Source organism: Mesoplodon densirostris, chromosome 4 (assembly GCF_025265405.1).
Source record: "Mesoplodon densirostris isolate mMesDen1 chromosome 4, mMesDen1 primary haplotype, whole genome shotgun sequence".
Classification (NCBI taxonomy): domain Eukaryota; kingdom Metazoa; phylum Chordata; class Mammalia; order Artiodactyla; family Ziphiidae; genus Mesoplodon; species Mesoplodon densirostris.
Window position 1 is genome coordinate 42,520,800 of NC_082664.1, and position 116,454 is coordinate 42,637,253.

Genomic DNA, 116,454 nt, shown 5'->3' on the forward strand with positions numbered 1-116,454 from the left:
TAATGCGGCTTGGTAGTCCAGTTAATACCTCCACTTTTGGATTCTCGGTGGTAAATTCGCAAGTGTCAAATTGCACGGTTCCTGTAGGTTTTACTTCGCTGTTGGTGACTGACTTTCTCTAAGAATTTTTCTGCGTGTAGTAGTACACACATCGAGAAAGGACATATTCAGAGATACTATTTATTTTAAAGGCATATCCTTTTAAGAAATGTGGGTGTCCGTGGACTCCAGAATATACAATGACTTATGGCACGACCATGTATAAACAATTACGAAGTTTCAGTCATGCAACGACGTTCAATTTATTTTATTATAGATAACTGTATACATTTATTTTAATATATATAACGACATTCATTTATTAAATACCTGCTAGGGCTCTGCCCAGTACCGGGATGAAGCTGTCTCTTCCCTCCCCACTTCTTGCTCCACCCACATTTTTCTGTAATAATGCTATGTCAAAAGGTTGTTTTTAGAAAACCCTTCCTTATTATTATTTTTTTTTAGCAAAGTATCCAAGATGAATGACAGCCTATTTGTCAGTTTGGACAGACTTTTGCTAGAATTTGGTAGGTATAAAATGGAAATAAAAAGTAGATAACTATTTGTATTATCATTGGACATTTTAACAATGAAATGAAGTCACAAAAGAGTAATTTATTTTAGTTTTCCAGTATGAGCAAGATATAAGTACTAAAGAAGATATGATTCAACGAATTAATAGTAAGTAGTTTTGCATGACAACGATGTTTTAATTTTTTTATGGAATATAAGATATGCTGTTGCCTTGTTTAGGGTAATTTATAGTTGGCAGTAGAACTTTTCCCCTGGTTCTCTCTAGTGACTAATAATGAGCTATTTACCCTATTTTTTCAATAATTTTCCGTATTCAGCATTTAATTATTTTGTGTTTAAGAATTTTGTTTTAAGTAGATATCACCCTTAATTAAATACAATTGAAAATGTTAATTTTCTCAAATAACAGGTTATTTTAAACATTTGAGTGAAAAATTTAAAATATTTTTAGAAATCATCAAAAGTCAGTGGCCAGGATTAATGGAAGCCACATTTTCAGAAATGCTATTTATGAAAATTAATATTATGAGCGGAATGACAAAGCAAATTACGTAAATATAGTATTTTAAGATCCTACATAAAAACTATCAAAAGAAACTACACTCATTAATTTCTTAATAGTTCTGAAAGGTATTATAGAATTTGGTTATCTTTTCTGCAGCAAAAAAGAATATTGGATATTAAGAATTTATTTTAATCTTTTTAAGAAATTACATTTTATTTTTAGCTTGTGTTTACTCACTATAACAAAGAAATAAGTGAGTTGAAGGTGCATTAAATAATGACATGGAATTGATGAATATAAATTCCACGTTTGTCAAAAACAAAACTCTTATGTTAGTATCATATGAGTAATGTTTACATGAACTCATAGCATCATAAGACGCCGTTGATCTTAGATATTACTTAATCCAGCCCTCTTACATTAAAGATATGGGACAGGGGACGTTTATTTCTCTTCAATCTAAAACACAAATTCTTAGCTTCTGGGTCTAGGAGCAAGCCTGACTCTGGTGCTGTGCTTTTTAGTATAGGGCCCTTCCCATCTCAAGCCTCACTTCCTCTCCATTCTCTGGTTCTCCTTTTCTAGGTCAGTTGCCATACCTTTTTTTCTACTGTATTTATTTTGAATTTATGATTTCCAGAATGCTTTGAAGATATTAAAGAAAACAAAGCGACCATTTGTAAGATACATGAAACTATAAATACAACAGATGAGGAAATCGGTCATTACTGTAAACATAGTAAGGAGATCAAAGACAACTGTAGTAAGTGAGTATTTTAAAGAAACTTTCACTAGTTGTCATTAGATTCTCTTATTCGAGGTTTTTGAGTTCATAGTTGAAGACACTGTTGCTTTAAAGTAGTATTTTATATTAGGAAAATGATGAATCAAGTCTTAAATTTCCCTGTTACATGCCACTGTAAAAGGGATCACAGAAGTTTCAAAAGAAAAATAGAAGAGCTGTAAGATCTCTCTAATTCAGATCCAGTTAGTCTAAATACAGTATGTTGAATAATCTAGGCTCAGTATAGAAAATTCCGATTAGATAAATAAATTTGAAATAATTTCCATCTTCGAATTTTCAGGATCTTATTTTTGTCCAAGGGAACCTAACCTAAAATTAGTAGCTTTTCAAAATAAAACTATTTAGTAAGTTAAGAATTCTTTCAATATAGCTTCAGGTTCCGGAGTCTAGTAGTTACATCTGTTATAAGACAAACATTTTGAAACAAAGACTTGTTAATGGAACTTAATTGTATGGACAGGTACTTACAAAAATAAAATGTTTAGTTTTCTGTATTTAATTTTATGTGGATCACTGTCTTTGTATTAAGTATTATATTAAGAATCATTTGTTTTAAAATATTTTGTTATTTAAAAATTTCATAAACTTTTTGGTTTTCCCTCATTATTTTTTATATTGGTTTTAAAATTTTATAAAAGCAACACATGCCTAGTATAAAAATTCAAAGACTATACAAATGTATGGAGTAAAAAGTTTTTCCCTGCCTGTAGTCCCCATCCCCACCCTGTCCTCTTCCTTACAGGTGATCACTTTTAACAGTGAGTACCCTTCCAGACCTTTTAAAATATATATTCAACATCACTATTACATATGCTTATATATACATCTACCTGTATATCTGTCTTTCCTTTTTTAAAAAATGCGATCATACCATACTTATTTTTCAACTTGTTTTTTAAATTTAACAATATGTAATGTAAATGGTACTATACATGTAATGATTATGTATGCATTTCTTTTTTTTAACAGCTCCATAGTATTTTTATAGTATTGAGGTATCCTAAGTTATTTAACCATTCTCCTATTAATAGACATTTAGGTTATTTCCAGTTATTTCCTATTATAAACAACATATACAGGTATCCTTCCATATTTCTAGACTAGTTGCTATAGAATGACCTCCTGGAAGTGAAATTGCCAGGTTGAAGAGTATGCATGTTTAAATATTTGATAAGTAATGCCAAACTGCTCTCCCCCCCCAAATTATACTAATTTATACTTTCACCAACAATATATGAGAGTTTCTATTCCTCACACCCTTGCTAACACTGAAATTATCAATGTTTAAATCTTTTGGCAATCTGATCAACGAAAAAACTACATATTGTTGAACTTTTTCTTTTAGTTTGATTTAGGTTTATGGTAGTTAAGTTTTACCAGTGGTTTCCCTCAAGTAGCTGCAAAGGGTGCTGGAAAAGTACTGGTAGTTTCCCCGCAGAACCTACTGTGTCCAAGATGTACTTTACTTTAAACAAGATTATTCTCTGCTGGGTTCTGAGGGCAGTTAGTAGGATCTGTTGATTTTAGGATCTGTTGATTTTAATGCATGAATACCTCTAGTTCATGATTTCAGCATGCTGGTTAAGAGGTTTAAATGTGAAATATGAATTCATGAAAGTATTAGAAGAAAATATAGGTGACTTTAATCTTTGAGAGAGGAAGGCCTTTCTAAGTATGTCATCAAAGGTAGAAACCACATAGGAAACAATGGATAAATATGGCACATGCAAATTAAAAAGAAAAACACCTCAAAATGATACAAAAAGCAAAAGGATAAGGTAGGAAAATGTCAAAGAAGGGTTAATTTTTAAAATATAAAGTGCTTGTAGAAATTAATAAGAAAGAGCCAAAGTCCCATTAGAAAAATAAGCAAAGAAGGTAAACAGGTAAATAACAAAATGAAGAAATGTATGTCTAATAAATGTGAACAAATGCTCAATCTTACTAATAATCAAAGACATCCAAATTAAAGCAATAATAAAATACTATATATTCTTTTGCCTTTAAGTTTTGCAGAAATTTAAAGGATAATACCCAATGTTGGCCAGGAAATAAGAAAATCACCTCTCTCATACACTGTAGGAATGTACACTGGTATATACCTTTTGGATGACATATAAGTATACTTTAAAGGCTTTAAAAATAAGCATGACTTTTGATTAAACTGTTCCATTTCTGATAATTTTTCATAAGGAGATAATTAGGCATTTTCTCAAAGATGTAATGTACAACAAGGTATTTATTTCAACTTTTTTATGGTAGGAAAACATTGCAAACAAGTCAAATATTCAACATTAGGTGATTGTATAGATGAATTTTGGTATATCCATATGAATGAACAGTAGGCAGCCCATTAGTTTATGATATAAGTGAATAGTGACATGGAAAGGTGTTAACAACATATTACAAATTGAACAAAACATTAAAACAACATTCATAGAATAAACTCAATTTAGTAATTGTGTATTTATGTATAATTTAAAAAGTCTAGAAATATGTACATCAAAATGGTTACAGTGAATATCTTTTCAGTGAACATGTATTTCTTATGGAATTTAAAAAATATTCAGAATGTATGTATATATAACCTTTGACCTTATAATTCCATTTTGGGGAATATTGCCTAAGGAAATGATTGTAAACTCAGACTAGTGTTTAAGTACAAGTTCTTAAGAGAAACTTAGACTAACCAAAATGGCCAGCAATATTGGAATGGTTAGATAAATTGTGTAATATGTTGTATTTATTAAAACCTTTACAATGAATTCTTAGTGAAAAAGAAAATGTATATATTGATAGTTTAAAAGTAAGTGATAAAGGATGATATGTTGTATATGTGAATATGATCTCAAAGATGTTAAACTGTATAATTATAGTAAAATCTGGAAATAATTTATTAAAAAATATCCATATTAGTAGTTATTATTCAGTGGTGAGAATATAGATGATAATTATTTTCTTATGTATACTTTTCTGTTCTTCCAAAATGGGTATACATACTTTTTGAATCTGAAAAAATAAAAAAGATTAGAAAAAAGAGCTAGAGGAAATATTTGAACAATACTTAGAACGTAAGCTGCCATGGTGTATACTTAATTTTAGATTTTTCACACTGGCAACATTTTTCGAGTCATGTAATAAAACAAATGTATAAGTTGAGTATTCATTTTATTCTTACTATCTGATTTTATAATTCATTATGGTCTAGTTTCTTTCTTTCAAGTTCAGGAGGGTATAAAACCTGACTTTCTAAATTTCAAAGGAGAAAAAAGCCTCTCTTTATCCCTTAAACTAGCTCTTTAAATGTTTACTCCCAAAGAATTTCTTAGCTAAAATCTTAGAAGTATGATGAGAAACAAAGCCTGATGTTGGAGTGTTGCAGAGTATATTCCAGAAATGCCATAGTAATACACAGTCCATCCATGTCACATTTATTTCCTCCCTAGTCATGGTTCCAAAACAGGCTTTATGTAAAAATTAATCAATATTGATATTTGAACATATGTATGATTGCATGAATGGTCATAGTGGTGGTGATCGGAGATGGGAATGTTTTCTTGATGTAAGCTTGTTTTTTCCAGGAAAGGAAAGATTTGTTTATCTTTATGGTTACATTCATTTTTATTGTTTCTTAAATTTGTTTATCATTCTGAGATGCTAATTACAGTATTTTTTTTCCATAGCTGGAGGCCAACATGTGATGTATTTCATAAACATGCAGACTATATGCAGGACCAGTTTACTATTTATCAAGAAACTGTTGAAAAAGACAAGTACAGTACATATATTAATTTAAGCTTATCAATTCTATAACTTAGTATTAATAAGATATTCTTTGCAAAAATATTAATTGAAAAATACACAAATGATTTTTGTTTATTTATTTATTTTTAAAGCAAATTCAGTGTTTTGGACTCTGGTTGTCACTGTTGGCCTACCTATTTGTTATAAAGCTCTATCCAACCTTTGATATGTTTAAATATGTCCTTAGATAGAAACTATTTATCAGTAGCAGTTATAAGGCAGAGTGCTTCAATTAATATTTTTTATGACTGAATTGCTATAGTCAAACATCTGGGGGAGTAGTTAGCTGTATAATTAGCTTATAAAAAATTTGGTGTATTGACTTTTGAAGGGTATTTTTATATTGAACTTGCTTTTCAGAGTGCTGAGTTAGTGGGGTGTTATATTCTGACAGAGAAATACTATTGGGTTGGCCAAAAATTAAGATGTTATGGAGAAATCCGAATGAACTTATTGGCCAAGCCAATAATATTTGTGTGGGCTTATTTTATTATGTGTTAAATCACCTGGTTTGGGGGAGTAAATGTAATTAATGAATATAATGAAACAAGGTGAGGAACTTTGAACACGTTATATAGCATTATAATTTTGCTTAATTTAAAAAATTGAAATGTTTTTATTTCTAACATAATTGGACAAGAGCAGTGTTGATTTAATTTTTAATTTTTATTTATTTATCTTACTACTTTCCCCCCAGCTTTATTGAGGTATAATTGACACATAGCAGTAAGTCTGAGGTGTAAAACGTGATTTAATACATGTGTGTATTGTGAAATGATTACCACAATAAGGTTAGGTAAGACATCTATCACTCTATTATATTTTTTGTAGTGAGAATATTTAAAATTTACTCTTTTAACAACTTTCAAGTATATAATATAGTATTATTATATTCACCATGCTTTATATTAGATCCTCAGAACTTATTCAGCTTTTAACTGGAAGCTTGTACTCTCTGACCAACATCTTTTCATTTCCTCTACCCGTCAGCCCCTGGAAACCACCATTATACTCTCTGCTTCTATGAATTCAGCTTTTAAAAAAGATTTTACATATAAGTGAGATCATAACAGTATTTGTCTTTGTCTGACTTATTCAGTTAGCATAACACTCTCAAGGTCCATCTGTGTTGTCACAAATGGCAGGATTTCCTTCTTTTTTAGTGGCTAAATAACATTCCATTTTTATATATATATCACATTCAAAAAATCTATTCATCTGTCAGTGGACACTTAGATTGTTTCCATGTCTTGGCCATTGTGAATAATGCTTCAGTGAACATGGTGCAGATATCTCTTTGGGATAGTGATTTTATTTCCTTTGAATATATAACTAGAAGTGGGATTACTGGATCATATGGCTTTTCTATTTTTAACTTTTTGAGGTGCCTCCATACTGTTTTCCATAGTGGCTGTATCAGTTTACATTCCCACCACCAGTATACAAGGGTTCCCTTTTCTCTACATCCTTGCCAACACCTATCTTTTGTCTTTCGGTAATAGCCATTCCACACATATGAGGTACTATCTCACTGTGGTTTTGATTTGCATTTCTCTGATAATTGGTGGTGTTGAGCATCTTTTCATGTACCTGTTGACTATTTGTCTTCTTTGGAAAAATGTCTGTCAGCCCTTTGCCCATTTTTAACTTGGATTATTAGTCTTTTTGCTATTCAGTTGTATGAGTTCCTTATGTATTTTGGATATTAACCCCTTATTGGATATATGGTTTGCAAACATCTTCTCCCATTCTATAGTCTGCCTCTTCATTTTGTTGACTGATTCTTTTGCTGTGCAGAAGCTTTTATAGTTTGATGTAGTCCCACTTGTTTATTTTTGCTTTTGTTCCTTGTGCTTTTGGTATCATATCCCCAAAAATCATTGCCAAAACCAACATCAAGGAGATTTTTTCCCTAGGAGTTTTATGATTTCAGGTCTTACATTTAATTTAACTCTTTAATCCATTTTGAGTTCATCTTTATGAGTGGTATAAGATAGGGGTCCAATTCCATTCTTTTGCATGTGGCTATCCAGTTTTCTCAGCACTGTTTATTGCAGACTATCCTTTCCCCATTGAGTATTCTTGGCTTCCTTTCCAAATATTGGTTGACTATATATGCATGGATTTATTTCTGGACTCTTGATTCTGTTCCATTGGTTTATCTGTCTGTTTTTATGCCAATACCATGCTGTTTTGATTACTATATCTTTGTAGCATAGTTTGAAATGAGGAAGTGTGATGCTTCCACCTTTGTTCTTTTTTGAGATTTCCAGAAATTGACTATTTGGGGTCTTTTGTGGTTCCATACAAATTTTGGGATTTTTTTTCTATTTCTGTGAAAAATGCTATTGTAATTTTGATGGGATTGCATTGAATTTATAGATGGCTTTGGGTAGTTTGGATATTATAACAGTATTAATTCTTATGATCTGTGAGCACAGAATATCTTTCCATATTTATGTCTTCTTCAGTTTTTTTTCATAGTGTCTTATAGTTTTCAGTGTACAAATCTTTCACCTTCTTGGTTAAATTTATTCCTAAGTTTTTAAATATGTTTGATGCTACTGTAAATGGGATTGTTTTCTTTATTTTTTTTTTCAGGTAGTTCATTGTTTGTGTATAGAAGTGCAACTGATTTTTGTATGTTGATTTTGTGTCCTGAAACTTTATTGAATTTGTTGATTAGTTCTAATAGGTTTTTGGTGGAGTCTTAGAATTTTCTATATATTGATATACGGATATACTGTTTACAAACAGACCATTTTACTTTTTCCTTTCCTATTTGGATGCCTTTTATTTCTTTTTCTTGCCTAATTGCTTTAGCTAGCTCTTCCAGTATTATATTGAATAAGAGTGGTGAGAATGGCACGTTTGTCTTGTTTCTGATTTTGGAGGAAAAGCTTTTAGCTATTTACCATTGAGTATGATATTAGTTATGGACTTGTCATATATAGCCTTTATTATGTTGAGGTATACCCAATTTATTGAAAGTTTTTATCATGAAAAGGTGTCAGATTTTGCCAAATACTTTTTCTACATCTACTGAGATCATATGATTTTTATCCTTCTTTCTATTAATGTGGTATTTCATGTTTAATTATTTGTGTATATTGAACCATCCTTGCATCCAAGGATAAATCCCACTTCGTATTCATGTATGATTCTTTTAAAGTGCTGTTGAATTTGTTTGCTAGTATTTTTTTTGAGAATGTTTTCATCCATATTCATCAGGAATATTGGCTTGTAGTTTTCTTTTCTTGTAGTGTTCTTATTTGGCTTTTTATCAGGGTAATGCTGGCCTCATAAAATGAATTGGAGAGTGTTTTCCCCTCTTCCATTTTTTGGGAAGAGTTTGAGAAGGATTGATGTTAATTCTTCTTTAAATGTTTGGTACAGTTTACCAGTGAAACCATCTGGTCCTGGGCTTTTCTTTGTTGGGAGGGTTTTGATTACTGCTTCTATCTCCTTACTAGGAATTGACCTGTTCAGATGTTTAATTTTTTCATAATTCAGTCTTGGTAGGTTGTATGTTTCTAGAAACTAATCCATTTCTTTTAGGTTATCTAATTTGTTGTCCTATAATTGTTAATACTAGCTTCTTTAAGAGCTTTTGTATTTCTTTGGTGTCAGGTATAGTATCTCCTCTTTCATTTATAACTTTGTTTGAGTCCTCTCTCTTTCCCTTGGTTAGTCTAGCTAAAGGTTTGTAAATTTTGTTTAGCTTTTTTTTTTTTTTTTTTTTTTTTTTGCGGTACGCAGGCCTCTCACCGCTGTGGCCTCTCCCATTGTGGAGCACAGGCTACGGACGCACAGGCCCAGCGGCCATGGCTCACGGGCCCAGCCGCTCCACGGCATGTGGGATCTTCCCGGACCGGGGCACGAACCTGTGTCCCCTGCACTGGCAGGCAGACTCTCAACCACTGCGCCACCAGGGAAGCCCCAATTTTGTTTATCTTTTCAAAAAAGCAACTTTTTGTTTCGTTGATGTTTTCCTGTTGTCTTTCATGTCTCTAGTCCATTTATTTCTGCTCTAACCTTTGTTATTTCCTTCTTTCTGCTATCTTTATGGTTAGATTGTTCTTCTTTTTCCTAATTCCTTGGGAAGTGACCTTCTTTGTCTCTTGTGACTGATTTTGACTGAAAGTCTTATCTTATCTGATATAAGTATAAGCACTTCTGATCTCCTTTGGTTACATTTATATGGAATATCTTTTTCTATCCCTTCACTTTCAGTTCATATGTTTCATTAAAGCTAAAGTGAGTTTCTTGCAGGCTGCGTATTATTGGGCCTTGTTTTTTTTAATCCACTCAGCCACTCTTTGTCTTTTGAATTTAGTCTATTTACATTTAAAGTAATTATTGATAGGTATGGACTTACTATTGCCATTTAATTAATCGTTTTCTGACTGTATTTTTAGTCCTTTTGTTCCTTTCTTCCTCTCTTGCTGTCTTCCTTTGTGATTTATTTTTTGTAGTGGTATGCTTTAATTCCTTTCTCTTTCTTTTTTGTGTATCTACTATAAATTTTTTCTCTGTGGTTACCATGATGCTTACATAAAACATCTTATAGATATAACAGACTTACTGATAACAAGTAACCTTCAATTGCTTACAAAAACTGCACTTTTACTTCTCCTCCCCCCACATTTAATGCTATCGATGTCATACTTAATATTGTGCATCCATTAACAAATTACTGTAGCTATAATTTTAATAATATTTTAAACTTTCATACTAGAAATTAAAGTGATTTGCATACTATCATTACAGTATTATGGTATTCTGAATTTGAGTATGTATTCACCTTTACCATTAAGTTTTATTCTTTTATATGTTTTCATGTTGTTACTTAGCATCCTTTTATTTCAGCTTGAAAAACTCCCCTTAATATTTTCTAAAAGGCAGTAGTAATGAACTCCCTTAGTGGTAATGAGCTCCCTTAGCCTTTGTCTTTCTGGGAATGTTCTTATTTTTCCTTCATTTCTAAAGGACAGTTTTGCTGGGTGTAGTATTTTTGGTTGGCAGTTTTTTCTTTCAGTACTTTGAATATGTGATCCCATTCTCTTCTGGCCTGGAAGGTTTGTGCAGAGAAATCTTCTGATGACATTACAGGGGTTCCCTTGTGATGAGTTATTTTTCTCTTGATGCTTTCAAAATTCTTTTTGTCTTTGCATTTTAACATTTTGATTATAATGTGTCTTGGAGTAATCTTCTTTGGGTTGATCTTGCTTGGGGTCTTTTGGGCTTCCCATACCCAGATGTCTATCTCTTTCCAAATAATTGGGAAATTTTCAGCTATTATTTCTTTTCTTTTTAAAAAATTTTTGTTGGGGTATAATCAGTTTACAATGTTGTGTTAGTTTCAGGTATACAGCAAAGTGAATCTGTTATACAAATACAGATATCCACTCTTTTTTAGATTCTTTTCCCATATAGGCCATTACAGAGTATTGAGTAGAGTTCCTTGTGCTGTACAGTAGGTCCTTATTAGTTATCTGTTTTTTAAAAAATAAATTTATTTATTTATATGTTTATCTTTGGCTGTGTTGGGCCTTCGTTGCTGCGCACAGGCTTTCTCTAGTTGCCGCAAGCAGGGGCTACTCTTCGTTGTGGTGTGCGGGCTTCTTATTGTGGTGGCTTCTCTTGTTGTGGAGCATAGACTCTAGGTGCGTGGGCTTCAGTAATTGTGGCACATGGGCTCAGTAGTTGTGGCTTGCGGGCTCTAGAGTGCACGCTCAGTAGTTGTGGTGCATGGGCTTAGTTGCTCTGTGGCATGTGGGATCTTCCCAGACCAGGGCTCGAACCCATGTCCCCATGCAGGTGGATTCTTAACCACTGTGCCCCCAGGGAAGCCCTAGTTATCTGTTTTATATATAGTAGTGTGTATGTGTCAATTCCAATCTTCCACTTTATCCCTCCTCCCCCAACCCCTGGTAACCATAAGTTTATTTTCTATATCTGTAACTCTATTTCTGTTTTGTAGATAAGTTCATTTGTAGCCTTTTTTAAGATTCCACATATAAGTGATATCATATGATATTTGTCTTTCTCTGTATGACTTACTTGACTCAGTATGAGAATCTCTAGGTCCATCCATGTTGCTGCAAATGGCATTATTTTGTTCTTTTTTATAACTGAGTAATCAGCTATTATTTCTTTAAATAAGCTTTCTGCCTCTTTCTCTCTTTCTTTTCTCCTTCTGGGACTTCTGTGATGCAAATATTTGTTCACTTTGCAGTGTTATGTAGATTTTCTTCACTCTTTTTCATTCTTTTTCTTTTTGTTCCTCTAAGTAGCTAATTTCAAATGAATAGTCTTTGGGTTTGCCGATTCTTTCTTTTATATGATCAAGTCTGTTATTGATGCTCTCTATTGAATATTTCAGTCCTGCTATTGTGTTCTTTAGCTCCACAGTTTCTGTTTGGTTCTATTTTATGGTTTCTATTTCTTTATTAAACTTCTCATTTTATACATGCATTGTTTTCCTGATTTCGTTTAGTCTGTGTTCTCTTGTATTTTATTGAGTTTCTTTAAGATGATTACTTTGAATTCTTTGCAAGGCAAACTGTAGATCTCCATTTCTTTGGGGTCAGTTACTGAAGATTTATTACTTTTCTTTTGATGGTGTCATGTTTGCCTAATTCTTTGTGATATGCTTAGTCTTGCATTGGTGTCTGTGCACTTGAACGAACAAACACTTCTTCCAGTCTTTACAGTCTGGTTTTGGGAGGTAAAGACCTTCTCTTGTTGGTTTCCTGGGCTGATGGGATTACCTATAGAACTGCAGTTGTGCTGGGTTGGAGCTGATTTTCAACCTGTCATTGAGTTTGTAGTGGGATCCATGGTTGGTGTGCTTCTTACCAGGGGCTCAGACAGGTATGGATCCTGTCTGGTCCCTGGGTGGGTGAGACTTCCTCCAGTACTTTGTTCAGTAGGATAGTACTGGGACAAAGGTCTGATTCAGGTTCCACAGTTGGGTCCTTAGTCAGCAGGCATATTACCAAGTGTGTAGGCAAGTTTGCCTCCCAGCAAGTCCCTGGCAGAGTTCTTACCTAGTCACTGAATGGATTCATGGGTGGTCAGGACTGGCCCTGGACTGTGGCTGAGAGGGGCTAGAACTGAGTCTCAGGGCTGTTTCAGATTCTACAAACAAAATTGAGGTCTACAGTCCTGGTTCTCAAGGCACAGATAGGCATGTCTCCAACCAGGTCCCTCTGTGGGCTGAACTGCTCCCTGATTGTGGCTAGAGGGGCTGGAGCCAAGTATAGGGCCCTTTCAAGATCCCCAGGGGAGCATATAGCAGTATCTCTTTGGGTCCCTGGGCCAGAAGTTCTGTTAGTGCTAGACTGCTTGATATCTAGAATCAAGTATGGGTCCTTTAATGATCTGTGGGGTACAGACAGGAGTGTCTCTTGCTTGAACCCTGGACCCTCAGTACTGTGGACAAACTGCTGTGAGAGGGCTGGAACCAACTATAGGGTGCTTTAGGATCTTTAGGGGCATAGACAGGAGTGTCTCCTGCTGGGTCTCTGTGCCAGCAGGATTCTTCAGTGACTGTGGCTGGGACAGGTTGGAATCCAGTTACAGGGCCCTTTCAGAATCTACAGTCTCACTGAGCTTGGCAGGTTTATCTCCTGGTTTTCCCAGACCATGGCCATGAAGGGCTGGAACTGGTTCACCTGCCACTTCTGAGACCACAGCCAGGACCAGGGTCTGTATGCCTATTGCCTGACACACAGGTGGGTGTGACTTCTCCCAGATCCCTTGGTTTATGGGACTGGTTACAGACTCAAAGCTAGATAGGCCTGTAGCTGAGTTCTCAGGGGTACAGAGATGTTTTCTGGGTCTGTATCCAGGACCACAGTCAGCAAGTTAAACCACCAAAATGTGAGTCCATCTTCTCAAAATGGCTCTCCTCAGTCTTGGACTGCACCAGGATTTCACAGTCTGCTACCTGGATTCCAAAGCTTCCACAAAGGCACTTTTGTCCATGGTTGGATGTCAAACTTTTATTGCTGAGGGGGGTGATATGCTCAAGGGACATTTTATTCTGCCATCTTGCCTATGTCACTCCTCTTCTAATATTCTAATTAAAAACATCCACACAAAATCTAGAATGCAATACATTTCATATTAAAAAATGGGTCTTAAGGTAGGGACTGAGATATAGATTTGGACTTCATTGGCATTTGAAATCATAAAAATAGATGAGATTGCCCAGGGAAAGTATATAGCAAAAAGAAGAGAAAGCTGGAGTACATGATCATCCAAGAAATAGGCAGAGGGTAGAATTAACAAAGGAGACTTACTTTGCCATTTATAGGCCCCACTTCAATTCAAAAAGAATTTGAAATGATTTATATAAATAATACCATAGTGTTAAAATAAAGTTAGACATACAAATTGAGGCTATAGGGAAGTAAGGGTAATATAGGAAGATGAAGCCTTTGATCTGGATAGAAATTCATACTATATGGTCTTACACATTTGTTAGATATAGGCAAAATTAGGCTTTGAAATTCCTAATAGTAGTCAAAGCATTGTGCAAGTGTGATCAGTTTGGAATTCAGAATATTAGTTTAAAAAACAGTTCAGTTGCTTAGGATAAGCAGAGGTTTTTTCCCTAGTACTCAGACTTGAGAGAAATTTGTTCCCTGGATTCTCATGAAGGGGAAATTGTGTGATATGGTAGTCAGTATCTTCAGTGGCCTCCCCCAAATAAAAACAATATGTATTACTGCTTCTTATAACATCTCTCAGTGCAAGCTATAGCTATAAAATATTATTTAAAATGATTCTATGAGGGGCTAAAGCAAACCAGTCCAATAAGTACCTCTCTGATAATGTTTGTTGTGGATGACTTCTCTTAGCTAGCCAGAGGTATGGAAGTGAAAACAACTATCTCTTTCTTTCTTAAACCAGCCACTTAGGTTGATTGACTTGATGACTCAATACTATGTATTTATAAGAGGAAAAGAGTCCATTTGTTGGTATCATGGGTAATGAAGGAAGTAGAGGCACCATCTACTTATTTCTCCTAATCTCCCATCCCTGTCCCAGACATTCACAAAGACTAGCATTGCTGGCAAGAGATGAGATAGTAATGGCTCTTCTTGAATCATGGCTTGGGCTAGCAAGGTTCTTGTATGGAATATATTAGAAGAGTTGCTGTGAATATGCAGTCTGAACAGGGTAGATGGGGTATGCTAATCTCATCTGAAACTGGTGTCCCAGACTCAGTTTTCTTATAGGTATTTCCCTCCTTTTGGACTATTTTCCCAAGAAGTGAAGGCTTAATTAGCAAATATGCATTTAGAAGAATAGGAAGAAACTTGTTTTGGGCTAAACTACTTTATCTTGTGTAGGGGGACAGAGTTTAGTAATATTAAGAAATTAAAACATTCTTAAGATTCAGACCTGCTGACCAGTAGAAGGCTGTTATCCTTACTTTTCTTCTTACTATACAAGCAGTTTATGAATACTTCTCTTCTCATCTGCTAAGGTGAGATAATCATTGAAGTATCTTTTAAGAAATTCCCCCATATAGTATGGCTTGATTTAGAAAATTTATAAAATTTTGAGGAATATAAGGACTATATATTTTTAGAAAATTTTCTATGAATGTTATTTTTTGAAAGTATGTATTTGTTAATAACTGGGTAAAAAAAGGATCCAAGAATATATTTTCTTTTTTTAAATTGAAGTATAGTTGACTTACAATATTTACAATATTGTGTTAGTTTCAGTGTACAGCAAAGTGATCAGTTATATATACATATATATAAATACATATATTTATATATACATATACACATTTTCTGATTGTTTTCCATTAAGGTTATTATAAGATATTGAATACAGTTCCCTGTGCTATACAGTAAAGCCTTGTTGTTTATCTGTTTTATATATGGTAGTGCGTATCTGTTAATCCCATACTTCTTATTTATTCCTCCCCCTCTTTGGTAACCATAAGTTTGCTTTCTATGTCTATGAGTCTGTTTCTGTTTTGTAAATAAGTTCATTTGTACTATCTTTTTTTTTTAGATTCCACATATAAGTGATATCATATGGTATTTGTCTTTCTCTGTCTGACTTATTTCACTTAGCATGATAATCTCTAGGTCCATCCCTATTGCCGCAAAAGGCATTATTTCATTTTTTTTATATCGGAGTAATATTCTATTCTATATATATATATATATATGCCACGTCTTCTTTATCCATTCATCTGTTGATGGACACTTAGGTTGCTTCTATATCTTGCCTATTGTAAACAGTGCTGTTATGATCATTGGGATGCATGTATCTTTTCAAATTAGAGTTTTCATCTTTTACAGATATACGCCCAGTAGTGGTAACTCTATTTTTAGTTTTTTAAGGAACCTCCATATTGTTTTCCATAGTGGCTGCACCAATTTACATTCCCACCAACAGTGTAGGAGGGTACCCTTTTCTCCACACCCTATCCAGCATTTATTATTTGTAGACTGTGAGGTGATACCTCATTGTAGTTTTGCTTTGCATTTCTCTAATAATTAGTAATGTTGAGCATCTTTTCATGTGTCTGTTGGCCATCTGTATGTCTTCTTTCGAGAAATGTCTATTTAGTCTTCTGCCTGTTTTTTTTTTTTTTTTTTTTTTTTTTTTTTTTTTGCGGTATGCGGGCCTCTCACTGTTGTGGCCTCCCCCGTTGCGGAGCACAGGCTCCGGACGCGCAGGCCCAGCGGCCATGGCTCACGGGCCCAGCCGCTCCGCGGCATATGGGATCCTCCCAGACCGGGGCACGAACCCGTATCCCCTGCATCGGCAGGCGGACTCTCAACCACTTGCGCCACCAGGGAGACCCTTCTGCCTGTTTTTTGATTGGGTTGTTTGTTTCTCTGATATTGAGTTGTATGAGCTCTTTGTATGTTTTGGAAATTAAGCCCCTGTCAGCTGCAGTCTTTGCAAATATTTTCTCCCAATCCGTAAGTTGTCTTTTTGTTTTGCTTATGGTTTCCTTTGCTGTGTGAAAGCTGTGAAGTTTGATTAGGTCCCATTTGTTTATTTTTGCTTTTATTTATTTTGCCTTGAGAGACTGACCCAAGAAAACGTTGGTACGATTTATGTCAGAGAATGTTTTGCCTATGTTCTCTTCTAGGAGTTTTATGGTGTCATGGTTTCTATTTAAGTCTTTAAACCATTTTGAATTTATTTTTATGTGTGGTATGAGGGAGTGTTCTGACTTCATTGATTTACATGAGTCTGTCCAGCTTTCCCAACACCACTTGCTGAAGAGACTGTCTTTTCTTTATTGTATATTCTTGCCTCCTTGGTCGAAGATTAATTGGCCATAGTGTGGGGGTTTATTTCTGGGTCCTCTATTCTGTTGCATCTCTATATGTCTGTTTTTGTGCCAGTACCACCCTGTTTTGATTACTGTAGCTTTGTAATATTGCCTGAAGTCTAGAAGGGTTATGCCCCCAGCTTTGTTCTTTTCCCTCAGGATTGCTTTGGCAATTCTGAGTCTTTTATGGTTCCATATAAATTTTAGAATTATTTGTTCTAGTTCTGTGAAAAATGTCATGGGTAATTTGATAGGGATTGCATTAAATCTGTAGATTCGTTTGGGTAGTATGGCTATTTTAGCTATATTCTTCCAACCCAAGACCATGGGATATCTTTTCATTTCTTTGACTCATCTTCAGTTTCCTTTATCAGTGTTTTATAGTTCTCAGCATATAAATCTTTCACCTCCTTGGTTAGGTTTATTCCTAGGTTTTTTTTTTTTTGATGCAATGTGATTTTAAACAGGATTGCTTTTTTACTTTCTCTTTCTGATACTTCATTGTTAGTGTAAAGAAGTGCAACAGATTTCTGTATATTAATCTTGTATCCTGATACCTTGCTGAATTCGTTTATCAGTTCTGGTAGTTTTTGTGTGGAGTCTTAAGGGTTTTCTGTAGAGTATCATGTTATCTGCATATAATGACAATTTTACCTCTTTCCTTCTAATTTGGATGCCTTTTATTTCTTTTTCTTGCCTGATTGCTGTGGCTAGGACTTCCAATAGTATGTTGAATAAAAGTGGTGAGAGTGGGCATCCTTGTCTTATTCCAGCACTTAGCGGGAAGGCTTTCAGCTTTCCACCATTTAGTATCATGTAAGCTGTGGGTTTGTCATAAATGGCTTTTATTATGTTATGTTCCCTTTATACCCACTTTGGTGAGAGTTTTTATCATGAATAGATGTTGAATTTTATCAAATGCTTTTTCTGCATCTATTGAGATGATCATGTGGTTTTTGTATTTTCTTTTGTTGTGGTGGTGTATCACATTGATTGATTTGTGTTTGTTGAACCATCCTTGTGACTCTGGGATGAATCCAATTTGATTATGGTGTATGGCCCTTTTTATGTGTTGTTGGACTTGGTTTGCTAATATTTTGTTGAGGATTTTTGCATCTACATTCATCAAAGATATTGGCCTGTAATTTTCTTTTTTGGTAGTGTCTTTTTCTGGTTTTGGTATCAGGGTGATGGTGACTTCATAGAATGACTTTGGGAGTGTTCTCTCCTCTTCAGTCTTTTGGAAGAGTTTGAGAAGGATAGATACAAGTTTTTCTTTGTATGTTTGGTAGAATCACCCAGTGAAGTCATCCAGTCCTGGACTTTTGTTTGCAGGGAGCCTTTTTTATTACAGATTCTATTTCACTTCTAGTGATCAGTCTGTTCAACTTATCTGTTTCTTCTTGATTCAGTTTGGGCAGGCTGTATGTTTCTAGCAACTTGTCCATTTCTTCTAGGTTGTCAAATTTGTTGGCATATAACTGTTCATAATATTTTCTTAGTAATTTTTTGTATTTCTATGGTATTGTTACTGAGTCCAAGCTCACTCTCCTTGCCACATGGCAGGCCAATAAATCGGGAGAAGAGGTGTCGAGGCAAGGAATAGTGACTTTATTTGGAGACCCAGCAGACCAAGAAGATGGCAGACTAGTGTCTTAGAAGAACCATCTTATTGGGGTCTGTATGCCAGTTTCTTCTATAGAACAGAGAGGGGGCAGAGGTGAGGAAATAAGTAAAAAGGCCATAAGTCTTGCAAATATCTCCTGGAATAGCCAGCCTTGGGAAGGGGATGTGTTAATTTATTCTTTCTTGCAGCCATTCACAGGTGGACAGGGTCAGGATGTTTCCCTGAACAAAGGCACTTTGGTTTAACATTCAGGCAGAGGGGCAGGTTCCCTGAAGCAGACCATTATGTATAGACAGTAACCTTTTAGTGAACAAAAGTAGCAAGGAAGCAAAGGTTAAAGTAAGAGAAACAGATCCAACATGTAGTCAGATTTGTTCTTCCCTGTAACAATATCGGTTGTTATTTCTCCTCTTCCATTTCTTATTTCAGTTATTGGTATCCTGTCTCTTTTCTTCCTGGTGAGCTTGGCTAGAGGCTTGTCAATTTCATTTATCCTTTCAACTATCTCTTGGTTTTATTGATTTTTTTTTCTATTTTTTAAATCTCCATTTATTTATTTCCTCTCTGGTCTTTATTATTTCCTTCCTTCTGCTGAACTTAGGTTTTGTTTGTTTTTCTAATTCTTTTAGGTGGTAGGTTAGGTTGTTTATTTAAGATTTTTCTTTTTTTGGAAGAAGGCCTGTATTGCTATGAACTTCTCTCTTAGAACTTTTTTTCTGCATCCCATAGATTTTGTATGGTTGTGTTTTCATTGTTGTTTGTTTCGAGGTATTTTTAAATTTCCTCTTTGATTTCATCACTGACCCATTGGTTTTTTAGTGGCATGTTGTTTAGTCTCCATGTAATCATTTTTTTTTCTCATTTCTCTTTCTGGTGGTTGATATCTAGTTTCATACCGTTGCACTCAGAAGAGTTGCTTGAAATAATTTCTGTCCTCTTAAATTTGTTGAGGCTTGTTTTGTGTCCTAGTATGTGGTTTATCCTAGGGAATGTTCCATGTGCTCTTGAAAAGAATGTGTATTCTGTTTTTTTTTGATGTAGTGTCCTGTAGATATCAATTAAGTCTAACTGTTCTATTGTGTCATTTAGGATTTCTGTTGCCTTATTGATCTTCTGTCTGGAAGATCTGTCCATTGATATCAGTAGGGTGTTAAACTCTCCTACTATTGTTGTATTCCCATCAATTTCTCCCTTTTTGTCTCTTGATATTTGTGTTATGTATTTTGGTCCTCCTATATTGGGTGCATATGTGTTAATGAGTGTGATATCCTCTTCTTGTATTGATCATCTTATTATATGTTGACCTTCATTGTCTTTCTTTGTGGCCTTCATTTTAAAGTCTATTTTGTCTGATGTGAGTATTGCTACCCCCACTTTCTTGTCATTTCCTTTTGCATGAAATATCTTTTTCCATCCCCTCACTTTCAATCTATATTTGTCTTTCACCCTGAAGTGGGCCTCTTGTAGGCAGCATATTGTGGATTCTTGTTTTATTATCTAACCTGCCACTCTATGTATTTGATTGGTGCATTTAGTCCATTTATATATAAAGTAATTATTGCTAATACGTATTTATTGCCCTTTTTTTTTTTTTTTTTTGGTGGTACGCGGGCCTCTCACTGTTGTGGCCTCTCCAGTTGTGGAGCACAGGCTCAGCGGCCATGGCTCACGGGCCCAGCCGCTCCACGGCATGTGGGATCTTCCTGGACCGGGGCACGAACCCATGTCCCCTGCATCGGCAGGCGGACTCTCAACCACTGCGCCACCAGGGAAGCCCTATTTATTGCCCTTTTAAACCTTGTTTTCCAGTTCATTTTGCACATCTTTGTTCCTTTCTCCCCTTTTTGTTTTTCCGTTTGTGGTTTGTATTATGCTTGAGTTCCTTTCTTTTTCGTTTTTGTGAATCTATTTTATGTTTTTGATTTGTGATTACCCTGGTTTTCAAGTATGTTATCTCATAACTGTATCTACTTCCTTTAGATTCATAGTCATATAAGCTCAAACACATTCTAAAAGATCTGCATTTTCTTACTCCCCTCCCCCACATTTTGTGATTTTGATGTCCTGTTTTACATCTTCATGTTTATCTTTTTGCTGTTCATTGTATTTATAATAGCTTTCACAGAATTTTTTTGATTGTTTTTTAATCCATGTACTGGCTTATTTAAGTGATATTCAATCCTTTTATTTATTTGCCTTTCCTGTTGTGAGTTTACCTTTTTTATTGAATCCTGCTTCTTTTCTATTTAGAGAAGATCTCTCAATATTTCTTTTAGGATAGATTTAGTATTGCTGTCTTCTTTTAGTTTTTGCTTGTCTGAGAAATTGTTTATCTCTCCTTCTATTCTAAATGACAGTCTGGCCAGGTAGAGTATCCTAGGTTGCAGGTTGTTGTTTTTCAGGACTTTAGATATATCTTGCCCCTCCTTTATGGCCTACAAAGTTTCTTTAGAGAAATTAGCTGGTAGCCTTATGGGGGTTCCCTTGTAACTTGACTCTTTGTTTTTTCTCTTGCTGCCTTTCGAATCCTCTCTTTATCTTTCACTTTTGCCATTTTAATTATGATATGTCTTGGATTTGGACTATTTGGGTTCATCTTGTTTGGGAACCTCTGTGCTTCCTGTACCTGGATTGCTGTTTCCTTCTTTAGGTTTGGGAAGTTTTCAGCCATAATTTCTTTGAAAGCATTTTTGATCCCCCTTTCTCTTCTTTTTTTCCTGGGATTCCTATTATGCGTAGATTGGCTTGCTTTTATTATTCCATAGATCTCGTATGTTGCTTTCTTTCTTTTTTTCATTTGTCTTTCTGTCTGCTGTTCTGCTTGGGTGATTTCAGTTATTCTGTCTTCCAGATCACTTCTTATTCTGCATTATTTAGTTTACTATTTATGCCTTTTGCTCAGTTTTCATTTTGGCAATTTAGTTGTCTAATTTCAATTGGCTTCTTTTTATAGTTTCTAATTCCTTGTTACAGTGATCTGCATTTCTATTGATAGTCTTTCTTAGTTCCTTCAGCATTTTTATTACCTCCGTTTTGAACTCAGGGTCTGGTAGATTGGAGAGGTCTCTTTCATTGTTCTTTCAGGGAATTTCTCTGGTTCTTTTAATTCAGAGTAGTTCCTCTGCTTTTTTCTTTTACTTATATTTCTCCAACTCTATGAATTTTGGAGAAACAGTTGTCTACTGTGGTCTTGAAGGTCTGTTTTTATGTGGGAGTGACCCTTGTGTAGACTGTGTGAGTGCAGTATTTTCGATGTGAGGGCTGTTTGTGGTATGGATGCTTGCCAAGACTCCCCAGGTTGTGCTGGCCCTTGTCCCCTTGATAAGGGATGTGTTTGGTGTTGTGGTGACCAGAGCCTGCACTGGATGTTGGGTGGGGCCTCCTCTTTGCTCTGGTGGTTGTCACAGCCCTGTCAGGGTCAGGGTCTGCTCCCCAGTTGTTGGAGTAGAAGCCCCCACATCCGGTTCTAAGCTGTGATGTGAGGTAGGTGGGACTGGGAGCACTCCCTCTGAGAAAGGAGCCACTGCATGTTCTTCCCCAGGAGCTGTCCACTGGGACATACAACTCTGTGATGCTGCCTGCTACTTGGGGTGCACACCCACAAAGAAATCTGTTGTTGGCGCTGCCCTCGAGGGGCCACATCCACTGCAGAAGTGCTCATAATGAGCTCAGAGGTCCTTTAGGCATGCATGTGTGCTCGCAAATCTGCCTGCACAAGAACCTGCTCAAGCCTCACCCCCATGCCAAAGGGGAAGTGCAGGTAATTGGCTCAGATTTCAGCCCTTCTGCAGGAGCAGTGGTTACATGGGAATTTTTCTTGTAGCTTTGGTTGTATGAGATCTTCTGCAAGCTTTCAGTAGGTATTCTGTGAGAATTGTTCCACTTGTAGATGTAGTTGTGATGTGTTTGTGTAGGAGGTAAGCTCCACGTCCCTCTACTCTGCCATCTTTTTCTCCTCCCAAGAATATGTTTTTTACAATGAACCTGGATTGAACATGTTCAGTGTTGTAGATGAGGACTGACAAACTTTTTTTTGTAAAGGGCCATATAGTAAATGTTCCAGGCTTTGTGGGAGTATACAGTCTTTGTCACAGCTACTCAAGTCTGATACTGTGGTACAAGAGCAACTTTAGGCAGTACGTAAGTGATTGACTGTGTTCTAATAAAATTTTATTTATGGACATTACAGTTTGATTTTCATATAATTTTAATATGCCATGAAACATTATTATTCTTTTGATTTTTTTAATCATTTAAAAATGTAAAAATTGTTCTTAGTTCATAGGCTGTACAAAAACGGTGGCAGATTAGATTTGGCCCATAGATCATAGTAACTGACCCCTATTATAGATCAAGCAAAGTTCAAATGAGAAGGAAGAGTTAATATCCTTTTGCAAGAATTGACCATCTCATTCAAGACTGGTTCCGAAATATATGACCATGCACCTCTACCTTAGTTGTACTTGAAGGAGTTCCTCCAAACAGTGCTGAAATTTTCTTATAAAATAGTTCTGGAGTATACAAGAATGATTGTGAACCCAGAGTTCTATCACCTAGAACATGATAACTTTAGCTTAGAAAACTGAAGGAGATTTAATAGCATAGTTATAGAGGTAGCTAAACTGGGAAGAATAGAGATTCAGAACTCAGGGAGGATAGAGATTCAAGAAGTCATCAAAAGAACCAGGTTCTACAGTGTCATTTAGGATGAAAAGTGAAAAGAGATCACTAAGGTGGACAAATTAGATCATTGATAACCTTGGGAAGGGTAGTTTCATTAAACTGGTGGAAGTGGAAGTTTAATTGAAGATGATTAAGGAGTGAGTAACTCAGGTAGTGAAGAAAAAGAGTAGGGAATTGAAAAGTGTAATAGAGTTAAGAAAAGTTTGAAGGACAGACAGTATTGAGGGAAGCAGAATAAGTAGATTTTTAACTTGTCTGTTATGCTTAATTTAGTAGACTTTAACAAGTGATTTTAGATATACTTTTGTTGTATTGACATCATTTCTTTTAATTTTAACAGAAAAATGTACCACAGTTATATATGTCAGTATAAAGATGTTTTAAAGCAATACCAACAAAAATACTCAGAAACACCTCTTTCACATGAATATTATGAGAAGAAAAGAGAACATGAAGAAATTCAAAACAGAGTGTTGGCATGTACTGAACAACTAAAAATGAATGAAACTATTTTTATGGAATTTTTAGGTATTAATGGTTTTGTTACATACTGTTTTAATAACATTATCTTTGTAATAAAAAAATATAGTAAATTAGTCTAAAATATGACTTTGTTTTTCAGTGCCTGCTCCCTTTCCATCACTTACCAGTTGGACATTACATATGTATCCACAGTAGTATTTCTACTTAGAATTTTTATTGGATAAGTATTATTTCTGTATTTTAATTGTTATTGCATTTCCCTGTGAGAATCACATTGATTTGATATTTTGTTTAATTAAAAAATTTAGAGATTACTTTAAAGATCATCTGGGATTAGTTTTCATACATGTGCATGTCATCAGAAGCAAGAAATTTTAATGCCAATAAGTGGTATATGTATCTATCTTTAAGTGGCATATCTTATCAACCAAACCAATGAAAAAGTCATCTTGCTCTGTCTTACCAAAGAGTTCGAATTAAATCAATTGATTATTACTTGTTAAGATGGAAGATGGTAAGGAGGTGAGTCACAATTCATTGGGTACCTACTTTGTGCCAGGCAATACTCAAGAAGATACAGAACTTTCTTATAAGGAGCTCACAGTTTAGTAGAGGAAACAGACATGTAAACAAGTAATACAGTGGCATTGTATTAGATGCTTAAGTAATTCTTAATTAGTCTAAGTCTCATCTGTTTGTCAAGGAGACCTTCCCTGATGATGAACTTGGAACTTTAATCCTCTTCCAACCTCCACAATCCTTCATATGCTTTCCTATCAGATTATAACTCCACTGTTTGTACTAAGTCTTCTTTATCCCTGCAGTCTACCTTGCTTCATTCTACTTCATCCCAAATCATCCTTTTAACTCCTTTGCTGCTTGCTCTCTCCATGTTTGGGTTTTAGCTTATTCTTTACTTAGTTGTTCATTTGCTGCCCATCTGTGTTTAGGAAGAGGCAGAGGTTGGTAGATGCATAAGGCACAGCAGGGGTTTAGGGAGTTGGATGTAGAAACGGATGAGACATAAGATTACCTGACAAACATGAAGAGGTGATGGAGGTAGGGAGAATTGAAGATTAGGATTTAAATGTCTATATCTAAAATTTTAAATTGATACTTTTGATAACAGCATAGCATTATAAATAATGTTCATCTGAAATTTCATGTGCTAGCATATAAATCATAAGTTTTAGCGAAATAGAAAAGGTCTGATAAAGATTTTCTCTGGAATTCTTGTTCATTAACACTGTTTTATTCATTTTTAAATTCTCCTAAATGGATTGTAGAGTAACTTAGGAAATGGTAGGAGCTAATAACCATTCAGGGTGTCTGTTAACAGCTGAGAAATTCTCTACTTGAAATTGGGTATAAATCCAGTTCAAGCAGAAAGTTCAGATAGAAGATGCAGCTCTCTTCTGAGTTCTGCAGGGTGCACTGATGGACCTTAAAGAGCAAGAAAAGGAAAATTGAGTGGATTTTTAATGTTGACTTTGGAACAAATAAATTATAGAAACACAAGACGTTAAGTTTGGACCTGAATTGATTATGTTCATCATGCCAAATGACATGATAAAGTTGGGTAAAAAGCAAAAGTGAAAAACCACCCTGTGAAAATATTTAACTGAAAGAAAAAATCCTGACACATATTTTTGAAGAAATGTTATTTTTAAGCTAAATATATAACATAGACGAACAATAAATTGTCTTTTCAGTTTGCCAAATGTTTGTACTAGTCTCACAGCTATTTTCAGATATTGTTATTAATATTGCTTATATGGTACATATACAAATAATGTTACATAATACTAATTATTTTTTATATAGTGTATGTAAGTGTGAAATTTACTTGTATAACATAGTTCCTTAACATAAAAGGGTTAATTTGAGATGTAAAACACAAGATACTCTTAAACATGCCAACAAATTTTCCAAAAGATCCTATGAATTGAAGAAAGAAGTAGATGATGTGGAAATAGAAATTAATTATTTAAACCAGGTATTAATTTTGTTATATGTTTCTAATATTTGTGTTAATGTATAAGTGTAATGGTGTGTTAGATGAACGTCTAAGAAGAGCTATTTCTAAAGATCCTCGATATGGAGAAAAGCTTATAATAATTTATTAGCCTCAGATTACCATTGAATCAAAAATGTGTTTTAGGTATTGAATGTATTCAGCTCTGAGTTTTGGGGAATAGTTTTAACTTTCTTTGGGTGCTAAGGAAAGAAGATAGGAAGGAACAAGATGGAGCTTAATAATAGGTATTTAAAGGCATTAGCAGAGCTTACAACAGTGTTGTCAAAAAAGAGAACAAGGCAGTAAATAATTTAAAAGACTTAATCTAGAAAATTTATGACTATAATCTTTATAAAGCTAGTTTAGCCTTTAATACTGATGGTGCATGATATCTTCATGAATACATTTTTAGTATTGTATTGAAATGTGGCTTTCACTGATGGGTATGAGAACCCATCAAAGTCACTTTAAATTTTGAAAAAAAGTTGAATAGCTGATTTTCTAAATTTTCTAAAAACTGTGGCTTCCCTGGTGGCACAGTGGTTGGGAATCCGCCTGCCGATGCAGGGGACGCGGGTTCATGCCCCGGTCTGGGAAGGTCCCACATGCCGCGGAGCAGCTGGGCCCGTGAGCCATGGCTGCTGAGCCTGTGCGTCCGGAGGCTGTGCTCCGCAACGGGAGAGGCCACAGCAGTGAGAGGCCCGCGTACTGAAAAAAAAAAAAAAAAAAAAAACTATGTAAAGATGGTGTATTCATCATTCATAGGCATGAGGTTCCAAGTAGTATTAACATCATTTTAGTAATGAGAAGAAAGTGGATGCCACTTTCTTTAAAATATATGGTAACTACATCTCTATGTAGGGAATCAATGTCTACTTTGCCTCTGACTGTCCTTTTTAAAAAAGAAGATGAAAGTTCATTGAAATCTAATAGGTTTGCTAATGGAGTTGTAAGAAAAAATAAAAGGAGTATGATTTATTGTTAATTTTGACTCTTTTCACTAAAAGATTGCTAATACTACCAAAAATATGTCTTGTGATTATGTAGAAAAAATCATATTCATTAGTTAGGATAAACCATATGTTTATCCTTAATGCTTTGCATGTAATTGTTTTGCTTTATCATATTTCCTTTTAGCAGATTGCAAGACTTTATGAGATGAAGAATCTTTCAGAAACTCTGGAAGAAAAAAATAAAAATATAGAAAAGAGAAAGGAATCGAAAGAAAGGTATAAGTAAACTTTAAAATGGGATTTTATGTGAACAGATATTCTGCATTTAAAATTTGATTACATATTCTAGCCCAAGCCACTAATATTTACATAGTATCTATAAATATTTATTGTGCAGGCTGTTTTCTATTCATTTCTTATGAAAAATATTAATTTATACATTTAAACATTGTGGACTAATATTCAAATTTGCTTATTATTTAGTAAGGTAAAGGATAATGTGTAGAGAGAAATAGGGTAGCAGCAGCCCATTTGCTGTTCTGTAACCTGTCAGTTGTACATTTCATCCAGTTTTCCATTATGGGTCACCAAAAGGAGTAAAACAAGAGGAAAAATGATGGGAACAGCAATGTATTTGCCTTTTTATCATCCTGTCACCAGCTTGACCAGTTCTCCTTTGCCACAGAGAGTGAAGATGAATCAAAATGTTGCTGAATCTGTGGCATCATATGTTTCCTTGTCTTTCATCCTAATGGTGATAAAATAGATATCAGTGGTGGAGGCACTTAAAAAGAAAAGATTGATTTTGTCTGTTATTGTGTGACAGGAAAATAGATGTATTACTGTTGCTGTTTCTGATAAACTTTCTACTTTTTCTCTTTCTGCCTATACCCTTTTAAAATCTTAAATTCCTCTTCTCAGGCTATGTTGCTCTTAATCTGATTTTTCAACACACTCTTCTCCCAAGTTAACTTCCCTTATCCTATTTCCTTGGATCTGTTATTTTTATTGATTTCCCCACTCCCACGTCTCACATCCATGGTAATGTGTCTTTAATTTTATAATGAAATTGATTAGAAAAATACATAAATGTACAGAATTTCACTTTATTGATAACTTTTTAATATAAAAATTCTCTGTTGAGAGAAACTTATATAACTATTTAGTTATTTTTACTTATATTTTGATAGTTATTATCAAATAATACCAGTATTTAAATTATTATTTAACTATCAATAATATAAATTATTTCTCTAACTTAGGAAAAATTCAATGAAATTGTTCTTCCAGTAAAATACTTAAGAGATCCATTAATGATTGTAATATTGCTTTAATGATGTCTGTGTTCATGCTAGTTGAATTTTTTCTGAATAAATCTTTTTAAAGTTTGAAGTAGTACTTCAAAATCTAAAGCATGTTATTTGCAAATACAGTTTTGGTTTAAAATGTTTTTCACAGGTTTAGAAAGTCTTTTAAAATGATTATGTTTTAAAAATGAGGGTGTGGTACATTGAGAAGAGCACTGGACTTAATCAGAAAAAGTGTATTTTAGTTGTGACACTAGTAGGTAATTTAATAATATTGGGCAGATTTGTTAAATTCTCTGGAACTTCTTTTCATTATCTTCAAATTGAGGAGTTTTAACTATATAATATCTAAATATCTCTTCTAGCTTTAAAATATGTTAATTTTTTACTTAGCTAATATTTATAATTCACTCTTTAGAATTTTTGAAAAAGATGAACAGCATGTACTTATGTTGAATAAAACCCCTCAAAACAGTCAATTATTTCTTCCATATGAATCTCAGAAATTAGTCAAACCAATAAAGATGCATCCTTCAGAACCAAGAGTTAAAGGTACAGTATCTGTTTATTATTCAAAAACTTAGTTTTCTTTGAAAACACATAAAGGAAGAAATAGAAAGGAGCAACTTTAGTTATCATTTGGTGTAAGCAAGAGCCAACAATACTGGAGACCTATAGACTCAGTAAAGTGCCACTTTGATTTTTTCTGAGAGCAAACAAGATGTGCCTTCTATACATAACATTTTTCTCTTTGAGAAAGAAATCACTCATACAATATTTTTTTAAAAAGTGTTTCAGCCTGGTTTCCAGCTGTCAGGGGAGGATGAATAATTATATATTTTTCATTTGAGAGGTTGTATTACCAGTATGTATGGTTAAAGTGGGTGGCAGACTTGTGATAATGATATTTATGACTTAGTCACTGAGATATTTGAATGTTTCATTCAATGGATAGATTAACTACATTGTATTAGGTTAACTGCATTGGCTGTTTTAGTCCCCAAATCATTAATATCACCACTCTTTGTTCTTTGGTTCCCCATTATAAAGATGTAGTCCCATTATAAAGATGTAGTTTTGTCAGCTGTTTTTTAAAATTTAATTTAATTAATTTATTTTTGTCAGCTGTTTTTCATTTTACATTCATGGTTATTGTAATTGCTACTGTATATTGAGGAATTAAGAATATATAGTGATTCATAATTATTTTAATTTAAATTAAATATTAATGTAACGATTTTTTAAAATTACAAGGTTAGGTTAAATATTGGGCATGCTATTTGATTCTATTTCTGGAATTGATTTGAAGTAGTACCATTTAATAACCTAGATAAAAAAGAAGAAAGTTCTGTGAAGCAGTCAAAACTTGCCAATATTGACTTCAGACAAAAAGAAAGTGATACTCAGGTAGGTATTTCTTTTTTAATAGTTCAAATTAGGTGCTTGCATTAAATGAGATAGTGAATGTATTGCATTTAGGACGTGTGTGTGTGTGTGTGTGTGTGTGTGTTTTATAAATATATTAAAGCAGCCATTAGTACAATCTCAGGATCTAAAAGACTTAAAAGAGTTTCAATATGGCAGCCTGAGCATATACTGTAGCCTTCTCCCTTACTTCTAAAAATAAAAGATATTTGAAAATACCAATCTCTGTACCCAGTAGGCCAAAAATGGTAAGACATTCTAAAGGAATTGTATTGAAGAGGGAAATTGTGGCACCATCTCCACAATGTCATCATTTCTCAAGCTCCATTGGTGTTTTCTTTCCCTGCTATCCTTAACGCTAAGCTTTCACCTCAGGTTATTTCATGGTCAGAAGCTAACCATTACAACTTGCCATCATATCTTCCTTCTAGGCAGGAAAGAAGAAGGGGAGAAAGGCTAGTTGAGTCAGCCTCATTTTAGGGATCTTTTATGGAAGCTCCTTAAACAATTTATGTTAATGTTTCATTGGCCAGAACTTTGTAAAATGGCTACCTCTATCTGCAGAAAGGTTGAGAAATATGGTGGGCTTTTTTGTTTGTTTGCTTTTTAAATCACAACACAAAGGAAATGTAGATTTTGGATAGGATAGAAAACTGGCAGTTTCTGTCATAAGAACAAATCAAATAGATGAAAAATAAGTAAGGATGTAGAGGATCTGAGTAGCACAATTAGCAAACTTTGTACCCAACATACACAGAATTCAGTTAAATTTTGTTTGCAGTATTCACCAAAATTGACTATTTACTAGAACAAAAAGGATATCTCAACCAATTCTAAAAAGCCGCTATCTTCACTAACCACAGCATAAAAAAATACAAGTTAAACGAAAAGACAGCCCTGTCCTCAAAAAACTATTTGGCTGAGAAAAAAGAAATTCACATACTTTGAAATTACTTTTGGGTTATAGAAGAAATCAAAATAGAATTTAAAAACTATTTAAAAGAATACTATAAACCCAAACCTGTGAAATGTAGCCAAATTGGTCCTCAGAGAGACATTTATATTTGAAAACAAACATACTAGAAAATTAGAAGGATTAAAATTAGCTGAACTTTAAGTATGAAAAGTTGCACTCAAAGTATGAAAAGCTTAACTCAAAATACAGAAATAAAATAATAAATGCAAAGAAAGTAGAAATTAATGAAATTTAAAAGTTGGGTTAATTAATATAGCCAAAAGCTAATAAGTTTCAGCAAGTGTAGAGAAAAAAGAATACCCTCCCAACAAAAGAAAAGAATAAAAGGGGGGGAAAGTGCATATCTCTACACTTATGTAAGACATCTTTTCTAAGTCCTAAAAGGATACTATAAAACTATATACCCATAAATTTGAAAATTTAGGTAAGAGGGACAGTTTTTTAGCACAATATAAATTGCTAAATAGACTGAAAAAGAAAAACATGAATAGATCAATAACCTAGAAGAAACTGATGTAAGTGAAACTGAAATGTATATAAATACCTATTTCCCTCTTTTCTCCCTTATTTCCCTCCCTTTTCCCTCCACCACACATGCCCTTCAGAACACGCCAGACTCAATTTTTCAGGTGAATTCTACCAAACCGTTAAGGATTAGATCAGAGTTTCTCAATAGTGGCACTGTTGACATTTTGGGTCTGATAATTCTTTGTTGTGGGGTCGTCTTGTGACCCGTTAGAGTCCAATAGCACCTCATCCCCAAATTATGACAATCAAAAATATCTCCAGACATTGTCAAATGTCTCCTAAGAGGCAAAATTGCCACCAGTTGAGAACCATTGGATTAAATAATCTTTTTATACAAACAATTCCAGAGTATAAAAAGAGTTGGAAACTATCCAACAAATTATAAATGAACAGTCCATTAGATAGCAAGGACAAGGATAGTGTAAGAAAAGAAAAATTATGGTACGTAAGTCTCAAGAATGAACACAGATGTAAAAATCCTAAATAAGTTACTAGCAAACCAAATTTTGCAATGTAACATTGAAAGAGTAATATATTATGACTAACCTTGGTTTTCCCAAAGAATACAATGATTGTTTACCATTAAGAAAAATCTAACAATATGATTTCCTACATTAATAGATTAATAAATAATTTTAAATAAAGATTTTTAAAAGAATGTTAGGGAGATTCTTACTACCAGATATTAAAATGTTTATTTTTTTATTTTTTAATTAATTTATTTCTTAAATAAATTATTTTATTTCATTTATTTTTGGCTGCGTTGGGTCTTCGTTGCTGCGTGCAGGCTTTCTCTAGTTGTGGCGAGCAGGAGCTACTCTTCGTTGTGGTGCACAAGCTTCTCGTTGCAGTGGCTTCTCTTGTTGTAGAGCACGGGCTCTAGGCACGTGGGCTCAGTAGTTGTGGCTCGCGGGCTCTAGAGCGCAGGCTCAGTAGTTGTGGCACATGGGCATAGTTGCTCCGCGGCATGTGGGATCTTCCCGGACCAGGGCTTGAACCTGTGTCCCCTGCATTGGCAGGCAGATTCTTAACCACTGCACGGCCAGGGAAGTCCTAAAATGTTTATTTTTAAACTTTTGTTACTGAGATATAATTCACATATAAAATTGATTGTTTTAAAGTGTACAATTCAGTGGTTTTTCGTATGTTCACAAGATAGTGTAACCATCATCACTGTCTAATTTCAGAACATTTTCATCATCCCCGAACATTTTTAAACATTATCAAAATGCAGTTATTATAACTGTGGTACAATAAAAGACAAATTGATCAATGGAGTATATCAAAATAAAAAAGCTTTTGTATGGTGAAAGACACTAACAGAGTTAAACGAGTGACAGAATTGTCACTTAGGGGATTGGTGTCTGTAATGTATAATATACAAAGAAATACATAATAATTCTTAAAAATTAATTTAAAAAACTATAAAAATGGTCAAAAGATAAGTCAGCTTACATAAAAGGAAAGACTAAGGGTCACTAAACGTAACAAGATGCCTGACCTCAGGAGAACAGGGAAATGCAAATTAAACCAATGAGATACCTGGTTTCACCTGTCAGATTTGCAGACATTAAAACATTTGATAATGTCTAGTGAAGTCAACACCAGTGGGAGTATAATTTGGGACAACTGCTTTAGAGGACTAGTTCACAGTACTCATTAAAAATAAAAACGCACATACTCAGCAATTTCACTTCTTGGCACCTACTCTAAACAATTACTTGAAATACTTGTACAAATACTTGTACCAGGAGGAATACATAAACATGTATATTGTTTAAAACATACATCAAGGGCTTCCCTGGTGGTGCAGTGGTTGAGAGTCCGCCTGCCGATGCAGGGGACACGGGTTTGTGCCCCGGTCCGGGAAGATCCCACATGTCGCGGAGTGGCTGGACCCGTGAGCCATGGCCGCTGAGCCTGCGCGTCCGGAGCCTGTGCTCCGCAATGGGAGAGGCCACAACAGTGAGAGGCCCACGTACCGCAAAAAAAAAAAAAAAAAACATCAAAACTGTAACAACACTTGTTCTTTAAGGGCCAAGTGTTCTTTGAGGGACAAGGTCTTTTTCTTATGATCTAAAGGCACATAAGATGACAGAATTAAGACCAGTGACTGTTATAACAAATAAAAATGGATAAACTTTCCTATTAAAGGTATTTTAATTTCAGGTCAAATAAGAAAAATCAGTGACTCTTCAAAATGAGTGACTCAGGGAGAATGAAAGACTTGAAACAGACAATACAAACATTAGTAAAGTAGCAATTTAAATATTAGTATTAGTGCTTTGTGACCACCTAGAGGGGTAGGATAGGGAGGGTGGGAGGGAGGGAGACACAAGAGGGAAGAGATATGGGAACATATATATATGTATAACTGATTCGCTTTGCTATAAAGCAGAAACGAACACACCATTGTAAAGCAATAATACTCCAATAAAGATACTAAAATAAATAAATAAATATTAGTATTAAAATTTAATTAAAGTTAAAAATGAAATATTAGCTTTGTCATACATATCATACATATTTTAAAAAGAAAGTTTCAGGCTTTAATCTTTTAACCTACTGTTTTCCTATAGTCAATTTGTGAGATTATAGGGGATGGAGAGACACAGACATCAGGTTATTAGTTGAGAAAATGGTAAGATTCACGTGATTAATCATGAATAAGGAAGAAAAATTTTAAAGTTTACCTTAAATGAAGAAATGCTATCAGGCATAGTTATTATACTTGTCAAAAACACCAAATTCCTTGAGAGTTAAACCTTTTTTATTTCCCAGTATTTGACTTAATGTTTTGTATGTAGTTGTTTCATTTAATTTAATGTTTTGTTTGTAGTTGATGTTGATAACAGCAGTGAGGATGAGGAAGGTGACAGTGTTCTTGGAGAGCCCTGAGTATCCATGGCAAGCAAAACATTTTATTGTTTTGTGTAGTCAATTCTAATGCTTAATTTCTTTTGTTCAGGTATTGAATGACTCTGCTGGGAATAACCATTCAAAGTGTTCACATGTTACGGCTTTTAAAAGTTCACAAAATTTTATGCAGTTCAGGTAACCTTTAAAAATAAGAAAATGCTTTAATTTCTGAAATAATTTATCAGCTCAGTAAATAATGTAAAAATTTTGTTTATTGTATTTTAGATTGTTAACTCCACAGAAACAATCAAATTGCAATCAGTGGTTGGAAAAGGGAGATACAGGTATTTGCTGTTTATATTTTTCCTAAGAAATGTGAGTAACAAGTTATATCAGGTTTTTACACTAGTCAAATTATTTGCATTGGTTGCATCTCTGGTTAACTGACCATGCATGCCTGGTTTTTAAATGCATTTTTCTTAAATATAAAACAAATACATTTTATTGTAGAAAATTTGGAAAATGGAGAAAAATATAAAAGAAACAAAAATACGACCACCCAGATATAACTGACACTACATAATGCTGTTGTATATTCTTATATTTTTTCTATGCATATCTGTGTTTTGTTCTTTTAGTTTATTCCTCCAAATTTGAAGCATACTATGTATATTATTTTGTATCCTTTTCTTTCCACTTGATGTACGGTTGAGGATATTTTTCCATGCCATTAAATAGATTTTATTTGTGATGACTTATAATAGGTCTTTGCATCGGTATGCTGTAATTTATTTAGCCATTCTCTCACAGTGAATATTTTGTTATTTCCAGGTTTTTTGCTGTTATAAATAACGCTACTATATTCTTTTATATAAATATTTTATTATCTTGGATTATTTTCTTTGAATAAAATCATAGAAAGGTCACAGAATATATACGTATGAGTTTATTATCCTAGAATCAACTAGCTATTGGAACTTTGATGCACCCTTAAGAGACAGAGACTCATTCTCTGTCTATGTATATATGTGTATGTATATGTATACATGTATGTATATGTATATATAAAATATATAATATATCATAGAGACACATAGGTATATATGTGTGTATATATATATATATTTGGTAGCCCAATAACGAATAGTAATTATTCCATTCATTAGGCTATATAAAAGTCTTTACCTCTTCTTGTCTATAGCATGTGGATTACTGACTTATTTTGAAATTAAAAAAATGGCTCATTCTGGCAGTGTAAAATTCTGCAAATGTATGCACATTCAGAATGGTCATATAATATACTATGAGTCTATTCCTCTCACTCTCAATATAGGATTCAACCAAGACAATATGCTTATTTAATGCAGATGGATATTCTTCCTGCTTTCTTCTGGAAAAAAGAATTATATCTTATCTGCCCAGGTGATATATTTCACCTGTTTATAATCCTCTATATATGCTAAGCTGACAGAGTGTTAGACAAGGGAGGAACGGATAATCTCTAGGAACAATATACCCCCTAATACAGATATGTGGGGAAATGCATGTATCTGGCATAGTCCTGGTTGCCGTTGAGCATGTATGGTGAGGCTTCACACCCAAGAAGGCATATAATTATCTTGGAAGAAGAAAAGACTTTCTTCAACAATCTCCAACCCTATCTTTTGAAGAAGTTAATATGTGGTGAAAATAGTAGTGTGACTGAACTCGAGAAAAAACTATAAAGCATTCAGATGACCAAATAGGGAAACATTTATTCAAGATAGGAAAGAATTTCTTAAAAAAATTAAAAAGCCCAATCATAAAAGAAAAATTGATAAATTTGGCTATATTAAACTTAAGAATTTCTGTTCATCAAAAGACACTATGAGGGCCTCCCTGGTGGCGCAGTGGTTAAGAGTCCACCTGCCGATGCAGGGGATACGGGTTCGTGCCCCGGTCTGGGAGGGTCCCATATGCCGCGGAGCGGCTGGGCCCGTGAGCCATGGCCGCTGGGCCTGCGCATCCGGAGCCTGTGCTCCGCAACGGGAGAGGCCACAACAGTGAGAGGCCCGCATACCGCAAAAAGAAAAAAAAAAAAAAGACACTATGAAAAGAATGGGAGGCAAGAGAATATATTTCCAATACATAAAACTGTCAAAGGACTCGTTTCCAAAAATGTATAAAAAACTTCTACAAACCAAGGATAAAAATACGGACAACCCAATAAGAAATATGTGCAAAATAAATGAATAGGCACTTCAAATAGAGAAACTTTTGTGGCAGATAAACATATGAAAAGATGTTCAACAAATCAGGAAACTGAAAAATAAACCCACAATGAGATATTATACACCCATCAGATGAGCAAAATTCGGAAAGTCTGACAATGCTAGATGTTGATGAGAATGTAGGACAGTTAGAACTCTCATAACTATTGGTAGGGACTGTCATTTATAAATGAAATATATTGTCATATAACTAAATTATAATTGGAACTAGTAATTTTGTCTGGTGAAATCGAATGATTTCCTAGGGTAGCTCAGGATGGCTAGCTGCCACAACAAAAATTGGTGAATAGTTTCAAAACTAAAGTTTGGAAAATAGGTTAACATCTGGTAAAATGAAAGAAACACTACCCAGTATTTTGTAATTCCACTCCTAGGTATATACCTAGAGAAATACAAGTACATATATACAAGTATATATGTAGAAGAATGTTAACAACATTGTAATAGCCTCAAAGCAGAAACACCCCAAATGTCCATTTGCAATAGAATGGATAGATATATTGTGTTGTGTTTGTACATTGGAATACTTTACATCCGTAAAAGGAAGCAAACTATGTCTATATGCAACAATACATATGAATCTCATAAGTGTATACTAAACAAAAAAAAGCATGACAAATGTATTATTATTTCATCATACAACATTTTAAAACAGGAGAAAAAACTATATTGCTTAGGTGATAAAACTGTATAAAGCAAATCAGGGTATTGATTATTACAGAAGTCAGGATAGTGTTTACCAATGAGGAGGAAGATATGTGGAATATGAGGCCTTATGGAGAACTCATAATGTTCTATTTCTTTACCTAGGTGGTGGTTACATGGGGTGTTCTCTTTATAATTTTGTTTGTTAAACTGTTCATATAGGTTTTATTCTCTTATCTTTATGTATTGGGTTGAACTATCTAAAATTTCCATTTTTATAGACCCAGAATAGTTAAATATTGGCAATTTCATATGGTTTGGCTAATATGTTTTATTTACAATTAAATTACAAACAGAAAATATATTTTGTTCTCATATAACAAACAGATGCTGAGTGTGGAGATAAAGGGATGGTAAAACAATTGAAAGAATCAAAATGTACTTCACAAGTAAGTCAAATGTTTGGTTTCTAATTTCTAAGCAAAATATTACAATTTAAAATATTCTGTTTCCGTTTTAATTTCAGTTTGGTATAATGAAGATTATTTATGTGAGGTCTAGATCTTATTAGTTTGGTAATCAAGTTGCTGTGATGTTATAGATTCTATCCCTTGGAGGAGTTATAGATTTAAAAATGAAGCCACAAAAAGTTTACATGAAAATTTACACAAAAAATTGTCATTAATAATTGACTATATATAATTGATACCACAACAACTAAATCATAACTGAAGAAAACAATTTTGTTTGGTAAGATTGAATTATTTGCCCAGGCTGCCACAAAAGTATCTTCAAAATATTTTTTAATAGTGGAAAGCTTTAGCGATGATAGGTGTAGGCAGTGTACCATAGCTACTAAGGGATAAGACAGGAGAAACAAGAGTAGTATTCTGCTGTAAAGAAATACAGGTAAAAAGCACATTTTCATTTTTTTGCTGGAGGGACCCAAACTGTTTCCGTAATGGGATTTGGTAACAAAACATTTGAGAAATCATATTCCTAGCCTACAAAATGATATAAAGGAAAATTAGTATTCAAGTTCTCAATCTTTGCAGGGAAAGTAGTATAATGAATTTATTAGGGCAAAAAGTGCAAAGAACATAACAAGTGAGAGCAAGATTGCTCTTTTCTTTCAAGGGGATATTGTATACAAATCTTGACCCAGAGCATGATGTGGAAATTTTAAAAGAAAAATCATTCCTAACCATTTTTCTTCATCAATCTGAGTATGTCCTGGTTATGAGTTACTTTTTCAGGTAGGGGTAGGTGAGATAGAGCTGAGAAGAAAAGAAAAATTGGAAAATTAAAAATAATTATTTTCCTGTTTTTTGAAGATATATTTTGGTATCACTTTCACCAATTATTCTTATTTTACTTATTTTTTCTATGAAATGATAACATCATATGTTAATATGATGTTTTTAACCTCATATTTTTACATATATGAGTTTATTAATGCAATAACAGTCATTTTTATAGTTTTCTGTTACTTTGAATTTGCAGGTTACATATGCCGAACATTTGGGGAAGCCAATAGAAAGTAATAGTGATGAAGTAGAAGAAAGGGCTGAGATTCTTCCACGAACTCCTGAAATTCCTTTATTTTTAAGGACTCCTGAAGCTGTGAGAACACTTGACTCTGTGGAGAAATTACCTAAAACCCCCTCATTTGAAATGTAAGATTTTAATTAGTAATTATAATGAAAGAATCTACATATTGAGTTATGTAAGTAATTGATAGGAATAGTAAAATGCCTAATACCTGTAACTTTAAAAAGTTTTTATTATGGAATATTTCAAATATACAAAGGAGAGAGAGAGTAGTATAATGAACTCTCATGTACCTATCACTCTGTTGGAACAGTTATAAACATTCTGCCATCTCGTTTCATAGATCCTCTTCCCCATTTTCCCTGAAACATTTAGCTGAAGGTGGACTAGATCCTGAGTACTTATCAAGTTCAATAGTATAAGATTTAAGATTTTCAGAAGAATAAAAAATGTATGGAAAAATTTTAAATGTCAAGCTAAAAAGTTACTATCACATATGGTAGGTTGTGGACATCATTGAATAATGTTCCAGCAGTCATTTTTCCTTAATGTTACAGTGTCTAAAACAAGAGATACCATTCTTTTAAGTAACCTTGGTAGGCATAAATATCTGTAACATCATTATTTAACTTTGGAAAATACAGATTTGTAGTTTACAGCCAAGAAAATAGTGCTGCATTCAAGCTCTCTGTTTAGTTCAATCTTTTCTTAAATCTGAACGCTGAGATTCTTCTAAAATATATGTCAAACAGATTTCACTTCATCAGGAATCTCTCACCTGTGTTCTACTCTCTTTTTTAAATTGCTACTAAGATTTTTATATATGAATGTCATGCTGTTGACTCAAACACAGCATGTTCAAAGTGGAACTCATCATCAAATCTGAGAACTGTAAAAGGATGTGGCAATTGTATACTAAAACCTCATATTTATGGATGAGAAAACCAATCTGTAAAGTGACTCATTAATGATCATGGAGAGAGTTATAGAAGTATCTTCAGACTTCTATTATTTAACATGCACTTAATAGCACTATGTGTAAGCATTTAATAAATATTGCTCCTTTCATATTCACAACAGCTTTATGAGATGTAAGTACATTATTATCCTTATTTTATAGATGAAGAAACAGAATCACAGGTGATACAACTCGTTGCTGACAGAGTTGAGATTTAAACCCAGGCAGTTCTGCCTCCAGAATTCATGTTTTAACCACGTGTTATATACTGTCTTGTCTAGTTATTTTCCCCAAATCATTTTATAACTTAACTCCCTTATGAAACAATCTGTCATGGCTGACTTCTCATTAAGACTAAAATTTTGTGACTGCTCTCAAGATCTTGGGGACAGTATAGCATCAGGCTTAAGAGCTTAGACTTTGAATCTTTGTTGCTAGCTACACTCAAATCCCAACTCTGGCACTTACATTCTTTTGAGCAAATCATTTAATCTTCCTATGCTTCAAAATCCTCTTCTCTGAAATGGAGGTGATAATAATGGTAGCTATCTCATAGGGTTATTGTGAGGAATAAGTAAATTAATGATGATGAAAATACATAGAATAGAGACTGACAGTATATTCTTAGTAGGAATTCTTTATTATCATTTCATAATTGATTATTCTACTTTAGTTAATATTATTCTCCACCCAAAACCATAGGTTTGTTTTTTTCTCTATAGGTTTGTCATTTCAATAACTACTTCCTCCCTTTTCCTGCTATGCTAATTCTTACCTTTCTGCCATTGCCTATGGTGCTTACCAGTCTGCAATATTTAATAATATGTATTTAACATTTTGATGATTTCTTATTTCTCTGTATCAGAAATAGAAATACAGCTACTGAATGTCAAACACAAAAGGAATCCCCTGGATTTTCTTTTCTTATGAGTTATACTTCTAGATCTCCTGGATTGAATTTATTTGATTCTTCTGTATTTGATTCAGAAATCTCATCACATCAGGTAATATGAGAAGCTAAAGTTTTATTTCTAAAAAAATTGTACACTGAAACCTCAAAAAGTTTAATTCTTTAATACTAAACTTCCTTGGAGCACAGTACAAAACAGAGGCAATTTATTTTATTAAAAAATTTTTTTATTGATGTATACTTGATTCACAATGTTGTGTTCATTTCTGCTGTACAGCAAAGTGAGTCAGTTATATATATATATATATTCTTTTTCATATTCTTTTCCATTATGGTTCGCCACAGGATATTGAATATAGTTCCCTGTGCTGTACAGCCAGAACTTGTTGTTTATCCATCCTATATACAAAGTCTGCCTTTGCTAATCCTAGACTCCCAATTCTTCCCTCCCCTCCCCCCTCCTTGGCAACCACAAGTCCATTCTCTATATCTGTGAGTCTGTTTTTGTTTTGTAGATACATTGACTTGTGTCATATTTTAGATTCCACATGTAAGTGATATCATATGGTATTTGTATTTCTCTTTCTGACTTACTTCGCTTAGTATGATAATTTTTAGGTTCATCCATGTTGCTGCAACATGGCACCATTTCATTCTTTTTAATGACTGAGTAACATTCCATTGTATATATATATGCCACATCTTCTTTATCCATTCATCTGTCGATAAACATTTAGGTTGTTTCCACATATTGGCTATTATAAGTAGTGCTGCTGTGAACACAGGGGTGTATGTATTTTTTAGAATTATAATTTTGTCTGGATATATGTCCAGGACTGGGATTGCTGGATCGTATGACAACTCTATGTTTAGTTTTTTGAGGAACCTCCATACTTTCCATTGTGGCTGCACCAATTTACATTCCCACCAACAGTGTAGGAGGGTTCCCTTTTCTCCACACCCTCTCCAGCATTTGTTATTGGTAAACTTTTTAATTATGGCCACTCTGACTGGTGTGAGGTGGTATCTCATTGTACTTTTGATTTGTATTTCTCTAATGATTAGCAATATTAAGCATCTTTTCATGTGCCTATTGGCCATCTGTATGTCTTCTTTGGAGAAATGTCTGTTTAATTCTTCTGCCCGTTTTTTGATTGGGTTGTTTGTTTTGTTGTTGTTGTTGAGTTGTATGAGCTGTTTGTATGTTTTGGAAATTAAGCCCTGTCGGTCACATCATTTGAAAATATTTTCTCCCAGTCTGTAGGTTGTCTTTTCGTTTTGTTTAAGGTTTCTTTTGCTGTGCAAAAGCTTGTAAGTTTGATTAGGTTCTATTTGTTTATTTTTGCTTTTATTTCTGTTGCATTGGGAGACTGACCTAAGAAAACATTGGTATGATTTATGTCAGAGAATGTTTCGCCTATGTTCTCTTCTAGGAGTTTTATGGTGTTTTGTTTTATATTTAAGTCTTTAAGCCATTTTGAGTTTATTTTTGTGTATGGCATGAAGGTGTGTTCTAACTTCGTTGATTTACATGTAGCTCTCCAACTTTCCCAATACCACTTGCAGAGGCAATTTTTTAATAGATTCTGAGTATTGATAGCATAACAACGTTTCCCCATTATCTTTATGTTTTCAACTTCAGGTGGCTCAAATTGACATCTGTTGATAAAACAGAATCTCAGGATAGCAATGATTTAAATTGCAGTTAAAGGCAGTTTAAAAGTTAATTTGGCTTTGTAATTCTAAACAAACTTCATATATTCTCAGTGTGAAAAAATTTTCAGGTAGGTAATTGGTCTTTTCAACTACATGTGTATGTAGAAACAAAAATTGACAGGATTAAAGGGAGAAAGAGACAAAAACACAAACTTAGTTGGAGATTTTTAATACCCCTTTCTCAGCAATTGATAGAATTAGGCAACACCATCAAGAAAGATCTTATATAAAATCTGAACAACCCCATCGACCCCCTTGACTTAACAGACATTTATAGAATACCACATCTAACAACTGCAGCATATTTATTCTTTTCAAGCACTGATGGTACATTCACCAAGATAGACCATATTCTGGGCCATTAAATGGCTCCTAATAAATTTAAAAGGATAGAAATTATATGGAGTATGTTATCTGATCATAATGGAATTAAAATTGGAAATCAATAAGATATTAGGAAAGTCCTAAATATTTAGGCCATGGATCAAAGAAGAAATTAGAAAAGATTTTGAAATGAATGGTTATGAAAATTCAGCATATCAGAAACTGTAGGTTGCTGCCAAAGCCAGAGCAAAATAACTTTAAATAATTTAATTAACCATTTAAATAATTAAATTAATAGAAAAGAAGAAAGGTCTGTAATCGGTGACCTAAAATTCCACCTTGAAAAGCTAAAAAAAGAAGAAAAATAGAAATAGAAATAGAAATTTCTATAGAAATAGAAATAGAAAACAAACAATAGAGAAAATTAGCAAAGCCAGAGTTGGTTGTTTGAAAAAAATTGACAAAATTTGTAAACTTACTAGATTGACAAATAAAAAGATAAAATTTACCTATATTAGGAATGAAAGAGAGGCTATTATTATGGCTCCTACTGGTTTTAATAATAAGAGAATATTATGAAATAGAAGACTGATAAGGGGGAACTTCACTTTTACATATTAAAATATCCTATAAACCTAGAGCAATCAAAATAGTGTGGTAAAGGTACAAGGATTGATTGATTGATCAGTGGCATGGGAAATGTCTTGAAACAAAAGAATTTAGAATGCGATATAGATAGGACCACAAATTAGTGGGGATAAATTAGGCATTTGTCTTACACTGTACACCAATAGATATTATAGATGCATTACATTTTAAAATGTTAACCATAAAATATTTCAGAAGAAATATAGGTGAATATTTACCAGATCTTAAGAGAAGGAAGTATTCTCTAAGCATAAAAACAGTGGAAGAAGAGACAAAAGAAAATAAAGAGGGTTTTGGTTTGGTTACATATAAAATTTTATATGTTAAAAAAATTTTAAGGCAAAATGATAATGTGTTATAAAATATTTGCAATAATATGACAAACAGTTAAGATCTTTATTATATAAAGAGCTTATATGTACCAGCAAGAAAATTGCTGCCTCAGTAGAGGTATGGACAGAGTCTATTTGGTGAATAGATAATTCACCGAAAAAGAAATTCAAGTGCCTTATAAAATCTCTGGGAAAAACAGCTTTCCTTATTAATTGTCAAAGAAGTATAAATCTGTGCATAATAGTATATATTCAACTGTGATTTATATTAGAAAAAAATAGAAACAACCTAAATGTTTTAAACAAAAGCATGATTGAAACTATATTGTATGTCCATATTAGAGGAATATTAAAATGCCATAAAAAGAATAAGGTTTTGGAAGAACAGTTATTTGGAAAAATGCTCATAATGCAATGTTAAGACAAAAAAAAAGAGGACAGAAAACTGTTTCATGATCCCATTTTTTGAAAACCCTGTTTTACAGAGAAAATGGACTCTTTTGGCAGCAAAACTTTATTTGAACTGACATGAAGCTGTAATACTTTGTATTATTTTTATAGTCAGGAAAGCAGTAACAACAACCTGATTTGTAAAAGGCCTTCAGAATAAAACAAAGTTAATTAGAATTTTAGGTTATATTAATATTCCAAAGTAGGAAGTATCCTTGGTATAATATATATATATAGCCTATTAATATTTTATCTATTGCCAGAGTCAAATCAATAAACCTTATTTTAATATAAGTCAATGATAGTTTTGAAGATAGGTCTCTTTTTAATTACAATAAAGCACTATATAGAATGTTGCAATTTTGTCTACCCTAATTATGCTTATTAGAAAAACTAGGCTTTAGAGTCTAATATAAATGCTATACCTACTGTTCTACTGATTTCATGAGTAATATTTAATGAAAATTATTTTTCAGTTTAATGAACATTATTCTGCGGGAAATTTAAATCTCTCATCACAACAAGAAAATGGTAAGTGATTTGAAGTTTGCTATATATAAAACCATGTTAACTCTCACCATTTGTGTTTAGTTTGTCTCTGATTTTCTTAGGCACTCAGTTTATTCTTTAAAAATATCCTTTACTTCTGCACCATTCACTAATTATTATTATTTTTTAGCAATTTAGCTTCTTCTCTCACTACTCTACCAAAACTTGCTTTTTCCAATATTACTAATGACTTACTAATTATCAAACATTATGAGTATTTTATTTTTATTATCATAGTCAGTCACTTTGCAGCATTTGATATTGTTGACTATTCCCATCTCCCTTCTGGAGTTTTTGGATTTCTTCTTGTCTCGCTGAGGCTTACTTTTTATTGGACCTTCTTTCTTCATTTATCCATTGATTAGTTCATTTATTCAACATATAAAAATAAATGTATGTATATATAGTATATTTTATATCAGGTACTGCTTCTGGCTCTGGTGATAGAATAGTGGACAAGAATGCAAAATTCTCATAGGGTTTATGTTCTAGTGGGAGAAACTGAAAATAGACAATGATTATATGTAAGGTAATGCACTAAAAAACAGTTGACATGGATTTGAATTGGCAGTCAGACTCACTGTCACAATTTTTAGTCTTAGATTTACTTAACTTTATAGAAAGATACAGGATAGGAGATAACAGCATGTACAGCATGTTTATCTTATTGAGAGGCCCACCGGCAACCCAAATAATAAGCTTTCTTTGGCTACCTCATCTACATGGGATATGTAAAGCTGCTATGGACAAAAGACATGATGCAGGTAAATCACCTTGACACACAAAAGCTGCAGCCTTGGTTTCCCACCTGAGAGCTAGGAAGGACTATATACCAAGTCACAGGTCCTCTAATTCAGGTGTAGTGCCACCCAGTACACTACTCAAACACATCATTATACATTTACCTTAATTCTTATTTTCTAAGAAAACAGTGCTGTGATGAGTCAGACTCCAAGGTCATTCTTCCAGGTGGGCCTGGATCAGCACAGGCCTGATGTTAACTCTACTCACTTGTGGGGATAAATATTATGAAGAAAACTAAAGCAGAGTAAGGGAAGTAGGGAGTATTTGCATTGGGAAGATAGTTGCTGTGTTCCAAGGGAATCAGAGAAGGCATCACTAAAAGGCAGCATTTGAGCAGAGACCTGAAGGAGGTGCAGGTACAAGCTACTGGGATAACTGTTCTAGGCAGAGGGTTCAAAGGCCTTGAGATGGGAGTGTGCTCAGCATGTTCATTGAACAGCAGCTTAATTGATATGATTGGAATCAAATAATGAAGGAAAAACTGGTAAGAAATTAAATCAGAGAAGTTGGAGGGAGAGCAAACCATAGGGGACACTTAGACCATTTAAGGACTTTGGGGTGTTTTTTTTTCTGTTTGAGATGGGAAGCTATTGGACAGTTTTCAGCAAGGACTGAAATGATCTGACAGGTTTTAAAAGAATTGTTTGGCTCCTATATAGAGAACAGACCATATGGAAACGTGGGGGAGATCAGGGAGATTGATCAGGGAGCTATTGAAATAGTACAGGTGAGAACTGATAATGGTGCGGATGATGTCAGTGGAAGTGGTGAGAAAGGTCAGATTTTGGTTATTAAGTTTTCTGAAGGTAGAGTTGTAAGGATCTGCTTATGGACTGAATGTAAGGATTAAGAGAAAGAAGGGTGATGCCAAGATTTTGACCTGAATAATTTTAAGAATGGAATTAACATCTGTTGAAATATAGAAGGCTGTAGAAGTTAATTTGAGATTGACAGGAGTTTAATTTTAGAAGTGTTATCACTGAAAAGCCTATATTAGATATCTGAGTGAAAGTAAGTAGGAAATTTTATATATGAACCTGGAATTCATTGGGGTGAGACATAAATTTTGGAATTGTCATAAATGGTTATTAAATGCTACAAGACCAGAACAAATCCAGCAATTGTAGACATTCTTTAAATGCGACTATCTAAAATATTAAATCTATTTACATTCTCCCCTTTGACATTCTCATTTGACACTCATTCACTTCAGCATTTTCAAATATTATAATACATATCTTCCCTCCCTGACTTCTCCTAATTCTCTTAAACTCCTGGACCTTACTTTTCTTAGCCTCCCCCCACGTTTTACTGAGATAAAATTGTCATATACCACTGTATAAATTTAAGGTGTGTTACATAATGGTTTGAAGTACTTATATTGTGAAATGATTCCTGCAGTAAATTTAGTTAGCATCCATCATCAAATATAGATACAATTAAAAAATTTTTTTTCTTCTTGTTATGAGAACTTTTAGGATTTAGTCCTTACCAATTTTCATATATATAACACAGTAACGTTAACTATGGCATCATGTTGTACATTACATCCCTAGTACTTATTTATCTTATAACTGGAAGTTTGTACCTTTTGACCACCTTCTCCCAATTTCCCCTCTCCGTACTCTCACCTCTGGCAACCACAAATCTGATCTCTTTTTCTGGGAGTTTGGTTTCTTTCTTTTCTAATTTTTTAGTTTCTACTTATAAGTGAGATCATACAGGTCTGACACTTATTTCACTTAGTACAATGCCCTCAAGGTCCATCCATGTTGTTGTAAGTGACAGGATTTTCTCCTTTTTTATGGCTGAGTAGTATTTGTATATGTACGAATACATATTTAGATATCTCACAACTTCTTTATTCATTCATCCATCATTTCACACACAGGTTATTTCCATATCTTGGTTATTATAAATAATGCTGCTATGAACATAGGGGCACAGATATCTTTTCAAGTTAGTGTTTCATTTCTTTTGGATATATTCCCAGAAGTGGAATTGCTGGATCATATAGTGGTTCTATTTTTAATTTTGTGAGGAACTTCCATACTGTTTTCCATAGTGGCTTTAGCAGTCTGTAATCCCACCAATAGTGCACAAGAGTTCCTTTTTCTTTTTTTTTTTTTTTAATTTTGTTTATTTATTTATTTATTTATTTATTTATTTTTGGCTGTGTTGGGTCTTCGTTTCTGTGTGAGGGCTTTCTCTAGTTGCGGCAAGTGGGGGCCACTCTTCATCACGGTGCGTGGGCCTCTCACTGTCACGGCCTCTCTTGTTGCGGAGCACAAGCTCCAGACGCACAGGCTCAGTAGTTGTGGCTCACGGGCCTAGTTGTTCCGCGGCATGTGGGACCTTCCCAGACCAGGGCTTGAACCCGTGTCCCCCGCACTGGCAGGCAGACTCTCAACCACTGCGCCACCAGGGAAGCCCAAGAGTTCCTTTTTCTGTACATCCTCTCCAACATTTGTTATTTCTTGTCTTTTTGATGATGGCCATTCTAACAGGTATGAGAAGATATCTCATTGTGTTTCTGTTGTTGTTTTTTTCTTTTTTTGGCTGCACTAGGTCTTCATTGATGCACGCAGGCTTTTTGTAGTTGTGGCAAGCGGGGGCTATTTGTTGTGGTGTGCGGGCTTCTCATTGCAGTAGCTTTTATTGTTGTGGAACATGGGCTCTAGGTGCACGGGCTTCAGTAGTTGTGGCCCATGGGCTCAGTAGTTGCAGTGTGCAGGCTCTAGAGTGCATGGGCTTCGGTAGTTGTGGTGCACGGGCTCTAGAACATGAGCTCAGTAGTTGTGGTGCACAGGCTTAGTTGCCCCACAGCATGTGGGATCTTCCTGGATGAGGGATCGAACCCATGTCCCCTGCATTGACAGGCAGATTCTTAACCACTGGACCACCAGGGAAGTCCCTCATTGTGTTTTTAATTTGCATTTTCCTAGTGACTAGTGACGTTGAGCATCTTTTCATGTACCTGTTGGCCATTTGTATATCTTCTTTGGAAAAATGCCCATTCAGATTGTTTGCCCATTTTTTAATTGAATTATTTGTTTGTTTGCTGTGTGTTGTATAATTTCTTTATATATTTTGGATGTTAACCCTTTATTGGATATATGGTTTACAAATATATTTTCCCATTTTGTAAGTTGTCTTTTCACATTGTTGATTGTTTCTTTTGTTGTGCAGAAGCTTCTTAGTTTGATGCAATCCCATTTATTTTTCATTCTGTTGCTTGTGCTTTAGGTGTCATATCCAATATTGTTGCCAAGACTCATATCAAGGATCTTTTTTCCTATATTTTCTTCTAGGAGTTTCGTGGTGTCAGGTCTTACATTTAAGTCTTTACTCTGTTTTGAGTTAATTTTTGTGAGTGATGTAAGGTAGTGGGTCTAGTTTCATTCTTTTACATATGAATATCCTATTTTCCCAACACCATTTATTGAAGAGACTTTCTTTTCTCCGTTGAGTATTCTTGGCTCCCCTGTCAAATATCAGTTAATTGTGTGTGCTTGGGTTTATTTCTGGGCTCTCAGTTCTGGTCCATTGATCTGTTTGTCTGTTTTTATATCAGTACCATTCTGTTTTGATTACTATAGCTTGAAATCAGGAGTGTGATGCCTCCCTCCTTGTTCTTTCTCAGGATTACTTTGGCTTTTCTTTTGTGATTCCATATAAACTTTTGGATATTTTTTTCTACTTCCGTAAAAAATGTCATTAGAATCTTTTTTTTTTTTTTTTTTTTTTGTGGTACGCGGGCCTCTCACTGTTGTGGCCTCCCCCGTTGCGGAGCACAGGCTCCGGAAGCGCAGGCTCAGCGGCCATGGCTCACGGGCCCAGCCGCTCCGCGGCATGTGGGATCTTCCCAGACCGGGGCACGAACCCGTTTCCCCTGCATCGGCAGGCGGACTCTCAACCACTGCGCCACCAGGGAAGCCCTAGAATCTTGATAGAGATCATCCTGAATCTATAGATGGCTTTTGGTAGTATTGGCATTTTAGCAATATTAATTCTTCCAATCTGTGAACATGGGTTACCTTTCCATTTATTTCTGTCTTCAATTTTTTTCACCAGTGTCTTGTAGTTTTCAGAGTAGAGGTCTTTTACCTCTTTGGTTAAGTTTATTCCTAAGTATTTAATTGTTTTGGTGTAAATGGGATCATTTCCTTTATTCCTTTTTCAGATAATTTGTTAGTGTACAGAAATGCTACTGATTTTTGTATGTTTATTATGTATCTTGCAACTTTAGTGAATTTGTTGTTTAGATGTAACAATTTTTTGGTGGAGTCTTCAGGATTTTCTATATATAAAATCATGCCATCTTCAAATAGAAATAATTTTACCTCTTACTTTCCAATTTTGAGGCTTTTTATTTCTTTTTCTTGCCTGAATGCTCTGACATGGTCTCTCAATACTATGTTGAATGGGAATGGACACTCTTGTCTTGCTCCTGATCTTAGAGGAAAAGCTTTCAATCTTTTGTTATTGTGTATGATGTTAGCTATGGGCTTATCGTATATAGCCTTTATTATGCTTATTATGTTGAGGTGAGTTTCTTCTATACCTAATTTTTTAAGAGTTTTATCATGAATGAGTTGAATTTGTCAAATGCTGTCTCTGCAACTATTGGGATGATCATATGATTTTTTTCTTTCATTCTATTAATGTGATGTATCATGCTGATTGATTTGCATACATCAAACCATCCTTGCATCCCAGGTATAAATCCCACTTGAACATGATGAATGATCCTTTTAACATGCTGCTTAATTCAGTTTGCAAGTATTTTAGTGAGAATTTTTGCATCTATATTCATCAGAGATATTGGTCTGTAGTTTTTTTTATGGTAGTGTCCTTTTCTGGCTTTGGTATGAAGGTAATGCTGGCCTCATAAAATTAGTTTGGAAATGTTCCCTCTTTGATTTCTTTGAAGAACTTGAGAAAGATTGACAATTAATTCTTCTTTAAATGTTTGGTAAAATTCACCAGTGAAGTCATCTGGTAGGACCTTATTTATAATTATATAATTGATATCTCTTTATATCTAAGGCATCTGTTGACATTAAAAACTCAGTATATCTGAAATCAAACTTGTTCTCTTTCTGATATACCTAATGGTCTCTCCATTATTCTAGTTGCCAAGACTCAGAACATCAGGGTTAATTTTAACTTCTTTCTGTGCCTGTGACTACATTCAGCTAGTCATCAAGTTTTATCAGTTCTCTCTCTGAAATATTTATTTTCTTTTCTGTTTTCATTATATGGAAATCATTATATTTCAAAGTCTTATTACCATTCACCTGGGCTATTGCAGCAACGTTGTGATTGGTCTTTTCATCCTTTCAGCTTACTTATAGATCATACCCCAATTACTCTCCTTATGCGTAATGTTGGCCATCTCATTGCCCTGGTTAAATACCTTTAGTGGCTCCCCTGGAGTAGCAAATTATGCTCCCAGTTTTCTAACGTAGCTCCTGAACCTTTTTGTCCTATAAAAATAATCTGTGCTTTGGCCATACTGAAGAACTCACTGCATCCCAAATCTGCCCACACTTTCTTACCCACTTTTTCTTCCTGAAATCCTCAACTCTATCACTTTCTAACCATCTTTTCAAGACCAAGTTCTCTTCCACAGAACCTTTTATTTTTCCCCTTTGACATTCCATTCCAAAAAGGTCTCTCCCTAAAAGGGCCTAGATGAAGGCTATTCCCCAAGCTGTAAAACCTGGGGCTCTGGTTGCCTAACAGAAAGTAAAGAGGATATTATCTGAAGACTAAGTAACTGAGTCTATGAAAACTTCCCAGATCAACAACAGATGGACAGCAATTGGAATTGACTCTCCATTAGTCATTTTTAAAACATGGTAAAAGTAAAGTAGCCATATTTAATTAGGTTAATTCTAGGTATACGACTTCTGCACATACTATTACAAATTATAAATTTTTAAGATATTTTTCTGAATTTTTAGTCATTGTTAACATAGAAATAAAATTTATTTTCTATTTTGGAAAAAAAAGCTCTTTCCCTCACTTTTCTGAATGTCTTTTTTAAAATACTTTTTTGTATCTATACCATTATTATACTGTCATTATTTATGAATATACATAAAATATTTTCTAATCATAGGTTCTTTGAGGGCAGGGACTCTTGTTTACCTTTGAATTCTCCACAGCACCTAGACTACACAGTAATCTTGTACAGTAATCTATTATTTTATTTAAGGTGATCACAGGAGTTCTATGAAGACGTCATATGAACTTCTTTTGTTCTGAAACTAAAATAATGTCAAATTCATTTTTCAAAGAGAGATTCAAGATTTTTAGTTCTTTCTGGATCTATAGCTATGTTATAGCTGTTTTCCTTTGTTTAAGTCTTATGGATATGTACTGAAGTGAGAAAGAGAGGAAGAACCCAAGGATCAGTCCATCCATCTGTCCATCCCTCCAGCCATCCATCTACCCACCCACCCTATTGCTGTTTGGTTGGCTCAGCTTTATTTAGGGTAAAATAACTGAGATATTTGAAAATATATGAAATTTCAAAGTGGCACAAAGTAAATTGTTCTGCTTAATGTATTAATTGAATTGGTTCTCTGTGGAAAAAATATAGATGCTTTAAAAGACTTATTTCAAGTAAGTCTTTGGATTACTGTACATTTAAAATTGTTTAATAGTAATTAAAAATTCTAATTAAGATGTTGAAAATATATTTTTATAATTATAGTCTTAAATAATATAATGAATGAAAAACAGTATTTTTCCTTAAAGGCAATTCTGGGAATCATTAACCAAGTAATTCTTTATGTAAAGTTGATTTCAAAAACTCCTTTTTTTTTTTTTTTTTTTGTTTTGCGGTACGCGGGCCTCTCACTGTTGTGGCCTCTCCCGTTGCAGAGCATAGGCTCCGGACGTGCAGGCTCAGCGGCCATGGCTCACGGGCCCAGCCGCTCCACGGCATGTGGGATCTTCCCGGACCGGGGCACAAACCCGCGTCCCCTGCATCGGCAGGCGGACTCTCAACAACTGTGCCACCAGGGAAGCCCCAAAAACTCCTTTTAAAACTATAAAATCCTTTTCACTGTTCTGTCAATTTCCTTGAACATTGCCACAAACAGTATATTGTAGTTATGCAATAAGTAATAGTTGAATAAATTTGACTTATACAGTATGTCTCAAACCTAGCATTTCTTTCTCCATTCCCTTTTCTATGATTTGTAGGTAATGCCAAGCTTTCATCATCTCTTTCCTGTTAGCCCCATTTCTAAACATTTTCCTGTTCCAGGCTTTCTACACATTCTCTCCTGACCTGAGTAATCCTTATAAAGCAGTTCAAATCTTGTCATACCTCTGCTTGTAAATTTTTTTTTTTTTTTTTTTTTGCGGTACACGGGCCTCTCACTCTTGTGGCCTCTCCCGTTGCGGAGCACAGGCTCCGGATGCGCAGGCTCAGCAGCCATGGCTCATGGGCCCAGCCGCTCCGCGGCATGTGGGATTTTCCCGGACCAGGGCACGAACCCGTGTCCCCTGCATCGGCAGGTGGACTCTCAACCACTGCACCACCAGGGAAGCCCTTCTGCTTGTAAACTTTTAATGGGTTTATCTTATCTATCAAATAAAGTCCAGATTCTATAGCTGGAAATTCAGCAGTCTTTACAAGCTCATCTTTATTAATTCCATTTTAATAACTCTTTGTTAGTTCTCAATGCTTCTGATAAGCTGAATTGACTTCTGTTACCCTTATATTTCCTTTGTACACCTATTTCTGTTCCTCTGTGCTATTCTCTCCATTTGAGATTTATTACTCCTCTTTCTACCTTATATACTACTTATTTATATACTTGAATTCAAATTACATGAAAGTGGGGTTTAAGTTTGGACCTGTTTAACCTTCCACAGTACAAAGGACAATGCTTTACACATAAGAGAAAAACAGTTAAATATGTTATTCAATGTTACCCTATTTATTGTGTGCAGTATACTGTAATTTGGTAGATTATAACCAAATTAATCATATTATGTAACATAAATAGCATGATATTGTAATATTTATCTTCCTCAGGAAACTTATTTGGGAAACCAAAAGGAGAAGATACCTTTACTTTTTCTTTTCCATCGGACTCTTCAACTCATACATTTGGAGCTGGAAGAGATGATTTTAGTTTTCCGTTTCCATTTGAACAGGATCAAAACTCAACACCTTCTTCTGTAAAAGAGTTTTCATCCTCCTCACAAAATACCACACAATTTACTTTATTTTGAACTAGTTACTAATTTATTGAATTATTTTACTACTCTGTAATCATCTAAGGCAGAAATTTACATTATTACTTAAACTATGAAGACCACTTTCTTTTGTTGATTAAAGAAATAATGGGTTACCATAGTAACATTATTTGATTATATTTATTCAAATATTGAAGGAAATTAAGACTGTGTAATCTACTTTTTTTTTTATTTGCAGCATTAGCTATCATTATTTATTTTGGTTTTGATTTTGCAAGCTATATTCATACAGAATCTATGCTTCACTGCTGCAGTAAAAGAGTGGTACTTTAATAATGATCTCAAAGAATTTATGTTATTGATAGTGAATAAAATGTGTTATTTTCTTCTAATACAACAAAAATTAAAATATTATCATTTATTCTAATAGCTTTAGTAGAAGGAAATTAAATATGAAAGGCTAGAGTAATTTCTGAAAATTGGTTGGTTGCATTAATTGTGATACTGTTAATATTTATTTTTGCTTAAACTTTTTTGAAGAACATTTAAAATTTGTTTCCTGTCTTCAACAAAAAATTCACCTTTATGTTTTATATGTAGTATTTGCTTGTCAATCAATTATATAGCTTAAATGAAGATAATTAAAATTTGATGAAATTATATAAACATAATTGCTCAATATCTGTGCTTTTTCAAATTAGTTGTATTGAGTTATCAAGAAATAAAGAGTCTGATCCATATCTTGATGTGTGACTGCTGAAAGATTTTGAGCCTCACCCTGTTTTCTTCCCTTCTGCCCCACATCTGGTCAAGCTGGTAAGAAAGCACAGGTGTTTCCTTCTTTGGCATCAGTGGGAAGTTCAAACCATGTATAGGAACATTTGCCATGGCTCACCCCTAACCACCATAAAAATCCAAAGCCAGTCTCCCTTCTCTGCTCTATCAAGCCATTTTCAGACCAGCTTGTGAGGCCTGGTCTGCTCTCCCCAGAAAATGTTATCATATGAGTAATAACTTTTTCATACCCTATTGGAATGTGTGGTGTCATCAATCTCAATATCCAAACCAAATTTTAGGTGAGAATCAATCTTGCTTCTTCAGGGTGTCCATAACATATCACAATTGTATTAAAGTAAACCTTCCCAAACTTTTTAGAAGTCAAAAGGATGGTGTAACTAATGATAGAATTTAAGGAAACTTTGGATTGTGTTTTAAAAAACCTTCAACAGCTGGTTGAAAGGTGAAAATTTCAGTTAAAAACCTGGAATTTTTCTTTTTATACCAACTATTAATTTTATTGTCCCTATGATTTAATTAATTGGTAGTTTTGATGTAATAAAGACATTTACTATATATGAGAAAGGATAGAAATGTAACTGGCTTATTATTTAGTAAGAGGTTCAAAACTGGTTTTAGCCTTGGGAAACCCACTGATTCCATGGTTTATTTTTACTTTAGAGAAATGTCTAGCAAACCAGTATGGTTAGATTTATCATGTATCAATAAAAGAGGTAAAATAAAATAAGTGTTTTTAAAGTATCTATAGTGTGTGTGACATTTTGAGGGCATATAAAAGAGCTAAAAGATATAGTCTTATACCCAAGGAATTTATAATTTAGTTGAGGAGACAAAACTTAGGAAACAAAAGCACATGTGAATAAAATAGTTGATAATCAAATTCTACAGCTTATAACTTGGTTTCTGCTAGAGAAGAGATTGAGTGCTTTAAGAATTAGAAAAGAAAGTCCATCATGGACCGGAAAGCTTAGGAAGGATTCATTGAGGAGGTAGGACTTGAATTAGGACTTTAAAGGTATGTAGATGATAAAATTCTTGAGTATAAGGTTGATGCCTTTTTCTAGTTTACATTTTTTATTGCTTAACTTCACTGGCTAGTGTTTAGTAGGATTTCATTAAATGCTTGTTGAATTTATAGAGTTGAACTGAATTGGTAAAGGAGGCAGGGAGGACTTTCTACGTAAGGGAGACAATATCATGAGCAAAAGAAAAATGCAATCACAAATTTAATGTATGTGGAGGAAATTCAAGAATAGACCTAATTGGAGTGGAGAATAATATGTAATAGGAAATTGAGTTTAATAGATATGGTACTGATTTGTAGAGGATCTTCAAGTGTTTTGACTTGATTTCTGAGGCCAATAAGGAACATATATCTTAAATGCCAGAGTTGCAAGAAAAAAGAAATGGCTGAGAAAGATTAAACAGACAATACAGTTAGAGTTGGGAGGAATTAGAGTTAAACCAATTAGGAGGCATTATGCAGTGATAAGTTCCAGGTGATAATAACTGATTGTCTTGTTGTTTGATACTCCTAACACCTAAAATTGGAAAAGTATACCTTAAGTATATTTGATTGAATACCATCTAGGTATAAGGAAAGAGGAGGAAGGAATCAGTTATTTGGTTGTGTTTGAATGTCACAGGTCCTCCAACTGGTGAAGGCAAGTGCAGTGTTTCTGATACAGATCACAAAAATAACTTTGTATGATCAAATAGCCTTCTAAAGACAATTTTTTAAAGAGCAATATTCTCCTAAAGATAGATGAAATCTGCTGTAATCTTCAGAATAGCAATTTGTCTCTACTTCTACTCAACAAGATTTCAGAAATATGAGGTTCCAGTTCCAGAACCCTCTCTCATGTAGTCTAACAACTAACACAGCATATCTTATCATGTTTAGGGAAAAAGCTATTTTAATATGTTTAGAATAATTTTTTCTCAACAATTACGAAAGGTATTCTCAGTATATGAGAGGAATATTCCAAAATCAGTCAAGACTCTGATTTATCCTCAAAGGAGCACACAATAATTACTGGGGTATCACTACTACTCAGTGGACAAAGCCAGGATCTCTCAGTAGACAGAGCTAGGAAACAGATGAATGTTTACTAATCTCTCTGTACATATATGTGTCTATCTAACTAACTAAATGCTCAGAACAAAACAAAACAAACATGAGCTTATACAGATAACTTCAGCAACATGAGGCTCATTTATTACCCTTTTGCTTATTTGTATAACTCCTTTCTCTGGCAGTGAGAAATCTGGCTTTTATTACCTACAACTTATTTACTTTCTGTTCAACCCTAGGATACATGTAGTTTCAGGACTGTGACCTCAGACCTTGTGAGAAATTTATTATAGGTCATACTACTTTTCTATGGCTGCTGTAGCAAATTACCACAAACTTGGTGGATTTGAAACAACAGGAATTTATTCTCTTGCAGTTGGAAGTCCAAAATCGGTTTTACTGGGCCACAATCAAGGCAAGACCATGCTTTCTCCTGAGGCTATGGGAGAATCCATTCCTTGCATGTTTCAGCTTCTGGTGGCTGCTGATGTTCCTTGGCTTGTGTCGACATCACTCCAATTTCCAAGGTCATTATGTTAGGTTTTCAGAGAAACAGAACCAATAGCACCATCCTTTTTCCTCCCTCCCCCTCTTCCTTCCTCCCTTCCTCCCTTTTCTCACTCTCGTCTATCAACTTGATTTATTTTAAGGAACTGGTTTTCATGATTATTCAGGTTGCACTTCTGAAATCTGTAGGACAAGTTGGCAGGCTGGAAATTTAGGTAAGGGTTGATTTTGCAATTTGGGTCTGAAATCTGCAGGGAAACCTGGCTGGCTAGAAACTCAGGCAGGGTTTCGATGTTACAGCCTTGAGGCCAAAACTTCTTTGGGAAACCTGTCTTTGCTCCTAAGGCCTTCAGCTGATTGGATAAATCATAGCCAGAGTAATCTGCTTTGCTGAAAAGTCTGCTGATTTAAATGTTAATCACATTAAAAAATACCTTCACAACAATATCTAGAATGGTGTTTGACTTAACAACTGGATACCAAATCCTAGCCAAGTTGACACATGCAATTAACCATCACAGCCAGCATCTTCAAATCTCTCTCTGCTCTGCCTTCACATGGCCTTCTCTCTGTTTGTGAAATCTCCCTCTGCCTTTCTTTTATAAGAACAAGTCATTGCATTAGAGTCCACCTGGATAATTCAGATAATCTTCTCATTTCAAAATCTTAATAACATCTGAAAGACCCTCCCCCTTTTTCTTGTCATATAAAGTAACACAGGTTCCAGGGGATAGGACCTGGGTATCTTTGGGGTGATATTTTCTAGCCTATTATATAGTATATAGTATTAGAGTATCCAGTCAAAACACTGTTTTCCAAAGTTACTTAGGATAGCTCCTGTCTTCCCTACCCACTTGATTATGATTATGTCACTCATTTATAATGCAGTTAGATTCATTTGTGGTCATCTGCATTTCATCTTGAGTTTATCTGAATTCCTGATTGATTTTTAAGAAGTAAAACTTCTTTGTGATGTGCAGTGATGTGCAGGTTTTAACAAATAGAGTTTCATATATCCAGCATTACAGAACCATACAGAACAGTTCCATCACCCCTAAAGTTCCCTAGTGTTGACCCTTTGTAGTCAGCCCCTCTCTCTACTTCCAAAGCCTGGAAACAGTGGACCTGTTCTCTGCTTCTATAGTTTTGTCTTTTCCAAAATGTCATATAAATGGAAATATATTCTATGTAGCCTTTGGGGTCTGGCTTCTTTCACTTAGCAAAATGTATTTCAGCTTCATCCATGTAGTTGCATAAGTCAATAGATTGGTCTTTTTTATTGCTAAGTATTACATTGTATGGGTGTAGTACAGTTTATTCATTTACCTGTTGAGAGGCATTTTGGTACGTTTTAGTGATTATGAATAAAGCTTCTATAAACATTTATGTATGGGATTTTATGTGAATATAAATTTTATTTCACCTGAGTCAATACCTGGGAGTAGGATTCTTGGGTTGCACAATAAGTATATGTTTAACTTTATAAGAAACTGCCAAACTTTTTCCAAAACGACTGTACTATTTTGCATTCCCACAAGCAGTGCGTGAGGGTTCCAGTTGCTTCACATTTTTTTTTTAGTACTCAGTATTATCAGTTTTTAAGATTTTAGCCATTCTAATAGGTATAAAATGGTATATTGCTATAGTTTTAATTTGTAGTTCCCTAAAGTCTAATGATGTTGAGCATCTTTTCACATGCTTATTTTCCATCTGAATATCTGTTTTCAATAAAAATTTGGGTGGTTTCTTTTCTTGTTGAATTATGCAAATTCTTTATGCATTCTGGACACAGGTCCTTTATTTGCAAATATTTTCTCCCAATCTGTGGCTTATCTTTTTATTCTCTTAACAGTGTCTTTCACAGAATAAAAAATTTTAATTTTGATAATGTCCAATCTATAATTGGAACATGCTTTTTTTTAACATCTTTATTGGAGTATAATTGCTTTACAATGGTGTGTTAGTTTCTGCTTTATAACAAAGTGAATCAGTTATACATAATATATGTTCCCATATCTCTTCCCTCTTGCGTCTCCCTCCCTGCCACCCTCCCTATCCCACCCCTCTAGGTGGTCACAAAGCACCGAGCTGATCTCCCTGTGCTATGCGTCTGCTTCCCACTAGCTATCTTTTTTACGTTTGGTAGTGTATATATGTCCATGCCACTCTCTCGCTTTGTCACAGCTTACACTTCTCCCTCCCCATATCCTCAAGTCCATTCTCTAGTAGGTCTGTGTCTTTATTCCTGTCTTACCCCTAGGTTCTTCATGACATTTTTTTTTGTTAAATTCCATATATATGTGTTAGCATACGGTATTTGTCTTTCTCTTTCTGACTTACTTCACTCTGTATGACAGACTCTAGGTCCATCCACCTCACTACAAATAGCTCAATTTCGTTTCTTTTTATGGCTGAGTAATATTCCATTGTATATATGTGCCACATCTTCTTTATCCATTCATCCGATGATGAACACTTAGGTTATTTCCATCTCCTGGCGATTGTAAATAGAGCTGCAATGAACATTTTGGTACATGACTCTTTTTGAATTATGGTTTTCTCAGGGTATATGCCCAGTAGTGGGATTGCTGGGTCATATGGTAGTTCTATTTGTAGTTTTTTAAGGAACCTCCATACTGTTCTCCATAGTGGCTGTATCAATTCACATTCCCACCAGCAGTGCAAGAATGTTCCCTTTTCTCCACACCCTCTCCAGCATTTATTGTTTCTAGATTTTTTGATGATGGCCATTCTGACTGGTGTGAGATGATATCTCATTGTATTTTTGATTTGCATTTCTCTAATGATTAATGATGTTCAGCATTCTTTCATGTGTTTGTTGGCAGTCTGTATATCTTCTTTGGAGAAATGTCTCTTTAGGTCTTCTGCCCATTTTTGGATTGGGTTGTTTGTTTTTTTGTTATTGAGCTGCATGAGCTGCTTATAAATTTTAGAGATTAATCCTTTGTAAGTTGCTTCATTTGCAAGTATTTTCTCCCATTCTGAGGGTTGTCTTTTGGTCTTGTTTATGGTTTCCTTTGCTGTGCAAAAGCTTTTAAGTTTCATTAGGTCCCATTTGTTTATCTTTGTTTTTATTTCCATTTCTCTAGGAGGTGGGTCAAAAAGGATCTTACTGTGATTTATGTCACAGAGTGTTCTGCCTATGTTTTCCTCCAAGAGTTTGATAGTGTCTGGCCTTACATTTAGGTCTTTAATCCATTTTGAGCCTATTTTTGTGTATGGTGTTAGGGAGTGATCTAATCTCATACTTTTACATGTACCTGTCCAGTTTTCCCAGCACCACTTACTGAAGAGGCTGTCCTTTCTCCACTGTACATTCTTGCCTCCTTTATCAAAGATAAGGTGACCATATGTGCATGGGTTTATCTCTGGGCTTTCAATCCTGTTCCATTGATCTATCTTTCAGTTTTTCTGCCAGTACCATACTGTCTTGATTACTGTAGCTTTGTAGTATAGTCTGAAGTCAGGGAGCCTGATTCCTCCAGCTCCGTTTTTCGTTCTCAAGATTGCTTTGGTTATTCGGGGTCTTTTGTGTTTCCATACAAATTGTGAAATTTTTTGTTCTAGTTCTGTGAAAAATGCCAGTGGTAGTTTGATAGGGATTGCATTGAATCTGTAGATTGCTTTGGGTAGTAGAGTCATTTTCACAATGTTGATTCTTCCAATCCAAGAACATGGTATATCTCTCCATCTATTTGTATCATCTTTAATTTCTTTCATCAGTGTCTTATAATTTTCTGCATACACGTCTTTTGTCTCCTTAGGTACATTTATTCCTACATATTTTATTCTTTTTGTTGCAGTGGTAAATAGGAGTGTTTTCTTGATTTCACTTTCAGATTTTTCATCATTAGTGTATAGGAATGCCAGAGATTTCTGTGAATTAATTTTGTATCCTGCTACTTTACCCGATTCATTGATTAGCTCTAGTAGTTTTCTGGTAGCATCTTTAGAACTCTCTATGTATAGTATCATGTCATCTGCAAACAGTGACAGCTTTACTTCTACTTTTCCGATTTGGATTCCTTTTATTACCTTTTCTTCTCTGATTGCTCTGGCTAAAACTTCCAAAACTATGTTGAATAATAGTGGTGAGAGTGGGCAACCTTGTCTTGTTCCTGATCTTAGTGGAAATGCTTTCAGTTTTTCACCATTGAGGACGATGTTGGCTGTGGGTTTGTCATATATGGCCTTTATTATGTTGAGGAAAGTTCCCTCTATGCCTACTTTCTCGGGAGTTTTTATCATAAATGGGTGTTGAATTTTGTTGGAAGCTTTCTCTGCATCTATTGAGATGATCATATGGTTTTTCTCCTTCAATTTGTTAATATGGTGTATCACATTGATTGATTTGCATATATTGAAGAATACTTGCATTCCTGGAATAAACCCCACTTGATCGTGGTGTATGATCCTTTTAATGTGCTGTTGGATTCTGTTTGCTAGTATTTTGTTGAGGATTTTTGCATCTATGTTCATCAGTGATATTGGCCTGTAGTTTTCTTTCTTTGTGACATCCTTGTCTGGTTTTGGTATCAAGGTGATTGTGGCCTTGTAGAATGAGTTTGGGAGTGTTCCTCCTTCTGCTATATTTTGGAAGAGTTTGAGAAGGATAGGTGTTAGCTCTTCTCTAAATGTTTGATAGAATTCGCCTGTGAAGCCATCTGGTCCTGGGCTTTTGTTTGTTGGAAGATTTTTAATCACAGTTCCAATTTCAGTGCTTGTGATTGGTCTGTTCATATTTTCTATTTCTTCCTGATTCAGTCTTGGCAGGTTTTGCATTTCTAAGAATTTGTCCATTTCTTCCAGGTTGTCCATTTTATTGGCATAGAGTTGCTTGTAGTAATCTCTCATGATCTTTTGTATTTCTGCAGTGTCAGTTGTTACTTCTCCTTTTTCATTTCTAATTCTATTGACTTGAGTCTTCTCCCTCTTTTTCTTGATGAGTCTGGCTAATGGTTTATCAATTTTGTTTATCTTCTCAAAGAACCAGCTTTTAGTTTTATTGACCTTTGCTATTGTTTCCTTCATTTCTTTTTCATTTATTTCTGATCTGATCTTTATGATTTCTTTCCTTCTGCTAACTTTGGGGTTTTTTGTTCTTTCTCTAATTGCTTTAGGTGCAAGGTTAGGTTGTTTATTTGAGGTGTTTCCTGTTTCTTAAGGTAGGATTGTATCACTATAAACTTCCCTCTTAGAACTGCTTTTGCTGCATCCCATACGTTTTGGGTCGTCGTGTCTCCATTGTCATTTGTTTCTAGGTAGTTTTTTATTTCCTCTTTGAATTCTTTAGTGATCACTTCGTTATTAAGTAGTGTATTGTTTAGCCTCCATGTGTTTGTATTTTTTTCAGATCTTTTCCTGTAATTGATATCTAGTCTCATAGCATTGTGGTAGGAAAAGATACTTGATACAATTTCAATTTTCTTAAATTTACCAAGGCTTGATTTGTGACCCAAGATATGATCTATCCTGGAGAATATTCCATGAGCAGTTGAGAAAAATGTGTATTCTGTTGTTTTTGGATGGAATGTCCTAAAAATATCAATTAAGTCCATCTTGTTTAATGTATCATTTAAAGCTTATGTTTCCTTATTTATTTTCATTTTGGATGATCTGTCCATTGGTGAAAGTGGGGTGTTAAAGTCTCCTACTATGAATGTGTTACTGTCGATTTCCCCTTTTATGGCTGTTAGTATTTGCCTTATGTATTTAGGTGCTCCTATGTTGGGTGCATAAATATTTACAATTGTTATATCTTCTTCTTGGATCGATCCCTTGATCAGTATGTAGTGTCCTCTTTGTCTCTTGTAATAGTCTTTATTTTAAAGTCTATTTTGTATGACATGAAAATTGCTACTCCAGCTTTGTTTTGGTTTCCATTTGCATGGAATATCTTTTTCCATCCCCTCACTTTCAGTCTGTATGTGTCCCTAGGTCTGAAGTGGGTCCTTGTAGACAGCATATATATGGGTCTTGTTTTTGGATCAATTCAGCCAGTCTACGTCTTTTGGTGGGAGCATTTAATCCATTTATATTCAAGGTAATTATTGATATGTACGTTCCTATTCCCATTTTCTTAATTGTTCTGGGTTTGTTATTGTAGGTCTTTTCCTTCTCTTGTGTTTCTTGCCTAGAGAAGTTCCGTTAGCATTTGTTGTAAAGCTCGTTTGGTGGTGCTGAACTCTCTCAGCTTTTGCTTGTCTATAAAGATTTTAAATTCTCCATCAAATATGAATGAGATCCTTGCTGGATAAAGTATCTTGCTTGTAGGTTTTTCTCCTTCATCACTTTAAATACGTCCTGCCAGTCCCTTCTGGCTTGCAGAGTTTCTGCTGAAAGATCAGCTGTTAACCTTATGGGGATTCCCTTGTGTGTTATTTGTTGTTTTTCCCTTGCTGCTTTTAATATGTTTTCTTTGTATTTAATTTTTGACAGTTTGATTAATATGTGTCCTGGCATGTTTCTCCTTGGATTTATCCCGTATGGGACTCTCTGTGCTTCCTGGACTTGATTAACTATTTCCTTTCCCATATTAGGGAAGTTTTCAACTATAATCTCTTCAAATATTTTCTCAGTCCCTTTCTTTTTCTCTTCTTCTTCTGGGGCCCCTATAATTCGAATGTTGTCCCAGAGGTCTCTGAGACTGTCCTCAGTTCTTTTCATTCTTTTTTCTTTCTTCTGCTCTGTGGTAGTTATTTCCACTATTTTATCTTCCAGGTCACTTATCCATTCTTCAGCCTCAGTTATTCTGCTGTTGATCCCTTCTAGCGTATTTTTAATTTCATTTATTGTGTTGTTCTTCGTTGCTTCTTTCCTCTTTAGTTCTTCTAGGTCCTTGTTAAATGTTTCTTGCATTTTCTCTGTTCTATTTCCAGGATTTTGGATCATCTGTACTATCAATATTCTGAATTCTTTTTCAGGTAGACTGCCTATTTCCTCTTCATTTGTTAGGTCTGGTGGGTTTTTATCTTGCTCCTTCTCCTGCTATGTGTTTTTCTGTCTTCTCATTTTGCTTATCTTACTGTGTTTGAGGTCTCCTTTTTGCAGGCTGCAGGTTCGTAGTTCCCATTGTTTTTGGTGTCTGTCCCCAGTGACTAAAGTTGGTTCAGTGGGTTGTGTAGGCTTCCTGGTGGAGGGGACTAGTGCCTGTGTTCTGGTGGATTAGGCTGGATCTTGTCTTTCTGGTGGCCAGGTCCATGTCTGGTGGTGTGTTTTCGGGTGTCTGTGACCTTATTATGATTTTAGGCAGCCTCTCTGCTAATGGGTGGGGTTGTGTTCCTGTCTTGCTAGTTGTTTGGCATAGGGTGTCCAGCACTGTAGCTTGCTAGTCATTGATTGAAGCTGGGTGCTGGTGTTGAGATGGAGATCTCTGGGAGATTTTCACCATTTGATATTATGTGGAGCTGGGAGGTCTCTTGTTGGCTGTCTCTTGTTGGCTCTGAGTTGGCTGTCCCACCTCAGAGGCACAACACTGACTCCTGGCTACAGCACCAAGAGCCTTTTATCCACACGGCTCAGAATAAAAGGGAGAAAAAGTAGAAAGAAAGAAAGAGAAAGAAAGGGGATAAAATAAAATAAAGTAGAGTAAGATAAAATAGAGTTATTAAAATAAAAAAATTATTATTAAGAAAAATATTTTTTGTTAAAGTAAAAAAACAACAACAACAAAAAATGGACGGACAGAACCCTAGGACAAATGGTGAAAGCAAAGCTATACAGACAAAGTCTCACACAGAAGCATACACATACATACTCACAAAAAGAGGAAAAGGGGAAAAAATAATATATCTTGCTCTCAAATCCACCTCCTCAATTTGAGGTGATTTGTTGTTTATTCAGGTATTCCACAGATGCAGGGTACATCAAGTTGATTGTGGAGATTTAATCCGCTGCTCCTGAGGCTGCTGGGAGAAATTTCCCTTTGTCTTCTTTGTTAGCACAGCTCCCAGGGCTCAGCTTTGGATTTGGCTCCGCCTCTGCGTTTAGGTGGCTGGAGGGCGTCTGTTCTTCGCTCAGACAGGATGGGGTTAAACGGGCAGCCGATTCGGGGGCTCTGGCTCACTCAGGCCGGGGGGAGGGAGGGGCACGGATGTGGGGTGAGCCTGCGGCGGCAGAGGCCAGTGTGACGTTGCAGCAGCCTGAGGCGCGCGTGCGTTCTCCCAGGGAAGTTGTCCCTGGATCCTGGGACCCTGGCAGTGGTGGGCTGCACAGGGTCCCGGGAGGGGGAGGTGTGGAGAGTGACCTGTGCTCGCACACAGGCTTCTTGGTGGCGGCAGCAGCAGCCTTAGCGTCTCATGCCCGTCTCTGGGGTCCGCGCTGATGGCCGCGGCTCATGCCTGTCTCTGGAGCTCCTTTAAGCAGCACTCTTAATCCCCTCTCCTCGCGCACCAGGAAACAAAGAGGGAAGAAAAAGTCTCTTGCGTCTTCGGCAGGTCCAGACTTTTCCCCGGACTCCCTCTTGGCTAGCCGTGGTGCACTAACCCCTTCAGGCTGTGTTCACGCCGCCAGCCCCAGCCCTCTCCCTGGGATCCCACGGAAGCCCGAGCCTCAGCTCCCAGCCTCCGCCCACCCCGGCGGGTGAGCAGACAAGTCTCTCGGACTGGTGAGTGCTGGTCGGCACCGATCCTCTGTGCAGGAATCTCTCCGCTGTGCCCTCTGCACCCCTGTTGCTGTGCTCTCCTCCGTGGCTCCAAAGCTTCCCCCCTCTGCCACCTGCAGTCTCCGCCTGCGAAGGGGCTCCTAGTGTGTGGAAACCTTTCCTCCTTCACAGCTCCCTCCCACTGGTGCAGGTCCCGTCCCTATTCTTTTGTCTCTGTTTATTCTTTTTTCTTTTGCCCTACCCAGGTACGTGGGGAGTTTCTTGCCTTTTGGGAGGTCTGAGGTCTTCTGCCAGCGTTCAGTGGGTGTTCTGTAGGAGTTGTTCCACGTGTAGATGTATTTCAGATGTATCTGTGGGGAGGAAGTTGATCTCTGTGTCTTATGCTTCTGCCATCTTCCCCCTCTTGCCCTCTATTGTTTTTTAATCTCTATTTTTATTTATTTCCTCTCTGATCTTTATTATTTCCTCCCTTCTGTTGACTTTACGTTTTGTTTGTTCTTCTTTTTCTGATTCTTTTAGGTGGTAGGTCAAGTTGTTTATTTGAGACTTTTTTTGTTTTCTTGAGGAAGGGCTGTATCACTATGAACTTCCTTTCAGGACTGCTTTTGCTACATCCCATAGATTTTGTATGGTTGTGTTTTCATTTTCATTTGGCTCAAGGTATTTTTAAATTTCCTGTTTGATTTCCTCATTGACCCATTGGTTTTTTTTAAGTAGCATGTTGTTTAGTCTTCATGTAATTGGCTTTTTCTCATTTCCTTTTCTGTGGTTGATTTCTAGTTTTATGCCATTGTGGTCAGAAAAGATATTTGAAGTAATTTTTGACGTGTTTCTATGCAAAGTTCAAAGGGGTGACTGGAGATGGAAGAGAAAGGACAGGTGAAAACTATTAAATGGAAAACACTGAAAAAACGTCCTCACTAATTGGCTATGACAGATGAAAAAGGCCTCAGTTATGATTTCTAGATTTTGAGCCAGTGTTACTGGAAAAAATTAGGGGTTAGGAGGAGGAGCTGAAGATAATAGGGAGGAGAGAAGATAGTAAGTTTAGATTTTCATATATTAAGATTGAGATGGCAATTGATGACTCATGAGTATAGAAGGCATTTGAAGTTATATGATTTATGTTTAGAGAAAGGGTTAGGGCTGAGAGTATTTTAAAATTTCTCACTCATTTCACAAAAGATAGATGGATGGGGATATATGTATATTTTGAAATCCTACACTTGGAAGATGGTTGAATCTATATTTAGGTTATGAATCACTGGTTCTATAAGGCAGAAGCAGCAAGCAGAACACAAGCCAAACAGTTGAGTGCTGAGTCTTATGGAATACTCATGGTTGGGGGTAAACAAGGAAAGAAGAGTCAGAATAGGTAGTACGAGAAGTTAAAGGAGAATGAAAGCCAAGTGCACAGGGAGTTTCAAAGGGGAGGTTGTAAATGGCTTTAACAGCTACAGAGAGGTAAGGAAAAATAAGGATTTAGAAATAATAAGGAGACCACTGATGGCTATGGATATGTGGTTTCAACAGAGTAATGGAGGTGGAATTATAGGATGATGGCTAGGTGCTGAGGAATGCTCAAAGGGTTTAAACCACATTTTGGTAGTAAATGAAAGAAGAGACTTTAATTCAATAACATTACTTTAGTACTTACTATAAGACCTATACATTGAAAACTAAGAAATATTTCACAGGGAAATTTTAAAAGACCAAAATAAGTAGAGAGATATGTACCATGTTTATAGATTTAAAAACTCAATTCTCTCAAAGTTTATAAACATAGATTCAATTCAAGCACAATCAAAATCTCAACAGGCAGTTTTTAGAAGTTGACAAGTTGATATTAAAATTTATATGGAAAAACAAAACCCAATCTTGGAAAAAAATAAAGCTGATGGACTTACACTACCTGATTTCAAAATTTTATTATAGGGACTTTCCCGGTGGCACAGTAGTTAAGAATCCGCCTGCCAATGCAGGGGACATGGGTTCGATCCCTGGTCTGGGAAGATCCCACATGCTTCAGAGCAGTTAAGCCTGTGCACCACAACTACTGAGACTGCGCTCTAGAGCCCGTGAGCCATGGCTACAGAGCCCACACACCACAGCTACTGAAACTCGCACACTCTACGGCCTGTGCTCCGCAACAAGAGAAGCCACTGCAATGAGAAGCCCATGCACCGCTAAAAAGAGTAGCCCCCACTCGCCGCAACTAGAGAAAGCCCACACACAACAACGCAGACCCAACAAGACCCAACAAGACCCAACGCAGCCAAAAATAAATTTACTATAAAGTTACAATGATCAAAACAATGTGGGAGTATCGTAAGAACAGACAAATAGATCAATAAACCAGAACAGAAAGTCCTGAAATAGACCCTCATGTGTAAGTCACTTGATTTTTGCAAAGGCGCCAAGGCTATGCAACAGGGAAAAGTTTTTTCAGCAAACGGTATTACAGCAATGGGGTAAATTTATGAAAAAAATGAACCTCAACCCCCACCTCATACACTTCACAAAAAATAATTTGAGATATATCATTGACCTAAATATAAAAACTAAAGCTATAAACTTCTAGAAGGAACATATGAGGACATCTTTGAGAACTTATGATAGGCAAAGATTTATTGGATTGACAGCGCCAAATGTTGGTGAGAATGTAGAGAAACAGGAGCTCTCATACATTGCTGGTAGGAGTGCAAAATGATGAATAACTTTGGAAAACTGTTTAGCAGTTTCCCATCATGTTAGTTAAGCATATATCTACCCAATGAATCAGCAATTCCACTCATAGCTATTTGTCCAAGGGAGATGAAAACATCTCCACACAAAGGCTTGAGCAATAACGTTCACAGCAATTTTATTCATAATAGCTCCAAACTAGAAACAACTCAAATGTGAATGGATAAACAAATTATAGTGTAGCCATATAGTGGACCACTACTCAGCAATGCAAAAGAATGAACTATGGATGTAATCAACAACATGATGAATCTCAAAAACGTTATGTTGGGTGAAAGAAGCCTTACACAAAAGAGTACATACGGCATAGTTCTGTTTATATAATGCTTAAGAACAGGCAAATTCAATCTATGGGGATAAAAGTTTAATTAGTGTTTGTCTATGGTGGGTGGGAACTGGGAAAGGAGCATAAGGAAACTTTGTGGAGTAATGAAAATGGTCTATATCTAGATTAGGGTGGTGGTTACATGGGTATATACATTCATTAGTTCATAAAATTAACTTTAAGATCACTGCTATTCACTGGGTATTTTAACACAAAATTTTTTTTTTAATCCAGAGGGACCAACAACAGAATAGAACTGGAGAAGCAGGTGATACTTTTCAGTTTTTTAAATAATATAATTAATTGATTAATATTTCCTTTTCACTTCAGGACCAATAACCATTTAAATGTTTAAACAATGAATGATTGTTTAAAGTTCATCATCTACTTGTTAGATTCCTATTATACTTTGAAGAATTCTAAACAAAGAATGGCAAGCTAATCATTTTCTTCTGTCAGTCATCCTTTGTATATGCTTAAAACTCTCAGAGTAGAGTTAGACCTAAAAACTAATCCAATCTAACAACAGATATCCTAAGGTTAGTCACTGTTTTTTTCCTAAGCCATAATTTTTTCTTAAGCATGATTACTAGAATAGTGACTGACTCTCAGTAGGTTTACAATAAATATTTGTTGACTGACTTTTGACTAGTGACAAAAATAATCACCCTCCCCAACAAAAAAAAACAAATAGATCATTGAATGTCCATTAGCATTATGAAGGATAAAGTTAAAAAGCTACAAGCTATTTATATTTCACTCGTTTGGTATTAATATCAAAAAGTGTCATATTCTATTGTTTCAACAAAAATTTATTGAACATTCCCAGTTCCTGAGTCCTAGACATGGAATATTGGAGATAACAAAACAGTGTCCCTCCCCTATAGAGCTTACATTCAGTGGGTGAGAGAAAGTCAGTAAGAATAATATGTCAGGAAGTAATAAATTATATGAAGAAAACTGAGGAAGTAGGGTAAGAAGCTAGAGAGTAACAGAGGTACTATTTAGATAAGGTGACCTAGGAAGATCTTACTCTGAGGAGGTGATGCTTGAGTAATAACAAAAATGAAATGAAAGATCCAACAATATGAAGGGCATAAAAGGGAGGATGTTTACAATATGAAGGGTAATAAGAGAAAAGGCCTTTAGGTAGAAGGCAAAGTTCTAGAATCAAAAATAAGTTAGGTGTGTTCAAGGAAGGACTGAGTGAGGAAGGAGAGGTAGGCGATGAAGTCAGTAAGGTAAGCAAGGACTATATCATGTAGACCCTCAGGGGCCTAGATAAGGAGTTTGGATTTTATTGAGAATACAATACTATGCCATTAGAGTTTTGAATTGGGGGATTGGAATGGTGAATATCAGAGTGACATGATCTGATTTATGTCTCGAAAAAGTTAGCCTGCCTGCCCGTTAACAAAATGACTGTAAGGATTCAGTAGTGCAGCCACAGTTTTGATGATGACCACAGGCAATTATATAATTTTCAAGTCTCACATTTGAACTAGATATGAGAATTTTGAAATTTAGAAGGCAATGTCATAACTTCTTTGAGACATCTAAAGAAATATTTAGGTTTCCAAATTCTGAACGATTTATTGGTGAAGTATTTGAAGGTTAAAATTTGTTTCTTACTAACTTATGTAGTTCACTCAGTTATTTAAAAATATTTACACTAACTATATGCAAGGTTAGTCCTCTGCTAAGCACTCTGAGGACATTCAATGCACAGTAAAGGACACCAGCTAGAGATTGATCCTCTGGTATTTTTTTTTAACTTGTTGTTGTTAGCAGTATTGCCTCTTATTTTCAGCACTTATTTGAAACTGTTTTAGCTCACCAGTCTAATTAAAATTTTGCTTAAACCAGTTAAATATTTTTTAGTTCTCTATATTCTATCATTGTTTCTCAAAATGTGTTTTTTATAAGATTACCCCTCAGAGATGTTCCATGAAAAAAAAAAAAAGACTTCTGTGATCAGATAAGCTTGGGAAACATGTATCTTTCCTCAGAGATTAAAAATGCATATTAGACTATAAAAGATTTTAAGATGTCCCAGAGTAAAGAACTTATATTTTAAAATATACTTCTCAAACAATTTAGACTACATAATTTAGCTCATGTTAACATCCCAAGGAACTAGTGTTCTACAAGACACATTCTGGAAAATGTTATACTAAGTTGTTTAGTTAGTCGTTTCCAGACAGTTTCTCTCAATTTACATTCCTTGTGTCCTAAAAGTATTGTTTTAAAATCCAAAAGGGTTTCTTGGATTTCTGAATAATCTAATTCTACAATGGAGAAGAGTGAAATAATTCTTCAGCTTCATATTTCTTTTTTTTATTGTGATAAAAAACATATAACAAAATTTAACGTCTTAAATATTTTTAAGTGTACCGTTTAGTAGTGTCAAGTATATTCACATTTTTGTGAAGCAGGTCTCCAGAACTTTCTCATCTTGCAAATATGAAACACTATACCCATTAAACAACAGCTCCCCTTCCTCACCCCACCCAGCCCCTGGTAACCATAATTCTACTTTTTGTTTCTATGATTTTGACTTCTTTAGACACCATATATAAGTGGAATCATACAGTATTTCTTTTTGTGACTGGTTTATTTCACTTAGCATGATGTCTTCAAGGTTCATGCATGTTGTAGCATATGACAGGATTTCCTTCATTTTTCAAGCTGAATAATATCCTATTGTATGTATGTATCACATTTTGTTTATCCACTGAGGTTGATTCCACCTCTTGGCTATTGTGAATGGTGCTATGAACATGGGTGTGCAAATATCTCTTCAAAGCCCTGCTTTCAGTTCTTTTGGATATAAACCCAGAAGTGTGATTTTTCAATCGTAAGATAGTTCTATTCTTAAGTTTTTGAAGTACTGTAGTGGTTGCACTATTCTATATTCCCACCAATAGTGCACAAGGGTTCCAATTTTTCCATATCCTCACTAACACTTGTTAATTTTCTGGGTTGTTGGTTTTGTTTTTTGGGGTTTTTTGATAGTAGCTGTCCAGCAGAGTACCATGTACTGGTTACCAATCCCAGGTGAGGACTCTAAACACTTCTCCCTATTGCATCTAGGTATCAGAGACACCACAGAAAACAACACAGTAAAGCAATGGATGGAACAGCACTTTACTTACATAGAGGAGAGATGGAGCAAGGCCAGCTTCAGTAGTGGACATTGGTCCCCCATGGCCAGCAGGTCTTTCCTGGCAGTCCACACAAGGCAGTTTGCCTACATGGACCCTTCTCATGTTGGCAGAAAGGACCCTGACCCTTCCCATGTGAAGTCTGAAATACTATATAAAAGCTGGGGGGGGGGGGGGAGCCTGAGGGCCTTTGACATACAATTAAGCAAAACAAAAGCATACTTGACTGAGTTCGAAACAGAGAAAGATATTCTCGCACAAGGTGATAAGCCCAGCACAGGCTGTGTGGGCTCTTTATCTCTTGGTTAAAAAGTGTTCTGGGTCCAGGTAATCCTCTTCAACTCTTCCACATAGTTCTAGTATTTACTTCCATATTTCTAAATAATGCTTATATTAGGCTGAATCATAAGAAATTGAGATTTTTGTAGGTGAAAAGTGGTTAACATCAACAATTTCAGATGGTTCAACTTAATACTAATATTTCTTGGGTTTACAGTTCTGAACATTGTCTACTGACTTTCCACTATGGAGAGAAAGGATTTAGATTTACTACAACACCCCCCCCACACACACACACACACATGCTCACTTCTCCCCCATCCTTCCCATTTAGTTATAGCACAACTGGTGATTAAGAGTTCACATTATTACCCTATGTAAATATTACTCACAGTTGAGCCTTACACTGTACTGTGATTTCACTTCTTTTCTTGCTCAACTTTATTTTTCCCTGAAATTTAATTACCTCATTTTAAACTTTGCTCAGTTTTCTATATACCTGTTGTAATTCATCCACAAACTTCCTGACGTGATTCTTAAATTTCTCTCAGTCATGTAAGGTAATCTGTCAATTCTCTTTTGCTTGCATATCTGTCTAGAAACTCTCCATCTCTCTGATGTCATGAATGAATTTTTAGAAACATTTTATTCTACTCCTGGTTGCTTATCTCTATTTTTTCTGAATTTCTTTTCTGTTTGCTTTGGTCTTTGTCTTCCACGTTAGAAGTCTCCCTCAGGGACTTCCCTGGTGGTCCAGTGGTAAAGAATCTCCTTACAATGCAAGGGATTTGGGTTCAATCCCTGGTCAGGGAACTAAGATCCCACATGCTGCAGGGCAACTAAGCCCGCGCTCCACAACTACTGAGCTCGTGCGCCTCAAGTAGAGCCTGCGTGCCACAAACTACAGAGCCTACGTGCCCTGCAGCCTGTGTGCCACAACTAGAGAAGAGAAAAAAAAAAAAAACACCTGCATGCCGCCACAGCTAGAGAGAAGCCTGTGTGCCACAACAAAAGATCCAGCATGCCTCAGTGAAGATCCCACGTGCCTCAACTAGGCCCTGATGCAGCCAAAAATAAACAAAATAAATAAATAATAATAAATCTTTAAAAATAAATAAATAACAGAAAGCCCAGAAATGGATAAAAATTGATTTAAAAAAAGAGTCTTCCTCAAATGTCTAGCAACACTTAGCTGTCTTTTCCTAGTTAATAGTGAGGTACTGAAAAGCTAATTAGAAGGTTTAAGTGTCAGCTGTTGGGCCTCCCCATAGTGTGATTGAAGGAGACTGATGGTTTCAGTGGAGCACTCAAATGTCAGCATTCATGAATGTTTTGCTTGGGTCAGTCAGTTTCTACCAAGAAGATTCCTCCAATCTCCTCCCTGGGGGTCCAATCCTGGCTGCCAACATTTAGAAACCTTTACACAGGGAAGGAAATGGAGGAATCCCAATGTTCAGAATAGAAATTTTCATGTAATTTATCTTTAAGGTATAGTTCTTCCCCCTGCCCTCAACCATACCTATTGTTTCTGAGCACAGGATGTCTCTGATTCAGCGTTCCTAGAGAGCAAACCTCCTGCCTTCTGCTGGGATGGGGAAAGAGTAGTGGAAAAAATCAGCTGGATGTGCAGGGTAGGAAAGAAGATCTGGAGACTAACTGCTCCTGATACAGATTTACAGTCAATCTGCTTCCAGCCACCCCCCACCCCCGGCAATCAGAGGTACCCGGCACCTCTATGCTTTGACCTTGCCTGAGTGTTGCATTATGAATCAGCTTGCTTCTTATTACATTCCCACCCCACACTGGAAATTAGGCTTCAGTTTCTCCATTCACTAAGTACGTTGCTACTCATTTATCCTCCTTTCACCTTCTAAGTTCATCAATCGGTGAATATGAATAAATATTTATGGTGATAAGAAAAAGTGTTCTGGGCCCATGGCTCATTCTTATATGGCTGAGTGGGAGTCAAAAGACTACATGCACAAGACTGTCTTTTCCAACAGTAGCCATCCTGATGGATGTGAGGTGATATCTCATTGTGGTTTTGGTTTGCATTTCTCTGATGATTTGTGATGTTGAGCATCTTTTCGTGTATTTGTTGGCCATTTGTATATCATCTTTGAAGAAATGTCTATTCAAGTCCTTTTCCCATTTTTAAATTAGATTACTTTATTTTTGTTGTTGTTGAGTTGTAGGAATTCTTTATATTAACCATTTATCAGATATGTGATTTGAAAATATTTTCTCCCACTGCAATGTTGATTGTGTCCTTTGATATAAAAGGTATTAAGTTTGATGTACTCCCATTTGTCTAATTTTGCTTTTGTTGTCTGCTTTTGGTGTCATATCCAAGAAATCCATTGTCATAAATTTTTCTGCTAGGTTTTCTTCTAGGAGTTTTATAGTTTTGAGTCTTACATTTAGGTCTTTAATTTGTTTTGAGTTAATTTTTGTATATGGTATAAGATAAAGGTCCAGCTTTATGTTTTTCAATGAATATCCAGTTTTCCTGACACCATTTTTTGAAGAGACTGTCCTTTCCTCATTGAGTAGTCTTGGCACTCAAGGATCATTTGACCATATTTACGAGAGTTTATGTTGGGGCTATTCTATTCCATAGGTCTATTTGTGTATCTTTATGTCAGTATCACACTCTTTTGAATACTGTAGTTTTGTAATATGTTTTGAAATCTGAAAGTGTGAGTCCTCCAATATTTTTCTTCTCTTTCAAAATTGTTTTGGCTATTCAGGTTCCCTTGCGATCCCATGTGAGTTTTAGGATGAATTTTTCTATTTCTACAACAATTAGGATTTTGATATGGAGTGAGTTGAATCTGTAGACTGCTTTGGGTATTATGGGCATTTTAATAATATTGTCTTCCAATCCATGAACATGGGGTATCTTTCCATTTATTTGTATCTTTAATTTTTTTCCTCAATAATTTGTAGTTTTCAGTATACAAGTCTTTTGACTCTTTGGTTAGGTTTATTCCTAAGTATTTTATTCATTTTGATGCTATTAAAAATTGAATTATTTTTTAAATTTCCCTTTTGGATTATTCATTCTCGATTAGAAAACAACTGATTTTGCGTATTTATTTTCTATCCTGCATTCCTTTATTCTAAAAGTTTTGTGGCTTCTGTAGGTTTTTCTACATATAAATTCATGTCCTATATGAACAGAGATAATTTTGCTGCTTCCTTTCCAATTTGAATGTCTTTTACTTCTTTCTCTTGCCTAATTTCTCTGGCTGGGCTTTCCAATGCTATACTGAATAAAAGTGGCAAGAGCAGTTCTCCTTATTACTGATTTTAGAGGAAAAGATTTCAGTTTTTCACCATTGAGTTTGATGTTAGTTGTGGGCTTTTCATATGCAGCTTTTCTTATGTTGAAGTAATTTCCTTGTATTCCTAGTTTTGGTGAGTGTTTTTATCATGAAAGGGTATTGAATTTTGTCAAATACTTTTTCTGCATCACTTGAAATGATCATGTGCTTTTTATCCTTCATTCTATTTATGTGATGTGTCACATTTATTGATTTGTGGATGTTGAACCATCCTTGCATTTCACAAATAAATTCCACTTGGTCGTCGTATAGAATCCTTTTAATGTGCTGTTAAATTCAGATTGTTAGTATTTTGTTGAGGGTTTTTGCATAAATAGTCGTCAGGGAATTGGTATGTAGTTTTCTTTTCTTGAAGTGGAAATGTACCAGGCTAATGCTGGCCTCATAAAATGAGTCTGAAAATATTTCCTCTTCTTCAATTTTTTGGAAGAGTTTCAGGATTGGTGTTAATTTTTCTTTAAATGTTTGGTAGAATTCTACAGTGAAGTCATCAGGTCCTGGAATTTTCTTTGTTGAGAGGTTTTTGACTACTGATTCAGTCTCCTTACTAGTTATTAGTCATTCAGATTTTCTATGTCTTCATGATTCTGTCTTGGCAGAATTTTTTTCTTAATCTAACTAAGGGCTTATCAATTTTGTTTAACTTTTCATAAAAACAATTATTAGTTTCATTGACTTTTTTCCTATTGTTTTTCTGTTCTCTGTTTCATTGATCTCTGCTCTAATCTTTAATATTTCCTTCTTTCTGCTTGCTTGGGTTTAGTTTGTTCTTTTTCTAGTTTCTTGACTGGTAATACTGGGTTGTTCATTTGAGATCTTTCTTCTTTTTTATTATTTATTTTTTTACTGAGTTATAATTAACATACAATATTATATTAGTTTGAGTTGCACAAAATCGTTATTTGATATATGTTTATACATTTTGAAATGATCACCCACAGTAAGACCAGTTACCATCTACCACCATACAAAGTTGTTACAGTATTATTGACTATATTCCCTATGTGTACATTATATCCCTGTGACTTATTTATTTTATAGGTGGAAGTTTGTACTTCTTAATCCCCTTCGCCTATTTTGTCCATTCCCTTTACCCCCTCCCTTCTAACAACCACCAGTTTGGATCTATGAGTCTGTTTCTGGTTTATTTTGTTTGTTTACTTTTTTAGCTTCCACATATAAGTGAAATCATATGGTATTTTTTTTTCTCTGTCTGACTTATTTCACTAAGCATAATATCCTTCAGGTTCATCCATGTTGCCACAAATGGCAAGATTCCATTCTGTTTCATGGCTGAATAATATTCCTGTGTATGTGTGTATCTATCTATCTATCTACCATCATCTATCTATCTATCTATACCACATCTTCATCATAGATGCATGGACACTTGGGTTGCTTCCATATCTTGTCTATTGTAAATAGTGCTGCAATGAACATAGGAGTACATGTATCTTTCCAAATTAGTGTTTTAATTTTCTTTGGATGAATATCCAGAGGTGGAATTGCTGGATTTTGTGGTAGTTCTATTTTTAGCTTTTTGAGGATTTTTATTCTTTTCTAAAGTAGGCATTTACAGCTATAAATTTCCTTCTTAGCACTGTTTTTGCTGAATTTCATAAGTTTTGTATGTTGTGTGTTTTTGTTTTCATTTGTCTCAAGGTTTTTTCTAATTTCTCTTGTGACTTCTTTGACTCATTGTTTTTTTAAGAGTATGTTGTTTAATTTCCACATATTTCTGGATTTTTCTGTTTTCCTTCTGCTATCAATTTCTAGTTTTATTACATTGTGATCAGAAGATACTTTGTTTGATTTCAGTCTTTTTGAACTGTTAAGACATGTTTTGTGGCTTAAAATGTAATCTATCCTAGAGAATGTTCCATGTGTACTTGAGAAAAATATGTATTCTGCTATTGTTGGGTGAAGTGTTCTATATGTGTCTGTTAGGTCCAGTTGCTCTGTAGTATTGTTCAAGGCCTCTATTTCTTTATTTATCTTCAATCTGGTTGTTCTATCCTTTATTGAAAATGGGGTATTGAAGTCTCCTACTGTTATTGTGTTGCTGTCTATTTCTTCTTTCAGTTTTGTCAAAGTTTGATGTTTAAACTGGCCAGTTAGGAATCATATTATTAACATAATATGAAACCATATATAATCTAGTAAAGTATTAAAAAAACAGAAACATCTTAGAAACATTTCCCTCCACTCTTCTGTAGCTTTTTGAAAGAGATTGCCTTGCTTAAGTTAAAGTCACAGTGATTTTTCAGGGCCTTAAATACAGCAGTGGAACCTGGTCTTAAAGATATTTCTAAATTTTACCTGCTTTATATCATTTTTCTGGATCAACCTGGTCATTTATGATGGCTTCAGTCCAGAGGTAAATTTTATGGAGAAACTACTGAAGCTTAAGCATTCTTTGACCCCTTCTGATGTGTTCACATAGTTATGCTTTTGTAAAATTTGTAAGACTGAGGCATTTTAACTGTAATCAGTTAAGGCCACTTTTGTGAGGTGGTTTGGAGTAGCCAGTGGCACTTTTAGGATCCAGATGAGGTACAAGTGAGTTGGGGGCACATTTTCTTCGAGTTAATGGCATATATTTAGGTAGCTTGCAGTTACTTGTGTGTCTATCTAAGGCATTGTTAGATGTCAGAATGGTGTTGGAATGGCTTTCGATATGCTCCTGTGGCCCACTGTGCCTGCTCAGCCAGCAGTGTGACAGAAAAGTGTAAGTCCAGAGTCCACAGCACCAAATGAAGGCATCCTATGGCACTGTGACACGTAGTTCACAAGGATGCTGCCTCCTGGTATTATTAACTGAGAGGTAAATTTTTAGCACCAAATGAAAAACAGACTCTCTATGTTTGCTGCAAAATCAAAGATAATCAGCCACCAAATACCAAAGTTTATTAATGAACTTTATTTGATGATAATTTTCTCTAATTATATAAGCATGACAAACTAATATAATAATGGCTCCCCATACATAAATATAACTATTTGTTACATTTATTTAAAAATTCATTTAACCAAAAGGAAAAAATAGATTTTTCATACTTTCAAGCTTAAATTTAAAATTTGAGCTTTTTATCCATTTTTAATTGTCACAACCACCTAAATATTAGAAAGACTAAATTTTTTTATTTTAAATATTTCAAAGTTTTAACCACTTCTCTTGAGGAAAAGGCAATGGATAGAAAGACTCTAAAATTATTTTTGTTTTGTTCCATCTCATTATGGATATAGGGAAATTAAACTGACAGGTTATCATTGCTGGACATACTTCATGATTATAAACCAACAACCAATCAAATATTTACACAGTTCACTGAAAAGCCAAGAATTTATTAAAAGGATAAGTACAGGAATGAAAATGAGAAAATTAAAAGTCAAGTTTAAAGTAATCCTTCAAATTCACTTTAAAGAGTTAGATTTTAATCACTTTAAGAAAAGTACTATAGAAGAAAGACTTCTAGGGAACTAATGGTAGACACCAGCTTCTCCTTTTAATTATATTAATTTATTAATTCATTTGCTCACCAACTTATTGTTCAATAAGATACAATATGAAGACCTACTATGTTCTGAGCACTGTGCTAAATGCTGGGAATGTAGTGGTGAACCAGAAGATATCATCCTTGCCCTCATGGGGCTTCAGCCTCCAGGGATGCTTTATCTGGCAAACTAAGAAACATGCAATGGAGCCTCACAAGTTGACTGCAGTTTTAAAGAGCATTTTATTATTTGTTTTTGGAGGAAAAATCTTAGTGTCAAAATGTGAAAGAAGTTCAATTACGATCATCACTTTGCCTTTCTGAAAAACAAGAAGAGAAACAACTTATTGTTCTATCTACACCATACTTGAGTCAACAATAAGCAACAGAGAGGCAGCATGGAGCATGGGCTACAGGAAAATATACATGTGCTTCATTGCATTCCTGCTATTGACTCACTGAATCACATTTGGCAGCTAAGTCGACAATCAGGCTTTCATTTTCTCACTTATAAAATGGAATTATCTATGAAGACTTTTAAGATAGGTGAGATAACATAGGAGTGTTCAGATGAGCCACTTACTTCACACCATTATTGTACATTAGTTTATAATTGATGGTCAATAGGAAAGATAAGGAAACAATATCCTGAAATAAAGTCAAGTTCAATGTGTTGTGTAGGTTCTGGTGTTCTTCAAAAGAGACTGGGACTTTTAGCTCACTCTCAGAATATCAGAAATAAAAGTTTTCTAGCTGCCCCATTGTGTTTGGTGGTGATAGGGGGCACTGATCTGAGCCCACTTTCCCCAACAATGGAATCACATCTCCATTATCACACATGCACAGACTTTCAGGCAGCCATATTTCATAGACATGTATTAGAGAGAGCCAAAGCCAAAGAATTAACACCTGCATAAAAGATGCAAACCAGGCCATCACATTAAAGAGTATAAATTGATCAAATGAAAATGTAGTAAATGACAGCCTAATGGTCCTCATTCCGGCTTCCTAATTCTCTGTGCACTAGATGCTTTTATGCACCACTGAAGTAGAGCCATCACAACCTTCAACTAGCCCCAGTTATTCTAATTACAGCCTAATGCTCTCCAAATACGTCTGGCATAAAAGCCTGCATAACCTGCCTTTCCTTAGTTTTCATGGGTCAGACTGAGCACTTTTAAAAATCTGAACTATGGCATAAGCTTATAGTACACACAAAATATACATTCTTAAGGAAAACGTGCATTTAAACTGTCTCTGGTATGGTAACCTATCTCTGTATACAGATCAGAATTTGTGAAACTAGAGGAGTTTGAAGATTAATGAGAAAATGTGATTAAACTGCTATGAAAACTCTAAGTAAAAGATATTATTAATTTCCATGTCTTAATATTTTTATTCACCATGGACACGCAATTTTGTCTTATTAAGACTTGGAAAAAATTGGTCAGATAGTTGTTTCAGTATATTATCAGTATAATAATAACAATAGCTAATAAGCACTAATTGCTTTACCTGAGTTAACTCATTTAATCCTGTAACAACTCTAATCAGAAGATACTATTATTATCACTATTTTAGAGATGATGAGACCAAAGCATAGAGAAGTTGAGTAAATTGTCTCAGGCCATACAACATGTAAGTGGTAGACCTGGGATTTGAACTAAGGCAGTCTGTCTTCAGGTCACATTTTTTAACTACTGTACTAACTGCCCCTATGGGGGGTAGAAATGCAAGTCAAAGCCTATTGTATCAATAAGGGTTCTTAGACTGCATCTTAGCTCGCAGAATGTCCATGAGTGTCAGAGAGCCAGGTGCGGGGCCATCCAGTCAGGAACAGCGTTGAACATCATGCCACAGACCTGGTTCCGTAAAGCCACTTTGTTCTCCCTCGGGGCAGAACATCACACTTGAACTACCAACATCAGCCAAGCTGAATGCATGCTGCTGCTTGAATCTACTATGGCATCCCCCAGACACTGGATGTAGCCACCACCTCACCAGAATTGATTCTGCCAAGTCCCTACTTTTTTGCATCCCTAGCCTGCATCCAAGTCCAGCCTTTGTGGCTGATAATGATTACAGAAAATACATCCTGCAAAGACGTTACAGGCAACGCATTTGTTTCAGGTGAAGCAATCATGTAAACCTTTGAGAAAGAAAGCAATTTTTGATGGTTGATTATGTGTCACCGCTGAGAGGAATTTAAAGTCACCAAGAACATCTCCATTAATTAGGCACAATCAAGCTGTAGAGATAATGGAAAACAGGAGTGTTTCTTCGAGAATTTATTTTCCATTCAGATTAGCAAAAAGTATCTCTGAAAATCCTCAGAGGAAGTGAGTAATCACAGGCAATATCTACTGAGTCTACATCTTTCTTTGCACTGTTTCCCTTCATATGACGCTAATGGAGAAAAAATAGTTTTTTGTTTAAGTGTAAAGACTAAATAATGATAAATTGGTTGCCTGAAGTGTGGTAAAAAAAAGAAACAAATGGATGTGTGGCATTAACAGAGTTAATTATAGATGCAGATTAAAAGGCAAGATTAAGTAGTGGAAGAAAAGCCGAGAGTCACCTTCGGCCCAGACCCGCCAAGCAGCAGCGGTCAGTCACCTAGCAACAAGTTTCCTATCCCCGCTGTGCTCTTTAATTCAGCAAATCTGCTCAGGATGGCAGGCTGTTCTCCTGACAAAACGCATTATGTAGGAGACGGAGGGATACAAAAATCCACTGTACACAGCACTCTGCTCCCTATTGACCACTGATCCTTTCTCTCAATCCACAAAAGAGGCTCACATAATGCCCTGAAAGGAGAAGAGTCTCCACAGAGAAAACATTTGCTTGTAATTGAGATTGACTACATAATGAAAATGATGTTCTTTTTAAAATTCTGCTTGTTGAGGCCACACTTTTTGTCTCCTGGCACTCAAAACACATCCCCGCTGGGAAAAGGGGCAAACATTGTAAAAACTCAAAACTGTGATTTTTTTCTTTGCATTGAAAACACCCATTCTATAACAAAATGGCCAGGTCTCTCTCCTTAGAACTTAAACAAGTGATAAGAAGGTAAACAGGAAAACTTCTTTTCAGAGTTTCTGTCACAAATGCTCGCTTTGCTGAAGGCATAGAGGCCTTCAGCCTCTATGATGGTTGATGCATGCTCATTCATTTGCGCAACTAGACAAAAATGGTAGACAGAATTTTGATTTCTTGATTGCTCCCTCTATGAAAAGACCATAAATTGCTGGTCAAAACTCAGTCACCATTGCAAACATGTGGGTTGAAGCACCTATTAAAATCTTAACCTGGCTCAGAGGAAGAGACAGAGACAAGGAGAGGGCAGAATAACTCATTTCCTTAATCTAGAGGACACCATTAAAGTGACCTGTGTATGGCTTAAGTTGATTTCCTATAAAAAGATTATGTTGGGATCTTTGTGAAGACTGATCCAGCAAAATCAACTGTTTTAAAAGTAGATCATTAAATCTATTAATTTTTAAATAATGCTGAAATTATTTTTAAATGATTAGCAAGCATTAATTTACATGTCTGGGTTCAAAGACTTTATTATACAAAATAAATGACTTTCACAAAAAACAAATGATTTCCCTACACATTAATAAAATTCTCTTACTGGAACATGCATTCAACAAACATTTACAAGGCACCTACCTGTGCCAGGCACTGTTCTAGATGCTGGGGATCCAAAGATGAAACATACAGAATCCCAGCACCCAATAGAAACTGAGGACTATCACACAACTACAGCATGGTGTGAAGGGCATTGGGATAGAGTTTGGCACAGGGTGTAAGGGAGCACCTAGAGTGTTATATGGCCCAGAATGTAGGGGGAGTGAAATGTAGGGGGATGTGTGGTTAGAGATTGTCCAAGTGAAAGAGAAGTTCTTGGCAGAGAGAACCTTGTACAAAGATTCTAAAAAGAGAAAGAGCATGGTGTTTTGAGTGACTGGGAGAAGTTCAATATGGAGGAGGCTGGAGGTGGAGAGGTATTCAAGGACCAGATACATGTAGTCTCGTGAGCCAGGCTAAGGACTTTTCTTGAAAGTAGTGAGGAAATATTGATAGATCTTACTCAGGGGTGATTAGATTTGCAGTGACATTCACAGGTGATTTTTTTTTTTTTAAGAATAGTTGATTTACAATATTGTGTTAGTTTCAGGTGTACAGCAAAGTGATTCAGATATATGCGTGTGTGTATACATATATATGTGTGTGTGTATGTATATATATATATATATATATATATATATATATATTCTTTTTTATTCTTTTCCAGTGTAGGTTATTACACAGGTGATTTTTATGTCTTCTTCCTGAGGAAAGCTCTTAGATAATAAAGGAATGCAAATTCCCCATTTTAAGTTACTATTTAGGTTAGATGATGGAGTTCAGATTTTGCTGAAAACTCTGATGGGAAAAGAGGATTGTTGGTTTTATTGAATGGTTGAAAGAGAAATATAATACTTCAGTTTTCAGGGAATAGTGAGGTAGTGAGTCCTTGATGTTACTGAGGCTGCACCAAGTTGGCACAGAGTGAAACAAAGCAGAAAGTACTTGACATTTGTGCATCATTATTTTTTCTTTTTATAAATTTATTTACTTATTTTTGGCTGTGTTGGGTCTTCGTTGTTGCATGTGAGCTTTCTCTAGTTGTGGTGGATGGGGGCTACTCTTCATTGTGGTGCGCGGGCTTCTCATTGTGGTGGCTTCTCTCGTTGCGGAGCACGGGCTCTAGGCGCGTGAGCCTCAGTAGTTGTGGCATGCGGCTCAGTAGTTGTGGCTTGCGGGCTCAAGAGCACAGGCTCAGTAGCTGTGGTGCACAGGCTTAGTTGCTCTGTGGCATGTAGGATCTTCCCAGACCAGGGCTTGAACCCATGTCCCCTGCATTGGCAGGCGGATTCTTAACCACTGCACCACCAGAGAAGCCCCTGTGCATCATTATTATACTGATTAATACAACTGCATCAGTGACTAAATTAGAGTAACAAAATAGGTAATTTTCTGACTTCCTATCCTTGAAAGTGAAAGCTGTCATGCCCTATGGTAAAAAAATCACTGGTATTTTCTACTGTCTTAGTAAGTGGACTGAATTGATGGGATGTGTGCACTACGCATCTGGGCTGAAAAGTGGAAGATTATGTAAAACACAAAACAAATCCCAAGAGAACAGTTTATTATCTATATGGAGACATGATTAAAAACAAGTCAATACACAGCATAGCAATTGTCTAGTAGTTAGTTGTCATAGGAAGGCAGTACTGTACTGTCTGTAATCATGAGCATCTGCCTGCCCTTTCTACCACCCTCCCATTCTCTCTTCCCACACTGTCAGGATACAGTTTTGCATAGACTAGGCACAAGAGGGCGAGTCCAGTATCCGTATCAGGACCAAAGATGAACCAGTTCTAAATGATGATTTCATATCTCTGCTAGGTGGCACATCCCCATATTTGCCACACTGCTGATGGCACCCAGTACAAGGCCCAGCACCAAGCAGTCCAGGCACAGCATTTCTTGCTTGGATGGTTAGCTAAATTTTTAAAAGGCATGTCAGAACTCAAGAGGTAAAAGATCATGAAGGGTGACAAAATGGAAATACTCAGTGCTATAAGGACAGGAGCCACATTAACAGCAGACCCCAGGCCCTTCCATAAGCAAAGTTGTAACTTTTCCTTGAGGGGATTTTTGGTATATTCTGTGGTATAGTTGACACAGACATTTTAATTGGCTCCTCCACTATTATATTTCAGCAGAGAGGCTTCTGAGATTAAACAGTTTTCCCATTGGTACTATATATATTCCATTGTTTCAGTAGAAGTAAGTAGTTTTGAATATCTACTCACTCATTAAAACTAGGACTAGTTTCTTGAATGGGAAGAGTTAATTTTTACCCTTTGTTGCAGTGAGCAGTGGCTAAACCAATGCTGATGGGCTTAGCAAACTTCAGCATTCCCTTCTTCCTCTACCCAAAGCATATCCTTGCAAAAATTTCCTAGTGGGTATTTCAAGGGCCACTCCACAGTAGCTTTCTTCTTTACCAGGAAGAATCCATTGGGAAAACAGGGTCTCAGCAATGCCCGTCAGTTCCCTATAAAAGGTGAATTTAAACTCTCAAATGACAATGGGTCATATCAACTCCACATGATGAGCCACAGAGGATTTATGAAATAGAATTATGTCAGGGTCTGTGGAAATGTAAGAGTTAGGAAGGCTTACTCCAATAGTTTCTTTCAGAGAGTATGCTTAATAACTTTGCACATTTATGTCTAATCAGTTAAACCACATTATCCTCCCTCTTAGCTTTCTCATAGAAGATTATCTGACATTTAGCATTCACCAGTTTTTCTGAAAAGGTTAATAGTTCACCAGCCAAAGTTAGAGCTAAACAGAATTGATCATTCCTAAAACTCTTGGTTGAAATGTGAGGGCTTTGTGTTGACAGCCTAGGGGTTGTAATGAGTCTCCAGTACATTCTTAAGGCTTGTTTCTTTTGCCCTGTGAATGGAGAGAGTAAAATTATAGTCTCTAGGTGTTTTCCACGGTTCTTTCACATGTAGGCTTCCCGACACCAATTAAAGAGATTATGTCATCAAGTGAAAGGAAAGCTATAACTTGTATGTTAATGCTGTGATTACTTGAGACAGGGTCACAGGACCCAATAGCATAGCAGCTGACCTTCAAAAAACTAACTTTGAGCTCAATTCCTAATTAACCTTTTTCAATACAAGAAAGTATAATTTCAGGCCATTGGCCTTCCAAAATATTCACTTTTTCTTGTACTATAAATGTGTTAACGAAAATTAATTAGTAATTGTCAAGAGATTTTTTTTCCCTTAACGATGTAATCTTTGAGGATGAATTTTTATTTCCACTTTAAGTATTCTGTTTTCTTAGTGAGCAAAACTGCAGGAAACACACTTATACCTACAAGAAACGTAGTGTTAAAATAAGTTCATGTTGGTGCACAAAAATGTCAAATAAATAGTACACTTTGCCACTGAATAATCAACATTGTGAGATTATCAACCATGTGGACATATGGAAATATGTGCAAATTTTAAAAGATTATATTGAAATCCAAAAATTTCATCACTTTGATTTAATGTTCTCTGTAATTTTTAAAACTTTGCTCTGCTATACAATGGTATCTTATTCCAGAAATTGCCCTTGGATAAAAGTGTTCTAATTATATTAGCTCTTATTTTAGTCAGACCTGAAATTGATAGCTGGTGGACTTCACATTCTTATAATCTCTGATACCCTCTGGCTGAACAAAAGAGAAAGTAACTTTTAAAGTAGTTCTATATAATGAATGGCTGAAGGGTTTGGTACTGATATTCTTGGTTTGTCTCTGGAGATTATAAGACTTCTCTGAATAAATGATTTTTACGTTATTTAGTAATCACTCTCATGACCTCCATATTAAAGTGACATTTATCAAATTTTAAATCAAAATTAGCATTTTTATGCCATAGATTTAGAAAATACTTAAATGTGACTTAAATGTAGGTTCTACTACTCACTCCTTTGGCTGCTTTGAATCCAAATTGTACATAACTCAGGCCAAAATGTTGTTTTATTAACAAATTATTCAGAAACTATCCTAGCAACATTTGTATTTTTCTGTTTTACATTTTCCCCAGTTTTTCAATAGCAGCACTTTTTATTGTTAGTTTTGGACAATGCGGCACAAAATCCTGCAATATTTTAATGGAAAGAATTCATAATTATTACTCTTCTGGTTAAAATACCCTAATATTCAGGTCTGAAGTGTACTGTAGTAGAAATAGAGCAATAGACTTTTTAAAAGAGCCCCACAAAATGCTCTGAAATACACTGGCAAATATGAATTTTTTGTATACTCTTTGCCTTGTGGACAGTGTACAGAGGAATACACTGCTGTTTTGTTTATCAGTTGTATTTCTCTTGGAGCATTCATACATAGCAGGATTGAAAAGAAGAGCAGGACCAGTAATGAGACACAATTAATGTCTTGCATAGGTTTCACTCAAATCAGAAAAATGATACCAAGGACACGGTAGTGAGCACAATAGAAAACAGTTGGAGCACAGCTGGAAAAGTTGCTTTGATATATAAGTATGCAATTGGCATTGATCCTTAGGCTTTTAGGATGAAGCAGGGAAAAAAATCTTCCAGCTCTCAATCCAATCTATAAAATAAAGAAACACATAATGTTGGAAAAGCAAACAAAAAGTGCACATTTTAAAAGCAAATTTTATGTAGGTTTAACATTGTTCCAAAAATAAAAAATAATCCTGGATAGGACAGTTCAGGGTCCTTGTAAATTGTGTGTGTGTGTTTATGTATGTACTTGTCAATGGGGGAATTGGGCACAGGAGGAGTTTAACATGGCTGTGAAATGGAATTTTCAATTTCGGGGAATGGCAAAATGACTTCTGAAATTACCATCAACACACTTGTCCCACTCCTGGTGGATTCTTTTGTACTGCTTGATTCCCTTGAATTCATTTAAAAAGGAACAGTGTTATGACAGGATTTGAGATATGCTAAATTAGTCCCATTCTTTACTTGGTGACTAGGGTGACTTAGAGAGCAAGTAGACAGCTAACACATTATTAACACTTACCCTTTTTTGGTCAGCTGAAATGCATATCAATGCACAAAAGATATTATGTAATTCTAGAAGGGTTAGTTATTAATACATTTTATTAAATCTCAGAAGTTAAATGTGTTAAAATATTTGTAATATAAATGAAATTATTATTGGACTTTAGTCCTCCCCTAGAATTGTCTCCTTGGTACACAAAGGAGATGAAATGCAGGGATTCCTGGGTTCTTTTCTCAGCTCTCATTGAACTCTATTCCACTCTCCAAAATGTCCTGGATTTGGGAGGAAGGCATTGCTCTCAAGTTCCCAAAGAGAATAATTTCTTTAAAATATCCAGAAACAACCGCCACTCTCAGTAATTATGCATGCCAGCTGTAGAATGCCACTCCGCATAAACATATACATTTCCGCCTTTCCCCATAACCATTCTACTTTCTTGATCCCTTTAACAGCTGCTCACCTATTCATTAACACAGCTTAAAAGTTTCACTGGGGCCTCCCTGGTGGCGCAAGTGGTTGGGAGTCCGCCTGCTGATGCAGGGGATGCGGGTTCGTGCCCCAGTCTAGGAGGATCCCATGTGCCGCGGAGCGGCTGGGCCCGTGAGCCGTGGCCGCTTGGCCTGCGCGTCCGGAGCCTGTGCTCCGCAGCGGGGGAGGCCACGGCAGTGAGAGGCCCGCATACCGCAAAAAAAAAAAAAAAAAAAAAAAAAAAAAGTTTCACTGAATTATTCTCCATCTTATTTAATTCACAAACATTTGATGAACACCTCCTATTCCAGTCCCTCTTCAATCTCTAGTTAGATTTATCCCTTTGAGCAAAGCCCATAACCATTCTGGGCCTCGATCTTTTCATCCTTAAGATAAAATGTTTAAAGTCCCTAGTGATTCTGTACGAACTCTCTTGTAACTCTGTCTTTTTGAAATCTTTTTCTGGAAAAAGACAAAGCACACAAAAATAGATATTAACACATATATTTTCAATGTTTTCCTTTATTCACTAATGGATGCCTATGTTCATATAGCAAATCTCACATCAAAAAGTAAACTGCAGATAAAGTATCTTCAGGTTTCTAAGTTATAAGTGATAGGAAGTAGATGGTATCACTTAATTCCTATTATTTATAACCTAGTTCCTTTCATTTAGTTAAAACGTATTTGAGGTATCAAAATCCAAGAAAATATGAGGAGTTGGATAATCCAGTGAAATTCACTGTAATGAAATATGATGCTTTTACAAAGGTATGCAAAAACCTACACACATGCAAAGACAAACGTGTGTATGTATGGAACTGAGAATGTGGATGGGTACAATACTTATATATGATTGTGTTTAAAGCAAAAATTGCTGGAAAAGTTTAGATAGAAACCCCTTTTATTGATGCATTATTATTGGTGCATGCCAAGAATGCATGAAAACATCTGAAGAAAGCATTTAACAAAGGAGTTTGGGGGAAACTCCTTTTACAAATCTTTTAAATCATAGCAGTATGAAGTAAGACACTGTGAAGGAGAAAAAGACTCTGGTGAGGAGTGGGGCTTCTATGGTTCGCCTCCGTGATACACCTCAGGACGCAGCCAGGACTGTAATGTCATTCCAGCAGTTCCTGTAGGCTAGCCTCCCAGAGCGCCAGGCTAGGAGCAGTTGGGAGACCAGGGCTCAACAGTGAACACTTAATGAAGACATTCCTGGACCTAGATAGAGCTGTACTGTTTTACAAAGATTTCCTTACAGAGAAAAACTCAAACGAGTATTAAGCCAGCACTTCTCTGTGACTCAGTAGCGGAGTAAGAGAAAAAGAGAGAACTGGAATTTTTTAAAATGGCTTTGCAATTATGTTACAATGCAAAGAAAAAAAAAAAAAAAAGGCCAGCACACCTTATAGTAAGCATTTAGCTTGACAGTGGACTCAAGTCTTTCTATTAAATATTATTGTTGCTGATATTTTTTAACATCTTTATTGGAGTGTAATTGCTTTACAATGGTGTGTTAGTTTCTGCTTTATAACAAAGTGAATCAGCTATACATATACATATATCCCCGTATCTCCTCCCTCTTGCGTCTCCCTCCCACCCTCCCTATCCCACCCCTCTAGGTGGTCACAAAGCACCGAGCTGATCTCCCTATGCTATGCGGCTGCTTCCCACTAACTATCTATTTAAATTTGGTAGTATATATAAGTCCATGCCACTCTCTGACTTCGTCCCAGCTTACCCTACCCCCTCCTCATGTCCTCAAGTCCATTCTCTACGTCTGCATCTTTATTCCTGTCCTCCCCCTAGGTTCTTCAGAACCTTCTTTTCTTTTTAGATTCCATATATATATGTGTTGTTGCTGACATTTTAATGAAACCTTGAATGCTAAGTTTATTTGAGCTGCTACTGATTTTTTTTTTTCCAGCCGTTAATGTTCAAATAACAAACATCACTGGGATAGATTTGGGAACAGGGTTTACTCCGCCACCTGCTGGTCATTTAAAAATACTGCTGCTCTCAGGAGCTCGCGGCTAGAACAGCGAGACTCAGCCCTGGTTTGTGCAAATGCCACGCTGTACGGGAGAAGAATTCACCTGGCCTGGGTGGTGGTGGAAATAGCACTGGATCTGGCATCAGAAAGCCTGGGGTAGAAGTCGCAGTTTTATCATTTCTTCTATATCCAGCTGCCCGAGCTCCTTCCATAACCAGAACAGCTCTCCTTCCCTCTCTGTGGACGGCTCTACCAAACCCTTAATTTCCTCCTCCCTAAGATAGGTGTTGTAAGTCCTTCCTTACACATCTCAAATGGGAAAATGCTTTTAAAACCGTAAGGCATTATATAATTAAATATATTGGTCAGAATTAGGGGTTGAATTAACAGCATACTGCCTGCCATCTGTATTTCATGTGGGCATCATCACAAAGCTTTTAAAGTCCAAAATCTAACTGGAGTCACCTTAAGTCACCTCAAGAAAGATGGAAAAATATAAATGCATGTACGTATTTGCATGTATACTGAACCAGTTTCCAACTTCAGCAGATCCCCGACCTGTATCATCCTTCCATCTTCCAAAAATACCTATTCCAATGAAAAATGCTGAAAGGTTCCATAATTTGTGCTTTGAACAGAGAAAGTACCAGTAATCATAAAAACAAAATTACCTTCACGACCTTTTCTACTTTTGCTGAATAGTATTCAAAGTTAGCCTTAATGGAGCTCAGGGGGAAAAAACGGAAATACACAAAGCATAACAGCCAAAACTGAATTGATTAAAATTGCCACACTGAACTCTTTTTCTAACAATTTCATGATTTCCTCTCTATGGACTATTATTCTGTTTTTAAAAACTCCAATAAAATTTCCACCATTTACTCTTGTGAGGGACTCTTGTTGAAATTTAATATAAATTCGCAGGTATTCACAAAAGGCAAAATAACATCCTCCCCAATTGCTTTATTTCTTCACAGAAATATCCCTTAAAATAGGCTTTTTCATGCTCCTGAGCAGCCCTGCAATCACTCTCACAAAACAAACATAGAATTCTGAACCTAAGCAAGCCACTAAGTCTGCTTGGGGAGACAATGTCTTCCTTGTCATTGATTTTGCCTTTTTTTTTAGAAGAGGAAAGTTTTTTTTTTCCCCTCCTATTTACAGACCACCCATGAACCTTTTAATTTTTCTCTTTTAATCTGAGAAAGGGGAGAAAAGGAGACTCCTTGCCCTTAGCAGTTCTTGGGATTTTCTCCCAATAGGGTAAGTTAATTATTTTAACCTACTGATGAGGGGTGGCCAGGGCAGTCCGCATGGGCGGGAGGGAGAACAGGTGTTTCAAACACCTGCATTTCTAGGCTTAATTGCTCTGAAATCTTGTAGGCTCTCAACTGCATTCTCCTTTCTTTACAGAGGCTCGGGGGAGGGGTTCATTTGTGGAGTTCTTAACTAATTGTAGCATAAATATTCAACCCCTTTTGGCTGAACAAATTATTTTCTTTAAAATGAACTCCAGGTAAATTTAATTAGGAAAAAAGTGATTGACAGGTATTACTCTGAATGCAAGGATTAAAAGCCCTACTGTTGTTAAAAGAAAAAGGCAGAGTCAATTGTCAGCCATGTTCTAATTGTTTTCTTCTCACACCAACGAGTTCAGGTAAAGAAAACCCAGATCAATGATTCTGGAATTCTTCATGTTGTGTGACATATCTACCACAATTCCAAAAAGTAAATTTTCTTTTCAGCAGAGTGCATGGAAAAATATGCTCTTAAAAGATGTTGTGATAACCTATGTACCAAAATGAGTATTTAATGTGGTGTTTTATTTTCAGCTTAAGTGTTTTCATAAACATAACTTGTAATAATTGAATGCCAGGCGTATCTTATATATCTTCTCATTTAATCCTCACACCAACCCTGTGAGATATTTCCTATTGTGAGCCTCCTTTTACATGTGAAGAAGCTGAAACATAAGGAGACTAATTAATTTATCCAAGGCCAGTGGTTCGTAGGGATTCCTACTTAGGCAGCAAGGCCTAGAGTCTATGACTCCCATTCGTATGGTTCATTCACTAGAAGTCAGTCTCCCTACACTGAATAGTTGGTTCTCCAGGAACATTTCCTGTTGATTTCTGAGGGTGGTAAAGGTAAGACAGGGATTAGAATTTCAGTGCTGAGCAAAAAGCTCCAAGAGTTCTGTTTTCTAGTCCTGAGTTGTGAGAACAACCCTGGGTCATGCACAGTATTATTTTAAAATTGATATGGAAAGATTCTCAGAAAAGCACAGGACTCCAGGGTGTACCAGGCCTGGAGCCAGGAAATCTTAATTGCAGTTCTGACTTGGAAATCCAATTATTTTGGAACTAATCCCCCCTGCTCAATGAATAAGTAATCTGTGGTCCAGAGAAATTAAGGGAGATTTGGTCGAACTTTCACAGTGGGGTCAGAGTCAGGTGCAAGATTACAATCCAGAAATACTGCTTCACAGCCAGTGCCTTTTCACCCCCAGTAACCAATTTTTCTTCCTTAGATGAGGATAATTAGACTAATCAATTAGGCCAACAATTTAATGACCTTGCCATATGACTGACTTCTTGTGTATTGGTGAAAAGGGCACTGAAATGGAAATACAATCTGTTACTGACGTGATGATTCTCATCAGGCAGCAGCTAACACATGCTCACTTGACACAGAAAATCAGGTGTCAACACCGGCTGACTCTGGCAAGTAAACATTCTGGCCTCAGACAAGGGAATCTTAGTTCTTGCTTCCACTTTCCTTTCTGCCTGCCCATTTTCACCTGTATTTTCAGGGTGTAAGGGTATAGAAATGGGAAAGGGGGGATTCCCTACTGGAAACTGCCTGGAACTTCCCTCTTCCTCCTGACGGATCCCAGCCTTCCATTAGGCCTGGCTCTACCACCATTTCCCTCCTTGCAGCCTGTTCCCAGTCTCCTTTATGACAATAAAGTCACCTTGGAATGGAGGTCAATAAGCCATTTTAGAATTATGGAAAGGGAGGGGTGCACAACTGCAGCATGAGTAATGTGTCCAAGATTCCGTTGGGACACACTAGGTCTTAAGGCAGGAGGTTATAATACAGGTTAAATGGGAAATTTCAGAGAAAGCCCTATGTTGCAGGGAAAGGAAACTTATGTGATTGGTTGTATCTCGGGTGAAGGTTAGGTATGTAGAAGCTTGGTGCATAACAAAATTTGAGCATAGAAAATCTCATCCCAACAGCTCCCGGGTTAGTCTTGGAAGGTCCATCCAGGTATTTTGAGTTTCTTAGATCAATAGTCCTTATCATAAGACAGAGTTGTCACCTAGTTACCTTTCCCCACACTTGTATTATCTATAGTACTGAGTATTGGATAGCAACGCTTCTCAAACTTCAGAAGTACACACAAGCCAACTGGGTATCTTGTTAAAGATTCTGATGTAGGACGTTTCGGGTGGGCCTGAGAGTCTGCATTTCTAAGCAATTCTTAGGTGATGTTGATGCTGCTGGTCTGTTGATCTTACTTTGAGTAGCAAGGTGATAGAGTAAATTCAGCTGATTTAAGAAGACAATTCTCTTCTACTTTTAATGAAAAATTTAGGGAAGCCTTAGGGAAGGATTTTAAAAAATATTAATTACACTTTTGCATACCAATGTGTTCTGCTAACATTGTGTGGCTTGACTTGTATTTTTTGAATGTGAACTAGTTGAGAGAAAGTGAACTGCAAAGTTGGTAAGCCTAACTCACATGCTTAGGAAGTTCTTGTTGACGTCGATGTATAAGTCTGCATTTTAGATGTCGAAGTGTTTGAGAGAATCAGACATGCTGAATTTATAACTGTAGTTTGAAGCAGCAGAGGGAATTTGAATAACTATGTAAGTGGCATAAAACTTTAGGGGAATTTGATCTTTTAAATTTTAATTAAATATTAGTCAAAGAACTAGATAAAGAAAGAAACATACTTAAATAATTCATAGAGCAAACAAAAATTATAATGAAAATGGGAAAATATTAAGAATGGAATGAAAACAAAATACTACATATCAGAACTTGTGGGATAAAGCTAAATCGAGAGTTATAGAAAAATTCGTAGTTTTTAATACTATGTTAGAACAGAGGAAAGGCTGAACATTAGACGTTAGAAAAAGAATAACAGGATAAATTGAGAAAGAAGAGGAAGAAAATAATAATAAACAATAATAAAGAGCATAACTTTGTGAAATAGAAAACAAAGAGAATCAACAAAGTCCCAAACTGGCTATTTGAAAAGACATAAATTACAAATTTCAATAAAGACTGATCAAGTAAAAGATAGAGGATACATATAAATATAAGCAAAATCAGGACTGAAAAGGAAGCACAACCAATGATGCTGCAGAGATTTTTTTTTAATTATGAGGATATTATGAACTGTTGCAAACACATTTGAAAACCTGGGAGAAATGGACAGATTCTTTAAAAAGCATATAAATCATAAAACTGACTCAAGAAAAAATAGAAAACCTGAAAGGTTCTACAAGCATTAAAGAAATTGAATTTAGTAGTTAAAAGTTCCACAGAGATTATACACCAGACTTCTCCAATTTTAACAGTTTACCAAACATGAAAGGAGTACAGAAAAAAAAGAGGACACTCTCAAACACATATCTAAATGGAAATTCCAGGTGGATTAGAGACTTCAGTGTGAAAGGCAAATCTATAAAGCTTTTAGAAGATGGACATCTTTATGGCATGAGGAACTATTTTTTAAACAAGACACTAACTGCACAACCTGTGGAGGAAAAGATGGGCAAAAAAAGTCAAAATACCATAAGGAGAAAATTTGAGATAACATTTCACACTCCTCAAGTTGGCAAAAATTTTAAAGTATGACCAAATCAAGTGTTTGCAAGAATGTGGAGGAACAGAAACTTCTATATACTGCTTGTGGCAGTGTAGATTGTTAGAACCACTTGGGAAAACAATTTAGCCTTATCTAAAAAAATTGAAGACATGCATGCCATGTGACCCAGCCATTAGATATATGCACAAAGGAACATTGTACATATGTACCAGGAAACATGTACGAGAAAATTCATAGCAGCAAAATCCATAATGGTAAAAATCCTGGAAATAATCCAAATGTTCATCCATAGAGAAAGAAATTGTGACATTAGTCATACAGCAGAACATTATGCAATATTGAAAATGAATGGACACAACAACATAGATGAATGTCAGGAACACAATGTCACAGAGGAATATAAAGCAGCAGGAAACTTTATACACACTCCTGTGCCTGGCACTCATCATAGCGGTCCATAATCCATAAGGCCTGTTTAATCTACCCAGGCTCATATCCTTCCTCAAACCACAGTCATCGAATCTGCTAGGCACTTTTCCATAGTTGCTCCTATGTACCGATCTCTCCTCCTCCCTTGACGTCACTGGGATCGTCACCTCTCCCGGAGTAGACACTGCTCTTCAGACTCAAGGAACCAGCCAAGGTCTCCCAAGCCCCGCCAGATCTCCGACCCCACAGGAAGCCATTTGTGGCTGCTCCACGTGTCTCCTCAGAACGTCCACGGAATTTATTGTCAGGACCGTGATGTTTTGTAATGAATCGTTCTCCAGGTAAATTTCATCTAGCAGGTACATAGTGAGCTCCCCTTATGTGAGCGAGCCTGTGGGAGGTGCTGCAAAGGGGCAGAGATGAACATGAAATAGTTCCCAGCCTCCAGTTCTAAAGAGTAAGCTATCAAAACCGGGTGGGAAATTAGGCAAAGCTTTGTGGCTGCTCTTGAAAGAGACGTAAAGCACCAGGTGGTGAAGTGGTTTGGAATTCGCAGACCTGACTTCTAGTCCTGGGTCCATCCCACACACCAGCGGTGTGACCTGGGCCAAGTCATTTTACTTTTCTATGCTTTAGATTCCCCATCTGTAAAGGTATGGTGGTACTACCCGCTTCGTGGGTTGTGGTGGGGACTACACAAGATGATACAGGATCGTGTGCTGAGGGCACTGTCTGGCACATAGTAAGCATAGGGGCAAACCTATGCTTACTATGTGCCTAGTAGCAATGAAGACGGCTAGGATTTTAACATGTGGAGATGGTGTAGGCAGGGAAAGTCGCCTCCCTTGAATAGTCCAGTTTGCTGGAGCACAGAGTTGAGGCAAGAGGAGACTGGGGAAGGGGAGTGGCTGGATCTGCTGCGGAGAAAGAGGCTGCATCTGACAAGTGTGTACTTAATCCTGTGGAAGAGGGTATTGGGCAAGGTGACCAACAGGACCATGCTTGGCGCTAAGAAGGCCCTGTGGAGAGAGAGTAGAAGCTGGGAATCTGATTAAAACCATTGAAAATTGTACTGTTTTGGCTGTAGTACAAAAATAATAATGCCATTAATCATTGAAAATTGTAATAATATTATGTTTATATTTTGCTTCTATAGAAACATAAAAAAGTAAATAAAAATTGATATAGACTTATACTCTATAGCATTAACTGCTATCTAACTAATTCCATTAGTAGTCAAAACTTCCAATAATGTTGATAATCATTTTTATTGCTAAAACTGTATAAGCAAATATTAGAAAAGTTTATCACCTAGGAAGCTGTGAGAGTGACTCAGTGCTGTCAGTGATAGACCTGGTTAGCATTTCCCTGACTCTCTTCTCTATTCTGGGAGGTAGGCAGGGGGCTGGTGGATGTTTAAAACAAGGACTTACCATGGTACTTTGAATTGGAAATGCTTTCTTGGTTTTATTTTTAAATTATCATGGCAAATAGTAATCATGTAACAAGTTATAGTTATCATCTAATAGAAACATAGGCACATTGACTTGCTTCATAGTCTTTGCAACATCTTTGAAAACTAATGCTCACCCAATCCACTTCAGTGCCCATGCTGGACTAGAAAACCCCTGAAAGAGCCTCTTAGCTTTATCAGTCAAAGAAGTAGAAAAAGGATCTTCTTCCATCCCATGCACTTTACTCTGGGCCTTTGAGTCTCTTTGTGACCCTGCCAAAAATAAAAATAAGATAAAATAAATATTATGAAATTTGTTCTCTTTGTGATTTTTCTGGCAATTGACACGGAGTCCTCTAGAGTTTAGATGAGATGGGTGGCAGATTCTGTGACTGACAGATTCTTTATGCCATGAATATAGACAACAAAAATGTAAGATTTCTCTTTCATAACTAAGAAATAAAAAGCCTTTCCTCCCCTTTTCTAAATACCTGACTTTTCCTCCCAAGAATTCTCAAAATTATAGTTAAGTCTCACTCACTGAATTCACAAGTCAATAAACTTAGAAAATGGATTGAATTATTCATTATGGTATAACCCACTTATAAATTAATCACAAGAGAGTAAATCTTCCCATAAGAAAGGCAATGTTTTTCTTGCATTCTACTTCTGTGGACTACTAAAAATAAATCTGCCTATTTGGCTCAACTGTAAATTTGTTTTGAAAATCTGAAAGACTGAATTTTGCTAAGTACAGACCTTGCTTATTTCCATTTCCTGGGTGTTACCCAGAGAATGTACAAAGAAATATTTGCAACCTATCAGTAAATGCTAGAGAATATGCCAGGAAGTTTGCAATCATATAAGGTATGACAAAGAAAAATATCCCTTCTTAAAAATGACTTTCAAAAAGAGTTCTTACTTTTACAATGCACTGTGATGCTACAAAAATAAATAAATAAATAAATAATCACCATGGTTTCCTTTCTTTAAAAGAAATAATGTATAGGTATTTCAATTTTCACAATCAAATGCCACAGCTTATGAGATAGTTCAAAATGCAATGCAATTACCTGACTTCCACAAATGCTCCTTTGAAATGGAAATAATGGGAGTTGATCACATTTCCTACTGAGGCAGGATTCCCAACGCTCTATTAATGATAGAAGACCTATTTGTTGCTCTAACTTGAAAACACACACGCAGAGTACAAGAATATGGAAGTGTTATAAACCATGTACAGTCACTGAACAACAATTGGGAATATTTATTGAGGGTGTGCCATGTGCCTGGCACTGTTCTGAGTACTTCATGTATAAGAACTTGTCTCATTTAATCATAATAACCTGATGAAGTTGGTACTATTATCATCATCTCCATTTTACAGATGAGGAAACTGAGGCATATGCAAGACAAGTGTTCCAGGTCACAATTCTCTGAGACCCAAACTGCTAACTACTGTGCAGCCCCACATCCCAGAAAGCTCAGGTACAGTGACCAATGTTATTGCCAAATGCTGGCCTGGAGTGGACCTTTGCCCAAAGTGGTAACCAATGTCAGTGCTGGCAGAGCAGGAAGAGCTCATTCCATCCTGCCCCTCTTTCTAGACACGTGAGACTCAGAAAGTGGAGTGAAGGAGCTGGGGCTCCATCTCCTGCTTTCCTCTCGGCCACTCTTTGCTCTACACCGTACTTCTTTCTGCTTTTTACAAATGTGCTGATTTTATTGGCAGCTACTCTCACAGCTGTGGTTTTGGCAAAGCTAATGGAAGGGGAGCTTTACTATGAAGTCAAAGTTGCAAACTAAGGGTTTCCGAAGTTCAAGTCCCCTATGTCAGGCATTAGTTATCACAGCAGGATCATCACAGCATGACTGAAAGGCTGCCAGACCTTCTGTTTTGGAGAGTAAGATTGCATCATCAGTTTCTCTGTCCTGGATATTATTGCATTTAAGATGAGTCAAATCGTTTCCTAAGATGGTCTAAAGCATCTGATTGGCTGTACCACAATTTGGTCATTTTGTTCATCTGAACGTGGCTTAGACCAAAAGAATATATCCTGCCCAATAGCTGTTTCTCTCCTCTTTACCATGTGACACAGAAAGTTTCTGGAGAGTGGAGCTAAGCCACCCTCCATTCCTGCATTCAGTTAACAAGTGGTGATGACATCTCTGTTGAACATCAGGCAAGGACTGGCTTTTTACAGTTATGATCCCCACTTTCACAGGATTAAATCTTCCAGGGGAGAGAGACCATCAAACCAGCAAGTACTATAAAGTGTAATCATAAGAAAAGAAAGTTGAAGGGTTTATGTGAGACCTGAGGAAGGGCATCCAATTCAGAAGTAGGGGCCAGGGGTCGATGGAGTCTTCTCTGAGGAAAGACCTGAGATCTGAAGGAAGAATAAGAATTACTCAGAGTGAATGGCCTAAGGAAGGAGAGAGAAAGGTAAGACAGGTAGAGGGAATAGCATGGGAAAGGCTTTGAGGTGAGAGAGAGTATGGCACACCCATGGACCTGGAAGGGGTCCCCAGAGCTATTTGTATTCACTGATTTACATGAAAAAGATTTTATCTTTGTCCAGCTGGGGTTTGGAAATATACAGCCATAATCAAAACCAAGTTACAGGAAACGCTTGCAGGAAATGTGGTAGGAGTCCCCTCTGTTTGTATCACGTTCTGTGAGAGGTGGGGCTCTGTGTGCACAGGAAGGACCATAACACTTTAGGGCTCAAGCGACCTCCAGCTGAGTGCAGCTTAGACGCATTCTTCTCTCTCTCCCTGAGTGATGACTAGCATCTCTTGCCTTAGGTACAGCCTCTGTCAGTCTCAGAACGGCCACAGCCTGGTCTGCCGGCCAAGGAGGGTTTCCTGCTCTGTGCATATCTGGGCAGTGGTGACAGCAGTGATTGGAGTGAGAATAAGGTAACACTCAGGTAGCACTTCTGTGGAAATCTAGAGGCTGGAGGCAACAGGGTCTTGGCTCAGGTGGCAAGAGAAAGAGGGTATCACTCAGTTCATGTTATTTGGGAGCTCAAGAGCTTGCTGTGAGACCCCCAAATGGGCAAAAGTAAAAGTAGATTCTCCTCTCTTTATGATAATAATGGAATAGGGGCATAGCACATCTTCAGCCCTGCTGGCACCCTGCTGCTAGCAGTGGCACCATGGGCAGATGCCAGCCTAGAGGGAAACCTCCATGGATTTGTTGGATCCTAAGACTGAGTTGTATTTGACTACCAGCAGCAGCAAGGGACCAGTGGGACTACTTTGTGGATACCTGTAAGGACCCTGGGATTCTTAGAGGGGACTATGTAAAAGAAGGGTTTTCTATGACCAAGTAGGGAGAAAGGGTCTTGGAGCCACTGAAATTTGGGCACAAATGGGTTTACATCCCTCCTCACCAGCTGGGGAAGGCGGAGACATGAGTCACATCCAGAAGCCACCACCAGCATGGCTAAACATGATAAACTCTTGGAGATTAGAGGTGGTGTGTGGTTGAATCCTCTGTAGTAATTATTACATGTCTTCCACAAAATTAAGTTTTATAAATATTTGACAATTTAATGACTGACTGAGTGTCTTTCTGTTTGATCTTCCTGGAAGGAAAACCTTGAACCACGAAGGCATGAGAATTATGGTGACACAGAATGAGGTATGCATACCCCTGGGCATGTGTTTGGAGGGAAATTCCCTGGGGCATTAATTTCTCTTAAATATTTTTTGGACAAAAACCAAACATTTGAACTGATCTGGTAAGTAATTTAAAACATTTTGATTAGAACAGGCATGGCTATATTAAGGATTAGCATATTAAAAAGCACATTGAATCTATTCATACTGTGTAAGTGATATGTGAAACTAAATATAATACAAAGGTAAAACAAGTGAAAAAAGATAAAACAAGTGATTTCAAATATCAGACTTACACTAGGACACTTAGACCCTTCACCTCCCCTCCCTCCTCCTGGGGTCTGCACCTTCACTGCCTTTGGCCAATAGAGATACTTGAGTGGAAAAGTCTGAAAAAGCACTGGTGGAGCAGGGAAGAGGGGTCAGGAGATACAAGTTCTAACTTTCTACTTTAATCGTCATCATCATCCATCTTCTCATTAATAATAAGAGTAGCAGCAACAAAAACAACAGCTAGTTTCATCAAATGCTTACTAGGTGCTAAATACTTTTAATTTAAGCTCCAGTTCTACACACACACATACATCTTTTGAGGTGTATACTATCAATGTGTCATTTTATCCATTTACCAATGGGACACTGATGCACAAACAGCTGAAGTTACGTAAGGACTATGGGATGGAGCTGACTCAAATCCCTGCAGTCTGGCTTCAGACTCCGCATTGAGCAATAGGACCTTAAGATGCCGACGAGCTCTGCTGCCCCCTGCTGGGGAAATAGGCTGTTGGTCCTAAGCCAAAGCAATCAGCTTTGGACCGCACCATTGCGGTGGCGGGCAAGAAAACTCAGCCTTAATGGCATGCTTTATACTGGCGATGTCCAATGATCCCATTAGTATTTTCTTGCGGAAAGTGTGAATGTAATACAGTCAGAAATAGAGTAGAAAAGGCAGAGGCAATGAGGAAACAGTTTGAGGGGAAGCAAAGCAGGAAAAAAGAGGCAGGGGGTGATGCGGTCAGAAGTGTCCCCAATGCCCGTGAGCCCCTAGGAGAGATGACCTGGTGGCCGAGTCCCTTGAGAGCTCACACTTGCTCAATCTGCAACTGTAGCAACGTGCTCTGCTTCTCTGTTAGACCTGGCTGGGCCACCCCTGATATGTCTCCTAGGTTTCTTCACCTTCCGTTCAGTCATCCCTCAGCATGCGAGGTCGTCTGAGTCTCTCTTCTTTTTTTTCTTTTTTTAACATTCATTTATTTATTCATTTATTTATTTTTGGCTGTGTTGGGTCTTCATTGCTGTGCGCACGGGCTTTCTCTAGTTGCGGCGAGCGGGGGCTACTCTTCGTTGCAGTGCACAGGCTTCTCATTGCGGTGGCTTCTCTTTGTTGCGGAGCACGGGCTCTAGGTGCGTGGGCTTTAGTGTGGCACGCGGTCTCAGTAGTTGTGGCTCTCGGCCTCTAGAGTGCAGGCTCAGTAGTTGTGGTGCAGGGGCTTAGTTGCTCCGTGGCATGTGGGATCCTCCTGGACCAGGGTTCGAACCCGGGTGCCTTGAACTGGCAGGCAGATTCTTAACCGCTGCGCCATCAGGGAAGTCCCGGCTCTCTTCTTTTCAGTCTGGAAACCCGACACAATACCAGTTTGGTGTAGGTCCTTGGGCAAATCACTTCTTTCTGGGTCTCAGGTTTCTCTTCGTTAAGGCAGTTGTGTTTTCAAGCCAGTGTGCTACTGCCCCACTGAGGGCAGTTGGAATGTGCGTATGTGCAGGGAAGGGGGCAGGTTGATTGTCACAAAGACTTAGAGGGAGTTCACGGGCACTTAGCACCAGGAACCAGCCATGCTAAACATCCTGCTAAGGCCATTAGTACCCCTGAGGAACACTGCATGATTCAGAGTCTATATGATTGTTTCTTCTTATAAAAATGTAAGTAAATCCATTTTAAGTTTTGAAGTTCTGCTAAATTAGTTTCTTTAGAGTTGAATGTTAAAATGTTCAAGGGAAGTGAAAAATAGCTCATGATTTATACAGAACTTTCCAAACAGGAATTTAAATACTGGGTGATTTCTAAAGGAAACAGCTTTTCTGTGACTGGAGGATTTCTGGCATGTTTCTAATACCTTCAAGTTCTAAAGATCTAAAACCATGATCACATTAAACACAGATGTCCTGTGAGCCGGAAAGTGTTCTGCTGATAAAATTGTATGGAATAGTTTTCTTGAGTTGTGGGAAAAAAATTTTTTTCTCAGGCCATGGGTACCTGATTTTATTTATCTGCTAGTGAAGGCGGATGGAATGTTTGGCAGACTCAGACTGCGGCAGACTACATTAAGGGCCCTGTCTGCAGGGCCAGCTGCAGTTGCCTTTTTTGGTCTTCCTGGATCATCTGTGAACCTATGACTTAACTTTTAGGCGTTTCTTATTGCCTATGTTATTTTTGTATATCTGGGTACCATGTGCCTTATAATTATCTTAATATTTTTCATCAACTCACTTTTTAAAATCTTGTTTGCCTCCTAAGTATTTTCTGTGAAATGATGGTTTGCTAGGTGATTTATATTTTTCAAATATACTTTAAAATATATGCATAACTATTAAAAAATTTTTAAATTCATCCATATATTACCTTAAATCATCTTGAATAAGTGTAACCATAACCATAACCTATAGCAATAAGAAAGAGGAGTTTTTAAAATCCAGATTCTATATAGAAAACATAGGGATTAAAAGAGAATAAATAAACCCGTGTTTGTAAAATGGGTATGTATAAGTTTATGACAGAGTTGACTTAAGCATGAATGTGAGTGTGTGTGTGTGTGTGTCTGTGAGTGTGCAGTCAATTACATCTAATATTCATTGTGGCCTGATGTGACATTCTGGTATTAACTTCCAAATACTTCTTAATAAGTGGTGAAATACTCAGCCGGCATCACTGCAATGAATTACTATTGCTATAATTACTATTGCTGTATTTCTTTGCCAAAAGCAAAGAAATTTGACATGTGAGTTAGTTTATTCTGGCTTTTCCAGGGTGGATATGCAATTTCTTTTAGGCTGTGGAAACCACTGAAACAGATCCTGTGACAGAGACAAGGGAATAATTATAATGCTTGGCCATGGACTTGAAGGTGAGGAAGGAGAGAAGTGAGGACATGAGGGGGGTAAGGACAGTTAAACAGGGTTAATAGATTGTGGTCCCAGTGAAGGTGAGCACCAGAGGCCCTGCCTTTTCTGTCTGACCTAAGCATTTCCAGGAATGGAGAAATGAAGTCCAAGTTCCTTTAAGCCTCACAGTCAAACTCCTATTCTAGCCACAGGCCCACATTATTGGGGAGAGGTTCGCATGTGGCCACAGACCCCTCCACCAGATAAAGTCATAAGAAGAACTTAGACCTTTCTTCTATTCTTTCAAACATATGGGTTCCTCCATCAGCTATGCCTTCTTCTTCATTACTGAATACAGTAATAGCTTCACATGTTGGGAGGACCCTCAGTGAGTCAGAGTTCTCCTTAAGTCAAAAGGAAGGATCCTATTTACAGGAAACTACTGCCAGCTCATTTTCAGGTTGACACTGTCCATAGAGTTTATCGATTTCGCTTGCTTCTTGCAAGCGCCAAGGGGATGGGGATTCTCACCTGCTTTGCTCAGAGTTTGAGCACCAGGGTTTAGCACATAGAAGGTTCTTAATAAGCATTTGTTGAATGAATGAATGAACCTTAGCCTTTCCCAGCTTCAGTGAAAAGTGCTGCAAGACAACTGAGGAGAAAATAAGGAAGGCTGGGTCCCTGACATTTGTTGATGGAGAGGCTAGAAGCCCATGAGGGGTGGGGTCAAGAGGCTTTTTCGTGGACTCTGCCACACAGGCCAGAGTGAACCCCATGATATGCACCACGACCCCCTGTGGCCATTCTTGCAGCCCGTTTCAGAGACCTAGAACCTTAGCCCACGACTGCAGACGCAGTTCCTCTGCCCCTGGTCAGGCAGTTCCCACTGATTTAGAGATAAACTGTCTGATGTATACAGTTTGTCTGGCCTTCAATCTTCAGTGGTCTTTGCAGTTTGAAAATTATAGTGATGCCTGGCTATTCAGTGCTCAGACTTCTAAATCCCCTCCCTTTTGCCCCAGGAGCAGCCACAGCTCAGAAACCTAACTCCGTCACCCTGTCTTTCAGGAAGAGTACCCCACTGGTAGTGCTGTCCAATTTCATTTTAGTATTTCAATTAAAGTAATTTTTAAAATGTATCTCTAAGAGCGACTTAACTTTTCTAGCCTTGTAAGATTTTCCCCATTTGAAAAAATTTCTAAATCGTAGGAAAAAAGTCATTTGACAGATATCAAAAGGTAGTGTGTGGATGATTTAGAGTTTGGAAAATAGGTTTACCGCATGGAAATCATGGCCGGGACCCATTTCACACAAAATTAACCCGCAGACGTGGTTCGGTGTCATCCTTAGTGTGTGTGTGCCAACCACTTCTCTAGCCACACAGGGACTTTTTAGGGTTGACGACGGGAGAGCGCGTCTTAACTCATCAGCGCACACCTACTGGGCGCGGAGCATCGCAGGCCGAGATAAGTACTTGCGCGGTCGTTAACAAGCCTCTGGGAGCCGGCGGCGCGGCACCCACGTGCTCCCCGAGCGTCACGGGGGGCTGGGTGCCAGCAGGTGCGGGGTCAGGTGAAGCCACCGAGAGCCCGCCTGCCCAGCCCGGGAGTTGGATCAGCCGCGGCCCGCCAGGCGTCCGGACCTCTGCTCGCCGCGGGGCCTGGGCGCGGGCAGGCGGCAAACCCCGTGCTCCCCGGGCCTCGCGGGCGGGCAGCCTCCTCCCCGTCCTCGAGCCGGGCAGGCAGCTGCGCCCACGCTCGCCCTGTCTCTCGCGCACCCCCGAGCGCCAGCGGCCGCCCGGGGGATTTGTCAGCGCGCCCTATATAGCCGCAGACAGCTGCCATCTGTTATGTTTAGTAACAACCCCGCGCCGCGCCCTCTTCCGGTGAATAAGCCTGCCTCGGTCGTTAAGCCAGGAAGCTATTTTTTTAAGGACTCCCACTCCCTCTCTCTCAAGCAGGCTTTGCCCGTTACGCAGCGGCTGAGTCTTCAGCGTCGAATCCTCCTTTCTCCCTGCCTCCCTGCTGGGAGCAGGAGGCCGGATTCACTGCTGGCCTGGGCCTATCGGCAGGTGCTTCAATAAAAAAGCTGAGAGCTCCTCGCTCCATGGGTTCAGTGAAGAGAAAAATCTGTGATGTGTGCACCATTTTAATGCATCACATTTCAGTTCTGCAAATGCGAAGTGTAAATTGGGTTAGAATATGATTGTGAATCAGACCAGACGTCATAATTAATTTATCACCGTGCTCCAGATACATCAGCTAAAATAATATGAATTTAAAGTAACAGTTCCTCTTGCCCTTGTGTTTGCTGGTGAACTCTTAAAGAATATATCACTGGAGTAATAAAGGAACTAAGATTCCAGTCTCTTCTTGTGCTGTCAAAGCATGAATGTAATTAAACATTCTCAACCAAGTTTCTTCCACCAACTGAAATTGAATTTGCCCACTGACACTTTATATCAGCCTATGTCCCACTCTCGCTGACACATCCTGAGCTGCTGATAAACATTGGAGATGAGCTTTTTCATATTTCAGGCATATTTGAGATGCCTAAAGTTCCGGTCCCCCAACTGACTGATTGTTAGAATTTACTAGGGCATTGTCACTCAAAGTGTGGTCTGGGAAGCAACCGCACAGCGTCACTTTCAAGATCACTAGAAATGCAGAATCTCAGGCCCCACCGCAGACCTATGGAATGGGAATCTAAATTTTTAGCAAGACCTCCGTATTAAAGTTTGAGAAGAAATGTTCTTTTTTTAAAACCACAAATACCTTTGCCCAAACGTCTATATGTGTTTAGTAAGCAGCAGAGGTGATTCTTATAAGTTGAGTAGTTAGGTTTGGAGGTCACTGGTCTCTAAGGCCTAAGGTTCAGGTGACTTTTATGCTCGTGACATCAGCCAAATTTTTGAATCAGTAAAACTGTTTAAGAGTTTGGTACAGGTGAGTTTATCTGTTTGGTTGTCCGTGAATTACAGATACAAGAAGGTTTATGAATTATTTGGTTAAATAACAACACATTTATTGCTCCATTAGGGAAGCTCAAAACTGGGAAGGTGGATTTTCTCCTAGTATAACTGGCTCATTCACTCCCAGACTGAGTGTAGGCATGAGAGAATCTTTTGCTTGGCCATTAAAGCTGCTCCCTTCCCCCACCCCCTATTCAAATGGTCTGACTTTATATATAACAGTACCTTTCATTCAGAAGAACACAAAAGTCCTTTATGCTGATGCTCAGCACTGTTTAGGGCTGTGTTAGAGGACTAGGTCTAGTTCTGTACTTCACAATAAAAGAGGGATGTGGAGACCTTGGCAGAGTTTCAGAAGAAATTCCTAAAGGTTATTTTTACAATTCAGAGTGAATCTTCAAATTGTGTGGCATTATCTAGAAAATGGCCATCTGTCCATTGACATAAACAACATGAAATGAGCCTTCACTGCAGCTTGAGAGATTTTCAGTTTTATAGAAATAAATATTGTAGGAATGCGTTAGAGAAGAGAATGTCTCTGGACTGCAAGTTCTCAACCTTGGTTACACATTGCAATCAGCTGGGGAGGTTTAAAAAATCCCAGTGCCAATTATGTTGGGATCCTTTGGGTGGAACCCAGGCATCGGTATTTATTAAAGCTCCCCAGGTGATTCTGATGTGCAGCCGAGGATGAAAACAGTGCTTCTCCAACTGTAGTGTGCATTGGCACCATCTGGGGATTTTGTTCAACTGCAGATTCTGATTCAGTAGGTCTGGGGTCAGCCCAGCTCTTCTGCAATTCTAGCAAGTGCTCAGGTAATGTCCAAGCTTGGTCCATGTGCCAGGCTTTGAGTAGCAAGAGGCTAGAGGCCTTTGAAATTAGACTAAACTCTCTCCCAGGAAGAGTCCATGCTCTTATTTTTAGGCCATCTCAGAGTCCCTATGGCTTTATGATATTTGTCAACATGCAAAAGCGGTAAGTTCAAGTATTATATAAACTGATGAAAAGAAAACCAATATCAAGAACACTGCTTTGGATGAAAATCTTTAACAATGATCAGTATCTCCTTGAATGGAAAAGTAACAACAGAACTTAAAGGACGGAAATGTTCCCAGCTTTCCTGGACAGCACCACCATCCCTCTTCTCATGTTACGATTTCCTCAAGATGGCTTTGGTAGTAGCAGAGTTGTCATAATAGTATCTGGTTGAGTACAGGGGCAGCTGGGGTGCTGGCTTTGCTGTATCTGTGCTGGTAACATCTGGTCCACAGTAGAGCCATCTCAGAACCTAGAGGTTTCTCTGAGTTCTGGGCATAGGATACCCAACCATTTTGTCAAAGAGGTCCAATTCAACTGTCAACATGATGGGGCCAGTAAGTAGAGCTAAATTTTAAATTAAAAAAATGTAAACACGTCCAAGTGATATTAATAGCTAACCTAAATGACAGGGCTTTACATGTACTATCGCATTTGGTCCTCTCAACAACCCCTATTTACAAATAAGACAACAGAGCTTGAAGAAGAGCAGACACTTGCCTGAGGCCACACGACTCAAAAGCAGCAGAGACAGTATTGGAACCCACTTCTGCTTGACTCCAGAACCCTCCACATTGAGTGCATCCATGATAACAGATCTAGCTTGCTGTTTAGAATTTTCTATTGGATATTTCTGCCACTATAAGCAGTGTGTTCATGTTTTCCCTAGGCTGTGGACTAAATATTTTTTTAAAGCAGCCCTTTAATTTTTTAATTAGCCTGGTTCCCCAAAGATAAAGCTCTTTAAAGGTCAGATGTTAATTTAATCCTCTTTGGGTTATTGCTGAAAAAGATCAGCCGAATTGACCTTGACAAAAACTACCTCAGAGGCCTGGGGACAGACAGGCTCTTCGATATCAGTGAACACAGACAACTGCTGTTGCAGGAAGGGACGTTTTCTTTGCCTTTGATAGCAGGCAGATTTGTTTTTCTTGACAAGACCCTGAGTAAAAAGACTTAATATCCATCTTCAATGTGAATCGAATCGTGTCCTACGGACATTAGATCCTCAGCCCTGGGGAACACCGGGCTGGCCGCTGGGGGGCTGCGTTAGGCCGACTCAATGACCATGAGAGGAAACGGAGCGTGACAGGAGCCGAATCACATCACCAGAAAGGGCGGGCTCGTCCCACGCTCACTGGCCTGCCTCCACCACAGAGCCTCACCAAGGACAAAGTCAGTAAAGGCCCACAGTTCAGATGACACTTTCCTAAGGACAGTCAGAGTTTCCAAGATATCAACCTAAAACGCAGATTTTGCCCGAGAAGAACAAAAGTCTGTCAGCTTTGCGTCAACATGGTAGCAAACAACTTTATACGTGACCAACACAACAAAGTATTACTGTCCTGGGCCTGGGCCAGGACAAAGATGGGGGCCTGTTGGCCCACCCCTGGGCTGCCACCTCCCCCGCATGGCTGGAATGGGGACAGCAATGACCACCGTCAGCTGAGTGGATGTGTGGCCCCAGCTGAGCCAATCAGAGTCCTTCCCTGGAATTTTTTTTTTAAATTTATTTATTTAATTTATTTATTTTTGTCTGCATTGGGTCTTCGCTGCTGCTTGCGGGCCTCCTCTTGCTGTGGCGAGCGGGGGCCACTCTTGATTGTGGTGTGCAGGCTTCTCATTGCAGTGCCCCCCCCGGCCCGTGGCGCCCCCCCCCCACCTCGCGGAAGCAAGGGCTCCAGACGCGCGGGCCTCAGCAGCTGTGGCACGTGGGCTCTAGAGCACAGGCTCTGTAGTTGTGGCACACGGGTCCAGTCGCTCTGCGGCATGTGGGATCCTCCTGGACCAGGGCTCAAACCCGTTTTCCCCTGCGTTGGCAGGCAGGTTCTCAACCACTACGCCACCAGGGAAGCCCCCTGGAATTTTTTTTTTTTTTTTTTTTTTTTTTTTTTTTGCGGTACGCGGGCCCCTCCCGCTGCAGAGCACAGGCTCCGGACGCGCAGGCTCAGCGGCCATGGCTCACGGGCCCAGCTGCCCCGCGGCATGTGGGATCCTCCCGGCCCGGGGCACGAACCCGTGTCCCCTGCATCGGCAGGCGGACTCTCAACCACTGCGCCACCAGGGAAGCCCCCCACCCCCACTGGAATTTTTTTTTAATTTATTTATTTTATTTATTTTTGTCTGCATTGGGTCTTCATTGCTGCATGTGGGCTTTCTCTAGTTGAGACGAGCGGGGGCTACTCTTCGTTGTGGTGCGCAGGCTTCTTGTTACGGTGGCTTCTCTTGTTGCGGAGCACGGGCTCTAGGCACACGGGCTTCAGCAGTTGTAGCACACGGGCTCAGTAGTTGTGGTGCACGGGCTTAGTTGTTCCACATGGTGTGTGAGATCTGCCTGGACCAGGGCTCGAACCCATGTCCCCTGCGTTGGCAGGCAGATTCTTAACCGCTGCGCCACCAGGGAAGTCCCATTCCCTGAAATTTTTAAAAGTGGATGCAGAGAAAGGAATCATTGCCCTCCCAGTGACAGTGGAGGAGGGATTGAGACTTAGGAACTGTCAGCAGCCGCTTTGCCTCCCATAGGGAGGAATCTGGTCTGCCCAGCACAGAGGATAAGAAAGGCCAGGGAGAGGTGGGGAGAGTGCTCCTGTGGCCCAGCTGCCTTCCTAACCAGCCACAATTTAATTGTTCAACCATAGTTGCCTAACCTAGTTTGGTTAAGTTTCTATCACTTGCCACCAAGAAAGTCCTGACTCATGCAGGGGAAGGGTGTGAAATGTGATGTTAGCCCTCCTCTTCATTTTCAGTGTCCTCTCCTCTAAAATGGACAAGCAGTTCCTTCCTGAAGGGGATACTGGGTTTTTTTCCCATTCCAAAACCAGCCGGCTGATGGCTCCTTCCCCAAGGATCTGGCCCCCAACTTTCTGCCATGTGGCTTTAAGAAAAAGGAGAGTTTCAAAATTTCTCCTTTGGGGGAAATCTGCATTTTTTTTTTTTTAAGGATGGAAAAAGGATGCATTTCAGCTCAATAAGCTGATGACTGTAGGTACTTTAGCAGAGAGCAAGCCTTCCAGCTGTTGCTCCCATGACATCAGTGTTGACCATAGAGTTTTAGTAATGGAAAGGGATGGCATTTATGGAATGTGCCTGACAATGTGTGAGGCACGTTTTACAAAATACCCTTTTTCATTAATCCTCACAATCACAGATAAGAACTGCTAGTCCATTTTGTAATGTAGCTGAGAAATATTATGATTTTAACTATTTTCTAATCTTTTACCCATATCCTTTCTCTTACCATTCAGATATCCATGGGCACTTTCTAAATGCCTTCCCCCTAGGGTGGGATCAGTATCCTAGAAGAGGGAAATTCTTGGTATTTGAGTTCAATGGTAGATTTTTTTAATCTATAGTAGATTTATCTGACTTTTAAATGTAAGACCCAGGCACTTGAATAATTTTTCTTTTTTTAATTCTAAAAGCTTGTTTCTCAATACTAAGGGCCAAAGACAAGAGGACCTAGAGTCCAGACTTTAATCTATAAACTCAGAGTCAGCAAGTTACAGCCTGCAGGGGTAAAGCTTTTGTAAATAAAGTTTTATTGGAACACAGTCACTCCCATTTGTTTATGTATTGTCCATAGCTACTTTTGCACTAGAACAGCAGAGGTGAATGGTTGCAACAGAGACTGTATGGACTGCTAAGCCTAAAATATTTACTCTCTGGCCTTTTTTGGAAAGTTTGCTGACCTCTGCATAAACCATAGAAAAGAGGAAGAACACAAGAAGAAGTGGTGTCTTCTCCCCCAAAAAGAGATAAGGGTTTGACTTGCAGGAGGAAGGAAGAAATTTAAGGATGGGTGACTAGAGCTTAGAGCCTTCTGGGCTCTGGAGAATGGGCACAGAGCCTACCATCCTAAGCCAAGACCAAAAGGGGGAGAGAGAAAAACCACAGATCAACTTGGAGGAAATTGGAGATCTGGGAACCTTGGCCTGCGGGTGACCACATGAAGGGTCTTGGGGCAGCCTCAACACAGAGTGGTCTACAGAAGCATCTGGAAGTTTCCTACATGCCCTATAAAGGGCTGGAGTTGACTGAGAGGGCTGGTAGCCTGGATGAAGCCTCTCAGTTTTGATGTGGGAATGCTGTCAACAAGTGGAACATACATGTTGGAGACCCAGCAGGACAAAAGCATCAGCAGAGACAGAGCCAATATCCAAATGCCATCAAGGTCAGAGGCTGTCACATATCCTGGATGCCCCACTCTGAATGCCAGGATAATTTTTGGAGCCCCTATTTCACCCTTGGAACTCAAACTACTCCTGGAGAGGAGATAGAGAATGGAGTCTTTGTCTAAGTGGTTTCCAAAAAGTGCTGAGTGGGCTGTCTGGAGGGTTTATATTTACTTCATTGCTAACAGTATCTTTTAGCTCATCCTTCAGAAGTTCTGACCCAGTGAAGTGTCATCAGTAGGGCAATAATACTAACTCATCTCACTCTTGACACTCTTTAGCTGCTGTTGTCTGTATTGCACTTGTGGTATTTGGTTGTAGTACATCTCTACATACATGACCCCAGGGATATCTTGGGAGAGGGGCAGATCAAGATTGTGAGGGTTGTGGAGGGTATATATGGGTGGAGTGTATGGTCAGGGCATCAAGATGGCAGTTCTCTTGCTCTCTGTACATCCCCTGCTTGACTAGTCCCTGCTTCACTTATATCCTACTCACCTGACTGACCTTCCCTTTTAATTATAGAGCCTAATCAGTAACTGCCTGTGTGTTTGCCCCTGGCCCCAACTAGTGATTGTTCTGTTAGACGAGAAAGGCTCCACCACGCCAGGTTATCAAAGGGAAACACCTGCCTCAGTGAGAATCGTTAACCCAAGTTGCTGTGAGGGGCGTGCTCCTCTGCTGGTTTCCCTGGTAACTGATGAGCCAACCCGAGGTCAATTCCCCCTATAAATAGTAAGCTTCTACTCCACTACCCTCCCCTCACCAGGAATGCCATGTCCTGCATGCTGTCTGCCATACTCAATGGGGTGTCGTTCCAGGACTTTGCTTCACACTTGTAAGATTCCCTATCCAATAAACCATTGATATCTCTGTCACCATCTCCAGGCACTTTCTTCAGTCTCTCGGCTGGGCAATTACAAGGCTTGCAGGTCTGTGAGGCGCAGCCCAATACTGCTGTAATGGAAATGTTCTATATCTGCACTGTCAAGCGTGGTTGCTACTCACCACATGCACTTGAACTATGGCTGTGCAACTGAAGAATTGAACTTTTAATTTTATTTCACCTTTATTAAAGTTATAATTTAAATAGCCACAGTACAGGTATAAGAGATTAAATTATTTCCAGGTATCAAATGTACTAATACCACTTTAAAATTAAAAGGAGTAGGGCTTCCCTGGTGGCGCAGTGGTTGAGAGTCCGCCTGCCGATGCAGGGGACACGGGTTTGTGCCCCGGTCCGGGAAGATCCCACATGCCGCGGAGTGGCCAGGCCCGTGAGCCATGGCCGCTGAGCTTGCGCGTCCGGAGGCTGTGCTCTGCAACGCGAGAGGCCACAACAGTGAGAGGCCCGCGTACCGAAAGAAAAAAAAATTAAAAGGAGTAACTGGAGAAGCCCAGTTTGAGGGTTAGTGGACAGGGTGACCTCTGTTTTCTAGTCCCTTCCATCTTTTCTCTGGAGTAAATTCCTGGAGTGTTCCTAGCAGATTCTCCCACGTAATATACAGATCAGCGAACCCAAATGAAGAAGCAAAACACAGATTGTTTGACATGAGGATGCCCTAAGAGCTTTTATTTTGATCCTCACAGGCCATCCGGTGCTGGTATAGGAAGATGGACAAAGAGATCTAAGATGAGGAAAAACAGAGATCAAAAAAGAAACCCAAGGTAAGGAGCAAAGGGTGGAAGGACAGGGTTGGGGCGGGAGGTGATATAACCTCCCCAGCTGCCTGGCTTCCCACTCCCTGGCCCTCGCAGACCCATCCTGATCAGCCTCCCACACCCAGCTGTACTCATTTGCCCTCATCCCATCTTTCCTCCGAGTCCGATCCTGTAATTACTAACACCGGGTGCACGGCTTCCACTCATCTCCTGTGACTTAATCATTCACGGAGCTATGAGGGGTAATTTGCCAACCTCCATGGAAGCTTCTTTTTAAAAGCAGGATACACTGGGTGTAATGTTACATCACTAAGAATCCTTAGACAATAGAAAAGGAAATGGAATTTACCCAGGGAACAAAGGAATCTGCAGCTCACTTTTCTTTAGCCCTAGATAGCCATGTGGAATTGACTGCAGGGCTTTGGGGTACAAAGGCTGTGCCCAGAAGGGGGAAGTGTCTTGTTGCAGGAGAAGTTTCTGGGGTTGGTAGCCCTAAGTGGGGCATTTGCTCCAGTGCGAAACTGAGATTAAGGCAAGGAAAGAAAAGGCTGTGGTTCATGCACTCAGCAGATTGCCCCTGGGGACCACAGAGTGGTTAGGAGCCTTGACTTGAAGGCAGACTTCCTGGGTTCATTCCCTGGCTTAACCAGTTAGTAGTAGGGCACCTGCACAGGTCAGGCTCCTTCTCTAAGCCTCAGTTTTTCATCTGATCAATAGGACGATTACCATGCCTATGTGATGGTATTATTTTCAGGATTTAAGTGAGATGCTGCAGGGGAAGCACTTAGGGTAGTACCTGGCTAAGGGCAAGCATACAGTGTCAACCATTAGGTGGTGCTGGTCTGTTTGGCTTTGCCTGGCCCTCTGTGAAGTTGTTGTGGGAGAGAGTAGCCATGTTCTTTGGGGCATATCCTTCTAAAACTGTCCTGTTCTGTATCTTGAAGGAGGGAATGATGCATCTGAAGCTGGTTTTATGCATCTCTTGTTTCTGTGGGCCTCCATACAAGTCTCTTTCCTTAGGAAGGTGGCTGAAAAAGACTGCTCCCTCCTTTCACATCTTCACATGGTCTCAGGGCTGGGATAATGAGGTACAAATCCCAAGGGTCCCTGTCGGGTTCTCTGGTCTTTTCAAGACCAATGCATTTTCCAAAGAGTCAATTCTGGAGGATTCAACAATCCCATTTTATTCATTTATTTTTATTGAAGAATAGTTGATTTACAATATTAGTTTCAGGTGTACAGCATAGTGATTCAGTATTTTTACAGCTTATACTCAATTAAAAGTTATTACAAGATAATGGCTCTAATTCCCTGTGCTATACAATATATCCTTGTTGCTTATCTATTTTTTTAATATTGACATGTCGTGAATTTTTAAATTTATTTATTTATTTGTTTTTGGCTGTGTTGCGTCTTCGTTTCTGTGCGAGGGCTTTCTTTAGTTGTGGCAAGTGGGGGCCACTCTTCATCGCGGTGTGCGGGCCTCTCACTGTTGTGGCCTCTCTTGTTGTGGAGCACAGGCTCCAGACGCGCAGGCTCAGTAGTTGTGGCTCATGGGCCTAGTTGCTCCACGGCATGTGGGATCTTCCCAGACCAGGGCTCGAACCCATGTCCCCTGCATTGGCAGGCAGATTCTCAACCACTACACCACCAGGGAAGCCCTGCTTATCTATTTTATACAAAGTAGTTTGGATCTGTTATTCCCAGGCCTCTAATTTGCTCTCCACCCTTCTCTCTCCCCTTTGGTAACCACGAGTTTGTTTTCTATGGCTGTGAGTCTTTTTATTTCTTTTATCTTTATTGGAGTATAATTGCTTAACAATGGTGTGTTAGTTTCTGCTTTATAACAAAATTAATCAGTTATACATATATTCCCATATCCCCTCCCTCTTGCGTCTCCCTCCCACCCTCCCTATCCCACCCCTCCAGGCGGTTACAAAGCACGGAGCTGATCTCCCTGTGCTATGCGGCTCCTTCCCACTAGCTATCTACCTTACGTTTGGTAGTGTATATATGTCCATGCCTCTCTTTCGCTTTGTCACAGCTTACCCTTCCCCTCCCCATATCCTCAAGTCCATTCTCTAGTAGGTCTCTGTCTTTATTCCTGTCTTGCCCCTATGTTCTACATGACATTTTTTCCCCTTAAATTCCATATATATGTGTCAGCATACAGTATTTGTCTTTCTCTTTCTGACTTACTTCACTCTGTATGACAGACTCTAGGTCCATCCACCTCATTACAAACAGCTCAATTTCATTTCTTTTTATGGCTGAGTAATATTCCATTGTATATATGTGCCACATCTTCTTTATCCATTCATCCGATGATGGACACTTAGGTTGTTTCCATCTCCGGGCTATTGTAAATAGGGCTGCTATGAACATTTTGGTACATGACTCTTTTTGAATTATGGTTTTCTCAGGGTATATGCCCAGTAGTGGGATTGCTGGGTCATATGGTAGTTCTATTTGTAGTTTTTTATTTTTATTTATTTATTTATTTATTTTACGTTACGCGGGCCTCTCACTGTTGTGGCCTCTCCCCTTGCGGAGCGCAGGCTCCGACACACAGGCTCAGCGGCCATGGCTCACGGGCCCAGCCGCTCCGCGGCATGTGGGATCCTCCCGGACCGGGGCACGAACCCGCATCCCCTGCATCGGCAGGCGGACTCTCAACCACTGAACCACCAGGGAAGCCCCTATTTGTAGTTTTTTAAGGAACCTCCATACTGTTCTCCATAGTGGCTGTACCAATTCACATTCCCACCAGCAGTGCAAGAGTGTTCCCTTTTCTCCACACCCTCTCCAGTATTTATTGTTTCTAGATTTTTTGATGATGGCCATTCTGACTGGTGTGAGATGATATCTCATTCTCATTGTAGTTTTGATTTGCATTTCTCTAATGATTAAAGATGTTGAGCATCCTTTCATGTGTTTGTTGGCAGTCTGTATATCTTCTGTGGAGAAATGTCTATTTAGGTCTTCTGCCCATTTTTGGATTGGGTTGTTTGTTTTCTTGTTATTGAGCTGCATGAGCTGCTTATAAATTTTGGAGATTAATCCTTTGTCAGTTGCTTCATTTGCAAATATTTTCTCCCATTCTAAGGGCTGTCTTTTGGTCTTGTTTATGGTTTCCTTTGCTGTGCAAAAGCTTTGAAGTTTCATTAGTTCCCATGTGTTTATTTTTGTCTTTATTTCCATTTCTCTAGGGGGTGGGTCCAAAAGGATCTTGCTGTGATTTATGTCATAGAGTGTTCTGCCTATGTTTTCCTCTAAGAGTTTGATAGTGTCTGGCCTTACATTGAGGTCTTTAATCCATTTTGAGCTTATTTTTGGGTATGGTGTTAGGGAGTGATCTAATCTCATACTTTTACAAGTCCCTGTCCAGTTTTCCCAGCACCAGTTATTGAAGAGACTGTCCTTTGTCCACTATACATTCCTGCCTACTTTGTCAAAGATAAGGTGACCATATG

The 116,454-nt window shown here is 37.2% G+C and overlaps 1 protein-coding gene across 1 annotated transcript; it reads left to right on the top strand.

Moving 5' to 3' along the window:
• The first annotated feature begins 520 nt into the window (after positions 1-520).
• C4H14orf39 (chromosome 4 C14orf39 homolog) lies at positions 521-53,290 on the top strand. Its single transcript, XM_060098073.1, has 18 exons — positions 521-569; positions 667-723; positions 1,722-1,848; positions 5,570-5,659; positions 23,667-23,854; positions 23,949-23,991; positions 25,685-25,805; positions 26,964-27,055; positions 28,505-28,638; positions 29,417-29,493; positions 33,984-34,069; positions 34,160-34,218; positions 37,177-37,238; positions 38,293-38,465; positions 39,867-39,872; positions 40,164-40,302; positions 44,155-44,209; positions 53,091-53,290. Exons 1-18 carry the CDS (start codon positions 521-523, stop codon positions 53,288-53,290), a joined length of 1,758 nt encoding a protein of 585 aa, XP_059954056.1.
• The last annotated feature ends 63,164 nt before the right edge of the window (positions 53,291-116,454 follow it).

Bases quoted from the DNA above. Each gene is read 5' to 3' on its own strand.
- C4H14orf39 (XM_060098073.1), top strand. From the start codon at position 521: ATGAATGACAGCCTATTTGTCAGTTTGGACAGACTTTTGCTAGAATTT. The intron at 25,806-26,963 runs GTATTAATTTTG...ATTTCCTTTTAG, and splicing joins AAATTAATTATTTAAACCAG to CAGATTGCAAGACTTTATGA. The intron at 29,494-33,983 runs GTAGGTATTTCT...TCTTTTGTTCAG, and splicing joins AAAAAGAAAGTGATACTCAG to GTATTGAATGACTCTGCTGG.